This window comes from Podarcis bocagei (assembly GCF_964188305.1).
Source record: "Podarcis bocagei genome assembly, chromosome: 17".
In the NCBI taxonomy this organism is placed as follows: Eukaryota; Metazoa; Chordata; class Lepidosauria; order Squamata; family Lacertidae; genus Podarcis; species Podarcis bocagei.
Genome location: NC_138143.1, coordinates 33,451,729 through 33,594,414, shown reverse-complemented (window position 1 = coordinate 33,594,414; position 142,686 = coordinate 33,451,729). Strand labels below are relative to the sequence as shown.

General features: G+C 45.0%; 5 protein-coding genes and 2 long non-coding RNA genes across 17 annotated transcripts in view; 2 read left to right on the top strand and 5 right to left on the bottom strand.

Annotated features, from left to right (window-relative positions):
* Nucleotides 1–1,390, bottom strand: part of CASP2 (caspase 2) — an 18,961-nt gene extending 17,571 nt beyond the window's left edge. For 2 of the 3 annotated variants that reach the window (XM_081176717.1, XM_081176719.1), the window contains exon 1: nt 1,247–1,355. The gene's annotated coding sequence lies outside the window, so the exon portion shown is untranslated. Of the gene's footprint in view, nt 1–1,246 lie in introns of all 3 variants that reach the window. The other variant, XM_081176718.1, reaches the window with a different exon arrangement.
* A 990-nt stretch (nt 1,391–2,380) lies between these two features.
* On the bottom strand, nt 2,381–19,331 carry C9orf72 (C9orf72-SMCR8 complex subunit). The gene is made up of 11 exons (XM_081176656.1): nt 19,177–19,331; nt 15,705–16,184; nt 14,668–14,727; nt 13,186–13,281; nt 12,078–12,142; nt 11,187–11,259; nt 10,759–10,875; nt 8,805–9,040; nt 7,266–7,323; nt 5,398–5,507; nt 2,381–5,303 (listed from the first exon to the last, which is right to left on the bottom strand). The coding sequence occupies exons 2-11, from the start codon at nt 16,146–16,148 to the stop codon at nt 5,117–5,119; spliced, it is 1,446 nt and encodes a 481-aa protein (XP_081032782.1). The 5' UTR covers nt 16,149–16,184; nt 19,177–19,331; the 3' UTR covers nt 2,381–5,116.
* Nucleotides 19,332–22,753: 3,422 nt separating this feature from the next.
* On the bottom strand, nt 22,754–32,008 carry TMEM139 (transmembrane protein 139). 2 transcript variants are annotated; one of them, XM_081177012.1, is made up of 3 exons: nt 31,271–32,008; nt 25,813–26,124; nt 22,754–24,401 (listed from the first exon to the last, which is right to left on the bottom strand). In XM_081177012.1, the coding sequence occupies exons 2-3, from the start codon at nt 26,058–26,060 to the stop codon at nt 23,990–23,992; spliced, it is 660 nt and encodes a 219-aa protein (XP_081033138.1). In that variant the 5' UTR covers nt 26,061–26,124; nt 31,271–32,008; the 3' UTR covers nt 22,754–23,989. The 2 variants fall into 2 exon arrangements, with proteins under 2 accessions (XP_081033138.1, XP_081033137.1); XM_081177011.1 differs by lacking the exon at nt 31,271–32,008 and adding an exon at nt 28,662–28,916.
* An 11,960-nt stretch (nt 32,009–43,968) lies between these two features.
* LOC308577028 lies at nt 43,969–47,867 on the top strand. 2 transcript variants are annotated; one of them, XR_014003358.1, is made up of 4 exons: nt 43,969–44,394; nt 44,488–44,545; nt 44,977–45,278; nt 47,508–47,867. It is a non-coding gene; the product is annotated as an uncharacterized lncRNA (long non-coding RNA). The 2 variants fall into 2 exon arrangements; XR_014003359.1 differs by lacking the exon at nt 47,508–47,867 and having other exon boundaries at nt 44,977–45,362.
* A 411-nt stretch (nt 47,868–48,278) lies between these two features.
* On the bottom strand, nt 48,279–53,167 carry LOC308577085. The gene is made up of 3 exons (XR_014003423.1): nt 51,350–53,167; nt 49,911–50,608; nt 48,279–49,209 (listed from the first exon to the last, which is right to left on the bottom strand). It is a non-coding gene; the product is annotated as an uncharacterized lncRNA (long non-coding RNA).
* A 27,389-nt stretch (nt 53,168–80,556) lies between these two features.
* Nucleotides 80,557–128,770, top strand: LOC308576660 (rap1 GTPase-activating protein 1-like). 7 transcript variants are annotated; one of them, XM_081176354.1, is made up of 24 exons: nt 91,485–91,715; nt 95,699–95,792; nt 96,764–96,799; nt 99,965–100,012; nt 102,818–102,856; nt 104,003–104,194; nt 106,426–106,529; nt 107,564–107,642; nt 108,106–108,159; nt 108,245–108,328; nt 109,189–109,289; nt 109,609–109,738; nt 110,524–110,679; nt 113,279–113,350; nt 114,179–114,265; nt 115,933–116,067; nt 118,551–118,715; nt 121,813–121,916; nt 124,254–124,370; nt 124,770–124,896; nt 125,003–125,105; nt 126,496–126,581; nt 126,716–126,785; nt 128,061–128,770. In XM_081176354.1, the coding sequence occupies exons 1-23, from the start codon at nt 91,672–91,674 to the stop codon at nt 126,737–126,739; spliced, it is 2,181 nt and encodes a 726-aa protein (XP_081032480.1). In that variant the 5' UTR covers nt 91,485–91,671; the 3' UTR covers nt 126,740–126,785; nt 128,061–128,770. The 7 variants fall into 7 exon arrangements, with proteins under 7 accessions (XP_081032478.1, XP_081032476.1, XP_081032480.1 ...); XM_081176353.1 differs by having other exon boundaries at nt 91,486–91,715; nt 124,767–124,896; XM_081176352.1 differs by lacking the exon at nt 91,485–91,715 and adding an exon at nt 80,557–80,840 and having other exon boundaries at nt 124,767–124,896; nt 126,496–126,820.
* Nucleotides 128,771–129,972: 1,202 nt separating this feature from the next.
* On the bottom strand, nt 129,973–140,672 carry GSTK1 (glutathione S-transferase kappa 1). Its single transcript, XM_081176968.1, has 8 exons — nt 140,450–140,672; nt 137,884–137,965; nt 136,108–136,236; nt 135,689–135,789; nt 134,326–134,361; nt 132,795–132,911; nt 131,042–131,135; nt 129,973–130,438 (listed from the first exon to the last, which is right to left on the bottom strand). The coding sequence occupies exons 1-8, from the start codon at nt 140,630–140,632 to the stop codon at nt 130,395–130,397; spliced, it is 786 nt and encodes a 261-aa protein (XP_081033094.1). The 5' UTR covers nt 140,633–140,672; the 3' UTR covers nt 129,973–130,394.
* Nucleotides 140,673–142,686: the final 2,014 nt, after the last annotated feature.

Genomic DNA, 142,686 nt, shown 5'->3' with positions numbered 1-142,686 from the left:
TGGTGATGTAAACCGATTTGGACACTTGGGAAAAGCTGGGTGTTTTTAAGAACAGTTTAAACCTCCAGTGTACTGGTAAATTCTGAAGTGCAGACACTCACAATAACCCCTATAGCTGTGTCCCTTCTAAAACTATTGGACTAGATGACTCGTGGGAATCCCTTCCAACTCTACAATTCTGTGATGGTAAAGGTAAAGGTACCCCTGACCATTAGGTCCAGTCGCAGACGACTCTGGGGTTGCGGCGCTCATCTCGCTTTATTGGCCGAGGGAGCTGGCATTTGCCCACAGACAGCTTCCAGGTCATGTGGCCAGCATGACGAAGCCGCTTCTGGCAAACCAGAGCAGCGCACGGAAACGCTATTTACCTTCCCGCTGGAGCGGTACCTATTTATCTACTTGCACTTGACATGCTTTCGAACTGCCAGGTTGGCAGGAGCTGGGACCGAGCAACGGGAGCTCACTCTGTTCCAAGGATTCGAACCACCAACCTTCCCATCGGCACGTTCTAGGCTCTGTGGTTTAACCCACAGCACCACCTGTGTCGCTGTGATGGTAGGAGCCAACTACTGGGGGTTGAGGTCCCTTAAGCCCCCTCCAATAAAACATTTGAGGGGGCCAGGTCCCTCCAGCGTTGATGTGCTGGAGGGTGTGCATGTGTCAAATGGTGTGCATGTGCCACATCTCATCATCGATTATGCTGCGCAGGGCTGACCTAGCCCTCCCAAAATAAATTTTATTTTAAGTTCACACCCCTGCCTTGTCTTTCTCCACCTGAATTTTATACTTGCAAGCCACACCAAAACTACCATCAGTTCACAGCTCGCCCATTAAACTGCTGTGAGACGGATCAATTATACCTGAAACGCTTTGAACAATTAAAAAAAACCGCGCTATATAAAGGCCAAGCATTATTTATTCGTGGCTCTGCGGAGTCACTGCATTATATAATATTTTAGGAGCGATGAAAAGAGGCGGGGATGTCGGGGGAGGGAGGAAAGTGCCAGGGAGGAAACGCTGAAGGGGCCCTGGCAGGATGCGCGGCTCCGTCAAGCCTCTTTCCCCTCAGCAAAAGCGGCTTCCCGCCTGGGGCTCTGCCGCCAGAGGCCTCTCCCATCCCCCCGCCTCCACTCCTCCCTTGAGGGGCTTCGGCCCCGTCCAGCTCCCCCTCGCCCCGCTTCCCCGCCCCGCCCCGCCCGGCCCCTGCTGCCTCAGCGAACCGCGAAGAAGAGCAAAAGCCACTCACTCGCCTCCGCCGTCGCCTGGCGCTTCCCGGCGCGCGGTAGGCCGCGGGGGCGCGAGGCAGGAGGCGCAGTTTTTCCCGCCTAAAATTTCTCCTTCCTCCAACGGCCTGCAAGGAACAAGACGGGGGGTGGGGAGGAGGGGGGGGCGAGAGAGGAGGAGGAGGAACTATTCCCGATCACGTGGCTGCAACTAAGTTGGGGCGCCTGCGCAGGACAGGCGGGACTATGAGAGCGAATGCGCGCGCATTCCAACCCACTCGCTTGGCCAGTCTCTTCCCCCGCACGCCTCGATACCTGAACAAAACTAACCAGAACCCGCCTATTGTGGGGCGCATGCGTGCATTTCTCTTTATTCCGCTAGGTCCGTCCGCTGGCCTCTACTGCGCAGGCGTGCTTCCACCTGCCGTGGTCTCCCTTATTCCCCCCCCCCCAACATTCTGCCCGACCTTACATTCTGTCTTCAGTCCCATGAGGATGGCGGTGATGGTTTTTTATTTAAAAGAATAGAGCAATTTCAATAGTAGTTCTCAGCTAGCTAGCTAGCTAGCTCGTTAATTTTAAAAAAGAGGACTTGCAATATCATCATCCTCTGATTATTTGTATGCCACTTTTCCACAAAATTGTGCCCAAAGTGGTTCACATCTCTTGTGATCACTTAAAGTACAACGGTTCAAAAAAAATGCATATTAGAAACAATTAGTAATAATATCAATCCATTTTAGAAAATAAATAATAATCCATGCACATTTTATTTATTTCACACTGTCCCCGGCTGCCCTCAATGTTCAAGAAGCTGTATACGTGACAGGGTTGCTGTTTTCTGGTCAAATCCCAGTACCAATACAGTAGTTTGGAAACGGCACAAACTTGCAGCCTAGAGAAAACAAGCTGCACTAATGTTACAAGAAACAAATACTTGGGCCGGTAAATTAGCTAAAGGGAGGAACTGGTGCTGTTTTGCATTGCAGTTACGTCCCTATGGATGGTGCTGTGACACAGGTGCTGGAGAAAGTGTCGTGATGCTGTCTGAGACGATGCGTATGGCAGCCAAGACCTTTTGGTACATGAATCTTCTTGCAATATTGCTTTCAATAGCCTAATCTTACCCTGAGCAATAAAATGTGCAACACAAAATATGGAGGTATTTATTCGTTTTATTATAATGTACAGTACATGCATGGGGAAAGTGCACCAAAAAATCAGAGCAAATTACTAGCGTTTAGACATTTCATAGTGAAAATATGACACTAGGATATATTTCAGGCAACAGAGATTTCTTTTTGGTAGTGCCAGTTTTATTTGCCAAAAATGCATCGATCTACAATTAGGCATATGGTTCAATAATGTCTTCTGTGTGGCAATGTCTCCTGTATTTATTCATCAGAATGCTAAAACCACTTCAACAACAACATTAAAATATAGCTTGCTATCCCTAGTATGCATTTTTGAAAATGGCAAATGGAATTTGTCCCATTATTAGATTATATCAGCAATAATTCTCCTACTGATCTTTTTCAAGCACCTTGCAATCCACAGACGTAGCAGCATGAAAATACAGAAAAGCCCAGGTAAATGGATACTATATTAGTTTCAAATCTTTAAGCTGCTTTTAAACCAACACCTAGGACCATTACTTTGTAAAATAAGTTATGGAAAAGAACACAATTATCTTCATGGTCTGACAGTATTCCCTCTAAATTTATCACTAACCCTAAGACAGAAAAATGTCAGTTGTCTGTCTTCTTGTTATGGCTGCACAGGACTTTTAATCTCAACAGTAGAGCTATTGACAGGCTACCAGAGTTGTGCTCAGGCCATTCACTGGGATGCTACCTACACTGAGCTAAGCTAAGAGGCATTTCTCATTCCTGCCTAGCTTCTACTGCCCTCATCCCAGTTGTCCCAAAGAGCAGAAGCTGCTTTGTCAGGCCCCACACCTCCACAATAATACTTAGTCTTTTGACATGGCAACTTCACATCTTTACAAATTAAATTACTGGCTGTAATAAGCCAATGATTGGTGAGTGTCTGTTGTATGCAGTTAGCTTCACATAAGATACTGCACCTTGCTCATTTTACTACAGGGGAAAGTTTGGCAATCACAACTTCCCAAGATGCAAAAGTTAAATCGGATACCCTTCATCTGAGCCATCACCATCACATGTGGGCAACAGCCATCAGATGAGAAGGGAGAACAGGTTTCCAAGAAAATAAGAATTCATAATAAGGAATGCTCAATAACTGCTTAGAGATGTCTTTCTGACAGTAATTTTTCCCTAATCACGAACACAAAATATTGCACTTAAAGAAACGTATAAGCGTATTGGAACAACCCCAACCTGGCAAACAATTAAAAAATGAAATTAAAAAACAGCAGCATGCATTTAAAACCTTTTGAAGTACATGACATGCACTTTTATGGCAGCTCTTTGCATTTTGCAAAACATGTACATTAAAGCCATTATAAATATTCCATATTATACAGGTATGAAAGGCAGTGGAAAACAGGCAAATGCATGTTTATCTTTTTTCGGTTTAGAAGAAGCTGAGAGGTGAGAGGTAAATATGCTAGAGTTGAAGAGGAAAAGTAGAAGTTTGCCACTACTACCCTTATTTCAGTTGTGGTACCAACTAAGTTTGTCTCTCACCAGTCCCCCTCACCCCAAACTGCTCAGAAGCATTGGAGATCCAGGAGATTTTTATATGGCTTTCACTCAGTAGCTCATCAGAAAAAGCTTGGCAATTGCTCCTATCAGCATAAAACATACCTTTCCTAATTTGCACTCTGTTTGACTTGCACTTATGTCTGACAAAACACAGTGCAACATGCATGATGGGTGACATAATTAGCAACAGAATAGTCTTGCTTGGCACTTGCTTGGCACTTTTGATGACACCATCTGAAAGTACTGCCTCATTGACTGTTCCATGCCTGTGTTGAAGTGCTTAAGTTTCTGCTGGCTTTTGAAGGATATGTAAAGGGGGGGGGCAGGGAGAAAAAACAGGTGGCACCGTTCCTATTACCAAACACACTGGAAGCGATAGTCCTAAAATTACGTTTGACCATTTGTTTTGCAATCAACAGTCCCTGAACAGAGAGGAGGAAATGGAACATGTCTCCCAATACCACACACACAGAGAAAAATTATAAACCAATATCCTCTTTAAAAAAATCATTAAAAGTTGTCCTCAACTTTGTGGTTTCGAAAATGCCATTAAGTTAACCTTTAAACAAGCCACACCAATGTTTACTCTCCCTGTAATCAAAATGGAACATCTGATGCATGCCTAAGTTGAACTGACTCGATTCCAGTAGCAACTGGTGGGGTGGCAAAGGGCTGTTCTCTTGCTTTCCAAACACAGAATGTTGTTGCCAGCTCCCGAGAGGGAGAGGCACAGGGAGCAAAGTGGCATGGTGGCAGAACCAACCCAACACTCCTACTACCAAACCCAAACCACACTGAGCTTCCTGCGCCTTCTTCCTTCCCCTCTCAGGTATCAGCAGTGGCACTTGGTGCTCAGAAGGCAGGTGAGATACCTCACCCTACCTGGGCTGCGCAGGTCTAAACAGCACCCTCTCTGACTTTTCCTGCAGCCTTCCCCGCAGTGATACCCTCCAAACATTGGCAGACTACAACTCCCATCATCCCTGGCCACAGGCCATGTTGGGTGGGACTGATGGTAGTTTGAGTCCAACAACAACAGCTGGACAGCACTGGGCTGGGGAAGAAGACTGTTGTAGTGTCAACCACACATTCTGTTGCACCGGACCACAACACGTGTTTGTGAAGAGAAATGCTATATTCCCTTTAAACAATACCTTTGAGAAGCATTGTGAAGAGATACCAACCCACATAAAAATAAATAAACCTTTAAAACGTCATTAGAACGTCGTGCTCTTGCACGCTAGTGTAGAATGAGCGGCCAAACAGAAATGAATGCAATCCCGGCTTGATCTTCTCAGCTAAGGCCATTATTATGTTAAGGTCCCCCTCTGCCCTCAAGTCCAGGTCTATCTTCAAGCTACGGAGCGATTTAAAAGGCTTCTTGCCTTTTTGCCTGTGGGAGGGGAGGGGAAAGTGTGGTTAAACGGAATGATTCCAGTGAAAACTGTGCCAAGAAAACACACCGCTCCCTTTAGCTTTATACTTACGTATCGTCTTCTATATATTTGATTAGGGTTAAGGCTTTTCGGTGAAGGATTAACAAGAACTGTGCGAGGAACACACGCCTCAGGGACAATCCAGGTTTCAAATGAAAGACCTGTTAAGAATTGCCACATAAAAGATCAGTACACATTACATTAAATGGGGGAAGAGGGGAAAGGGTTCTGTTTAGTGGCATTCTCTCGCATGGCTCACCCCATACACTGCCTTCTGTTATAGACTAGTAAAATATACATTATGATAGGAGTTGGTTACACAGAGGACAATTGTGGATCTTGCAGGAACTCAGGGGGCGGGACAGGCTGCAATGTATCTCAATGCTCTGCATGCACACATTATGCACTTAAGTAGGAACCATTGGTAAGGGCAGGCTACCCCCAGTTTCTGAAGAAACAGCACTGTCTGCCAGTATGCTGCTGGGCCACATTTAAGGTTTCGCTGATGGTATACAAAGCTCTAAACAGTCTGGGACCAGCTTACTTGAGGGACTGCCTGTTCTCTTATGCACTTACCTGGCTACTACTGTCTTCAGGAGATGCACTTTTGGCTACTCCATATACTCCTTAGGTTCACTTCCTAGCCATCTGGAGCAGGGCTTTAAGCACTGCTGCAGCTAGTTTATGGAATTTCCTTACTCCCTTTGGATATCAAGCAGGCACACACAGTACAGTGGTATCTCGGGTTACATACGCTTCAGGTTACAGGTTAACCCAGAAATAGTACCTCGGGTTAAGAACTTTGCTTCAGGATGAGAACAGAAATCGTGCTCCAGCGGCGCAGCAGCAGCAGGAGGCCCCATTAGCTAAAGTGGTGCTTCAGGTTAAGAACAGTTTCAGGTTAAGAACGGACCTCCGGAATGAATTAAGTACTTAACCCGAGGTACCACTGCACTGTTTTCGGCCCTTGCTCAAGAAGTGTTTTATTTACTTAAGCAGGCTTTCCCTGCACTGTGACCCAGCCATGTGCCTTGCTGAAATTTTCTATTTTATTACGTTTCATACTGAAATTTTCTATTTTAGTGTTTCGTTTTGGGGACAGCCAAGTTTTAGAAAATCATACTGGTTTTCTTATATTCCTGATATTTATATGCTAAGTGCAATAGGATTTCTGTACATAAAAATAAAAGAGTGGAGAGGTGGTTTGTTCTTGCTGCAACAGCCACTCTCAAGTGCAATGTTTTACTTTTACCTGTAGGAGGTAAATGGCAGCAACAACTTATAGCAAATGTAAAAGGATGCACACAGAAACACATTTGGGCAAGGATTAAACCTGATTAAACCCTGGTAATTTCAGCCATTGAGAACCAAATCTGCTCATGTTTGTAGTTCTGCTGTCTTTGTGTTTGGCAATGCTGGGAACTAGCTTTTGCAAAGAAAGAGATTATGCAGATGCACATATTTATGTATCAACAATAAACATAAAATATTTGAGTGAATTTTTGGCCCAAGTCCCATAATTAACTTCAGAAATTTCACTGAAGTCAGTGGTTTGTTAACTGCTGATGCTACTACAATTACAACTACAATTAATCTGCTAAACGCTAAATGCATACGGAACAAAGACATGTTATTCCTACATCCCTTAACTATATTTGAAGCTTTCCTGCACTTTCCCAGTATTGCCGCATGACTTGACTTTAGAGTGCAAATACAGAGAAAAGACAGGCAGTAGGTAATTAATCTCATTAGTATTAGATTAGAGCATCTTCTTTGAAATCACGCTTTAAAATACTACAGAATGGAACCACTGGAGTGGTGTTTTTTAAGGCTACAACTACACAAAAGGAACTCATTAAAAAAAATTAAATAGGTGATATATCGCTCATCAGTTTTAACTCATTAGAATGAACAGTTACCTGATCCAGAAAGGCTTTTACTAAAGTGTCTTGGTGAAGGACATCTTGGAAAACGTTCCTGTAAAAATACAGAGGAAGCATGCAGTAATATGTTGAGTTTCATACAATGCAAAGTTGAAGTACCATTCGGTGTCTGTAATCGATAATTCCTTACAGCATTCGAAAACCCAGAAGTCCCACTGTTCTTATATGTGATCTAAAATATAAAGTAGGGCTAGTAAAAAAAAATCTTGCAAAAATAGCAGGCAAACTCTTCTATATAAATACTTTTATAGAAGCACACAATACTTCATATACAAAATGAGACTAAACTGTGCCAATTGTAATTAAAGGATAACCCATGACGAAGGCCGGCTCATGACTTGATTACTACAGCCTCAAGTGCTAATTTGTGTTTATGAATGAGCTATCACAGACCAAATACCACAGAGAACGTCTTCTCTCATCATCTCAAACACCATGGGTGGAACTCAGTGTCACGCGAAGGCAATCGTTCCATCAGTGCAAGCATTTCTGCTTGCTATATGGAACCCTCTCCTCTGCCATGGGGGTTCTCCAGATCCTCCAGAGCAGATTTGGGAGAGGCACAGGGGGGGCAGAGGTGGGGGAAAGCCCCAGTGTGCTAGCAGGAGACCTTGCACAGGCTTTCACTAGTGTACCTGGTTAGTTGAATCTGGTCCTGCGTTTTTCAGTGGAGCCATCCCATATACATGAATGTATAAACCGGACCCAAGTGTTGAATGAATTGTGCGACAAGTCTACCTGATCACTTCTTGCTGCTAGTTTATGAAAAAAGCCAAGAAGCTTCCAAATCTTGTAGAGGATAACCACTTTGGTGATCCTACTTCTCATGCCATTAGCCTCCCAAAGGATGGAATCTCAGAGGAGTTTTTGGTGGAGACAGAAATCAAATTCTCATAACTGCGGAAGCATCCTAAGAAACTCATAGGGAACAAGTTTACAATTCTTGGGGGAGAACAAAAGACTCCCCATTCAAAAGGTAGAATCTCACCCATGCAAAATGGGAAAAAATGACTGCTGGCTTTCAATATTGCTTGGGTAAAGGTAAAGGTAAAGGGACCCATGACCATTAGGTCTAGTTGTGGCCGACTCTGGGGTTGCGGCGCTCATCTTGCTTTACTGGCCGAGGGAGCCAGCGTACAGCTTCCGGGTCATGTGGCTAGCATGACTAAGCCGCTTCTGGCTAACCAGAGCGGTGCACGGAAACGCCGTTTACCTTCCCACCGGAGCGGTACCTATTTATCTACTTGCACTTTGACGTGCTTTTGAACTGCTAGGTTGGCAGGAGCAGGGACCGAGCAACGGGAGCGCATCCCGCCACAGGGATTCGAACCACTGACCTTCTGATCGGCAAGCCCTAGGCTCTGTGGTTTAACTTGCTTGGGTAATTTGGTCCTAATTTCAGAGCAGAAATTTTGCCTGGATGGCAAAACGGAACCAAAATGTTATCTAGACACTGCATTTAAACCATGATAGGTGTCAAGATCTTAAATTCTGCAGCTCTACAAGAACACATACAGATCAGGGGTGAAGCTCTCGTCCGTATGGATAATGGTATCCTGAGCCATCTCTTCATCTGAAGTTGCTCTCCAGAAAGCTGTTAGCTCTGATCTCATGTACCGCCGCTGATTATAGATATGTTCGTGGCAAGGAGGCATCTGTTTCACGGTGTTGATATCTACATCAATGTGTGTGGTAGGATACGGAGCATACATCACTTGACGGAAAGGCAACGTAAAACTTCCAGTGCCATCCTGTCAGAGTGAAAAAAAATAGTCCAGTTACTAAAAAAATAAGGTCAGAGGAATTAAAAACTATAAGGGACTATCAGATTACAATTTGAAACATTTTGATTTATTGTCACAATATGGCAATAAGTTAGACAATTCTCTCTCACACACACACACATACATACACACACACACACATATATATATATAGATCAGGGGTCCCCAAACTAAAGCCCGAGGGGCTCATTTATTTGGCCCATGGCAACACCCGCTGCCTGCTCTTACTGGCGCTGTACTGCGCAGCTGCCCACTTCCAGGTCAGAGGGGCACCAGAAATAGCTTGTGCACATAGCTTGTGCATATCCAGGTCAGAGGCCCGTGCACATGCGCACAAGCTATGCGCCAGAAATAGGGTGTACACTCCCCTGCCCTCCGGCCCACCACGCGATCGGCGCTGGAGACACCGGCCTGAGTTGCGGTAAGTTTGCCGACCCCTGATATAGATATATACATATGTCACACTGAGGATGTGTTCTGTATGGACAGCACACAGCATCTTACAATTCAATTCTTAGTACTTATACAGTCCCAACAAATTCAGTAGGAATCCTGGAATTGTAGAGTTGGAAGGGACCCTGAGGATCATCAAGTCCAACCCCCTGCAATGCAGAAATATGCAGCTGTCCCATACAGGGATCGAACCTGCAACCTTGGCATTATCGGCGTCATGCTCTAACCAAGTGAGCTACTTAATCCCTTGGGTGCAGGTTTAGGATTTCTGCCTTGATGTCTGTGGACATAAGCTTAATTGAACTTAGTGGGGCTAACACACGAGTAAACTTGCTACGGATTGAATTATAAGAGTTTGAATGTTCTCCATACAGAAAGTAGACTCTGTTACAGCCTTACATTTGGGCTTACCTACGAGTAAACATGCATAGAAACTCCACGAATGGACAGGGGACTCCAGATTGTGGATAACAAGTGCCCTTATAGAAAGCTCAGAAGGAAGTATTCCACTGAAATCACTGAAATTTTTGTGTTTGCAATTACTTTAGCTGGTTTTTATATATGTTATACTGTAATTCACTTCATGATGCCTAATGAGAAGTGATTCATAAATGAAATTTATGACTGTGTTAAAGAGGGAAACACAACTGCAGTTTGTAGTTTTGTTCACTATTGTTACCAGTTTTCTTCCCTCCACCCTGGGGATGGTTTTTTGGGGCAATTATTGCTTTTAAAGGTTTTTAAAGTTTTAAAGGTCCAGTTTGGACTGACATTTTTTTTTAAATAAAAAACTCCAACCTATTTTTTTACATTAAACATTTCTAGTCAATTACCAGTATCACTTTCAGAAAAAGATTTCTCCAGTTTCCACTATATGACACAATTAAGTGCGAGAATAAAAGTAAAGATGTTGATTTATCTTTATACTTCATAGCAAGAGAAGAACAGACAGGAAAGTACATTTCCCTTAAAAAACAATAGTTGTGTTAATGCAAATTAGCAGTTTAATCTATGCTTCCTTTGTCCTGGCTGGATAAATGCTTCCAACTTCTTCACTTCAAGGAAAAACCTACCAGAAACCTGTATTTTAATTTTAAAGGACATTAATAAAGATGCTAACAAAATAAATAATTGATTAATCTAAGCACAACAATACTTCATTTGATTAGAAAACTAAGGACTAAAGTTACTGACTCCTGACAAAATGTAGCTGAGCAAATCAAAGACCTCACCTTCAGTAATCCTTGCACAAAAAGCCCCGATTCATACTTAAAGGAAGTTTCATTTCTACACAGCCTAGAACACTTTCGCTCTGCTGAAGTAAGAAAGAGGCACAGCGTCCGTACTATCTGTAATACAAAAACACTGTAAAAATACTTATAGGCAGGGAAATTTAGCAAAGAGAAAACTTGCAAATGAAAATTGTTATAAGATATAGTAACTGGGTAGTTGCTACTTGCCAATTACAGGAACCCAAATGACTTTTTGCCAGTTATATTGTCATTTTCTAAGTACACAAGCTTCATATTTTGTTGCTAGAATAATCCCTCCCCCCGCCCTTTACAGGTAAGATAAGAAATCAAAGGACTAACGCCTATGATTTCTGGCAGCATATTGTTCTGCCTGGTAATCTAACCTTTATAAGATAAGAGATGCTTACTTTATTAACTTTTTCTGCACTGCTTCCTATAACTACCGAGCAGCCACAGGTCTGCAAGTGTGAACTGATGGCTCTGCAAATTGAAAAGAGAGGCATACAAAATAATATGAAATACTTCACAAGAAGTTTACATGCATCAGCTAAAAAGACTTTGCAAAGCGTTTTCTTGTCAACAATACTAACGTTTCCAAATGTGGTATGTAGTCTGTACTAAAATCAAACACCAAGGGCCAGAACTATATGGTTAGTTCAGCCACCTGAAATTAAATTACTACAAATCTAGACTTCAGACAAAATTTGCAAAACAAAACAAAATTAAAGGATACCATCTAATAGCTACTCACATTGTATGAATTGCCTTAAACTCCTATGTGAACATCTTGTTTTACTCTGCAGTGATCATTACAGGACAGGAGTCGTGACCGACTCTGTGGTTGCGCGCTCATCTCGCTCTATAGGCCGAGGGAGCCGGCGTTTGTCCGCAGACAGCTTCCAGGTCATGTGGCCAGCATGACTAAGCCGCTTCTGGCAAACCAGAGCAGCGCACAGAAATGCCGTTTACCTTCCCGCCAGAGCAGTACCTAATTATCTACTTGCACTTTTGATGTGCTTTCGAACTGCTAGGTGGGCTGGAGCTGGAACCGAACAACGGGAGCTCACCCTGTCACGGGGATTCGAACCGCCGACCTTCTGATCGGCAAGCCCTAGGCTCTGTGGTTTAGACCACAGCGCCACCTGCGTCCCTGAAAAGAGGCTTGCTTATAGGCAAAAACCCTACCAAAAAATAAAAACGATTTTTTCTTCCCCACTCATCAAGTTACCAATCGCCTCCCTCTTTCCCCAAATCTCTGCTTTAGAAGTAAGTACTTTCCCAAAAGCAAATGATCATACTTAAGAAGGAAACCTTCATGACAGCTGTCTCCAATGTCATCATCGCTAAGCACCGTGTCACTTATCTGGAATGTGATAAAAGCACAGGGAGGAAGATTACTCATGGTGTATACGCTACAAATGACAAGCAGCCCAGGAGCCGATCCTATTTTAATGCAAAAAAATTGCTGAGATTTATACAAAATAAGGAAGCAGACGAAGTCAGAATTTTAATACATTTCATTTACTCATTTATTTTCTATCCTACATCTTATTCCAAAGGACCTTTATCATCCAGGGTCCTGCGTGGACTCCAATCCTCTCTCACAATTCAAGCGAGGAAGAGAGTGACCGTGGAACTAAATGTTCATTGCTTTGCCTGTATAATCCCCCCCCCACAGCTTTACAAGCTCCACACCCACCGCAGTATCAGTATATTTGTTTTACTGATGCATTAATGATCCAGTAAAACAATGCCTAGGACCTAAAAAGATCCTACCTTTGAACTCTCCCTAGATTTTTTTAAAAACACCTGTGGAATGAATCATAATTTTGATAATTTTTTGCACTTTAAAGAGCTACGTACAGACCAGACCACATGCAATTTAGTCCAGTAGAGTTTTAAAAGTGCTGCGATGTCTGTGAGATGTGCCCTTGGCTGCAGGTCCTGGAAGATCTGCTGTTTGCCTTGAAGGCCTGGACTGACTCCAGCTACAAAAGCTGAGAATGCTGAACAGATTCTTGGGCTGGGGTGTTGTTTAGAGGTTTGCGGGGGGGGGCGTTGCTATTGCTGTTATTGATTTTAATATTTGGTATCTTTATTTATGGATCTTACTATGATTTATAGTTCAATTTGATTGTGTGCTTCTCAATGTTTTTGTTTAAGACTACTTTTGTTAATTATGTATTTTTTCATGTTGTAAGTAGTCTTAAGCAAGCTTTTAACTCTTGAAAGGTTGGCATACAAATAAATGTACCCTGGTATAAATTCTGTACTGTACTGGCCAACCCCCCCCCCCCAAAGCTAGAAATCCATTGACTAATGAGCTGAAATTCTTTTTATTAAAGGCACTTCAAAGAAAGGGGAAGAGCTGCTTCTTTTCATGAAGCAGCTAACAGTAAGACTTACATCTATTTCTTCTGGCACGCTGTGTGATTTCATAGATGAAAGGAGCTCCATTACAGGAATAACTTCCCCCGTCAGCATTGGAATGATGCTCTGGCCCTGTGCAATAAATAATGTTTTATGAAATAAAAAGCAGAGTGTGTACTTAAGGAACAGAACCTGAATAGGGTGAACATTTTTTCGAGAGGGAAGAATAACTATAAACTAGTAAAACAATCCAATGTTATGTAAGTAGACATCTGCTTGTGTGACAGGACTTCACCTTCTACCCAACCCAATATCTTCCCCCGTCCCCAAAATCTGCTCCAGTGGGTCAAGTCAGTTAGTTGAACCCATTGATTTTAATGAGTCTGCTTAGAATATAACTTAAGTTTGATTCAATGCTTTATTTTCCAGATTTGTTCCAACCTAACAGAAAAATTACCTAGTAAACCATGAATATAATTTTTGAACTGAATGCAATTTTAAAACTGAGTTTCTAAGCTCTTGTGCTAGACTACTTGGTTAAATAAAATTCAAGAGCCTGGGCAGATATAGGACAGAGAAAAATGAATAAGTTAATGTATTGCTAGAGTTGATAAAGAGAAAATACTTGTGGTTTCATTCCTTGTTAAGAACCGTTTCCCTAAAGTCATCTACAACAGGGATGGGGAATCTTTTTGGACCCGAGGGCCACATTCCCTACTGGACAACTTTTGGGGGGCCATATCCCCGCAGTGGGTGCAGCCAGAGGCAAATGTGGGTGGAACAGTGACAGTAAATGTTACCTTTGTTCAAGCTCATTTCTGTACACATTCACACATACCCTTCTGTCCTCCATGAAGGCAACAGAAAGGTGCCATCGGAATTCAAGGAAATATTCCAGCCAGGCAAAAGCATTTTAGGAGGGTGTGAAGCACAGCCAGTGAGAAGTGTGAGTTGGGGAGGGGTGGTGGTTGGAGAAAGTCCCAAGGGCTAGACAAAGATGCCTGGAGGACCACATTTGGTCTCTGGGCTTGATGTTCCCCAACCGTGCTGTATAATAAACCCTCTCCCAGCCAGCTGCAACCCAAAACATATGCACTGCCAGTTCTTTTGCCTGATAAACCAATGATCTAGTAAGATCTTCTGTTTTGACAAGAGGTTGATGGTACAAATAAACTGAAGAAGTCACCACTTTAAAAAAAAAAAACACTCTTCATTTAGATGGCCTGTGTACAAAGAGAATAAAATACCACTCAGAATTCTACTTCGCTCCACAATGGCATGGAGTTGGCATATGTTTTTCAGTTTGCTCAGTGTTTCTATTCCATCTTCATGGAAATCATTCTTTTATAGAAAACATTCACAATACCCAGAGGAACCCACAGTAGCAGCTTCTACAGATGGATGTGGCTGAATGGGAAAGGAGCAAGAACACTTGTAATCCTTCCACTTGAAATTGATGGGACATGAAGTGTCAATATTGAAATGTGCGCAGAGTCTCTCCGCTTTCATCATTCTTACCTGGTCTTCCATTCTCTCTGTGCCCTCCAGGACAGCCTTCTGAATGTGTTCTTGCCTTTCCTAGGCATGGGGGGGAATTGTTATTTTTAAAAGAAAGTTTCTAGTACATATGTGTACATGTTTCAACCCATACACCGTACAGCCAGCGATCTATAACAAGACATCAGATTCACAACGACACAACTAAGCTGCAGTATCTTAGTCAAAACAAAATCACATTCAATTCTAAACAGGCTAAAAGAAGATCTGTGTTCAGCCATGATCTCAGTGAGCAGCCTCAGTCTCTCCAGATGATTTCAGCCTAGCCTAGTGCATTGAGTTCTTGTGAGGTAAAATGGGATAATGCCACCATATATGTATGCTGCCTTGAGCAGCTCTGTAGTTGAGTAGGGTCCAACAAACAAAAAAGAGAAAAACGTCTGATTTGAGTGACTTACTTCCACACAGCTGCACTTCAGATCATAAGATTCTTCCAATAAAAAGCCCAAGTGTCCCATTCTAAAATGAACTGGAAAGATTATACTTCTTGGAAAGACCAATGCCCTGGATATTTTTCAAAGTAAAGCCTTGCACACTGTGTATTTCTTTTGCAGGCAATGATCAAGAAGGGTGCATGAGAATAGACCACCTTGTTATTTTCCCATGAAAGTGTGGTTGATAACTATTTAAATAACTGAAATAAATAAATACACATGGGCATCAAAGTCTTGAGCAGCGTATGGAAAAGTCGTACAGGTATTTTACTAAGTAAAAATAACACACTATTAAAAAAATGAAGATTGTTCTTGTGTTGTTGTAGGTCTTGTTAAAGTTCCGTGGGAATTGCACCTCGCAGATAGGACAAAGTAGCTTTGTGTGTGCAAGGAAAAGGCTTACTCTTGTGTAGGCATGGATGAGAGTGTCAGGGCTCCCAAAGTCAAGAGCAGGAGAAGGAAGATTTTGAATTTATTTGGCTAGATCACCATCTGGCAAGTATTATGCTTAGCTAATCACAAGGCTCCAGACTTAAAAGTGGTTACCATGAAGAAGTATCCTACCTTATGCATCCATATCCGTCCTTTTCTTATAATATGTGTCAGCCTGTCGACACATACTCTGTGAAGGGGAAGGTAGAAGCCAAGCTCACTTTGCGGAAGGATTATCGATAGTCCATACGTACTTCTGTCCCCGTTCCAATTCCCATCAAAAATTAAGGACACGATAATGACTCCTTTCTCAGCCAAAACAAAAAACTTCACATCTATTGCACCACTTTCTGCATTACGAAGTATTTCCCCATTCAGAGTATGGTTTGCAAGAAATGTTATTTCTCCATCACTGAGAAGCTGCTGGTCTGTTTTGGGGGCCCAGATGTGCCTGACCCTGGGACCAAGAATATTGTCCCAGTAGGCAAAAGTAGCAGCCAGCAATGGGGACTCTCCACTCAAGGCAATCTCAGTCTTGGCAACAGCAGGAGAAGGAGGAGGACACAGAGCAGACATGGCGACCCCAACTGTCACATGACCGATACCTAAAACCTAGAGTTTGAACAAAGCAGAGAGTGAGCATAACAGGATTCATATAAAACATCTGTCAGTAATATATATAACAGAGGTACCATATTTAAAGGTAAAGGGACCCCTGACCATTAGGTCCAGTCGTGGCCGACTCTGGGGTTGCGGCGCTCATCTCGCTTTATTGGCCGAGGGAGCCGGTCTTACAGCTTCCGGGTCCTGTGGCCAGCATGACGAAGCCGCTTCTGGCGAACCAGAGCAGCGCACGGAAACGCCATTTACCTTCCTGCCGGAGCGGTACCTATTTATCTACTTGCACTTTGACGTGCTTTCGAACTGCTAGGTGGGCAGGAGCAGGGACTGAGCAACAGGAGCTCACCCTGTCGCGGGGGTTCGAACCGCCAACCTTCTGATCAGCAAGTCCTAGGCTCTGTGGTTTAACCCACAGCGCCACCAGCATCCCATATTTAGCACTAGTGAAATTGATGCTATATCATCACATACCAGTATCAGAATAGGAGATTAAATACGGAAACAGTAGGAAGTGCATCCAAGTAAACATGCTTAGGATTGTGGTAATACAAAAGAAGAGCTGATCTCCACTATAACTCCTTATGTAGAAAGTAACATTTCAACATTTTTATAAGGGCCAAGAATCCACACTTACTTGGAGTAAGCCTTACCGAGAGATGATTGCACAGCTAGCAGAATAACTCTGAGACAAACCATGCAATGCTTCTGCTCATACAGTGGAACCTCGGGTTGCGGACGTAATCCGTGATGGAGGCACGTCCGCAACCCGGAGTGTTCGCATCCTGAAGCACCACGTCTGCGCCGGTGCCAGTGCAATTTGGCGCTTCTGCATAAGCGCGAAGCACGATTCAGCACTTCTGCGCATGCAGCGAAACCCAGAAGTAACCCATTCTGGTACTTCTGGGTTTCCTGTGGTCGGCAACCCGAAACCTGAAGCTGCCGTAACATGAGGTATGACTGTACATGAAATTGGTGGTAGGATGAGAGTCATCAATTTATAATAGCAACATCAGCCAATAAATAAAAAGCATAACAGAAAACGAAAATGCTACTTTAAATAATGTTTCCATGTTATAACACCAACAAATGCATGAAGCATTGAGGGAAGCAGAAGGAAATCAATGTCAATGCTTTTCAAAGTCATAGTCTCACGCAAGCAAAGCAGTTCCAGTGGACTTTGTGTTGAAAGCCGAGAAGGAAGTCATGCAATAGTGAGGAAGTTCCGTAATGAAATGCAAGTTCCATGTTTTCAACATATTTCGCATTGATTTTGACCTACATTGCAAGCAATCACATGACTATAAACAACAGCATATGACTGTCTCAACACATTTAGTCAACCTGAGAGCAACTTCAACTAATTTCAGGGGTGAATTTACTTCTAAGAAACAAGACTGATCTGACTACAGCCATAATATAAACATACTGAAAAAATTGAAACAGGAGTCTCTGTATCTGTATACACAACTGATCTGAACACAAAAAAGGGAAAAAATAATTTCAACTAAGAGGTTAATAAAAATAAATGACATATGTAGGATAATATAGAATATGCATTACACACAGCAGTGTTACAAACTCAGATATATAAGCTGGGCACCAAACGGCTCCTTAAACCAGGGTTACAGTCGCCAAAATGGAATGCCCAGTTGCCATTTTGGGGCCAGAGGACTTGAAAGTCGTATTTTTCAATATGACTTTTTGGTTCCTGAACTTAATTCTGATTGTGCTGATAAAATATAGTGGATAGAATTCTACAGGATGTGTTGCTAGTGTGTAAAAAAGGGTACAGATCCAAGGATCCCTAGGCATGCACCTTCAGATGGTAGAGATGTCAGATGCCATCCTGGCACCCGGTCATCTTCACTTGGTCGCAAGCGGCCGATAGCCAAGTGCAAAATGCGCCTGGTGCCTGACGGATTTCAAATGCTGCACTCAATGGGATTTTTGTCAAGGCTGCCAAGAAGTAATTATTTAAATTCTGCTTAACAAGTTTTAATTATCAACTGTGACGATCAAAATTATTTCCACCTTGCACTTTCAGATGCGTGATCAGTTTTCAATAATGTTACAATGGGAAAATCTAAATTGTACATTCGGGCAGAGTTATAGATTTGAACCCTCAACCCACACAGAACTGGTTATTATGCGATCAGGAGCAAAACATCTGAGTCGGGAGAGGCTGTGTCCGATTTGAGCGTTGGACAAGCAGTATCTGAAAGCTGCAGACACTGAGGCGCAGTATCTGTGAAGCTCTTGTTTCTGGGAGATAGCTCTCTTTTGGATTGCGTTCCATCATGTTCATAACTTGATGGGTGCTCATAGATGGATCGTGCCCTGCAGCAACAGCACCCCACCGCAGAATCAAAAGCATAGGAATTAAGCCGCAAAGCCTTGTTTTGAGCAAGACCGGCTATGATGGAAGCACAGGAAGGGGCTAAACTAGGCATCCCCAAACTTGGCCCTCCAGCTGTTTGAGGACTACAACTCCCATCACCCCTAGCTAACCGCACCAGTGGTCAGGGATGATGGGAACTGTAGTCCAAAAACAGCTGGAGGGCCGAATTTGGGGGTGCCTGGTAAGCCCCCCAAATTTCCAACCTCCAATCCAGTAGCCTTCGGTGCCATGGGCGTAGCCAGGATTTTTGTTGGGGAGGGGGGCAGGCTTTATGTTGGGGGGGCAGAACCTCGTTTAGTTAAGTATTTTTATTGATTTTTAATTGATTTTTAGGGGGGCAGCTCCCCTCCCTGCCCCCCCCCGCCTACGCCCATGGTCGGTGCACCTGGAAATCTGTCCTGCCCTTGAAAACGAGCGCAAAGAGGTTGACCTAGCGCACCATCCTGCCCTCTCAGCATCCAGCCAGGTAGCCATGGGAACCCCCGCGAGCAGGATCCAACCCTGCCGCCGCCGCCGCGGGACTGGGAGGAGACCCACCCACCCCCAACCTCCCCGCGCACCCACAGGTGAAACCGACCCACTCACCCTCAGACGTCAAGGGAAAGGCACGCGGCCACCTGAGGGCCGGAAGTATCGCCCCCTCGCCCGCCCGGGCAGCCCTCGAATGTAAACACAGAGCATGGGAGGGCTGCCGGCCACTGCGCGTGCGCGCCGGCCGGCCCTTCGGAGGCAGAGATTCTCTCTCCCGCGCTCCTATGAGGAAACGGAAAGCCGACGTAGAGGTACAGGCAAAAACCCAGTCATGTGCGCTACAGACTTCCGGCTCCCCAGTTCCAGTCGTTGTTGTTTCCAAGTGTTTTACAGTACTGTATATTGAAGTTCAACATCAAAAAAAAACACGAAGATCATGGCCACTGGGCCCATCACCTCCTGGCAAATAGAAGGGGAGGAAATGGAGGCAGTGAGAGGTTTCACTTTCTTGGGCTCCATGATCCCTGCAGATGGTGACAGCAGTCATGAAATTAAAAGACGCCTGCTTCTTGGGAGAAAAGCAATGACAAACCTAGACAACATCTTAAAAAGCAGAGACATCACCTTGCCAACAAAGGTCTGTATAGTTAAAGCTATGGTTTTCCCAGTAGTGATGTATGGAAGTGAGAGCTGGACCATAAAGAAGGCTGATCGCGGAAGAATTGATGCTTTTGAATTCTGGTGCTGGAGGAGACTCTTGAGAGTCCCATGGACTGCAAGAAGATCAAACCTCTCCATTCTGAAGGAAATCAGCCCTGAGTGCTCACTGGAAGGAAGGACAGATCCTGAAGCTGAGGCTCCAAGACTTTGGCCACCTCATGAGAAGAGAAGACTCCCTGGAAAAGACCCTGATGTTGGGAAAGATGGAGGGCACAAGGAGAAGGGGACGACAGAGGACCAGATGGTGGGGCAGTGTTCTCGAAGCTACCAACATGAGTTTGACCAAACTGCGGGAGGCAGTGGAAGACAGAAGTGCCTGGCATGCTCTGGTCCAGGGGGTCACGAAGAGTCGGACATAACTAAACGACTCAACAACAACAACAACATATTGAATAGAATAGCGACAAGCATTTTCCACACCCGGGAATGAGGGTGACAGGAATTCGCACGCTTGTATTCTCAGGAACCCTGCCTTCTTTTTGCTCCTGGACACCGTTGCATGAGGGGAAAGGAGAAGAAACTCCTGCGGAACAAAGTTCCCTTTTGGGCTTTGAAATTATGCTGATAATAGATTCATAGTATTGTGGAGCTGGAAGGAACCATGAGGGTCATAACAAATTTCCACTCACACATGCAAACAAAGGGCAGGGAAAGCTAGCCTTGTGCATTTAAAAGCCTCGCGACACAATGGGCAGCTAAAGGACCCGATTGTTTATTCACTAGGTTAAAGGTGCTTCCAGCCCTCCTGCCCCGCATATGGAGGACGTTAAGTTCTGTTAATTGGGAACCGAACGTCTGGGGTAAAAACCTTCATTGAGAGACTCTCTTAAGCCTGATGCTATAAGACCCGCCTCCTCGGTGTTTGGACAGGTGCATCCCCCCCCCCCTTGCTGGTTCTTTCGCCCCTTTACAGCTGGGGCAGCTCAGTCCAGAGAACACGAAACTGTTAATCTCAGAGTTGAGGGTTCGAGCCCCGCTTTGGGCAAAAGCTTCCTGCATTTCAGGGGCTTGGATTAGGTGACTCGTGGTCCCTTCCAACTCTTCAGAGCTATGATTCTATGATTCCTACGGCTATATATGGGATGTTTGCATTAGCCTTTTTTGCTGCTGCAACACACTGTTGATGCATATTAAGCTTGTGGTCAACTAAGACCCCTAAGTACAGAACCTGTCCCTTTACTTTTACCTTTAAGCAACAAGTGAGAGCTGCCTTGAGATGCCAGGTGACTGCCTTGGAAAACTGGCCCAAAACTAAGAAAATTAATTTCAATAGGGACAAATGCAAGGTTCTACACTTAGTCAGGAAGAACCAGCTGCACAAATATAAGATGGGGCACACCTGGACTGCCAGTAGTACATGTGAAAAGGAGCTAGGGGTCTTAGTCGACTGCAAGCTTAATATGCATCAACAGTGTGTTGCAGCAGCAAAAAAGGCTAATGCTATTCTAGGCTGCATCAACAAATGTTGTCGAGACAGTTGATGGCAAGCTTCCTTGAGTATGCTTTTTTTCTTTTTTAAAAAGGCAAAGCATATTTTTAAAGAAAGAAATAAACAATAAACTGGCACAGTAGCTGAAGCTGCTAAACTGGGCATCTAAGCATAGCCTTAGGTATAGGAGCACTATAGTCAAACCTATAGCCTTAGCAGAATCAGTGGGACCCCAGACCAATTAGGAGGGATGAGCAAGCCTTGGGGGGGGAACAGGAGAATCTTTGCTTCCTCCCCTCCCTACACTTATTTGACTTCCTCTGATAAGATCCTGCTAGCATAAGACTTCTGCTTAACATGAGTCAACAGTGTGATGATGTGCGATGCAGCAGCAAAAGAAAGTGAATGCTAATCTAGGCTGCATCAACAGAAGTATAGTGTCCAGATCAAGCGAAGCCATAGTACTACAGTCATACCTCATGTTACGGACGCTTCAGGTTACGTCTTTTCAGTTTGCGTCCTGCGGGGACCTGGAAGTACCAGAAAGGGTTACTTCCAGGTTTTGCCGCTTGCGCAGAAGCGCTAACTCACGAAGCGCAGAAGCGCCAAATCATGCCGCACACCTGCCCAGATACAGCGCTTCTGGTTGCGCTCTTTTCAGGTTGCGAACAGGCCTCCGGAACGGATCCCGTTTGTAGCCAGAGGTACCACTGTACTCTATTCTGCCTTGGTCATACCACACCTAGAAAACTGTGTGCAGTTCTGGGTGCCTCAGTTTAAGAAGGATATTGACAAGCTGGAATGTGTACAGAGGAGTTTGACCGAGATGATAAAGGGTCTGGAAACCAAGCCTTATGAGGAACAGTTGAGAGAGCTGGGTATGTTTCGCCAGGAAAAGAGGAGACTGAGAAGAGATAGGACTCCACTGTGGAAGCTCCAATACAAACAGAATTTCCCTTGCTTTGTTGCAGTAAAAGACTCCTAGAGCAGCGTGAGACCCTTTAATTGAAGGGGCACCTTTCAACAAAGCTGGATATTGCAATTGGGATGGAACTCCTATATGGTGCTCATTCTATGGTTCCCTGATGCAATGGTGGAGTGGGATGGAGATCAGATTGGGCAAATAGGGTGCTAGAACCCTTCAAAGAATAACCAAAGCCCAATGCACCCAGTGTCTCCTCATGTTTCACATGTGCATATTCATTAGATTTCACTCATTTGGAGATTTCTCTTTAGTTTAAAGAGACTTGCCTGTCTGTTTCTGAGTTACCAGCAATTCTCCTCTTTCTTCTTATAGCCATAGATAAATTTGCAGTGCAAACCCGTACTTGCCTGTTCAGCAGTAAATCTGATTTGAGTTCAGCGAGGCTTGCTCTCAGATTAAGTAGACAGAGGGCTGCAGTCAACTGATTTTAATGTGTGAAATTGTGCAGAGGATTGCTGCCTTATTCTAAAGATAGGTACTACCATCTGTTACTGGGCAAAACATCATCTGCTTAATTTCTGCATGTCAATCAGCTGTTAAAGGTGCCAGAGTGAAGCTGGTAGAACAAAATATCCTTTATTTAATAAAATTTACATACCACTTATCGTAAGAAAATCTCTAAGCAGTGTACAAAAATATAATATAAAATATTGAAATTATTGATAAAAACAGATAGTTAAAAACATTTAAAAGATTATTAAAATCAACAGTAAATCCCTTGGATATCAATGGAATTTGCTTCCACATCTGGAAGTGGATTCACCCACACCCTGTAACCTGGGAGAATAGTCTCAGTTTGCCTTTGGATTGGGTCAGCCCTATGTCCGTCCATTCTGGACCCAGTTTCAGATGACTAAATACAGCAACACACTCATCTTTACCCATTTTCCATTCCATCTCCAGGCTTCCATACTCTCCTGTCCCTTGGCCTGTCACCTGTTTTTGACACCCAGTAGCGTACATGATATGTTGGACAATAAACACAGTTGTTAAACAGATTGTCCTGTTTTCAAGTTTCTTAAAGTTATACTGTTTGCAATGTTGAGGAAAAGACTTGGTCAACAGATCACTTCCATCAGTTGGTATTCTGGCTGCAATAGATTTACAGACAGATTTTCTGTGATCACATTATTTCATAAATTCTTTCATTACAGCATTCCTTGGTAATCAGCTAGTATGTTTCTTAAAAGGGCAGGAAGCAATTGCATGTCTCAGCAACGTTATTCAATTGTACACAATCAATGTTTATGATTTTACATATTTACAAATTCACTGTTCTGCACATAATATGCAGTTTGTTCCACAATAAAGAAATATGGATGGAGTAAGTGCTATTTTCAGAAGCTGAATTCCTTATTAATCTCAGTTTGCTAACTCTCAGACTCAAAGCTTTTAAACAGGTTTTGGAAATCATTAAGATGTGGTTCGTAGTTTTGATCCCAGATTTGCCCTCTCAGTTTATTTGGTTTCAGATGTGGTTATTTAAAAAAAAAAGGAGCAGCAATCATTACACCAACCAGTCCAGCCTTCTTTAAAGCCAGCTTCCAAGCAGCCTACGCTGTAAGTCCAAGAACATTCTGGAAACGTCAGAAAACACAAGTTCGTTTTTTTAAAAAAATTGCATTTCCCATGAGAAATTCAGACCTGTATGTGCACATTTCTCAGGAGAGTTCTTTAAAAGCGGGCACAGCAGCTAACATCTTGCACACAGGCCATGTTCCTCATATCGCATGGATTGCAACAGGACGACCACCAAAGAAAGTCTGACGAAAAATGTCCACGGTGCACTGTTCTCATAGCCTGGAGGGCTGAAATTCTTCTTCAAGGACCTCCTCCACAGTCGCGTTCTCATAAGCAGGAGGGGGCGTGAGGGGCTCCGGACGTTCTGCCCGCTCTTCAACACCTTTGAGTTCGTGGGTATCAGAGACAAATCGCTGCAGTTTTGGCAGCATGAGCAACCTGAGGCGGAACCGGGACTGTAGATCTGCCTCCGAGGCACGCCGTGTGCCTGGTGCCACCGAAACACTGAATGCCTCGACCACAGTCTCTCCGTGGGCAGGAGGCTCAATGACCACGCTGTACGGAGGGGGTTCCACTGGGGTTGTTCCTTGACTGGAGGTGATGGTCCAGATGGTTGGTCCCGATAAGTAGCCAGTAGTCACCACCTCCTCATATGCCGGGGCCTCATAGGCCTCATTGTCTATGCTGGTAAAAGAGAGGGGGAGTAGTTAAAAACACAAATCATTATAATAGCTCCATACTTTCCACAAAGGAGGATTCTCTGTCCTCTCAACAAACAATAATATCTACCATATTCAAGCAATGGGATCATCAAGTGCATTCCGGCCCCCACAATCACAGGCCTCACCTGTTTTAAAACACTATGATACCAGATGTGTGTGGTATAAATAATAAAATTAGTATTATTATTAAACAGTGAGGGCTTCCCCCAAAAGAATTCCGGGAACTGTAGCTTGCCAAGAGAGCTGAGAGTTGTTAGGGGACTCCTAATCCTTTCACTGGAGCTATAGTTCCCAAACTTTGCTGCAGAGAAGGAGTGACTATTAAACCTACTGTAGAATTTGATAGACTTTTAGGGTGCTTCCAGATAGAATCCCACCCCCAAATAACAAATCCTTTCACTCTTGCCCCTGGCTTTCTTGAGGCTGGTTCAGATGCAATGCCAACTCATGGTTTTCATTGCTTTTAACAACCAGCCACAAGCAGTTTTGTTAATATGATCCTGCAGTTCTCCACTCGGAATATTTCATACAATGCATTATTTGATTCACTGACCCAAGAGGAGGTGGTAACTGGTAGCTCAGGAGAGTTTTTAAGACTTTAGGGCTAAGTCAATGTAGAATATATCAATTACAAACTATTTGCCACTACAGTTAAGTAGAATCTCAAGCCATTGTAGCTAAACAGCTGAGAGCTAATATAACTCAGAATGGGCTGTTGCCTTCATGATCAGCTTGTAAGCTTCCCAGAATTATTGGTTGGCCACTTGGAGTGTTGGTTCTGACTTTTAAAGCCCTAAACCCCCATCGTTCAGCCCAGACACTGAGGTCCAGCTCCAAGGGTCTTCTGCTGTTTACCTCACGGCGAGTAGTGAGGTTACAGGAAACCAGGCAGAGGGCCTTCTTGGAATGTCCTCCCATCAGATGTCAAGGATATAAAGAACTACACAACTTTTAGAAGACATCTGAAGGCAGCCCTGTATCAAGAAGTTTTTAATGTCTGACATTTTATTGTGTTTTTATATTTTGCTGGAAGCTGCCCAGAGTGGCTGGGGAAACCCAGCCAGATGGGTGGGGTATAAACGATATTATCATCACCATGCAGGACAAACAGATCCATGGTCTGATCTGGCCATGCTCTTTTCATGTTCTACCACAGGCTTCCTCAACCTCGGCCCTCCAGATGTTTTTGGCCTACAACTCCCATGATCCCTAGCTAGCAGGACCAGTGGTCAGGGATGTTGGGAATTGTAGTCTCAAAACATCTGGAGGGCCGAGGTTGAGGAAGCCTGGTCTACCACAATCTGCTCTTTGTATAGACTACCTCTAAAGGGTCAGCATATGGAAAGGAGAGGAAAGTAGACACAGCTGCTTACCCAGCCTGACTTTGTCTCCGCGAGCCTGGATTATTTTCTTCCGCTGGATTGCGTTGCTTCAGGTAGAACTCCACTGCCAAACTAATGAGGTAGCCAAGCAAACACAGACCCCCCACCGCAATGAAGAAAAATCCAACAGGGTTGATGTCAGTGGAGAGAGCCAGCATGGTTATTCCAATGAGAAGCGTGGCGGTGAACAGCACCATTAACGTTTGACGCAGGCTCTTCCAGTGTGACGCGGATAACATGGCAGAGGGACTGGTAAGCGTGGCAGTCAATAGACGAAAGCTGTGCAGCGGCAAGAATGGGCATCTGTCAAAGAGAAAAGGCAGTGATGCTGATGAAGAGACACGGACACATGTGACTCAAGCACACAGCAAGGGTCTCAAATGACACGCCATGTGCAAGCCAAGTACCTGATGACATGAGTGCAAATATATACAGGCAATCATTCCAATGAAGTAACCACTTAGAGCTATTGAAGCACTAGCCCTCATCCAGGATAAATATACAACATAATGAAGGATTAGGGCAGGGGTAGGGACATCACCTTGCCAACAAAAGTCCATATAGTTAAAGCTATGATTTTCCCAGTAGTGATGTATGGAAGTGAGAGCTGGACCATAAAGAAGGCTGATCACCGAAGAATTGATGCTTTTGAATTATGATGCTGGAGGAGACTCTTGAGAGTCCCATGGACTGCAAGAAGATCAGACCTCTCCATTCTGAAGGAAATCAGCCCTGAGTGCTCACTGGAAGGACAGATCGTGAAGCTGAGGCTCCAGTACATGAGAACTGAGGCTCCACCTCATGAGAAGAGAAGACTTCCTGGAAAAGACCCTGATGTTGGGAAAGATTGAGGGCACAAGGAGAAGGGGACGACAGAGGACGAGATGGTTGGATAGTGTTCTCGAAGCTACCAGCATGAGTTTGATCAAGCTGCGGGAGGCAGTGGAAGACAGGAGTGCCTGGCATTCTCTGGTCCATGGGGTCACGAAGAGTCGGACACAACTAAATGACTAAACAACAACAAAGGGAACCTTTGGTCTGGGGCTCAAATGTGGCCCTCTGTATCTGTCCCCTGGGACTCCCCAAACTATACCCTCCTACCCCAAGCCATACCAATCCTCCTTCCCTGCTTTTGCCTACTGGGACTGAGATAATTCCTCTTGCTGGTTGTGGAAACAGCTGACCTTTTCATGGCTGGAATGTGGTCTCTGTTGCTCCACCTGCCACTAGTATGTGGCTTCCGCCCTTGAGCTGAAAGACATCCCTCATTCCTGGAATAAGGAGGATGAGCGGAGAGCTTGCTCTTCCTTAGATTTCGCTCTTGTGCAACTGTGGAGAAGCTTTGGCTTGCCAGATGATGCCAAACTCCAACTACCATAATCCTTGGCCACTGGCCATATTTGCTAGGGCTGATGGGAGTTGTAGTTTAGCAACATCTGAAGAGCCAAAGGTTCCCTCCGCCCCTCCTGCCCTAGTGGATTCTCAAAGGAAAACATGGAGATGATAGATAGATAGATAGATAGATAGATAGATAGATAGATAGATAGATAGAGATAGATAGATAGATAGATAGATAGAGATGATAGATAGGATGAAAAATGTTAGATCACAGTTGAGTGAAAATAGATACCCTTGAATAAAATTGTGCTGTTACTTTAAAGGGCTACATGAGTGCTCCTGCAGATATCTAGATAAGCAAATATATTCTCATATATAATTTTAAAGTTAAAAACTGGCCCAAAATTGAGGCAAACACTAGGAATTGGAAGTGGGTGACTTATCGTGAGTGCCATATTGTACACTGGTCTTCAACTGGTGGGTTGGCAACCCAAGCCAGGTCATGGCCTAATCCAGGGGTAGGCAACCTAAGGCCCACAACGATCACATTGTGTGAGACTTCCCAACATCATTTGTCCCTCTTTACTATCTATCCATCCATCCAAAATAGCTAATTGGACTTGTCAATGGGGAAGATAGGTTTATGTTTTCTCAATGGCTGGGGAAGCTCGTTCTTCACAGCCTGGAATCTCTCTGCTCCTTTGAAAGGCAGCACCTTTGGGCTAGTGGGATGGGCAAGTTTGAAAGCCAATGTATGCAGAGCCCGGTAGAAAGCTGACACAGCTGTGGGTTGACTAAAGATGAAATCACAGTGGGGTGCAGTTTTCGCTCTGGGAATCTGGCGCAAGATCAGTGGTTCTGCTGCGCGCTGCAGGAATCCCCTTGCTTCCCATATGTTCTGTCTGTACATTTAAATTGTAAATAAAAAACATGAAGACGACGTTGTAAGTCTCCTATGCTGCTTTACCCAAGAGAAATGAAACCAGGAGACCCTAGGGGGTCTGTGAATGGGCTTCAGGGGGTCTGTGAACCAGGCAAAGAAAAAAGGTAAACAGGTGAAAAAAAATCCAGTGCAATAAATAATAATTATAGAGGGACGCGTGTGGCACTGTGGGTTAAACCACAGAGCCTAGGGCTTGCCAATCAGAAGGTTGGCGGTTCGAATCCCAGTGATGTGGTGAGCTCCCGTTGCTCGGTCCCTGCTCCTGCCAACCTAGCAGTTTGAAAGCACCAAGTACAAGTAGATAAATAGGTACTGCTCCAGCAGGAAGGTAAACGGCGTTTCCGTGCGCTGCTCTGGTTCTCCAGAAGCGGCTTAGTCCTGCTGGCCACATGACCCGGAAGCTGTACACCGGCTCCCTCGGCCAATAAAGCGAGATGAGAGCCGCAACCCCAGAGTCGGTTACGACTGGACCTAATGGTCAGGGGTCCCTTTATCTTTTAAATAATAATCATAATAGTTTACTTATACCCACTGCTGATAAAAAAGCAGAGAGGCTCACCCAGTCTGATTTAACTGCATCCTTTGCTCCCCAGGTGAAATAAATGGCTCTCTAACTTTGGCTTCACTTGCATGTTCACAGCACAGTCATGTTGTTCCCTTTGGTGTCTGACAGCAACACAAGCCCTTTTAAACAGCTGCTTTCGGGCCAGCATGCATGGTCATCATGAGGCAGGCTGTGCCACGCATGGACATTGCTCCTTTCAGGCTACAGGGAAATCCCAGATGGAGGAAGTTCTGCTATTGGCCTCTGTTTTGCACTAATAATAGCTTTCTTACTGGACTCTCGTTTCCCATGCCTTAAAAAAAACCACCCAAGCTCTGTGTGTGCCTGAGCCTAGGCAGCAGCGCAGGAAAATTCCACTCTGCAGAGTCAGAGACGGAAGGTGCTTGCAAAAACCCAAACAAAGGACAGAGGAAGAAAAGGAAGTGAATAAGAAAAAGGAAGAAAGGGTGGGGAGGGGTGGCAGGAGTTGTCTGAAAAAATTATCTGTCTCTCAGCTGCAGTACCCTTTCCTGGTATCTCACCTTCATGAACCAGAATAATAATAATAATAATAATAATAATAATAATAATAATAATAATAATAATAATTTGTTTCCCCAGCCACTCTGGGCAGCTTTCAACAGAATATTAAAATACAATAACCTATTAAACATTAAAAGCTTCCCTAAACAGGGCTGCCTTCAGATGTCTTCTAAAAGTCTGGTAGTTGTTTTTCTCTTTGACATCTGGTGGGAGGGCATTCCACAGGACGGGTGCCATTTACTAGATACATTTATCTAGCATGCATATATATATATCACACATGTGTTCCAACAACACACTTCCATAGACAATAAACATGGATACAACCCTAGATTTTGAAGGATGGAGGGGAGATAGAATCATAGAATTGCAGAGTTGGAAGGTATCCCGGGGGGGGGGGTGTCACCTTGTCCAAGCTCCTGTAATGCCATCCCAGGGCAGGCTTGAACCACCAACAGCCAGAAACATTGACCCCCTATGTACATACAGCTGGAAATTCCGGAGATTTTTACTATAGTCAATCATCTGATTGAACAGACAAGCAGCTTTTTGACTTTAAACTAGCTGACATGCTCAGTAGGATTGACAGCTATAGTTTTGTTTTTTAAAAAACACACACAAAAAACCCACTTTCAGAGTGTCTCTAACTGTGTATCTCCCAATTGCATTTAGGCTATCCAAGATGGCTGAGAAATGGTCGTGTAAGCATATGAAACTAACACTTGAGCAAAAGAAAGCACAAGCGAATCCAAGCATACCTATAATTAACATAATTATGATAATTAATGTGGTGTAGTGGTTAGCTTCCAACGAAGACCAGGGAGGGAGGTGTGAGTTCTGAACTCTTCTCAGGCATGAGAGTCACCAGGTTACCTTAGACCAGTCACCATCGCTCAGCATAAACTATTGTGAAGATAAAATGGGGAGGTTGCTAAACACCACGTTCCTTAAAGAAGGTAAAGGTAAAGGGACCCCTGACCATTAGGTCCAGTCGTGACCGACTCTGGGGTTGCTGTGCTCATCTCGCTTTATTGGCCAAGGGAGCTGGCATACAGCTTCTGGGTCATGTGGCTAGCATGACTAAGCCGCTTCTGGCGAACCAGAGTAGCAGACGGAAACACTGTTTACCTTCCCGCCAGAGTGGTACCTATTTATCTACTTGCACTTTGACGTGCTTTCAAACTGCTGCTAGGTTGGCACGAGCAGGGACCGAACAACGGGAGCTCACCCCGTCGCGGGGATTCGAACCACCGACCTTTTGATCGGCAAGTCCTAGGCTATGTGGTTTAGACCACAGTGCCACCCGTGTGCCTTAAAGAAAGGCACATTAAATTGTAAATATGTATATATTATAAATGAATCTATTTACACACAGAGCACCAAACCTTCACTAATTAAAAATATAGCTAAATATAGCTCATCTTAAATCATGGAAAACTGTTTTAAATCTTAGCAATAGTATTCAAAACTTAACACCAATTTCTTGGTTAACCTTTAAGATACTTTGCATTTATGATTCATGGTTATTGCTGCAATGTAACGATGAAACATGCATGTATTATCAATGACAGCTCACAGCCTCGTGCTTTGAGATGCTGTTAAATCTGTATATTAAAAAAAAAGCTTAAAAAGTATTGTAATAACAATGATGGAAGACAAAAGTGGCAACAGTAGTTTGGAAATGCTGACTCAACTTTACAGGAGTAGTTAGTTTAGTGGGTTTGTGCTTTTTCCCTCCCTATCTACCAATCAAGCTTGTTCATAATTCAGGTTGCAAACCTAAACAGGCTTAGTAGAGAGTAAACCACACTAAGCACAGCTTACTCCCGAGAAAATATGAATGTGATTGCAATGTCTGAGCACCAGCTGACTTCTGGCACAGGACAAAAGGAACTACACTCAAGTTATTTAAAGCTTTGTAAAAGGATTCTACTGCTAGACAGAAACACACATGTGACCGATGCTCTCAGTATTTTTCATTCTACTTTGTCTCATGCATGTACACACCTCGGCTACTTTCGCAAGCAACACTCACACAAGTCTCTGACAGCAGCAGCCCCTCACCAGCCCTGGTCACTCACCAAACTTGGATGCTTTGCACCAGCCTCAGCCATGAGGTCTTCCCTCCTGTGGTCATCCCCAGGTAACTGATTGCAAGCTCCTTTGCCAGGGCTCCCAGAAAGAAACGCCAGCAGCTTCCCACCTTCACCCTTTAAGGGCACATCCAAAAATCCAAGGAGGAAGTTGCGAGTGTAGAAACAGAGAGCTACCCCTTCTTAGATTTCACAATCTTTCCGCCCAAATAGTATTGTCTCCTTTATCCACCTGAGAACGTTTTTCTTTCCTCTTTTGCCCTCCCAGCTGGGCCTCTTTAAAAGAGCAGGAAGGTGGCTGAGGAAATGGGTGGCGTATTGCAAAGAGTGAGTAAGGGGTGTGTGTCAATCTGCGTCTCCAGCTTCTTTTTCTTACTGGGGCGAAGATCTCTCTCTCTCTCTCTTTTATCTTGTAGAAAGCCTTCAGTGACACCTCCCTCGACAGGGTGGGGCATTAGGCCCATCCCTAAATCACAGGGCATGTACATAACTATTTATGAGCTCTGTAAAGATATAAACTATGTGTTCTTCCTACTACTCAGGTTGCCTGGCAGGTACCGGTTTTAGTTTACACTCTTGACTTCTGTGCTATATGGACAAAGAGGGAATGGAGCTGCCATCGGGTCAGTAACCTTCCCAGACGACAGCCGAGGCAGAAAGTCTCTGTGTGATTTAAGGAAAACACCTGGGGATTAGGAGCACAGAATAAAAGCGGCGAAAGTTCTTGTGAAATTACAGCTGTGTTGTTGAAATCTTGACAACTGGGTGAAGGATCACTGAAATATTACCCCAACCCAGGATCTAAACTTGCAAAAAGAACAGAGCGTTAGGGAAGTGATTCAACACTGTAGATCAGTGGCTTTGAAACTTTTTGGCTTCTTACTGGCCAGCAAACAAGCCTTTTCTCTTCACAGAACTGAACTACACGGCACATACTCAATTCCTGAGCTTGGAGTTCCCTAGAACAGTTTGAAAACTATTATCTGAGATGGTTAGCCTTTCCTGGCCTGGATAGGGCTCATGGGAATTGTATTTCAAAACATCTGAAGGCACCAGGTTGGGGAAGGCCGGTGTAGATTATTATGCTTTGACCCAGCTAATGGGAAAGCCCCACATTCCCTACCTGGTACTATATCTGCACATCAGGAACACTATGAGATGAGTACCAGGAAAAAGCCAGACACTCTTCCTTATGGAGCAATCATGCACACATTTCCATGAAGCTGTCCTCACTCCACAGCCTGCTATCCTGCTCCTTGCTAGCAGAAGAGCAATCTGGAGCAGGGGTTTCTCAAACCGCAGGACCCACTTGAGAAAGTTGAAAATTATGGAGGCCCATCAGTCACAAGTTGATGATCCAATGGAAGAACCAGTCACCAAACGGCAGCTGACTCAAGAGTGGAGTTTGGCATAATCAGCTGGCAACTGGCTGACATAATTTTCAGTTTAAATCTAATCCCTCTTTCGAAATTGTTTCTGTTTTTCTTAATCCCTCAGTCCTTCCTGTTATCTCTCGGCCCACTGATGAGGTGACTGCCTCAGGTGGCAGAGTCCACAGGGGCAGCAGATCCCAATGTAGATCTTTTATTTCTCCCTTGTTCCTGATTTAGATATTCACTTCATTCCTGGTGGGGGAGGCACCATTTGGTGGTTTGCTTCAGGCGTCAAAACATCACATGGCCACAATACTATGCACGCAAAGGTATTGCTGTTGCTGTGGAAATCCAAACAACAGCAAGCCCTGAGGGATAGCTCCGTGGGTAGAGAATGAGACTTAATCTCAGGTTTATGAGCCCCACATTGGTGTGAAGATTCCTGTATTGAGGCGTTGGATTAGATTACTTTTGCGGTCCCTTCCAATTCTACAATTCTGATTCAAGGTGGCTTATCTAATATTTGAAGAGAGGCTGTGCCACTGAGGTTCACCTCAATATTTCCCTTGGGGATAACTTCAGTGGCAATTCTGCCTGGATGTATCCTGTCTCAAAGGCACCAGATGGATTTGTGTGCAACCTGATGTTACATTAACAGGACAAATGAGCCTGTTGTTCTCCAGAAACACCTTTTGGATGGAAAGCATGGGCACGAAAGGAAAACTTACCCAACAGAATGTGGGAATGATAGGCAGCCATTATATGATCTTAGCTTGAACCAGATGTACAACCGCAGGGAACACCTCCAAAAAGAGACAAATCTAATGGCGATTTTGTTAAAAACTCTTCAAATGATACACACAACAGGGAAAATGAGATCATACTGTATTCGCTCCTAGGACAAAAAGTTCAGCTGTGGAGTTCTTTTTAGCTATCATGGCTGTGCACCATTTCCTGACAAGTGTGGATCACAAGCGCAACTGAATGAAAACCGAATGCCACCCAGGTAAAAGAAGAGGCAAGGCCATTCATATGCCAGTTGAGGCTCTGTATGTGGGTGACCAAAGCTAATATTTTTATGGTTTTTCATCATGGGAATGTGTTGAAAACACTCCCATGAATGACTGCCCACTTTACAATTCATATTCACTTTATGACACATGAAGGGAGGGACACGGGTGGCGCTGTGGTCTAAACCACTGAGCCTCTTGGGCTTTCCAATTGGAAGGTTGGCGGTTCGAATCCCCGTGACGGGGTGAGCTCCCGTTGCCGTGTCCCAGCTCCTGCCAACCTAGCAGTTCAAAAGTACACCAGTGCAAGTAGCGGGAAGGTAAATGGCGTTTCAGTGCACTCTGGTTTCCATCACAGGGTGTCCCGTTGCACCAGAAGTGGTTTAGTCATGCTGGCCACATGACCCGGAAAGCTGTCTGTGTACAAACGCCGGCTCCCTTGGCCTGAAAGCGAGATGAGCACCGCAACCCCACCATCGCCTTTGACTGGACTTAACTGTCCAGGGGTCCTTTACCTTTACAACACATGGAATAGAGTTGGCTTAGTGTCATAAGTAAGGATGTTAGCTGGGGAGCCCATGGTTCAATTCTGACTTTAGCCAAGAACTCACTAGAACTGTGTGGCTTGGGAAAGACTGTTTTTCGTCTCAGCCCCCTTTTCCTTCCTTGTGGGGATAATAATTCTGGCTTATCTTGAAGGGTTGTTGACCATGTATATAAAGCAGATATAAACCACACTGTATCAATGATAAATATTATTATACCAGGCCTACTGTCTTGTAATACAAGTTGGCTGCCATCAGCTTTTAAAAACATAAAAAAATATACAAGTGTGCCGTATCTGTGAAGTAGGTCAGCTGCACAGTGCTCCACCCCTAATTTTCCCTCTCTTTCCAGTCACCCATTAATTCTCCACATCACCACTTTCCTAGGCTGCCATTGATTTGCCTTATCTTATCATTTGGGTATCCTGAGGCATTTACCTGGCTCTCATTGGGAGGCTCCTTGGCCCAGCCCATAAATTCCATTACGTTTTTAGTCAGTGACCAATTTCAAGGCTGCTGTTTCCGTTCTTAAGAAACAGTCGCCACATGCAGGAATGCCTGCATTTCTTCTTTCTGCCCTAGGCATTTGTACACACTGCGACTTATTTACTCCAGAACCAGGGCACTACCAACACAGGTTGTTATGTACTAAACTTGGATCCTAGAACAATAGGCAAGTAGGATCCTAGAGGCCACTTTTAAAATGAGGCTGCATTTTAAATTGCATTTTAACCTGTATTTTATTTTATTTTATTGTTTCCCCTATTATGTTTTTACTGTAATTTTTACTGGTGTTAGCTGCCCTGAGCCAGGGAGGGCAGGGTATAAATAAAATTATTTATTTATTTATTTATTTATTTATTTATTTATTTATTTATTTATTTCTATTATTAGAATGCAACAACTGATTGGCTTGCAGGAAAAGACCAATTAGGCTCCAGGAGGGAAGCAGAATCAGATGGCACTCATTGTGTAAATAATGTACAGTGGTACCTCGGGTTACATACGCTTCAGGTTACACACTCTGCAAACCCAGAAATAGTGCTTCAGGTTAAGAAATTTGCTTCAGGATAAGAAAAGAAATTGGGCTTCAGTGGCGTGGCAGCAGCAGGAGGCCCCATTAGCTAAAGTGGTGCTTCAGGTTAAGAACAGTTTCAGGTTAAGTACAGACCTCCGGAACGAATTAAGTACTTGACCCGAGGTACCACTGTATATAAAAGCCTGAGGTTGGGGGGGGGGGCAATTCAATCACTGTTTTACAAGCTGCAATAAAGAGCATGAAATCATTACAGGACTCCGAGTATATTTCACAGGTGTTGGAAACCAAGCACATAGCATATTAGCTACAATCCATATGCATCCTGTAGTTCCTCGAAAAATGCTCCCATTTGATGTGTTTTCCCTCAAACCAGCTTCCATCCGATTTGAAAACACATGCTGTGGCTGAAGTGTGCACAGTTTTAGCAGCCATTGCACATGGGCAGATGACAGCCTCCTTGAATAGGAGTTGTGGGGACGAGACAACAAATCAGGTCATGACCCTGACCCCTCTGTAGTGTGTACAGCTAATGCAAATGTGTGTGGGGAAATTACTTCACTGTGTTTTAAGCTGCCTGTGTGGACCTGTTCAGGTGGTCAAATTGTGTCTGACTCGTACTATTTCAGAACACGAAGGGCTTGCATAGTTGCATTTTATTCTATTCAAACAAAATCATTTATACATAGAAGCCTCACCTCCTCCATGGCACACCAATTTTCTACATATAGTGAAATTAAAGTTAAGGTGTTTTTTTTAAAAAATTGTAGGAAAACTCAGCAATGGAGTCCCATCTGTAGCCTGAATTTATACAGCCAAGCAGCTACAGACTTACCACCTCACATCTGATTTTAGTTCTCATGGTTCTGTGGTCTAAAAACACAAATTCTTCTTTTTCCCTTTCACTGGTTGTTTCTTTTCTTACATGGTGTGCTGAGTCATGCTGATGGAAATGGACTTTGTTTTTCAGCTACTTGGAGACAGACAATCATTTTTATGAGTACTGAAAGTAGCTTGAGAGAGAACATTTCCCATGGTGTGTGCATATAAATAATAAAAGTATTATTATTATTATTGAATAGGATGTCCCTATTTTCATCAGAGAAATGTTGGAGGGTGTATTCTTATGATAGTGTACAACATAAGCAGTGATCCTCTTTCAAACTGCTTTCAGCTCTCCAAAAAAGACATGTTATTTATTAAAAATAAAAAAATTCCTTCCAGTAGCACCTTAAAGACCAACTAAGTTAGTTCTTGGTATGAGCTTTCGTGTGCATGCACACTTCTTCAGATACAGTGTGCATGCACACGAAAGCTCATACCAAGAACTAACTTACCGTAGTTGGTCTTTAAGGTGCTACTGGAAGGAATTTTTTTATTTTGACTATGGCAGACCAACACGGCTACCTATCTGTAAATGTTATTTATTGCCAATCATATTGGTTCCAGGACAGAATCCAGACATGGATTCATGTTTATTTGCTGCACATATGTCCCTCAGCACTTAGTATATTTTAGATATAGGGCAAAGATAGGCATAACAAGTGTTATGTACTAAGCTTGGATCCTAGAACAATAGGCAAGTAGGATCCTAGAATACAACAACTGACTGCCCTGCAGGAAAAGACCAATCAGGCTCCAGAGGGGAAGCAGAATCAGCCAATCAGACGGGACATGTATATAGAAGCCTGAGGTTTGGGGGGCAATTAAATCACTGTTTTACAAGCTGCAATAAAGAGCATGAAATCACAACAGAATGAGTATATTTCCACAAGTGTGTTCAGATAAAGCATTAGCCACGGTTTAGCAAAGCAGTGGCATGTGAGCAGGGTGGGGACTCTCCTGGTGGCAACCCTGAGATTACTGGGACAGAGGCAGAGAGATTTGGGAGCTGCAGCTTGGGAGTCTTGGTGTCCTAAAAGCATACATGCCACCCACCCAGAGCCTTGCCACCACCTTGCCGCACTTCATCCCTGCCCCAGTGAGTGCATCACAATAACAAAAGGATGCCCCGGCCACTCCACCCCCTTCATGTGCTACAGATGGATTAACAGAACAAGAATAAGCCCTATTGAGCCTTGGCCTCTTCCATGCCCCTCTCCAGGGCAGCCACAAATAAGAGATCATAAACACCCATTTCAGATTACCTCCAGTTTCGTCTGTCGTCTGAACACAGCATAATCAACCCTATGGTTAGTTGAAACAAGCTAATTTGGTCAACTCTGGCTTGACGTTGGCCTGTTTCAAATAGCCTAGGTTGCCTGGTTTGAACAACATGGCAAGCTGTGCTTAATCTGAAACAGAGGCAAAAGCTTCTAACTTCTTTCTCACAGCCATGCCAGTGGGATGGGGACTGTGTGCGCCTGAGATTACATCTAAATCAACCCAATATTTAAAGACTAGTCATGGCAGGTTCTTCACTTGTGTTCGAAATACAGCTTCCTACTGGCTTTGCAATTCATCGGATAGAAGTACAGTGGTACCTCGGGTTACAGACACTTCAGGTTACAGACGCTTCAGGTTACAGACTCCGCTAACCCAGAAATAGTACCTTGGGTTAAGAACTTTGCTTCAGAATGAGAACAGATATCGTGCTTCAATGGCGCGGCAGCAGCGGGTGGCCCCATTAGCTAAAGTGGTACCTCAGGTTAAGAACGGTTTCGGGTTAAGAATGGACCTCCGGAACGAATTGAGTTCTTAACCCGAAGTACCACTGTACATTATTTTGGCACATTGAATCCTCCTTTTTAAAGTATAGATATATTAATTTAAGCATTCATGCTTTGCCCTTTTTTTTTAAAGGAAGTGTTTAGAATAGAAGCAAAAGTGCCCTGAGGATGGTCTGAGGGTGGGAATCATAGACTGGATAATTGGTACCCACATTCACAACCAGTTGGGCTGCAAACTTGCAGAACTGCCTCTCCCTGCCCCAGAGCACAACCCGAGCAATAATTGATATGCCCCTATTTCCCCTTTGAAGGAGTCTTAATAAATTTTGTTAAACCTTTAGATTAACATCTAGAAGCAGAGGAGGACCTCAAGAGGTTTAATCCCTAGTGTGGAACAGACGCATCTTGGCTAAAGTGAGGATCTATGTAAATACAACCACATAAACAGTCTGGGATTCATTCTGAACTGTCAAGTATGATAACCTAGTGAGGGACAATTATATTTTTCTAGGACATTTTTAGAGCTGGGAGACCACTTTAGAAACACCCCAAGTATGTTCAGTCCAAACATATGTACTGTATTTTTCGCTCTATAAGATGCACCAGACCACAAGACACACGTAGTTTTTGGAGGAGGAAAACAAGAAAAAAGATATTCTGAATCTCAGAAGCCAGAACAGCAAGAGGGATTGCTATGCAGTGAAAGCAGCAATCCCTCTTGCTGTTCTGGCTTCTGGGATAGCTGTGCAGCCTGCATTCTCTCCATAAGACGCACACACATTTCCCCTTACTTTTTAGGAGGGAAAAAGTGAGTCTTATAGAGCAAAAAATACGGTATGCTCTTGAGCTCTGAAAACAAAGAGTTCTGAAAGGGAAAATCACTGAGGGCAATTTCAGATAAATAGCCAAAGCTTGTACAGATTATCAGCAGGGCTAAAGCTCACAATGCGTACGAGGCTTATTAGAGGTGTTCAAAATAACCAAAAGGAGGGTGGGTAGGTGTTTTGCTGTGTTCAGGAAATGGTAGGTTCACGGTGTGAAGGACGGAAAAGTGTTAGCAGGTGACAGGGAGCAGACAGGATTGCTTCAGTCTTCTCACACAATGGAAAACGTGCTTGACCTCATAAAAACAGATTAAGAGATAAATGGACAGAGTTGCATCCCCAGATAGGTGAAGAGATGATACAGGAGCCCTTAGCCCATTGAAACTAATTCAAGTCTTCAGGGCCTGGTGAATTGCACCCTAGGGTACTAAAGGAACTTGCAGATATTATGTCAGTGGTTAATTACACTTTTCGGAAATTCTTAAATAACCACAAGACTGGAAGTGGGCGGATGTTCTTACGGCTGGAGCACTACTACTCAAACTATTGACCAGACTGCTGTGAACATTTTTTTATCTTGATTCAGAAGATTAAGAAGGCAAAAGGAATTAATATCATTTTTTTAATCTAGGTTTAGGAATTAATCCAATACAAAAATGTTTCTCTGTACCTGGCACATCAACGCCTCTTCATATTGTGTTAAATAATATTTACAATTTCAGAATTGAAAAGTTTTTGATTTTTTTTATTAAATAAAAGCTAGAAAGACCATTTTCTACCTGTGATCCCTTAGGACAGGGGTAGGCAACCTAAGGCCCATGGACCGGATGCGGCCCATTCACCTTCTCAATCCGGCCCGTGGATGGTCTGGGAATCAGAGTGTTTTTACATGAGTAATAATAATAATAATAATAATACAATACTCCGCCCTCCCCAGCCAAGACCAGGCTCAGGGCGGCTAACACCAGGTATAAAAGCAATTGATTAAAATACAACTTAAAAACAAGATTAAAATACATTAAAAATGCAGCCTCATTTCAGTAGAAACTCAAATCGAAAACCTTTTGGGGATGAAAACGTCAAAATGTGTCCTTTTATTTAAAATGCATCTCTGGGTTATTTGTGGGGCATAGGAATTTGTTCATTCCCCCCCCCCCCATATAGTCCGGCCCACCACATGGTCTGAAGGACGGTGGGCCGGCCCACGGCTGAAAAAGGTTGCTAACCCCTGCCTTAGGAGATGTTTCTCCATGGTGCCACTTTCAATTACAACTGGATAGAAAATCTTGGAGGAACAAGAACATCTTGTTATAGGGAAAGGAAAGAGCATAGACACCCCCATGCCACCCCCCAAAAAAACTGGCTCTGGGAGGGTCAGGAGAATCTCTAGAAAAGCACACTGTGGAGGAGAGCTTCCCATCTCCTCCCACTCAATGAAGAATTTGAACTAGAGGTTGCAGGGTCTACCAAAATCTTTAATGCTCAGATCAGTGTGATACATGGGCAAAATGCCATTCAAAGGCACAGCAGGTGCTACACGTAGCCAAGCAAGCAAAGACATTGATCCAGGAACAACACATACCCCAGCTTAGGAGCTACTCCTGTTGTAAACAAAATTTTGCCCTTTTCCCTTATGGGGTATCTAAGAGCCCATATAAAGTCCTTACATAGGTTCCCTATTGGTAGGAGAGAATAACAGAGGCCAACCAGAGAATATTGAGAAGCAAAGCAGCTAGTGAGCTTGATCTTTATTGATCTGTTGCAATAGGGTGCTCCCCTCACCCGCAGAAGAAGAGGAGGAACCCAGAAAAATGGGGCACAAGGCCTTATAAAGACTTTTGAAATTGCCACCCTGTAGATCAAGACCACCCCCAGAAACATCATACATACATCACAGAAGGGGTGTAACCTAAGACCACCCCTCAGATACATCATACCTACATCACAAAAAAAGGCGGTCTAAACAGAAATTTGAATGTTGTTTTTCTCCTGTCCTTGTTTATGTCCTGTCTGGCAGGTTACTTGATTGGATTGCCTGGGGAGCCTGGCCAGTCTTTTGTAATGATAAATACTTAGTTCCTGGGCCAGGTCACAGGCTCACACCCTATTCATATCTTAAATGTGCCCTTAAGACAGGATTTGTGAGGAAAGAGACAATGGGAGGTTTTCCCACATTGACCTTGCAGAGAAAACATTTGCTCAGTTTAAGAATCAAAATGGCTCTGGTTGGTCTTCCTGTGCTGATCTATGTACGTGCTTGGTTGGTATGCTTATGAACATTACCATATATCTAAGACCATAAAATTCCTATCACACTCCTCTTAAGCCCACTCCCCTGTAGCCTTATGAGGCTTTGCCCTCGGGTGGGAAAAATATTGCGCCCGGGAAAGGGAAGTGGGAGTCAACAGACACTCAAGGAATAGTTTCAGAGAAAAAGCTTTATTTCTACCATCCATGAACTGGTAGAAGGAGCAAGTGTGATAGTTCACAAAAAGCATGCACGGGTTCACAGTCATGTGCACAGAGCATATATACCCCTTTCCAGTTCCCTCCCCCTTTCTCCTTCTTCCAGAGTCCTGCCCCATGAGTTCCTCTGAGCATGAACAGAAAGCTGTCTTGGGACTCTTGGACTCTTGGCACCCTTCCCAGGAAAAGGGGAATGAAAAGCAGTTCAGCCTGTCCAAAGATATTGCAACTAGAATGAGATAGGATTCGCTTCTCAGGCCTGCTTTGAACAGAGCCTATTCATTAGCTTTTAAAAGTAACATTTTGCCTATGCACAGCATCTTGTGAGAAAAGCAGAGACAAGCAGAGAAAAGCTGTTTTGGATTTTTAGAAGACAAAAGGAGTTTTGGACAGTTTTGAGGCCTGGGGTGATTATTGAAGCCTGGGTGATTTCAGACAGGATTTGGGTATCCTGTCCCTTCATTCCCCCCTGTTTGTTTTTGGACAGCCGCCAGGCCTGTCCCAAATGGACCACTATCCTTTCTTGAGGCCACTGATGCTTGCCCCAAGTTTGGGAGCTGTGAGCTGCCTCCTGCAATTGTTGCTAGGTCAGCTGAACGCCTCCTTCGATGGGGTGCAGTGGCTACCTGCTCAGGAATCCACATGGTAGGAATTAGGTAGGCTGGGAAGCACACTCCATACCATCCCTGTGGGTGGATATGAGAAGCTTGCCTTCCATAAGCCTGCCTGACACACGTCTGTGAGCAGAGACACTACCTTCCCCTTCTGAAGGCCACACCAAGCCAGAAAGAGTTCCTGGCGTGGACTCAGGTGTAATGGTTTGGGCTGGGAACGTACATGTCAGATTGTCACTGGCGCTCTTTGATTTATTGACACAAAGCCAGCCAGTAATTCGGTGAACCTAGCCTTATCTGTGCCATTCGTGCACAGGGTTATTACCAAGTCGGTGCTGTGGTTCAAGCGGGGCTTTAGTTAAGTTCTGGAGGCTCTGGGTGGAGCTCTAACAGGTGGCAAGATAATGAAAGGGGGCTGGGGCATCATTTCCCTGATTGAATTTCCCACACAAATACCCTTCTCTGCAGGGGTGGTGTAAGGCTATCCAGGGGCCCAGCAACCTTCTACAAAGTTCAGTTATGCAAAAGGAAAGGAAAGAAAATGTCCCGTTTTCAATCCATGCTGGATTCTTCAGCTGTGCAAAGCGTCAGCGTGATGCAGGAAGGCAGGGTGGTCATCTCACGGGCGTCGGGTCGTCTGGTGGGCATTGGACGTCTTGGGTCTCTTCCAACAAGGCTGGAGCGATGTCAGGCCGTCTGGGTCCAATCTGGGTCCTCATCAGCTGGTTCATAGGGATGCAGAAGCTCAACCAAGGCACAAGGCGTTCTGGCAAAAGTCCACCTGTTAAGAGAACAGAAAAACAAAGACGGCAGCGACTGCACAGAATATATTGATAGATAACATTTGCACATAAGGTAGAGGCCTAGCAAACATGAATTCAAAAGGGTATGCTTGGCAGGAAACTTCGCAAGGGGTTAACAGTTCTGTTCCTTGGGTTAAGTTTTGCCAGCTGAGATTTTTTCAAAAGTCTCATTCCTGTGCTCTAAGTTTCAGAGCTTTTGTGGCCTGTAAGCCATGTTGCAAATTTTCAGTTTCCATCTGTCAAAGATTGTTAGTATCCGTAACGATGTGTTCCTTGCTTCTGGCAAAGTTTCAAAGTTTCAAAATTCCTATGTTATGCTGCGGCTCCTTTTTCAGAGTAAAATTGCACCTCAAAAAGAAAAATCCTTTTGACAAAGTTCACAGAAAGCATTCGCTTGCTTTTTTAAGAAAGTCACTTCTTCAGGTTAGTGCTTGGGGCAAGGGGGGTGGGTAACCTTTGGCCTTCGGGTTTATGTCGCTTGACTGTAAATCCAGACAGTGTGGGGTTCAGGGAAGCTGGCTGGGGAGAATACAGCAGTGTCCTTCTTGGAATAGCAGCCAAGAGATAACGCTCTGAAGCTACCTCCAAGCGCCTGGCACAAGGGGAAAAAAAAGCTGATGTCCTGTTACTTGCATGATTTTTAAAAAACAGTCTGTTCACATGCTCTTCAACAGTCTTTGAGCAAGAACAGAGATGAGAAGAAATCATTTTTGAGAAATCTTATTGTTCCCAGCCTGTGGGGGTGGGGTGTGTCGGGCGTGGGGCCTTTGGGCATTCCATTTCCCAATGACCCTCTTGCCTGCAGATGGCGCACTGGTTTCTTCCCTAGGCGTCTTCTGCCCCTCCCGTGGACACCCTCGCTCGCTCTGAGATTGCATTTTTGGCCGCTGACTGCTTGAAGACAAACCCCTAATTATTTTGGCCAGGTCCTCTTCGAAAGAAGGATTCTGATTAAAAGTGCTTGGAGGTCTGTGGTCCTGGGCGTCAGATGACTCCAGGGGGTCGTACATCAGGGGGTCATGCACTCAGTGGGGTGGGGCCATCAAAGTGGAGGTTTAGCTGCCTCAAGTGCAACTTTTAGCTGCCTCAATTGCAACATCAGTATTGTCCGCTGCCCTGAGGGCATTTATCTTGCGGATTTATCTTGTGCCAAAACCAGTTTCTGTGCCAAAACCAGGCCAAACCCCTATTGAAATGGATCCAGAAAACCAGCTTCTTCCAAAAGCACCTGGATCTAGTCTGCAACCACTCCCTCCAGAACCTCACTCCAGAAGTTAGAAAAACCAAGATTGGGAAGATTTTAACACAGGTAAGACTTAGAAGTGAGAAGAGTAGGGGGATGTTCCAGCTCTTTTTTTTTTTTTTTACAGACCTCACAGAGCTACCTGTGCCTGAAGCAGATCTGCTCCATTGACAATGGCAATGTCAGAGCTCTTGATACATCAGGTGAACATGTGCAGTGTAGGATTGAGAGACACCTGCATCTTGACTGCGCTGCTTTAGGTAACCTGCTCCTTTAGCTCCTGTGTCTGGAGGGGAGGGCTGCTGAAGATCCTAGTCTCCTCAGTGACACAAGAAATAGAATTTTGCAAGCCTTCAGGAAACTTAATGGCAAGTGAACTTCACACTCTACAATTCAGTGATCTTTTTTAGTAGAAGCCTTTTGTGCTGGCCTCTCCATTTCCCCCCCCCCCCGCTTGATCTCTTCACAGTTCTGTCGAAGAGCCCACCACACTCACTCAGGTGAAACCGGCTCTTCCTGCAGAAGTCAGGTTAGTAAGAACAGTGGTGTTCAAAAAACATTTCTCTGGAATTGGTGGGAAAGAGCCAGGGACAAACTAATGAGTCCAGATTGCTTTTCACAGACCAGCAGAAGGAACTTCCAGGCCCATGAATTCACACTTCAGAGGGACGAACAAAAAGGTGAGCATAAAGGCAGGGTTTTAAGACTGGAACCAGTCTCTCTGTTCTGCACTGCAAATTAATGGCAGTGAAAATGGCACTCTGTGACTTAAACACATCTAGGTGAATATCCCTTGCTTGGCAAGGGATAAAACCTCGATTGTGTTCTGTCTGCAACTTCATAACTCTTAAGGGTTTTCTTTTTTCCTGAGAGAACATTTTGTTTTCAGAGTGTTCTCTCAGGTTTTGCTTTTCACCTTGTTGCATTGCCAAAAACAAAAAAAGCAAAAGACACTGATGGTCAGCGCTCCTGGTTTCCAGGACAGGGTTCAAATCCCTGCGGTGTCCATGCTTACTTCCAATGCAACGTCTCTCTCTCTCTCTATCTATCTATCTATCTATCTATCTATCTATCTATCTATCTATCTATCTCTTTATCTCTCCCCCTTAAGAACTAAATGAAGCAAAGTGCTCCTCTGATTTATCACTGGTGTGTGTCTAAGACAAGGTGGATTACATGGATGCTTCCCATCCTAGCACTCCTTGTCATAGGGAACAAAATACTTACTTCTTTTATATATATAGAAAAGACTGTCTATTAATTTTGCATTGTTTGTTTAGGAAGTAACCTAAATATACAAACAAACGGATCCTATTTAGATTATTCAGAATGTGGAAAAGGCCGGGATGAAAAAGGAAATGGCATGACGTTTGCTCATTAGCAGAAGAAGAACAGCAAATATCAGATGCTCAGGTGTCCTATTTTACAGAAGGCAGTTGTCAATTTTCAGGGCTTTCAGAGGCTTGGGATGAGGACAGGTGGCAGTTCTCTGTATGACAGTGTGTCTGGTTTAAAGATACACAAGGAAGAGTAGGGGCACTGAAGTTGCCCATCAACATTGGCAGCAGACGAAGCACAAACACACAGGCCACAGTGTTCCCCACTAAAGTGAGATGTATAGTATGCCTGGGACGCAGGTGGCACTGTGGGTAAAACCTCAGCGCCTAGGACTTGCCGATCGCATGGTCGGCGGTTCGAATCTCCGCGGCGGGGTGAGCTCCCGTCGTTCGGTCCCAGCTCCTGCCCACCTAGCAGTTCGAAAGCACCCTTAAGTGCAAGTAGATAAATAGGTACCGCTTTATAGCAGGAAGGTAAACGGCGTTTCCGTGTGCTGCTCTGGTGCCGGTTCGCCGGAGCAGCGTCATCACGCTGGCCACGTGACCCGGAAGTGTCTGCGGACAGCGCTGGCTCCCGGCCTCTAGAGTGAGATGAGCGCACAATCCTAGAGTCTGTCAAGACTGGCCCGTACAGGCAGGGGTACCTTTACCTTTATAGTATGCCTATGTAGAATTATAGGGTGACATAACACATCAGTCATACTTAAGGTAATATCATATACCCAACTAAGTCATACTCGGAATCACTGAAATCAGTGGGTCTAGTGACTATGACTTAATAGGATATAAATTACTAATATTTTAAAATGCACATCTACACACAGCGTATGCAAATTGGTGTCCATTCATTTGGCCAAGTGTCAATGGCTACTCTAAGCAAAGACATGTCCAATTTCTGTAACTGGGAGTATCTAGGGATGTGATATTGCATGTTCAGTCAGGCCCTTTTGTTTTCTCCTGATCCTGAGGGATGCGGTTTGACCCTAAGTAAGTTTACTTAGGAGGAAGTCCATGTGCTTCCAAAGACTTGCTCCCTAGTAAGTGCACTTTGGGGCAGGGCTATAGCATGTGTTGTATGCAGGGGGTGGGGGTCCCAGGCATTTCCAGATAAGACTGCTAGGAAAGATCCTTACAGAGCCACTGCAAGTCGGCGATACCCAGACATTAGAAGAACTATCCGCCCAGATCTTCAGGAGGGCCAGAATTGCATTGTGAAACATTTCCCACATTAGCTTGTGGAAATTTCTTACTTACTTTGGGGCGGTATATTGCTGAAGGGAACGACACACCTTTCCCTGCAGTGAGATTTTCAAATTCCACACTTATCTGAAACATGCACATTTCTGCTAGTTATCTGAGGAAACATTGTACAGTAAACTGGAAGAGGAAGTGTGAGTCACTGGTGCTCCCATTCCCCAAAATGTACATATATTAGATATACAGTACTGGGGAATGGGAGCACCAATGACTCACACTTCCTCTTCCAATATTTATTTTAGTGCATGTAATTCCCCTCTTTGAGAAAGTTCCAAAATTACTGAATTAGAAAGAAGTGCATGTGGCACTAAATGCGACACCCATTTGGTACCAATGTTCTGGCCCTGGTTACATGCCACAGAAGTGCTCTGGTTTGGCCAGAGACCAGCTTGTAAAGTTATACATGATTCTGCAAACCACCGTGTTCACCATAAATCTACAGCAATACTCATAAACCTCTCTGTTTGTTGTTTTACAGCTTTCTCAGAAAATCAAGCATGTGTGAAAGGTCACAGCCACACCATAGATGCGAAGCACATTTAAAACACATGGTTTCCCCCCACACCCAGAATCATAGGAACTATAGTTGACCCCTCACAGAGCTACAATGCTTAGCTCTTTTAACAAACTACAGTTCCCAGAATTCTCTGGGGGAAGCCATGTGCTTTAAATGTATAGTGTGAATAGGACCAAAGTTCCACCCGCATTTTGTTGCGTCTCATAGATTTCTCCACTGACAGAGTTGGGGAAGAGCACAGTAGTTTCCTTGCACACGTGCCACTCCTTTCAGTGAGGCGCAAGAGAACTTTATGGCTGGCTGTGCCCTTAAGATATAACTGTGCCTGCAAGCTCTGCTGGAAGATAATAGTCCAGTATACGATGTATGTTAGGTTGGAACTGGAATTCTATTGCCATTGCAGTATCAGATGTCACCAAATTCCAATCAGATAATGGGACGGCAGACTAGACAGAGTAAGCAGGTCCTGTACTGCTGTAACTGGAATGCTGTTGGGGATCTAACATGACTCATATTCTGAATGTATTTCAGAACACGTTAACACATCATCTGGGGAAATTCTACTGATGGCACTACGCTCTAAAGAGAGTATCATAAGGCAATCACCAAAACATGGGCAATTTCTGCTGTCCCCCCTATGCTATGGAATAACATCAGTTTCTGCACACAGCTTGTAAAGACTTTATCTTTCCCTGACCCATAAGATTGGACCTAGTTCTTTTGTGCTTGAATCTCTTCCGTTTTTATTTGCTCTTACGTACTGTTGTTTTACTGGTTTCAGGTTGTATTTTGGTTTGAACGATACTGTTTTGTTTTTATGCTTTGTACCTCTAGGAGTTGTTTTTTGTTAACATACTAAGCCCATTTATAAATGCCTTTAAATAAATAAAATATGATATTCTTTCCTTCCAGTCTGTCCCTTCCTAATCTTGAGATAATTCACAGTCCATGCAGTAATATAAAAACAAGAAAAATATCCACACCTATTTGGAGGAAGAGGAGTGGTTAACCATCTGGCATGAAATTGATATAAGCAACATATATTAAAGGCCATTTTAAAAAGAAGTATTTTACTTATTTTGCTTATAGCCATTTATCAGACCCCTGAGCTAAGGAGATAAGTAACTATACAACCTTTAGAGGACACCTGAAGGCAGCCCTGTATAATGAAGTTCTTTAATGTTTAATGATGTTTTTATATATGTTGGAAGCCACCCAGCATGGCTGGGGCAACCCAGTCAGATAGGAGGGATAATAATAATAATAATAATAATAATAATAATAATAATAATAATAATAATAATAATAATAATGGAATAGGACATTCCTATTTTTATCAGAGAAATGTTGGATGGTGTGCAAGTATGAGGGATTTAAACAATTAAACCTCCAAACTACCCTCTGTGTCTCAGCTATGCAGATGGCAGAGTAACCATCATATTGCTGTGCCCCTGTTTCCAAGTTCACATAAACAGCTCAGGAGAATATCATTGGTGATGGCATGAAAGACTGCCAAGAGAGCCATGAAAATAAATAGGGTTGCTCTCCCCTTGTCCCTCTCTAAGCTCAGGCCATCAGGGCAACCAAGGCAGTTTTGGTATTGAAAGTGGAACTGACACTCAATTAAAATGAGCCTATAAATCAGCTTCATGATTTAATTGACCAATTAAGTTGCATGAAACCAAATACACCTGTTGGCCTGTTGGAATGCTAACTTTCCTGATGTGGTACCAGAACAGAAAGTTTTGTTAAATATATAGAATGCAGAAATGAGCTGTAGTACATTGAAAAATTTTCGCATATGTGCCACTGTACATCTGCTTTCTAGCCCGTAGGGAATGACACAGAGCAAAAGTTTTAAGTTTCTGCAATTCTTTGGGCAGAGACAAAAAGCGCCTGATCTTACAGCAGCGTTTTGTTTGTTTTCACTGCTCATTTTCTGGGATGTAAAACCTGTTTTCCTAATCCATCTGATCCAAGTTGGAAAGGGTGAACATATCCTCTCTTCAAACAATCATCCGGGCAAAAACAAACAATGTCATGTTACAGCAAAAAAATACTTTTTATTCAGTTTGATGATTCAGAATGTAAAAATGGTGTTGCTGAATCAGCCCAAGAGCCACAAACTCCCATGTTCTGTTTAGGACAGTAGCCAGCCAAATGCTTCTGAAAAGCTTCCAAGCAGATTCCAAGTGGATCCCTTCTCAGTGTCTAGTATTGTGAAGTATTCAGCCTTCTGTTGTTGTTGTTGTTGTTTTGTCGTGTCCGACTCTTTGTGACCCCATGGACCAGAGCACGCCAGGCACTCCTGTCTTCCACTGCCTCCCTGTTATGTACTGAGTTGAATAGGATCCAAACTGCAGCAGTCTGATTGATCCTAGAACAATAGGATCCAAATTGCAGCAGTCTGATTGGTCCTAGAACAATAGGATTCAGAATGCAACAGTCTGATTGGTCCTAGAACAATGCAGCAGTATGAGTGGTTGGCAGGAACCACCCAATCATGCTCCAGAAATAAGTGAATCCACAACCTGATTGGCTTACAGTAGAATTCCAGAATTAGCCAATCATGTGCAGCCCATTGTGTAAATAATGTATATAAAGCAGATACTGTGAGGGGACCTGCATTCATTCCTCCTCACCACTATGAGCTGAATAAAGAGCATGAAATCACTTTGCGACTCTGAGTATATTTCACTCCCGCAGTTTGGTCAAACTCATGCTGGTAGCTTCGAGAACGCTGTCCAACCATCTCGTCCTTTGCCGTCCCCTTCTCCTTGTGCCCTCCATCTTTCCCAGCATCAGGGTCTTTTCCAGGGAGTCTTCTCTTCTCATGAGGTGGCCAAAGTATTGGAGCCTCAGCTTCACGATCTGTCCTTCCAGTGAGCACTCAGGGCTGATTTCCTTCAGAATGGATAGGTTTGATCTTTCAGCCTTCTACATAGATATAAAAGCTAATCGGTACTAACAGTTTTTGTACAGCACTGTTGACATGTAAACATTTCAGTACATTAAAATACATGAAAAAAATACATGCGAACCAATGCAATCAGAGGTTTTGAGTGTCGGACTAGGACCTGGGTGACCAGGGTTCAAATCCTTGTTCTTGGCCATGAAGCTCACTGGGTGACCTTGGGCCAATTCCTGCCTCTCAGCACAACCTACCTTGCAGGGTTGTTGTGAGAAGGGGAGGAGGTGAACCATGTGCACCACCTTCAAGTTCCTTGGAGGAAAGGCGGAACGACAGTGTAATAAATACCTAAGAAATACAAGGCATGCAATGACATTCAGATTTCAGACTGTCTTGGAGCAAGAGGGAACTGCAGGTTCTTTTTTGCTCATGACTGTAGGGTCATATTTCTTCTTTTCCCGTTGCAGGGAGACAGCACCACTCATTTGTAAAGGACTCCTCCTTCACATTATGTTAAGTTGTGGGTGAACATATCAGACAACACAGCAATTCTTCAAACAGCTCTTGCTTATTCACAGGCCAGGACAGAACTGAACTAAAGGGTTCAGCCAGCCTGCTTATATAGAGCTCCACTACAACGCAACAGTAACAACTTTCTGTAACTATCCAATCACTGAATGTCACTTTCAATTCCTTATTTGAATGTGGACCTGAGTGAAAACTATCTACAGCAGTGTTTCCCAACCTTTTTTGGGCAAAGGCACACTTGTTTGAGGAAAAAAATCTCGCGGCACACCACCATTACAGCCCCGTGACGTCAGCGCGCAGCGTCACGCCGGGAGGGACGCACGAAAGTGAAAGTTTTCAATTTTCTTCCCTCCCCCTTGCCGGGGAACCTCCAAGCTTTGGGGGTGGGGGGGGGAGGCAGCAAAGCGAGGGACTGAGGGACGGCGGCAGCTGAGGCGGCGGCGGCTGTTGTGGTGGTGGCGGCGATAGCGGGCGGAGGAGGGGGCAGCGGCGGGGCCGAGGTGGCCGGCGGCGGCGGGGGAGGCGGCGGCGGATGGAGCAGGAGGGCGGCCGAGGCCGGTGAGGGAGTAGGGTTGCCCGGGGCTTGAGGAGCCGTCGCCGGGAGTTGCTGCTGCTGTTGTTGCTGCTGCTGCCCGGACATGCCGGCCTCCTCCTCGTCCGCTGTCTCGCGCTCCTCCCTTTTGCACGCGCTGCCCCGCCGCCGCCCCATTGGCTGGGTCCTGTCAGCTGATCCTGTGTTATTTCCTGTGTGTGTGTGTGAGGGGAGAATGGAGAGAGAAACCTCGGCACCACCACCGCGGAGCCGCCCCCGGCTCGACGCGGATCCTCGCCGCCGCCGCCTCTCACCGCCCGACTCGCCCGCCTCCCTCCCACGGCACACCAGCCAACTTCTCACGGCACACTAGTGTGCCGCGGAACACCGGTTGGGAAACACTGATCTACAGTATCCCCCTGCTGGCCCAGGGTGAGAACTCCAGGACATAACACATTCCAGAGTCGTGAAGCAGAGGGGATTTCAGCAGATGTAGTTTGCATGGAAAGCATCCAAGATCCCTGAGTGCCACCTACACAACTGTTTAATAGTGCAGTACCCCCATCTTCCTTCTCATCTGGCTATCTTAAATTTTCTCCACCTCTATCCATATCCATATTATTATTGCTTCCTCTAGCTATGGTTGTGTCTGCTAGCTTTCGGGAACTCAGGCACAACCCTCAGTGTCCAAAGCTCTCACAGAATGTCTGCAAGATTTGTAGCTGAAAACCAGGACTCTGTATTTGGAAAGGAAAAAGCCCGAGTCAGGTACCAGTCTAACATTTTATGGTTCAAGGAACCCTCAGATAAACAGGTTTGAAATAAGCCAGACTTCCCAACAACTGAAATACAGACGCACTGCTAGAATTTTCAATAACACCTTTGTACATTTCTCTGCCTTGCCGGATCATTATCACTAGTTGGTACCAGGCTGATCCCGGCGAGCTGATTAATTAATTAGTTAATGATTTAACTGTGGCCTCGAAGAGTAATTGTTAATGATTTAATTGTGGCTTTGAAGATACGAGAACAATATTGTTAGCAGCAATAAGCATTTAAGGAATGCAGCAGCGTACATAACAAATCTGAAACTGAAGTTTTAGTGCCTGAGGTGGAAAATGGAAATGATGTTCCCGGTTTACACTAATTAATGTGGTGGAACACATTCTATCTACTGGGGAATTCTCCACCAGCCCTATTAAAATGAACAGAAATTAAGCAGGAACATGAATGACAGAGTAATTCCTGTTCATTTCAATTGGGTTTTCACAGACCGTTCTGGTGAAATATGCTCCGTGGTTGTTAAGGACAATCAAAGAAACCTTTGAACATTTTAGCGTAGTATAGGATAGGATTGAAATATTTTTTTAGGATATACAACCAGAGCCAGTATCCATGCCTCTCTTCAAGAGCATTGGCTATTCCTCTACGGTTTTCCATAACATATTATTGTGAACAGGGATTTTCAGCTCTGACCAAAATGAAAAACAAGAAAAGAGAAACGCTTCTTTTTGGTAATAAGGAGAGTTCGTTTGTCTCAAATTAGGCTGAGTATAATTGAGATTATCCAGCAGAAGCAAACTCATACTTCTCACTAGCTTGTATACATACCTAAGGTACATATATTCAGGGAAGTTTTTAATGTGTGACATTTTAATGTATTTTTAATCTTTGTTGGAAGCCGCCCAGAGTGGCTGGGGAAACCCAACCAGACAGGCAGGGTACAAATAATAAATTACTATTACATATGTAAGAGGCTTGTTTATATTTTGGGAATTATTCGTGTTCTTATGTTTTCTATTTTCGGGATGTCCCGTGATTGTATTATAAAACAGTTGCATTCTATGTTTTAAATCAAGCACTGCTAGGAATTGTTGCTTTTTGTTTTCCAAGTTATTTATTATCAGTCTTGGAATGGCAGTCTGCCTTCCTACCATGGCCATACAGTAGTCTAGGGAGTGCTGAAGCCGCATAATTTTCAGTTAGAAAGTGACTGGTGGAAGGCTGCTTTCCAAAATCAAAACAGGGCCTGGAGTCTCGTTGCAGAGCTCTTGCTTGTGGTGACTGGAACATGTCGACTTTGGTAGGGCTGCAGTTTTTAACCATGCTGTTTTAATCACAATAGGACGTGCACAGTACTCATTTAGGAAAATACACCATTTTATATATGCTGAGTCCCATTGTCTCTTCCCTACATACATACAGTGCATCCTTGTATTTCCACAGATAGGAGAAGAGCTTTCACGGAAAAGGGAGGCCTGTATTATTTTCAGACAATATTTACTCCATACCTCTTATTTAGAAATTATGCCATACTACATGACATAAGTTTTTGAATTCATGTGTTATTTACACTGGCATATCCCTTGCTGAAAAGCTAAACACACACACACACACTTTTAAAATGTGAGGGAAACTTCCTTCTGGTTTGATGCAGTTATTCAGCCTTTCTGTTCCTTTGCACCTGTCTTTTCTGTTTAGGCTGTGCACTTTAATGGAGCACAAACACAGATATTTTACGCACAATATCCTGAAACACTCCGGCTGCTGATTTCTGAAGGTCACGCTCCTCTTAAGAAACAACAACAGGCCAAAGAAGTTTTATACACACACTCACGCAAAACCAAGCAGTCGGCAACATCAGTTATATTCCACTGGCTTCTAAGCTGACTGGCTGTAAATGAAAACGATCACTTATTAAACTTTCTGAAAGAAAAATTATAATGCAGTGGTGAATGTCACCAAATGCACATGATCTTGTCTTTGGAGCAACACCGTCCTCTAGGGCAGCTGGATAGTCTGCAGCTCTTGCCTCTTCCTGGCAGCAGTGGCGAATGATGTGCGGAGCAGAGAGAGCAGCTGCCTTATGCAAAGGTGGTTTCTGCACATGCTGCGGAGGTAAGTGCAGGGCAGAAGGGGCTCATCAAACTGGGAAGGCAGCCCATTTAGGAGAAAGAAAACCGGTCCTAAACCGCTCTTGCCTTGCAGGGTTATCTTCCGGAGATGAAAAGGCCAGGGAGAAAATCCTACACAAATCCGGAGAGGATTCCCCAAGAGACGGCATGTTATGTACTGAGTTGAATATGATCCAAACTGCAGCAGTCTGATTGGTCCTAGAACAATAGGATCCAAAATGCAGCAGTCTGATTGGTCCTAGAACAATAGGATTCAGAATGCAGCAGTCTGATTGGTCCTAGAACAATGCAGCAGTATGATTGGTTTGCAGGAACCACCCAATCCTGCTCCAGATAGAAGTGAATCCACAACCTGATTGGCTTACAGTAGAATTCCGGAATTAGCCAATCATGTGCAGCCCATTGTGTAAATAATGTATATAAAGCAGATACTGTGAGGGGACATTCATTCATTCCTCCTCACCACTATGAGCTGAATAAAGAGCATGAAATCACTTTGCGACTCTGAGTATATTTCACTGGCGACGAAGGTGGGATCCCGCTGAGCTGACTGCCACACACAGCACCGCAGCACCGCCAACTGCCGCACCGCTGCCTCGCACCGTGTATCCAGGCTTCAGCTCCAGGACACAAGGAACTCAAAATGGCAGCCAACAGCAGCTTCTCGCCATTCAACCCAGCATCTGGAGACTGGGAAGCGTACGCCTCCCGTTTCACCTTCCTCCTAGAAGCCAAAGGGGTCACCGATGAAGAAGACGCCAAGAAGAGGGCGATATTCTTCAGTGTCTGCGGAGAGGAGACGTTTGAAATCGCCCGGGCTCTCCTTGCGCCTGAAGACGTCGCTACTGTTCCATACAAAACAATAATGGAACAGCTGAAGGGGCACTTTTCGCCGCAGCCCTCAGTGGTGGCTCGTCGAAATGCCTTCTACGCAAAGCGGCAAGCCCCTGGGGAAACCATAACTGGGTTTGTGACCTTGCTCCGCCAAGCTGCCCGGTTCTGCAACTTCTCTTTTTTTAAAAAGATATTTATTAAGTTTTCACAAATTATAAAATACAAACAAACAAACACAAAAACAAACAAATACAATTTCAAAACCTTATTTTCTTAAAACTTATTTCACCGACCTCCTCGTACCTCCCCTTTCTGCATTCCAATTTCAAATTTAATTCAGCAAATCCTCACCCTTAATTTTATCTAGTTGTATTCTTTTCTTTTCTTTTAACTTAATCTTTACAGCTGTAATCCACTTACTTTCTATAACCATAACATTTTAACACTCATTAATTTTGCAATATTTCTTAAGATAAATTTTAAATTTCTTCCAATCTTCTTCCGCCGTCTCTTTCCTCTGGTCTCGGATTCTGCCAGTCATTTCAGCCAGTCCCATGTAGTCTATCACCTTCATCTGCCATTCTTCCAGAGTGGGTAGATCTTGTGTCTTCCAATACTTTGCTATGAGTATTCTTGCTGCTGTTGTAGCATACATAAAAAATGTTCTATCTTTCTTTGACACCAATTGGCCGACAATGCCCAAGAGAAAGGCCTCTGGTTCGGTTCTGCAACTTCTCAGAGCTGGAGAACATGCTTCGTGACCGGCCTGAAGGATGAGAAGCTGCAACGACGCCTCTACGCTAAGAAGGACCTAACGTTCCAGGTCGCTCTGGAGGAGGCCCTGGCAACAGAAGCTGCCGAGAGGTCGACGCAAGAGGCACAGCCAAGCCTGCCATCCCAACCGAGGGTCCACCAAGAAGACCTAACCAACGACTCAGGATCCGACAGGGAGGAGGTGCACCGAGTACAGCAGCACACTCAAGCAGCGCACAAACCACAGCTGCCTCGACTGTGGTTTGGACCACTGGGGCTTCCGCGCATGCACGTGACGTCATTTTGACCGTCTGCACATGCGCAAGCGGCGAAACCCGGAAGTAACACGCTCCGTTACTTCCGGGTCGCCGCGGAGCACAACTCAAAAATATTCATCTTGAAGCTACTTCAACCAGAGGTATGACTGTACTTCTGAACCAACTGCAGCTTCTGAACTATCCTTGAGGGTAGCCCTACATTAGGTGCATTGCAATAAGCTACGCCCTGTCCCGGTCCAGGAACAGCAGTCTTTCTCCTGAACCGAACATATTTAAAGGTGCTTTTTTGTATTTTTCACATCCGTAATGTCAATAGAGTTGTTAGCTGTTGTCAGCAACCGTCTGGCCTTCTCTTATCTCTTTAACAGCAACATGACCTGCATAAATCAGCCAGTAGTACTTTTCAAGATACTGTACAGAGATAAGCAGAGGTAAGCAAACCAAGCTTCTGTCAAAGGCAAAGAAGGAGGAAGAGCAGGGGCCCCATAAAAAAAGTTGGCAGCCTTAAGAGTACACCTTAGATTGTTAAAGTGTATACCACAAAAGTGGAGCCATGCTAATCTTCTCTGTATCGTTCCAATTTTAGTATATGTGCTGCCGAAGCGAGCACGTATACCACAAAAGTGGAAGGTGTGGCTATGAAAAACATGTGTTTGAAAGCGTGTGTATCCTGCAAGTGACCTGTGCCAGAGAGCCAGGATGGACGTCATCTCCCTGCTCAGTGAGCATACATTGAATGTCAAACTCAGGCTTATTGCTGTGTATCGTAGGAATAATGAATTATTTCCCATGGGGCATTATGATTTTATTAATGTTAGTGGAATGCACATAGTGTAATATAAGCAGGTAGCAGTAGCAGCCACAGGGAAGCTTTCCTCAGTTGGTTAGAGCATGGTGCTGATAATGCTAAGCTTGCAGGTTCGATCCCTGAAATATACTCAGAGTCGAGAATTGATTTCATGCTCTTTATTCAGCTCATAGTGGTGAGGAGGAATGAAAGTCCCCCCCCCCCCAGTATCTGCTTTATATACATTATTTACACAATGGGCTGCTCGTGATTGGCTAATTCCCGAATTCTCCTGTAGGCCAATCAGGAGCTGGATTGGGTGGCTCCTGCATACCAATCATACTGCTGCATTGTTCTAGGACCAATCAGACTGCTGCATTCTGAATCCTATTGTTCTAGGACCAAACAGACTGCTGCATTTTGGATCCTATTATTCTAGGACCAATCAGACTGCTGCATTTTGGATCCTATTGTTCTAGGACCAATCAGACTAATGCATTCTGAATCCTATTGTTCTAGGACCAATCAGACTGTTGCATTTTGGATCCTATTATTCTAGGACCAATCAGACTAATGCATTCTGAATCCTATTGTTCTAGGACCAATCAGACTGCTGCATTTTGGATCCTATTATTCTAGGCCCAATCAGACTGCTGCATTCTGGATCCTATTCAACTCAGTACATAACAATCCCCATATGGGACAACTTCATATTCCTGCATTGCAGGGGGCTGGACTAGATGATCCTCAGGATCCCTTCCAACTCTACAGTTCCAGGATTCTATTATTCCATCCTGCATTCCTGGAGCAGAGTCTGTTTTGGAGAAACACTAAGTGAGGATTTGAACTCCAGCCTCTATTTCTGTGAGCCCAACACTCTTAAGGCACTCTCCCTATACCTGTTCCCTTCCAGGCGTTTTGAACGATGGCTACCTCCAGACAACCTGTTTACTGAGCATTCATTCTGATTTGCTTTCAGGGAGAGCCGAGCAACTGCTACCTCACAACTTCGAGTGATATTCCCGTGTCACTTTCCTTGCTGCAAAAAGGCCCGTTTGCCCTGGAAGCAGGTTTGTTGCACAAGAGCACAAAAAAACCCCTTTCGTTGCACAGCCTGAGTTTGCTGGTACAGTGGTACCTCAGGTTAAGTACTTAATTCGTTCTGGAGGTCCGTTCTTAACCTGAAACTGTTCTTAACCTGAAGCACCACTTTAGCTAATGGGGCCGCCTGCTGTTGCTGCACTGCCGGAGCACAATTTCTGTTCTCATCCTGAAGCAAAGTTCTTAACCTGAAGCACTATTTCTGGGTTAGCGGAGTCTGAAGCATCTCATCCTGAAGCATATGTAACCCGAGGTACCACTGTATGTGATTGAATCCTACATGGGGAAAAGCAGCCTAAAATTCCTATAATCCTCAACTGGCCCCACTAGGGAGCTCTGGGAAGCGTAGCTCTCTGAAGGAAACAGGCGTCTCTTAACTACTCTCATCAGGCCGAAGAAACTGCCTTGGAAGAAGAAGAAGAAGAAGAAGAAGAAGAAGAAGAAGAAGAAGAAGAAGAAGAAGAAGAAGAAGAGTAGTTTGGATTTGATATCCCGCCTTTCACTCTCTTTAAGGAGTCTCAAAGCGGCTAACATTCTCCTTTCCCTTCCTCCCCCACAATAAACACTCTGTGAGGTGAGTGGGGCTGAGAGACTTCAGAGAAGTGTGACTAGCCCAGGGGTCTGCAACCCGTGGCTCCGGAGCCGCATGTGGCTCTTTTACACCTTTGCCACAGCTCCGGGGTGGATACTAGCGAGGGGAGGAGGCGCATTGTGCGCCCCGACACTCCCCACTGTGGCGGGCGCTGTATGGCTGTGACGTCGCATGGGGGCGGTGCGTGTGTTAGTCACGCACCGTCCCGACGTCACCTTCCCGGTTTTGCGGCTCCCAGGTTTTTTTTCTTCGGAAACGGGTCCAACTGGCTCTTTTTGTCTTAAAGGTTGCAGACCCCTGGACTAGCCCAAGGTCACCCAGCAGCTGCATGTGGAGGAGCGGAGACGCGAACCCGGTTCCCCAGATTACGAGACCACCGCTCTTAACCACTACACCACACTGGCTCTGGAAACTGGGGAGCAGAAAAGAAGCGAACCCTGGTTTCTGCTGTTGAGACAGAGGACATCACACCACTCATCCAGACTCCCGGCAATAACATCAAGGCAAGAGGGAGACCAACCTGGCTTCCATCAGAGCTTGCTTCTGCCAGAAAGAACACCCAGCTCCAGTTCCCTGTTATTGCCCTGGGAGTGCTGTAGGAAAGGACACTCTGGCTTCAAGCATCAGCCAAAAGAACAAAATCTGCCTGCCGTTATTCAACAAGAACACCAGCAAGGGCAGGTCTGCCGGGTCCTAGCAAGCTATAAATGCTTGCAATGCTTATAGCTCACCATTCTGTTTTGGCATTAAAAACTGATTTTCCTCCTGGCGCTTTCCTCCTTCAGCTCCCTTTCCTTGTGCGTTTTGGTTTTTTTTAGTCCTTCAGCTCGATGGCAGGTCCTCTCTCTCTCTCTCTCTCTCTCTCTCTCTCTCTCTTTTGCTGTGAGCCGCTTTGGGAGACAATATTTATCTGAAAAGTGGGATGAAGTAAGTAAAATGAAACACTGAGCTGTATATTCTTGTCTTAGGCTCCATCTGCACTATAGATTTAAAGCAGTATCGTAACACTTTAAACAGTTGTGGCTTCCCCCAAAGAAGTCTGGGAAGTGTAGTTTTTCTAAGGGTGGCGAGAGTTGTTAGAGACCCTGCATCTTCCCCTTACAAGAGCTAAAATTCCCTGAGAGGTTTAACAGCCAATCCCTCTTCCCAGGGAATTCTGGGAATTGTAGCTCTCTGAGGGGAATGGGCATCTCTTAGCAACTCTCCATATGCCTAGGAAACTACAGTTCCCGTGATTCTTTGGGTGGTACTGCTTTAAATATATTGTGCAGATGGAGCCTCAGTTATATGGTTTTAGAAGGGGCCAGGCCACCTTAGGACGGCAGTGAGTGGGCATTTGTCACTGAACGATTTCTGGCTCTGCTGATAATGGTTTCATCTTCTGTCTTTGGAGGGGAATTTTGTTATTTATTTATGTAAGTTGTTTGCATCGTTTATACTCCACCCTTTCGCAAGAGACACTTGTGGCGCTTTACGTCGTCAAAAACAGCAAAGCTTACTAAAATAGGATTGAAATGGGGAACCGAGACAGAAGGAAAAAGTCAATAACCTAAAAACAGCCCCCAAGGCCTCGTATTGGCCAGAATAAAAAGATGTTCAGTAAGTGGCCAAAATATTTGCTTTTGGAGTTAAAAACTGACAGAAGCTGAACTGGACACTGAATTTCTGCTAGATATAATCACTCTCCACTTTAGAAAATAAATATTATTCATTGCAGATAATGCATCCTTGAAAGGAAAGATCCTGGTTCTAACTAAGGAGGCAATACAATACATCTGGACCTCTCAGATGGAGAGAGGTCCAAAACAGATGTTTCCTTTCCTGAAAGCATGGAAAAGTAGGAAATTTAGGTCAGCAACCGGTTAGGTGTTGAGGGAAGGCAAGCACAGCTTAGCTCAGGAAGGACAGTTTACGAGGGGATTCCTCTCTCGTACTGTTTCCCATGCTGACACATCAGCTTTCAAGACAAGCTGAGTTGCATCCCAACGTTTCAAACAGAAAAATAAAAATTAAGGGGTGGGGCAGTTCATCAGGCATCTTTGGGAAGGGAGTTCCCCAATCTGGGTACATGCACCGAGAGAAGGCTGTCGGCTGCGTACACATCATACATTTAAAGCACACACCCCAAAATGAATCCTGGTAACTGCAGTTTGTCAAGGGTGCTGGGAATTGTAGCTCTGCCTGGGTAAACTACAGTTTTTAGGATTCTTTGGTGGAAGGGATATGCTTTAAATGTATGGTGTGTACATATGGTGTGTGCAACAGCCATGTACCGTATTTTTCGCTCCATAAGGCGCACCTGACCATAAGGCGCACCTAGTTTTTAGAGGGGGAAATGAAGGGGGGGAATTATTTCCCCCCCCCCAGCCCCAAAGACCAGCAGACAGGCTGTGCGCAGCCTGTCCACTTCTCCCAGAGCTTCTCGGGGCTGCCGGGGGATGCATCCCGCTGGCTGTCCTGGCTTCCTCTTTAGCCGCGCGCAACCTCTCCAGCCGGGAGAGGCTGCGCGCGGCTATGGCAATTCCCCCACCTCCCACAAAAGCCCACAGGAGCCGCGCACACTTTAGGAGCATGCGACTCTTGCAGGCTTTTCTACAAGGAGGGAGAAGGGACTGACTGGCGGCGTCAGTCCCTTCTCCTTCCTGGGGAAAAGCCCGCAAGAGCCATGCAGAGCTTGTGTCCGGCTCTTGGGGGCGTTTCCTGCCTGCCTCCCCCCTGCATTCGCTCCATAAGACACACACACACATTTCCCTTTACTTTTTAGGAGGGGAAAAGTGTGTCTTATGAGCCAGTGTGGTGTAGTGGTTAAGAGCGGTAGTCTCGTAATCTGGGGAACCGGGTTCGCGTCTCCGCTCCTCCCCATGCAGCTGCTGGGTGACCTTGGGCCAGTCACACTTCTCTGAAGTCTCTCAGCCTCGCTCACCTCACAGAGTGTTTGTTGTGGGGAGGAAGGGAAAGGAGAATGTTAGCCGCTTTGAGACTCCTGAAGGGGAGTGAAAGGCGGGATATCAAATCCAAACTCCTCTTCTTCTTCTTCTTCTTCTTCTTCTTCTTCTTCTTCTTCTTCTTCTTCTTCCGGAGCGAAAAATACGGTACATCTCTGTTGCCAGGTCACACAGCAGATACTCTTTTACAGATCTTGACGTAGGAAGTAGGGAGGAAGCAATATGGCCTAGATGCTTCCAGACAGGGACTTTACATTGCGAAAAAATTCCACTGTGCATGTTTCACAAGTTCGCTTCCATGACTTCCCACTTTTCTGAGTCACAATATTCATTTGTTCTTCCCCTGCTTGACATCTATGTTGGTAGGCGGAGTGTGACGGGCCAAATTTTTTAATCCTCCCTGCAAGCACTTTTCCCACACCCTCCATTACCTGTTGCCATTCTGGGCATGCACACAGGTATTTAAAAAAAACACCACCAATCTCAGGAAATGCACTTGAACAAATGTTACCAACTTTATCCAGCCAGTCTCACAGTGAGTGAAATTAGAGATTTGTGCTTTGGAGTTTGTGGGTGTAGGGGGGTCAATATCTACTTCTATTTGGTTTTTTATTTATTTTTTCATACTGACGTATTCTGCAAGGTGGAAGAGAGGTGGAGAGGTCGTCTGAAAAAACCCCTCAGTGTTTGTTTGTTTTTAAAAACCCAATGTATGTGCTAATGAAGGAGGTGAGGACAGGTGCCCCACCTAGGCCCGAAGTCACCCTAGGCTTCAAAACTGTCCAAAATTCCTTTTCTCTCTTCTTTCCTGGGAAGGGTGCCAAGAGTCCCAAAGACAGGAGCTTTCTGTTCATGCTCAGGAAACTCCTCATGGGGCAGGACTCCTGAGGAGGAGGAGAAAGGGGAGGGAACTGGAAGGGGAATATATGCTCTGTGCACATGACTGTGAACCCGTGCGTCCTTTTTGTGAACTATCACACTTGCTCCTTCTACCAGCCCGGATGGTAGAAATAGAGCTTTTTTCTCTGAAACTATTCCTTGAGTGTCTGTTGACTCCCATTTCCCTGTCCCGGGCGCAAAGCTCTTCTCACCCGAGGCTAAAAAGGCTACACTATGATTTCGGCCTCCCAGGAATTCACCCTCATTTCCTGTGTTAGGATCTTGAAAGAATATTTCCCTGATCTGGTCAGGCCTTCAGCATGTGGCAGCCACTGGAACGAAGTGTCTTTAGTTTGGTATCAGAAGCTACTGGAAACAAAATGGTTAGGTTGTGCCCAGCTGAGGAGCACATGGAAACAGGGGTGTGGTGACAGAGACACCCACAGAAATGGCACCACCGCACACAAAACAAACTGTTCACACACACACACCTGTGACTGAAGATGTATAATGAATTATTTTAACATCAGATTTTCTACAGTAAGTGGCAATCTGGATTAAATGTAAAAAAAAGTAGTAGTAGTAATAATGACTGGCTTTTTAATGCAACAGTGCCATGTTGGAGCTGCAAAAGAGCAACAAGAAATTTCTGGAATGAGCAGTGCTGGGTCCTCAATAAACTCCCATTTTGAAACACTCCTAGCCATTTATTGCTTTTAGGGGATAACCAGCACTTTTAATGGGTTCCAGAAAAAAGATCAGAAGCCCGCGAGACAGTTTTAACTACAGTGGTGCCTCGCAAGACGAAATTAATTCGTTCCGCGAGTTTTGTCGTCTTGCTATTTTTTTCATCTTGCGAAGCACGGTGTCGGGAAAGTTTTGGAAAAGCTTCAAAAATCACCAAAGTCTTTAAAAACCTCAAAAAAGGCTACCACACCGCGTTCTATGAGTTGCTCCTCGAAGTCAAGTCGCAACTGTATTAACGGTGTTAAGAAAAAGGAAACAAACTTGCAAGACGTTTCCATCTTGCGAAGCAAGCCCATAGGGAAAATCGTCTTGCGAAGCAGCTCAAAAAACAAAAAACCCTTTCGTCTAGCGAGTTTTTTGTCTTGCGAGGCATTCGTCTTACCAGGTACCACTGCATGCAGGTTATGTGTGTCACAGCTCCCAACATCCTCACTCTGGTCAATAGTCTGTTCTGGAAACTTACCAACACAAAGGCAGCCCCACGCAGAGCAATTGCTCTCTGATTGGTTGGGCTGCGTGCCATTAGTGAGAGAGCTGCAAATACTGCATTTGCTTATTGTGCTGCCCTTTTATTGAATTTGTAAAAAGGCAGGTTCATATTTTGTTACATACCAAATATCATTGTTATTTACATAAAAACTTATGCACCGAGTTTCATTTATAAATAGGAAAGGTCACCGTACATATAAATAACAGTAAATCAGTAACAGCAATGTAAAAATAAATAATCATAAAACATGATTTTAGCAACCACAGTAGTCAGAAGGAAGGAAAGTTCAGTTATCAGCCGTCAGGAAATGCACAAACAGCATCCCAACTGCAGAAACATCCCATTATTGGTGCTCTCTTGATCTGTACCATGTGGGCACTGCAAAGGAAAACGCCCTTCTCCAAACCCTGGTGAAATAGGTGGACCCATTGCATTGGGTCTTTATGGTAGGCAGAGAGCATCACTTAGCGTCATCGCCTCCTCCTCTGCCCAGTTTTCCACTGTCACTCAACATTCTGATTTTGGAAACCAATATTCCTTTAATGGACACTGATGGCTAAGAGATGCTTCCTTAAATTACCAATGCTATTTATTTTTGTAAATAACATTTATTGTATTTTTAAAAGTTACAGCACAACAAAAAATAGCATCTGCTTGAATTATCATTAATGGGGGTGGGGGGGGGAGATACTGAACTTAAGTCACAGAATCATAGAATTGGAAGGGACCCTGAGCATCGTCTAGTCCAACCCCCTTGCAATGCAGGAATCTTAACTAGAGCATCCATGACAGGTGGCCATCCACCCGCTGTTAAAAACCTCCAAGGAAGGAGAACCCACCACTGGGGGACCTGTTCCACTGTCAAAACTGCTCTTGCTGTCAGAAAGTTCTTCCTGGTGTTTAGCTGGAATATGCTTGAGGGTACAGCAAGCAAGCAACCAGGACACAGTCAATAGGGAGGAAAGTTTCAGTTTTGCAACCTTTCTTTTTTTCTTTTATTAAAGTTTTCTTGGTTTACAAAAGTGTGCAATGTCTCTCTCGTGTTTTTCCCCCTTGTAACATTTTTACAAATCATTTTCATTTGTTGAGGCATTAGGAAGAAAAGGGGGGAAGAGGTGGAGGGGGGGAAGATGGGTGGGGGTGGGGTGGGGTTGCGATGTTTCTTTTTCACTTACTATATGTAGGGTTTGGTGTCAGCGTTGCTTGTGCAAGACAATAATGCACCACAAAGAACTCATAACCCACCTACTTTCAGCAGCCAGAAGCATCATAGCCAGACACTGGAGAGACCTGTCAGGAGTAAGCATGGACCAATGGTACCAAATAATCATATTTATTAAAATTTCCAATAATAACAGAATAGAAAGGATAAAAAGATAAAGAAAAGAAAGAAATAAAAAGACCCACTTTAAACCCTTATTTTCATAACCTTCTTTCTGGGACTCCCTCCTCCCCCTCCTGACTGTATTCCCCTTTCCCTAAGTTAGTTCCACAAGCTCTCATTCCCAATTCAAACCTAATATGTTGTACCTATTAGCCAATTTAAATTACAATATCCTTAACAAAATAAAAAAAAGAAAAAAAATTTCCCCCCAAGATCTACCCCGTTTCCTTCCACGAATTCCCCCCTTTTTCCCCCCAAAACATGTTAAATCAAAATACCAAAGTTATATAGAAAGATAGAAGATAAAAGATAGAAGAAGATTCAAAAAGTTGGTTACATAGCCTTTGGATTCTAAAATTCCCCCTCCCTTCCCCGGTTTGGATTCCCCATGTCCATCAGTCTGTATGTTGTTGGCCTGGAGGTCTCAAGTCCACAGCCAAATTTTTCTCAGTCCATCTTGCCGGTTTTCTTTAAATTTGCTTATTTTGATGATGTTTAACTTCAAAAATCCAGTCTGGTAGAGGCCTTTAATTTTCCTTGGTCATTGTTGCTCCTCCCATTATTCTTTCCGTGACGTAGTTGGTCCTTTGCTCTTTTGTTTCTTACTTTCTCAGGTTTCTGTCTTGTTCAGCTGCAAAACCATTCTTATTCCGAAATCTAGTATCTCTACAGAGGTTTGTTATTCAGGAACAAAAACATACGTCCAATTCTTTCCTTGCTTCTATAGAAAAATTCTATTGTATTGTGAACACCTCTGTAGACAAAATAATATTTCAGTTTTGTTGCTTTCCCAGGAGATAAGACCTGTGCACATCCCGGAGTAGTTTTCCACATACGCCACTTGTAATGTCCCGAAACCCCTCTAGGGGGGTTGCAGCAACTTTGTGTCCTCTAATCCAAAAGTCAAGTTGTTGTTTCTTTTTCCCCCCCGACATTTTGTATCCATATTTATGTCCAATTGTAACAAAATTAACCAGCAAAATACTTGTAACAAAATCCTCTTTATGTTCTTGAGATTTGACAGCTACCTTGACAGCTGTCAAATTCTCCGTCTCTCTCCGCCAGGTTCTCTGAATCGCCCCGGTTCCCAGGGGGGGGGGTTGCCTTTTCCCTCTCGCCCTCGACTTTTCTCCTCCAGCACAATTCTTATAATATCCCATCGTGGAATTGATCATTTTTGTCAGCAATAAACTTCTGAATCGATCTTGGTTTCCCAGTCCTTGTTTTAGCGTGTTTACAGTCAGGGGGGGGGACTGACTTCCTTTTTAGATCCCCCCCCCGCTCATGCCGAATCCGAAAAAAAAATTCCTTTTTTTTCTCCTTTTATACCCGGTTACCCAATTACTCACGGGTTGTTGCTAAATGTCCGAATTTCCAATGGAAGAAGCCAGCGCTCTCCGACGAATGGCATGCGGCTGCGCTCGGCAGGGGAAGCGATAGACTCACAGCACCACGCCGCTCCCCGGCACCCGATCCGTAGCCTTTAAAAAGGCTCCTTCACGAGTCGGGAGGGCGCTAACAGTACCAGCCAAGTCCCCATGTCCACGAGCTCTGTGCCCGTGGTTCTTAAGGGTCCCCGCGTCGCCGGCGCGGTAGGACCCAGCCCCTGCCGAGCAGACTCCCTCCGGAGCTCGGAGGGAGTCCGCCATTCGGCGATGGCGCCAACCCGGAAGTCCAATGGTACCAAATAGTATGGGAAACAGCCCTACTAGAAAAATTAACCAATAAACTGAAACTGACATGGGGGGAAATAGAAGACACCTTCACCCCGGTATGGCTCCCCTTTATCACAAACACAGCCCAACAAGACAACGACAAAAATCCACCAACAGCATACAAATCAATGTGGCTAACCTGATCCAGTATCTTAAAAAGTAGAGACATCACTTTGCCAACAAAGGTCCGTATAGTTAAAGCCATGGTTTTCCCAGTAGTGATGTATGGAAGTGAGAGCTGGACCATAAAGAAGGCTGATCGCCGAAGAATTGATGCTTTTGGATTATGGTGCTGGAGGAGACTCTTGAGAGTCCCATGGACTGCAAGAAGATCAAACCTCTCCATTCTGAAGGAAATCAGCCCTGAGTGCTCACTGGAAGGACAGGTCCTGAAGCTGAGGCTCCAATACTTTGGCCACCTCATGAGAAGACTCCCTGGAAAAGACCCTGATGTTGGGAAAGATGGAGGGCACAAGGAGAAGGGGACGACAGAGGATGAGATGGTGGGACAGTGTTCTCGAAGCTACAAACATGAGTTTGACCAAACTGCGGGAGGCAGTGGAAGACAGGAGTGCCTGGCGTGCTCTGGTCCATGGGATAACAAAGAGTCGGACACGACTAAACAACAACAAACCTGATCCAAAACACCTACTCACACATGAAAACAAAGACCACCACAGCCAACCACAAATAAATAACCACACCCTTAGGCCAACCCCAACCTCTCTCACCACCAAAGGAACACAAGCGAACAGCAAAGTTTTGCAACCTTTATGACAAATGCTTGAGGAACCGTGTGCCAGCAACTTTAAAAGCTAGCACTTTGCACTTTCCTAAGACCAAGCCCAGTCGGTAGAACAAGAGACTCTTAACCACAGGGTCATGGGTTCGAGATTCCAGTATTGCGGAGGGTTAGACTAGATGACGCTTGTAGTCCCTTCCAATTCTATGAAGCCCGGTAGGTCAGAATTCCCCAGTCAGATCTTTATAAACTTCATAGCGGCCAAAACGACGACACAAAACCTACAGGCATTCTCGGGGGGCTATATTTGTTTGGGAAAGTGGGGCGGTGCTTTTTAGCCTCACTTAGTGTCATCGCCTCCTCCTTTGCCCAGTTTTCAACTGTCACTCAACATTCTGATTTTGGAAACAAATATTCCTTTAATGGACACTGATGGCTAAGAGATGCTTGCTTAAATTACCAATGCTTTTTTTTTTTGAAATAACATTTATTGTATTTTTAAAAGTTACAGCACAACAAAAAATAGCATCTGCTTGAATTATTGTTGAGGGGGGGATGGGGAGATACTGAACTTAAATCATAGAATTGGAAGGGACCCTGAGCGTCATCTAGGTCCAAAGCCTACAGACAGACGGGGGGTGGGGGGGCTATATTCGCTTGGGAAAGTGGGACGGTGCTTTTTAACCCTTTCGCTCCCGCCGCTGCCAGCGCCCGGCGGAAGGGCAGAGACTGCGGCTCCTCTGCAATCCTCGACGGCCGTCTGCCCCCACCCCCCACCCCAAAGGTGGTCATCAGCCGCCTGGGTCCCCGCGAAGGCGCTGCAATGCGGCGAGGCCGCCTCCTGCGTGCCGCCCGGCCGCCCGCCCCTCTCCGCCCGCCTCCCGCGTCTGCTGCAGTGGATCGTGCCGGCCACACTAATCAGCCGCCGCTCCGACGGGCAGCGCCGCCTCCCTCGCCCCAGACGGGATGACGGCATCCTCGGCTCCGCTGGGGGCCAGTGACGTCATGCCGCAACCTCAGCCACAACCGGGATCTGCAGCAGAGCGGAGCAGAAGTGGCGGCGGCGGCGCGCTGCTCCTTCTTCCTTCGCGGGCTGGTTTCTTTGGTTTCTGGCCACTCCAGACTAGGGCACACAGGATTTGGGCAAGGCAAAAGAGAGAGAGAAGGTGTCCCTTAGCTTTCTCTGCACACACCCCATAATATATATGAATGAGTGCTTTAATAATAATTATAATTTATAATTATAATAATAGGTAAAGGGACCCCTGACCATTAGGTCCAGTCGTGGCCGACTCTGGGGTTGCGGCGCTCATCTCGCTTTACTGGCCGAGGGAGCCGGCGTACAGCTTCCGGGTCATGTGACCAGCATGACTAAGCCGCTTCTGGTGAACCAGAGCAGCGCACCGAAACGCTGTTTACCTTCCTGCTGGAGTGGTACCTATTTATCTACTTGCACTTTGGTGTGCTTTCGAACTGCTAAGTTGGCAGGAGCAGGGACCGAGCAACGGGAGCTCACCCTTCTGATCGGCAAGTCCTAGGCTCTTGTGGTTTAACCCACAGCGCCACCCGCATCCCTAATAATAATAATAATAAAATTTATTTATACCCTGCCCTTCCCAGCCAAGACCGGGCTCAGGGTGGCAAACACCAAATATAAAAACAATTGATTAAAATACAGCTTAAAAAACGAGATTAAAATACAACATCAAAACATTAAAATGCAGCCTCATTTCAGTGGAAACTCAATCAAAACTTTCTTGGGGATAAAAACATCAAGTCTTCACAAAGGCTAACTATCCAGACTGGTAGCTGACAGCAGCTTTTTGTTTTGTTTTGTTAAACGATTATTATTTTTTACTTCTGGAAAGGGAGGCCGCAGATTAATGGGCATGCGCAAAGTTTTTATGATGATGGCAAGAAGTGGATTGTGAGAAGGCAACAGGAAGGGCACTTCTGATTTTCCACAGATGCAAAATCAGCACTCGTAAGCTCAGGGTCGTGGGTCTAAGCCCCACATCGGGCAAAATATTCCTGCATTGCTGCAGGACTAGATGACCCTCGCGGTCCTTTCCAATGCTACAGTTCTATTAAAGAGCACCCATCCCATAATAAACACCCAGTGAGAAGCACTCTGAATACGTTTCTTGCTCCAAACTGGAAACCGGAGACACGGTTGCACAGAAAAGGGGGTCTGGAAAAGTCGAGTGTGGCAACTTATCTTGGTGAATTGCAGGGCATAACTCAGATGCAGATATGAAGAAAAAGTCACACACACCCCACAAACACTTCATTACTTTTAGCAGGGTGCCTATCCAAACATTTGTTCTGCTCCACATTCAGACCAGTCTTGAGGTCAGACACACACACACACCCCGTTGAACTTCTGGCCGTGACTGAAGGCTTAAAAAAAAACACACTCCATCAGGCTTTTGAACAGAACTCTGATTTTATATTTCAAACTAATTTTTGCCTTATTGCATGGGGTCTGTTGCACACTGCTTAGAGACAACTGTGATTAGGTAGCTGTAAACCACCTTAATATTTCAGAATAGGTGGTGTGTGTTTTTAATTTTTTAAAAAGTATATTAAGTGCTATGGGCTCCAGTGATTGTAATTACCATAATCACAAATTTACAAGTCGAGGATGGGGAGAGTTAGGCAGGCATTCAAAAAGACCGTGCTCTGCTGTAAAGCAGCAAACAGTTCCTCAAAAGCTGAACAGTCCTTCCAAAACAGCTTGTTCTTGCCAGACTGCTGCAAAATTCAGACTTCCCTCTCTTTTGGCAGAACCCCAATTACTTTTCTCTCACCATCCAAGCAAGTGAAATATGCCCAATAGCTGCCAGCCTTCAATTATCATTTAAAGCAAGCATCTTCTAGCCATCAGTGCCCATTAAATAATATTAAATAAGAATGTGGACTCAAGACAGTGGAAAGCTGGGTGGGTAGGGGAAATATGATGATGGATGAGGGACTTCCTACCATAATGGCCCTCTATCCACTGTAGAGACTAGCTTTGCTAAAGCAACGGATCAATAAGAAAACAGGGACCATCATTGATCCTCTGATTGCGGTGGTGCTCCTTCTTGCCAGCTTGGTGGTGCTGGGCTCAGGTGAACACACATCTGCAACATCTTCGACCACTGACCTCGTGCTGCTCCTCATCACCACCAGCCTATACCTGCCCATCCCACTCTGGGCAGCATAAATTGTGGGTACGCAGGACTACCCTTTAAATGGATTTCTTCCCAGCCTAGTTGGTTTAGCATTAGGGCACCTGGTTCACAGGGCCCTTACTTAAGGAATCCTTTGTGCTGTTTCACTACTTCCAGAACGCCCATGGTGTAGATAGGGGAAATTCTTCAGCCCAGTGATCCCCTGCCAAGCTTCCATATGGCTGATGGGAACAATCTGGGAGCAATAAATAGGCGTGTTGTTCAGGGGTGGCCCAGGGGGGCTGTGTTGGGATCTCCGCTCGGCCAAGCTGATAAAGCTCATTTTCCTCTGGAATCACCCCCGATGATAATGAACGACCTGAGCCTTTGATGAGGCCTCAAGCACATCCCCGATTCAGCAGAGAAGCCAAAGCAGCACATGGAAGTGATGAGATTTATGGCTACATGCTATGCTTTATTACTAAGCTACTCAGAGAGCAAAGAAAAATATATCCTCTCTCTGTGAGAGCAGAGAGCAACTGCGGAACAAAGGAACAGGAAAACCACTAACGTCACATCCCGTCTCCCATGAGACTTCCAGCAGCCTGGACTGTCTCTGGAATGTAAACAGAGTCTTGTGACTCCAAAGCACTGCTCAGTGGCAAACAGAAACTAACAGGCTGAGCCCTAGGTCTTTTGCCCTCTGCCCCTTCATACACCCCACAAACCTTTCTGCCTTCTCTCTCTCTCTCTCTCTCTCTCTCTCTCTCTCTCTCTCTCACACACACACACACACACACACACAATTTGCTTATAGGAATGCTGCAAAACACACTGCTGGTGAGACCCACCATCTAAGAGACTAAAATCTGCATCTATGCATATATATGAGCACATGCAGATTTTATGCAAATTTGTGCCAAAGCCCTGTGCCCTATATGTACCTGGGAGCACCCCTGGCTATAAAGCCTCTACAGCTGGTGTCTTGCCACGCATGAGCACATGACATCCCCCAAAGAATCCTGGGAACTGTAGTTTATCCCTCACAGAGGGACAATTTCCTTTGCCCTTAAAGTTCCCATGATTTGTTTTGAAGGTTGCTTTAAAAATATGCTGTGTACACAGCCTTAACAGACCTAGGAGGTTCCGTGGCACCTGCTCCAACACCCAACTATCTTAAATTTGTCTTTAAAGCAGGGGCAAGTTGTTTGAGGAGGCACGTAACATTTCAGACGACCTGAAATTCGGCTCCATTTTGGGAAACATGATTGATAGCGTCCTGCCAGCACACAGCAATGGTGACCACCAGGAAAGGAATGCAAGGGCTTTGTCACTGTTATGTCAGCAAGTCACTCTTTTGTCCTTGGGCTTCCTTGCTGCTTCAAGGAAGCAGTAATCCCTGCCAGCGGTATTGACTGGCTGGATGGCACAGTTACTGCCATCTTCTGGAAATGGTTTGTTTCGCAAGCCTCAGTCTCCTCAGGTTCATCTATCACAGACCAGAGAAGGAAGCTACCCAGGCGTTGCCTCATCATGCAGTTTCATTTAGAAAGATCTTGCATCAGACTTCAGGGATTAAAGCAATGGTTTCCATTGAGCATGTGAATGCTCGTTCCAAAAATGTTGCGTTACAGCCCTCGGGAGAATCTAATCCCCACCTAAACACCCTTGCATGATGAACACAGCCGAAAGATATAGTGGCATACGGAATCTATATTGGCATAACAATAGCCTTGTGTTAATGGATAATATAAGGGACGTGGGTGGTGCTGTGGTTTAAACCACTGAGCTTTGGGCTTGCCGATCAGAAGGTCGGTGGTTCGAATCCCCGCAACGGGGTGAGCTCCCGTTGCTCGGTCCCTGCTCCTGCCAACCTAGCAGTTCGAAAGCACGTCAAAGTGCAAGTAGATAAATAGGTAAGGGAAGCGCTGCTGTGGTTTCACTAGAAGCGGCTTAGTCATGCTGGCTACATGACCCGGAAGATGTACGCCGGCTCCCTCGGCCAATAAAGCGATATGAGCGCTGCAACCCCAGAGTCATCCATGACTGGACTTAACGGTCAGGGGTCCCTTTACCTTTAATGGATAATATAGGGAGCATAGAATCATATACATGTAGAGTTGGAACGGGCCCAATGGTCATCTAGTCCAACCCCCTGCAATGCAACTGTCTCACCAACAGTTGTTTTAAATTACTTTCTTTTGACCCTGCGTGCTTAGAAAAATTGGTCAAAATCTTCAGTCATTTGAAAACTAGCAAGTTAAATTAAAAAATTAGCACCAGGGAATATCTTTCATGTGGTTATTGAGTTTATTTTGCAGAATTACAAAGAACACACCTTTTTATCTTTCTTTTTTTAAAAAAATCTAAACTAAAACAAGTTTTCTTGGATTTGCTGAAAAGGTTTTCAGCACTTCCTTCTCAAATTCCTCATTCCCCCCCCCCCACAACATCAAACAAGTGACCTCAGTGAGCATTTTAATTTCAAATGTTCTGATCATTTCAACTTTTAGTTAAGTATTTTTATTTATTTACTTTATGGGGGGCAGCTGCCCCCTGGCTACACCCAAAGTTTATATACGTAGCTCTTACTACATAGCTTTAGGCAGCGTTTTTTTCCCAGGGGGTATTCAAGGATACACAGTACCGGCATCTTGTTGTTAAAAAGTGTGGCACTTGCTGTAACAACTTCATGGTGAGTACCGGCACTTGTTTTTCTAAGAAAAAAAGCACTGGCTTTAGGGACACTTAGGGGAGACGTGGGGTACAGATCCCTGTGTCAGCCCCTCCAGATTGGCTGGATTAAAAAGAAAAGTGATCAGTTTTCTGTAGGGTTGTAGGACAAAATAAGCAGAAAGGTAAAGATGGTAGGCTTGAGACTAGTTTACTGTATTCTATCAGGATTTATGGCATATTCTGGTTATTTTGAACCAATAGTAGCAATTGGTGTAGCTGACAGTCTTCTTTTTGCAGACTCGGATTGGAAACTCACCTCCCCCCAGCTCCCCCTCTGGCCTTTTCTATATAGAGCTAATTTTGGAGGATTCTGAAACAAATCCCTGTGTTTTTGATAAGGACGTACCGTATTTTTCGCTCTATAAGACACACCAGACCACAAGACGCACCTAGTTTTTGGAGGAGGAAAACAAGAAAAAAATATATTCTGAGTCTCAGAAGCCAGAACAGCAAGAGGGATCGCTGCGCAGTGAAAGCAGCAATCCCTCTTGCTGTTCTGGCTTCTGGGATAGCTGCGCAGCCTGCATTCACTCCATAAGACACACACACATTTCCCCTTACTTTTTAGGAGGGAAAAAGTGAGTCTTATAGAGCAAAAAATACGGTACATGGCAAGCACATGGGTGCTACTCCAACCAAGATATAATAATATCTCCCTTCTCTTATGCAGATTCAAGTCTTTTTCTTTTTCCTTTTCCCCCCTTTTTTTGACAATTGCTGCCAGGTATTTGAAGCTTTTGTAGCTGCCCCACAGCCTGCAAGGACAAAGCAGTCAAATGAGTCAAGTTGAAACATGGGCATAGCCACGATTTGTGTTATGGGGGGGGGGGGCACGACACCCACCTGTCATCATCCTCCGTCTGGCTCTTTCTAGCAGATTTGGAATGAAATGTCTCAATAACAGTTGTTTTAAATTACTTTCTTTTGACCCCAAGTGGTTAGAAAAATCAGTCAAAATCTTCAGTCATTTGAAAACTAGGGAGTTAAATAAAAAAAAAATTAACATCAGGGCGTACCTTTCATGCAGTTAATGAGTATAATTTGCAAAATTACAAAGAACATGCCGTTTTCATCTTATTTTCAAAACAATCTAAAATAGGTTTTCCTAGAAATCTTTCACAAAATTATCCAAGTGACCTCCGCAGTAATTTCAATTTCAAATATTCTGCTTATTTCTACTTTTAGTTAAGTATCTTTATTTACTTAATTTAGTAGGGGCAGATGCACCCCCCCATGCCCATGAACCAAAGTGGTCATGTCACTGCATATGAAAGTACAGCGGTGCCTCGCAAGACGAAATTAATTCGTTCCGCGAATTTTTCCGTCTAGCGAATTTTTTCGTCTAGCAAATTTTTCGTCTTGCGAAGCACGGTTTCCCATAGGAATGCATTGAAAATCAATTAATGCATTCCTATGGTCAAAAAAAGTCCAAACAAAGCCAAAATTGGTACAACAAGAGTTTATTAAGTGCTCTTTAAAGTCACACATACTGTAAAGAGCATTTCAAAATTCAAACCCAGAATTTTTTTTAAAAAACAGCAGAGTGGCCCAATGGTCACAGAAAATCATAAAAATGCAGAAAAAAGCCACAAGCTTCCAGATTCTTGCAAACCCCTCCCCAACTGTTCCCCCAGCCACCCAGCACACAGAAATTCAAATCCAGATTTTTTTTAAAAAAACAGCAGAGTGGTCCAATGGTCACAGAAAATCATAAAAATGCAGAAAAAACACACAAGCTTCCAGATTCTTGCAAACCCCTTCCCAACACCAAGTCCTTGAATTCCAAACACCCCAACCCAAAATCCAACCCCCCCCCAAAAAAAGTTTTAAAAGTTTAACTTACCAAACGTCTGCAAAAGAAGTTTTGGAAAAGCTTCAAAAATCACCAAAGTCTTTAAAAACCTCAAAAAAGGCTACTATGTACACTGTGTTCTATGAGTTGCTCCTCGCAGTAAAGTCCAACTGTATTAACGGTGTTAAGAAAAAGGAAACAAACTTGCAAGACGTTTTCGTCTTGCGAAGCAAGCCCATAGGGAAATTCAAAAACGGAAAACCCTTTCGTCTAGCGAGTTTTCCGTCTTGCGAGGCATTCGTCTTGCGGGGCACCACTGTACATGCTCTGTGACTTCAAGCAGCTTCCAGCCCAGCCCTGCAACTTTTTAGTTGCAGTGTTAAATCTCAGACTTTAACTTGGTGGGTGCCTTTTTGAGTGTCAGAAAGAATCAGTGGAGTGTTGTGAGTAAAGAGACAGATGGCATGATCACAGTCTCCAGTATGGTCTTTCTGATCTTGACATCAGCTCTGATCTTATCAGCCAAATAATAATAATAATAATAATAATAATAATAATAATAATAATAATAATAATAATTTATTACTTTTACAGTGGTACCTCAGGTTAAGTACTTAATTCGTTCCGGAGGTCTGTTCTTAACCTGAAACTGTTCTTAACCTGAAGCACCACTTTAGCTAATGGGGCCTCCTGCTGCTGCCACGCCGCTGGAGCATGATTTCTGTTCTCATCCTGAAGCAAAGTTCTTAACCTGAAGCACTATTTCTGGGTTAGCAGAGTCTGTAACCTGAAGTGTATGTAACCTGAAGTGTATGTAACCTGAAGTGTATGTAACCTGAGGTACCACTGTACCCCGCCCTAGCCACTCTGGGTGGCTCCCAACAGAATATTAAAAACATGATAAAACATCAAACATTAAAAACGTCCCTAAACAGGGTTGCCTTCAGGTGTCTTCTAAAAGTCAGATAGTTGTTTATTTCCTTGACATCTGATGGGAGGGCGTTCCACAGGGCGGGTGCCACTGCCGAGAAGGCCCTCTGCCTGGTTCCCTGCAACCTCACTTCTCACAGTGAGGGAACCGCCAGAAGGCCCTTGGAGCTGGACCTCAGTGTCTGGGCTGAACGATGGAGGCGGAGACGCTCCTTCAGGTATACTGGGTCAAGGCTGTTTAGGGCTTTCAAGGTCAGCACCAACACTTTGAATTGTGCTCAGAAATGTACTGGGAGCCAATGTAGGTCTTTCAGGACCGGTGTTATATGGTCTCGGCAGCCACTCCCAGTCACCAGTCTAGCTGCCGTGTTCAGGATTAGTTGCAGTTTCCGGGTCACCTTCAAAGGCAGCCCCACGTAGAGCGCATTGCAGTAGTCCAAGCGGGAGATAACTAGAGCATGCACCACTCCGGCAAGACAGTCCGTGGGCAGGTAGGGTCTCAGCCTGCGTACCAGGTGGAGCTGGTAGACAGCTGCCCTGGACACAAAGCTTCTATTGCGCTAGTGTGAAATGAAGGCATGACAGAGGACATCCCTGTTTCCCCACCTAGGGTGATAAAGGGTGTGTCAGTGGCATTATGGCCATTGGAGCATGAGTACATTTCCGCCTCAGGGTTCAGCAACCTGAGGCTCAGTCCCCCATTTTGGTACAGCATAAAAAGTCATTCGAGGCTGTCAATGGCCCCAAGTATATCCAGAAAGAGAGGAGATCTGTGTTTGGCTGTGTTGCACTATATTGAGTGTCCTTCAAACAGAGCTCCCTGTATGCCTTCCTGGCCCGAAACCAGATTGATCTCTGTTAATAAAAACATCCAACCTTTAAGCCATTACCACTGTTAAAATCTTGGCATCCTGGTTCACTTAGGCGAATTGGCCTACAGAAGCTCAGTTGGACGCTTCCTTGGCACTGGGACCATCACTGTCAGTCTGGGCTGCTTCCAGGGTTGTGGGATTCCCTCTCTAGGACTGCAGTGAACAGGGCTTGCAATCTAGGGACTAAGATTCCGGGGTCCAGGAGGCGTGCCAAAGATACCACACCCTCTGCAATGTATAGGAGAAACATTAGGGTTTGCCAGTGATAACTGGGGAGTACCATTTGTGTAATATTTTCAACAACAGCTCCTTTGTAGTACAGTGGTACCTCTGGTTAAGTACTTAATTCGTTCCGGAGGTCCGTTCTTAACCTGAAACTGTTCTTAACCTGAAGCACCACTTTAGCTAATGGGGCCTGCTGCTGCTGCTGCGCCGCCGGAGCCCGATTTCTGTTCTTATCCTGAAGCAAAGTTCTTAACCTGAAGCGCTATTTCTGGGTTAGCGGAGTGTGTAACCTGAAGCGAATGTAACTTGAAGTGTATGTAACCCGGGGTACCACTGTAAAGGATGTTGTTTTTGTACATGGGCAGGGGGGGCAGCTGCCTCCCACCTAAATCATCATTAAAAATCTATACAAATCTGAGGTTCTGCCCCCCCTAATAAAAGCCTGCCCCCCAACAAAATTCCTGGCTATGCCCATGTTTTTGTATGGTGCAATTTTCAAAGAATGACTACATTTTGGTTCCCAAATGATTTTGGAAAGTGTGAATTGGGTAGATTCTCCTTTAAATGCCTGCAAAATGACAATTTCTATCCATTCCCTGTCAGACTTGGACCAGGAAGAGTCAAATCTCCACTCAGCCATGACGTCTTTTTTAAAAAAATAAAATTTTATTAACAATTTAAACATGACAAATTATCAAAACAAATCATCTTCATTATCCCCCCCATTTCCCCACCTCCCTAACAAACCCTCCCTCCCTCCCTCCCCCCTACGACTTCCATCAGCTCCTCTCTTTGATTTCTCAACCAATGTTAACTTCTGCATATTATGAAGCCATGATGTCTTAGGCCACTTAACATCTCTTAGATTATGGGTGTCTTCACATCACTGCCTTAGAGCCCAATGGAGTTATTTCTCTCCCCCCCCCACCTCCCCCAGTGCATTTCACAGCACATTCCCCCCACAGCTGTTCACATCAACAGGACTTCATTAATGTCAGATTTGTTTCTGTTTGTATATGCATGGGGGGGGGTCTTCACACTTTGCTAGGGGCTAATTAGGAATGGCTTAATGACTCCCAACTTGTATGAAGCTGGTTTGAGAAAGAAGATATGAAGCAGCTGTGAAGGTAAAGGGACCCCTGACTGTTAGGTCCAGTCGTGGCCGACTCTGGGGTTGCGGCGCTCATCTCGTTTTACTGGCCGAGGGAGCCAGTGTACAGCTTCTGGGTCATGTGGCTAGCATGACTAAGCCGCTTCTGGCGAACCAGAGCAGCGCACGGAAACGCCGTTTACCTTCCCGCCGGAGCGGTACCTATTTATCTACTTGCACTTGGTGCTTTTGAACTGCTAGGTTGGCAGGAGCTGGGACTGAGTAACAGGAGCTCACCCCGTCACAGAGATTCGAACTGCCAACCTTCTGATCGGCAAGCCGTAGGCTCTGTGGTTTAACCCACAGCGCCACCTGCATTAGTAGCAGTAGTTCATAACAAAGTATTGCATACGTATGCCTTTTGGATAACGTATTTGTGGGAACATGGGTTAAAAGCCTAGCACTGGAAATGCAGTAGTTGCACAGTAAAAAGGAGTGTGAACACAGCCAAAATTACCCAGCGGGTAGGTGAAATATAGCAAAATGGAGCCAGTATAGTATAGTGCTTAGTGTGACAGACTAGGACCTGGGAGACGAAGGTTCAAATCCCCACTCAGCCATGAAGCTTTCTGGGTGACCTTGGGCCAGTCACTGCCTCTCAGCCTAACCTACCTCACAGGGCTGTTGTGGGGATTAAATGAGGCAGAGAAATGTATGCCACCTTGAGCTCTGTGTGGTGAAGAAGGTGGGTTAGAGAAATGTAATTAATAATAATAATAATAATAATAATAATAATAATAATAATAATGTGGGATAGTTTGCAGTTGCCCTGCCCAGAGATCCTCGAAGGAAGACTGAAAAACCAATGTGATGAAGAATCTGTAGATAAAACAAAAACCTTCTACCTGGAAAAAAAACCTGACAACCGTCTTCCTCAACGAAGCTGTGTCGAGAAAAGCAGAGACTGAGGTGACCCCCCCTCCCTCTACCCATTGGCAGACTGCGTTCAGCTGCCTTCTCCCTCCACCCCTCCAGGCGGCTTGGCTGCCAGTCTAAGATGCGAGCCAAGTTTGGAAACAGGCAGAGACAAGGTCATCTCAGACATCTGGCTCCTAATGTCTTATCATCTCTGCTGGAAGGAGGCAGCCAGAGGAGGTCTCTCACCCCAAAACTCGGTGGAATTCACTTCCGAGCAAATGTATGCAGGGGATCGGATTGCGATGGATATTCCTTTTTTAAAAAAATTGTTACAGGAAACAATAACCTTGGTACTGAGGGGTGTGGGCACACGCTGGATCGTGCCTGGCGACCACCAGTGGGACACTGGCCAATGTCTAGTAAGGCTGCTGGTTTTCTTCTAAAGATAGGCTGGGCAGATCTCAGCCTGCCGGTCCAGGCAGGTACTTTCGAAGCAAGGGAAAGGATGCTTCACAAACACACGCACAAACACACAATTCTTGGCTTACAGATCAAGTGTGGTTAGTGTGCTGCAGCAGTGGCAACTTGAATAAAATATTGGGGGCCGGCAGGTAAGCCCTGCATAATCGATCACAAGACCTGGTGCTCACACACCATTTGAATGGCAATGCTATCAACTGGGGGGGGGCAGCCCCCTCAAATATATTATGGGAGGGGAGCCGAAGGGTTCTTGGCCCTCTAAGAGTTGTCTCCTATGGTGTGCTGGACCTGAAACCTCCACTCAGCCACAGAACTTCCTTTGGGCATAGCTGTCAACCGTCCCTTATTTGGCGGGAAACTCCCTTATCCCAGTGCCGTGTCCCGCTGCTGTCCCAGATTGATGATGTCCCTTAAATTTCCTGGGTTTCATGCTCGCCCGGCTCGGGAGGGAAGCAATGGCTCGGGGTCCTCTGCCTCGAGAGAGCGCGCGCATGAGCTGCCGCATCTCCGTCTCTCCCTTTTCCCCCTCAGGGGCGCATCGTGAGGAGACGGGTGGCAGCAGGCGGGCAGGCGGGCAGGCAGCCCCTCTCTTGCCAGACTTCCGCCGCGCTGCCAGGGGAAGCCAGAGGCGGCAGTGGCGGCTGAGGAGGCGGCCTGAGGAAGGAGGAAGAGGAGGGGATGAGGAGGGACGCAGAAGGGCGGCACTTCAGCAGCTGCGAAGGCGCCGAAATCGCCCCATGCCGGGCTGGCGGGCGGCGTGGGCAAGAGTCTCTCTTCCTCCCTCTCGGGCAGGGAAGGGCCGATGGAACTCAGAAGCTAAGCAAAATCCCTTATTTTGGCTGCTGATCCCTTATTTTCGAGGCTGCTGGTCCCTTATTTTCAAATCTGTAAGCTGACAGCTATGCCTTTGGGTGACTTTGGGCTGCCCAGTGACCTACCTCACAGGGTTGTCGTGAGGAGAGCAACGGAGAGGCGGGGAAGCAGCGCACTCTTTGGAGGAAAGCAGCGGAACGCATATTAACAGGACGACTACTAGATCTCGAAAATGCGCACACTGCCTCTTCTTTGGAGCGCGCCCTGGGGGAGAAGAAAACCAGTCTTATACAACTGGCCTGATTAGATGATTAGACTAGCCATGATCTTCTCCATCACTTGGAGGGGGCGTTTCTAATTCGAGTTGCCTCTGTGGGTCGCAAACCCAGCCCTCCTTCCACACACACACACACCCTCCTGGCGACGGTGCCTGTGTATGTTGTGCGTCCTGACTTCAGGCTGCTGCGCGCCTCGCAGCGGGTCGGTGCCAGCCTCTCTCCCCACCGCCCTCCTCCCCAGGCAGGTGGAGCAGCAGCAGCAGCAGCAGCGGAAGGGGAGGAGAAGAGGACGCTGCAACCTACTTGAATAATTGATAGGCTGGGCTGCCGAGCGGGGAGCCAGCAAACGCGGAGGAGCAGCCGGACGCCGGGCTCCCTGCGCCGCCGCCGGAGCTGCCACCCTCGCCCCCCGCCAGGCCGGAGATGCCAGCGCTGCGCGCAGGTAGGGGGGCTCGGCGCGCCTCTCTCCCGCCGGGCTAATTAGGGAGGGAGATGCGGGCAGTGGCCCCCGGTGGAGGCGGCGCCTTTGGAGACTAAGTCGGGCACGTTCCTGCAGAGCTCCAGGAGCTTAATGGAGCCTCCATCTCCCAGGGCAGTGTACCCTTGAATGCCAGTTGGCCGGCACCCCGGTTGCGCGAGCAGCTGTTTGGGTGCTGGGAAACTGTAGGGGGCTGCCAAACTCGGCTGACCTCCGAGCTGCCCTGGGAAACACCCCCCCCCCAGCAAAGGCAGAAGGATGGGTGGTAAGTGGACTGGTGGATCCTGGTAAGGAGGCTCACAGCCCAGTAGGGTCGGCACCTTCTCTTCCCCGACTCATTCCTCCTTTTAGAGCATTACAGGCAGAAGTGCAGCAGGGGCAGGGGCTTCCTACTGTTGGGAGCCTGTGCTGTTTGAAAGCTGCACCAGTTGTATTGCTGCCTGCCACAACACTCTTAGCAGGCATAAAGTGAGGGAGAGTAGTGCAGGCAAATTTCTGGTACTGGACGTGTCGGCTGAGGGAAGGTGGGAGGTAGATGTCCACATAACCGGAGTAGTTAGGCTTGATATGAGCTGGGACTCAGCCGGTTTGAGCACCGGCACCCATCTTCAGCGGTATGGCTCATCAATGCTGGATATGGGAGAATTTTTTTATTTTTAAGTGCCTTTCTGAGCATGTGTAGAGTGCCTTTCTCTCATTACTGAGTAGCCCCCAAATATATAGGGCTGGTTGGGTGGGGGGCCTGAAGGTCAGAGGTCATGACTTCCAGGAAAAAATGGAGCCCCTGGCATATTTCTTCCTGCAAATAGGCACCACGGAGCACAAGTAGGCTGCAGGCATACCTGGCACTTGGCAAGACCTGTTTCACTTCTGCCTGCGCCAGAGAGCTGGCTACGCTGAGGTAGAGGTTGCATCTTTGTGGCTCCCTTAATACTGGCGGCGATTCGCAAGAGGCTCTTTGTATATCTGTGCATCTGATAGTGGATATCATCTGTTTGGTATGTGCAATTCGGATCTGCTTCTATTTCCAAGCGTTAAAAAGAAACAACAGAATCTGCACTTCCGTGGTGCCGGCTGGCGTTTAGCTGCTGCTATGTGCCATTGTGTTTGCATGCGAGAGAGGCTGTATTCCACAGAGGGGTAGCCATGCTAGTCTGTTGCAGCAAAGACAACAAAAGAGTGCCGTGGCATCTTAAAGACCCAACAGATTTATGGTGGCACAAGCTTTTCTGGATGAGAGCCCTCTTCATCAGCTGCATGGTATTGCTATTTAAGTTGGCAGATAATATACATGGGCACAGAGGGGATTCCTACCCCCGCTCCCGTCTCTTATGTCTCTCATCAGACTTGCAGGTCTTTAATGTGACTCATTTCATTGATGGATGGTGCAGAGGATCAGTCCATGAAATTTGTCTAGACTTCTAGACTGGGAAGTAGGAGGAAAAAGCATGCTCAATTGTCTTTTTAAAGTTTATTTGCTTTTGGCTGTTCGATTCAGAAACAAATTAAAAATTGCAGCTGGGAAAAAGATACGAGAACAAGTCATCCAAAAACTAATCCTGGAGAAATACGTGACATTTTGCAGCTGACAAGTTTTAAAATAAAAACACTACTTTTTTCTTGTTTGTTTGCTTGACAAAAAAGCACCACCTTTCAGCAGAGGTAGGAAACCCTATTCAGTTTCAGAGATAACACAGCAAAACATGTAGAGGAGAATATCTTCCTCTTTACGGCACAGAACGGTGTCTCAAACTGAAAGGAACGTTGCGATAATGTCCATCAAGTACGGCAGAGGGCAGCTGTTGGAACCTTAGCAATGCAAAAGCAGATCTCAGTTTGGAATGACAACAAAACGTAGACTGGTCCCAGTTAAATAATGTTCAAGGCTGTGCTAAAATTTTATTAATTCATAACCAGGGTGCTTCATACCAGACTGTGCAAAAATTGTATTAATTCATAACCAGGGTGCTTCTTTAAGAATGACTACTGAACATTAAATTCTCTCTGCTGTTAAATTCCAGTTTAGCAGCTGGCAGCTTGTATTCAGGCAAGTAATTTTAAAGAAGGAAATAGGGTTGCTTGGGAGTAAATCCCATTTAATTAAACTGGACTTGCTTCTGAGTAGATACATACCCTGGGCCTGCTTTCTCCTCCTTGTTCAAGGCAATCTATCCTCAACTGCGCTGGGGGGAGGGGATTCCAGGAGAGAGGGTGGTTGCTGAAGACCACCTCAGGGTCTGCTCCAGCTTCACTTACTTCTCCTGGGCCACCTACCATCAGTCAACCTGTGGGAAGGATCCTAAATATGCTAAAACTGTTTACTGTGTTTTAAAAATACCGTATGTAATTGTAAGCCACCTTGAATGGATTTATATCCTCAAGGGCAGCATATAAACAGACATAACGATAAACAAACAAACAAACAAAACAGTTATATAGAATTGCACTGTAAAGTGGTTTTCTGGGCTCCCAAGGACAATTAGAGGAGTTGGGTTGCAACTGCTCTTGGAAGGCTCCCAAGGACAACCTGCAATTTGACATACATTATAGTTGACAAGACACTGATATATTTTCATCTCGGCTGAAGATGAGTTGGTGCACCATTGTGAGAGCAGAATGCAGGACTAGTTATGGGCCTTTAATTGATCCAAGAGGACTCTTGCTATGTTCTTCTTTCCAGTTTCAGTTCGCCACAACACTCTCAAGATGGATCTTGGGGTTTTGTTTTGGAAATGTTTCAGATCTGAGGGTCTACAAATGCCCCAGACTACTGCCCCATGGAAGGTGTGCAGGAATACTTGCTTGCCTCTGTGGATACTCTAAAAATTATGAACCACATATATGGATTTATCCATTTTCATCTGAGCTAGATCCAGTTGTGTTTTCTAGTTATCCAACTAGGGAACAGGATTTCCAAATATTGATGAGTTATGGCTTGCTTAATTTTATGAGTCAGTGTGCTTAACTTTGAGCCCCAAAGCATCAGACCCTCCAAGTGTCCTGTTTTCAAGTGACGTCCCTGATTTAGAGAAGCCGTTCCAGTTTATTATAATAATAATACTTTATTATTTATACCCTGCCCATCTGGCTGGGTTTCCCCAGCCACTCTGGGTGACTCCCAACATAATATTATTATTAATAATAAAGTGATAAAACACCAAACATTAAAAACTTCCAGGCCTTCAGATGTCTTCTAAAAGTCAGATAGTTGTTTATTTGCTTGACATCTGATGGAAGGGCAGGCACCACTCTCAAGAAGGCCGTCTTACTGATTTGATCTCGGAATGTCCCACTTTTCCTTAGGATGTCGCTATTTTCATTGGAGAAATGTTGGAGGGTATGAAACATTATTTACTTATTATATTTTGCCTTTCCACCAAATAGTGCTCAAGATGCCTAGGAGCAATATAAATATTCACCTTAGTTTTGCCATAGTTTACGTTAAGATCATTTTTTTTACAGCAATATCCACCTCAGATGGTTAACTGTTGTTATAGCCTACTCTTGCATAGATGAGAGAGAAGGGACTGCATTGGTTTCTCTAACCATCCGTTGGAGCAGCCTTGCTCAACCTGTGGGTCCCCAGATGTTGTTGCACTACAACTCCCATCACCCCAGAGCTCAGGGATGTTGGGAGTTGTAGTCCAACAACATCTGGGGACCCGCAGGTTGAGAACTGCTGTGTTGGAGGAAGGAGAGAGCTTGTTATCGCCAAGTGCACCTGTAGTTTCATTTATAGAAAAGGTTAAAAGAAATCGAGCGAGACTGCATTCTTGTTTTACTCCCCAAGTGATTGGCATATTATTTGCTAATAGCCCAGAGGCTGCTGTCTGAATATAGAACTTTTTTTTTAACAGTTGGCTATCTAGACTGGTTCAGAAAAGGCTTCCCTCAACTTTTCCTGAACCATTGTATCAAAAGCAGCCTTTAAAAATCCTCAAAAGCAGCATACTGTGTAAGGCTGCCTTCTTAATATGAAGTGCATTTATTTATTCAAGGTATAATAAGTCCAACATAATTGTTCGAAGTAGAATACACTAATCTGAAGCTAGAAGACATCAGGGTTGTATCCAACAAGGTAATCCAACTTGTGCAAGGGCTTTTGCTTGCACAATCGGACTTCCTTTCCTCTGCTTCTTTCGCCCCATCCAATCTGTTCCAGTGGTTCCCTCACCCTCTGGGACGCAGGGAGAGAGGAGCTCATGGATAGGAATTGCCATTGTGAAGGTGGAAGTCCTTGCACTAATGGAATTACCAGGTTGGCTAAAACAAGAGATGTCAAACAATTATGTTAGAAATGGGAGTGGAAATTGCCACCATTTGCATATTCATTAGGAATGGAAATTATTCAAGCAAATACAAGAGGTACTTGCTATTGTTGGTTTTGAGTCCACAAACGTTACCGAAATCACTGTGTTATTTTCTGCATTGTGTTTGGCGCTTCCCTTCCATTGCAATACACTGAAGTTAATTATGTACCTAATTAATCAAGCAAGAAGAATAATGTAGGCTTTACTGGAAGCTGAAATGTAGCAGAACGGGAACAGCGCTGATTGCGATGAAAACAGGACGGCCTGGAAATTACTGCCTCCTCACATCCCTCGATACAACCCTGTATCGGTCTGAGTCTTTTGACAATTTCAACAACTGATGTTTGGCTTAGAATTTTGCTGTTATGTCAGTCAAGCTAATAGGTCTATAATTAGAGAGCATAATACAATTATAATAACCCCGAGTGGAGAAGATTTCTTAAAGACTTGATGGAGTGCATCCCTGGGGCAGCTGTGTGCTCTTCTTTCTATCTGATCTGATTGTTAGAATATTAGATATTATTAGAATATTAGATATGAGAAGTTTTTGAACTGACACCTTCAGAATTCAGTGGCTTGGCTGCGCCCAACCATCAGTTATTTTCTAAGATTCGCGCAATCTACTTGAAGTTTTTTTTTTTGCTTTTTAGAAGATCCTTCTCCCTGCCATTACCCAAGTGAGAGTTGCATTGTATTCCCAGTCTTCAGCAGATTCCACTCCCCCCCCCCCCAGTTTACGGAAGCCAAGCAAGCAGCAATGCTTGGAGGAGCGCTCCCACTGAGTTTGGCAAGAGCTGGAGTGTTCCTGCATGCTGGTGGCCGATGGGCTCCCTCCTGCCCTGGGGGAAACGGATCAGCAACGCTTGGAGGAGCACCCTGACTCCAGCTGAGTCCAGTGAGAAACCAGGGTTTGGTGGTGGTGGAAGTGGGGCACAGTGGACGGAGCCAGGAGGCAGCAATTCCTGTTTCGCCTCAGGTGGCAAAATGGTATGGGCTGCCCCCGTAAGTTATCTTTTATGACAGGCATGTCAGGGGCCTAATCCAGCCTACTGGTCGATGAAATCCAGCTCAACAACTTTGGGGTAAAATTGTAAAAAAAAGCTCAGCTACCTCATTCCAAAAAAAGCTCAACAACTTCATCAAATCTGGCTCTTTTTGAAAAAGTTTGGGTACCCCTGTTTTATGCAGTTTGTCCACCATCAATTATTGTCTCATGAGGAATCTCTCATAAGCCTAAAATACCTAATGGAGGCATCGTGCGGGTTCTTTTGTTTTGGAAATCCTAGGACATTTGCTAATGCAGGTAAGTTTCCTTCACGCGAGAAGATGTTTGCCATATGTCCTCTTTTTCCAGGACATGTCCTCTTTTTCTTGGGAAGAGTCATCATAGTACACATTGGCAAATGTGTCCTCTTTTTTGCGCTTCAAAATACGGCAACCCTAGCAGTGCTAATCTTTAAAGTATTATCAGCTCTGCAGGAGCAAATTCAAGCCCCTTGAACCCGCCCTCCCCCCCCCCCATGATTTCTTCACAGACAACTGTAAAATTTATACTTCTTCGCTGAAGAAGTCAAAGCAGTCAAATTGTTTCTCTCTAGGTCCCAGCCAAATTTGGGAGTCATGGTCTCTGCAGCAAGTAGTAGCCAGCCATTAGTGCCCTTTGAAGAATCATCATTGGCTATTTACTAAACAAAAACTTAGAGAAAAAGATCATGGCATCTCATTTGATGGGCATGGTGATAAAATTACCCCTCATTGTTTTCTAGATTGCCACTTCATTCATATTTGTTGTTATTTTAATATGCTATAAAAGGACAAATTCTGTTCTTTCCACTAAACTGGATTTCTCATCTGCATTTCTGTAATTTTCCATTCTTTCCTGCAGGAACATTATGTAGGAGTAATTTCCACTGAAATTACTGGGATATTCTACTTATAAGGGCTTAGGTTATGTAAACTGAAGTGACAGTGCGGAATGGCAAGATATATGGATCTGCACATTGCAGCCCTTGACAACCTGTGTAGTGCACTGTGAGCCAATAAATTTCTGGTTCAGTAGGTTAAGATATTGAGTAAAGATAAATGATAGAGGGTAAGGATTTGCTGAATTAACCATGGGAACTGGAATACAAAAAAGGGGGGTGTGAGGAGGTCAGGAAACAAGTAAATGAAATATAAGACATGAAAATATTGATTCCTTTTTAACTTCTATTTTTCTTTTTTTTACTTTTTATGTATTTTGTCTTTGTATTTTTGTATCTCTTTTTCTTTTATTATTGTTATTCTTTTTTATTTCTTATTTTTAATTTTGTAACCTTTTATTGTCTGCAAAATTTCAATAAATATCATTTTTTTAAAAAAAAAATTCTGGTTCAGATCTCACTTGGGGGTCTTAAACAGTCCACTGTTTTATGCCTGTGCCCCCCACCCCCGGGCGGGTTGAATATTTATTTACTTTATAGATTCCCACCACCACCACAATCTTCAAATAAAATTATTTTCAGGGCAGCATTATGAAAATAACCACTTGGAGAATTAGTTTTCCCTCATAGCATGTCGGCTTGAGGTAAGCGTATGCATTACTTCATTTTCAACAGGGCTGGCCCAAGAGATTTTGCTGTCTGAAACAAAGAACAAGATGGCATCCCCTTCTATTCCATGTAACGCCATCAGGATTGATAGTTGTCTTACTTTTGCCCTTGTGATGGGATAGCATCCTCCACTGCACTGAGGCAGCGGAACAGTTTAGGGGATACTGGCTAGACGACCCAGCACATACGACTCTATTCACCAACATGTTGTTGCTGCTGCTGCCTACCCATAGACCCTTTTATTATTTTGGAAGAGGGTTATCTTGGTTTTGGACTCCTAAAAATCCTGTGGAAATTGTGCAAGACTATTAGAAGGCAGCGGAAATTCTATTGATTCCCATCTGTCCGGATGTTTCTCATCCATGTCCAGTATCTTAAATTACCACTTTGTTTAATATTTAATCCAGAATGTCCTGCTGTTGCTGTGGTATCTTGTGGACCATTCTTGTTCTAATGAGATCTTACTCATTCTCGTTGGCAGAGGAAAATAAAATTCACATAGTTCTCTTGCTGCTAAATGACTACTATAAATTTAATTGGTGGTGACTCTGTTTTAATTATCGGTATTTGCTCATTTTACTTTTTGCAATGATGTGGCTCATAGCAATAAAGCTGAGGCAGGGAAACAGGGAAAAAATACCTCAAAGGGATTTTATCATCAAGCAGTAGGATCGAGATTCAAGAAGCAACTCCTCTTGCAACAACCCTATGCTCACTTAACCTGGGAGTAAGCCTCATTGACCATAGTGGGTCTTATTTCTGAATAAACATGCATTGTGAGAGAGGAAATAGGGAAAGGCTGCAGAACCATTCACAAGAGGCTGAAGAGAAGTGAATTGATATGTGTCAGGCTTGTTAATAAGGCATCATTGATATACCAGTCCCTGATTCCCCCTTCAGCAGCGCACAGACTATTTTCATACCTGGGCTGAGGAGTTCAAAGAGATCAAGCTGTTACTAAGGACTTTTGATGTTCCTTCTGAAAAATGAGCAGGGGAAAGTAGCAATCAACCAATCAATAAAATTCTAACAAATTTCAGTAGAAAAACTATGGGGGGAAACTCTAGTTCTCAGTGGCTCCATTCACACACAACTTAGCCATTATTTTAACATGATATGTTCAACAAACCACAAGTCTTCTCATATACGAACAAAGAAGCCATGGCTTGTTTCTCCAAACCTTGCTTTGTTTTCCAGCTTCTCTTGCCTCACGGTTTGGTAACCTGAAGAGCACTTGAGGTGGGGTGGCTAGCTATAAACAAACCATGGTTAAACAAGATTGTTAAGTTAGAACATAAACCATGGCTAAAACACGTAATGGTCCTTAAGCCAGCAACAAACCATAAGCTTATTGTGGTTTCGCGGAAAACAAACCATGGTTAGTATGCTAGGCTGAATACGTAGTCATAGTTGGGCTAAGGACACTAGGGCTTAGCATTACGTATAAACCAGGGAACTGAGGTGGTGAACCAGGGGTTGCCAATATTTTTGGGCCCTTGAGTGAATTTGAAAGTTTGAGAGACCATTGTGGGCACTTTCTCCTGTGGTAGCTTCTCCCGCCCCTCAACAGACAAAAGATAGAATATGTTTCATGTGCACATGCACACACTATTTTTCTATGGGGGCTGGCTAAATGTTGGATCCAGCAGAATTAAAACAAATTTGCATGGGGTCCACCAAAAACCACCATCAAATCAAAACTTGTTTCAGCAGACTGCAGAGGGGAAAAAAATCACAGATCTGATGCTTGTGAGCACCACGGAAACATTAATCCCAGCCAGGCATGAATCCTGCTTGATCTCCATGATTTTACATATTTTGACTGAAAAATCTCTAAAAATAATAAAGCACAAAGCACATCTTTGGACACAGGTCATTTGATGGTGGTTCTGAGGGAAAAATTATGAGGATCTGTAAGGATCCATATTTGTGTACGATGGCATTGTTGGTAAACACCAGATCTGCAGTTTGATGGCTCAGGCACCAGAGACAGGTGGGATCTGCATTTCAATGGTGGTTGAGGTGGCAGGGCGAGGGGGATAAACCCTATGGGAAAAAATGTGATGCCAAGGGGATCTGTTTTGCTAGATTTGACTTGTGTGTATTTATGTATGCATGTGCTTACACACTCCCCCCCCCGACATTTCATATTCTCTCTCCTGATTCCTGTGGCACCTCACTTTCTCCCCTCTGCTCCTCCTAACTGCTATTTTCCTTCTCTCCGTCTCCCTGATCACTTTGTTTCCCCTCCTGCCCTCTCAGTTGCTCCAGCTATTCAAGAACTGAACTGATCCTTGAACAACACAGAGCTGAAAGTGGAATAGGAGCAGCATCACACTTCCTCCTTCCCCTCTATGTTCTTTTTGAGAGAGAAATGTACTGTATCTATAAGCACCTCAGGACAAAGCCGGCGGTGGATAAGGGCTGGCTTGCAAGGGAGGCGGGCGCACTCAGAGGCTTCACAGGCCCCTGAGAAATTGTGAGGTTCCCCGGGTTATTTGCAGTGAGGAGGGGATGTGTTATAAATGTGCTTTAAATAAATGGTGTGCACACAGCTGTAATCACTGAAGGTTACTCTCCTAAGACCAGTGCTTTTTTTCTTTAAAAAAAAAGTTTCGGGGTACTCTAATTTTGACGCAAGAAAATCACCATTTTATAGTTCAGATCGGGGAAAATAAATACAGTAAATGGGCAAAAGTACAAAGATCCACAAGATGTTTAGGGGTATGCGTACCCCCAGAAAAAAGCACTGCCTAAGACTCTCCATATTCCTCTCCATGTTCCTCCATATAAAAGAAATAACCGCCACCCCAGCATTTAGAAAACTTGCATGTTAGTTTTCTTCAATAACGGCAGTTGTTTTGGTTCCTCCCAATTAAGTTTTCAGCCCAGTTTTATTATTATTATTATTACTCCAGGAGATTGCTTGCACCAGGGAAATGATCATTCTTCTGGACTTCTTAAGAGCATTTGATATACAATCAACCAGGGTAACTTTCTGGGCCATGTCACATGAATGGGTGTAGGGGGCTGTATTTGCAGGTGGCACCAGTCAGATGGGTGGCGTATAAATAATAAAATTCTTCTTCTTCTCCCTGGAGGGCAGGAGCAGACCCGGAAGATGGTGTTAGGAAGACTACTAGTTTGCTGTTTTGTCTTTGGCCTATACAGTTCTTCAGTTTTAACCTTGTCCTCTGTGCCGCTCAATGTCTGCATTAAACTGCTGAATAGTGAAGTTACACTGAGACTGGGCATAGTCTTCTACGTGGATCTCCTGGTGATCTGGCTCGTTTTCTTCTGCCATAATAAAGATAGACAACTAAATTGTTCCCTGCTCATTCCTTGCTCCTCTTTCCTCTTGCCAAAACTTCTCAGGTCATCTCCCTTTTGTAACATCATGCTACAAACCACTATAGTATTGCTGTTCAAACAACAGCCCTCGACATGCAATTATAAGCATGATGTTTTTTCATGGAGATCTGGATTTCCCTGCCAAGGAGATGCTAGGTTTTCGGTTTTCCTTCTCATTTTCCTCTTCAAAATATTTGCCTACTTCATTTCTTGCTTTCCCTCTCTCGCCTTCTTCCTTGGTTGTTCTCTAGCCCTCCTGACAACCTGCCGTGTCTCCCCAGGAGTTTCCTGCCCTTGCGCTGTGTAGATCCAGCCCTAACTGTGAGCTGTTCTTATTTTTGTCATTTGAAGTGTGTCTCAGGAGAGCAAAGGAAATAGCAGTTTAGATTTGGAGGATTTTTTTGTTTTAAAGCAAGGGGGATAGTGGTTTGGGGACGAATCCTGCAGCCTCTGGAGACAGGGTGGCGAGTTTATGCTGGCACAGAAAGAGAAGACGCCTGTGCTCAGGAGGCCAAACAAACCACAGTCGGCAGAGAGACAAGGATGTTTTCTCGGAAGCGTAGCTTTACCTTTGGAGTCTGTGAAGGGTATGTACCTATACAGGTTCTGGCTGACCCTGTTGCATGTCCTTCCTGCTGCATCTTCCAGGAAAAGAAGGGTGCTGGATTTATTTTGCATTTACGAAAATTTGGGGGAACTTCCAGAAGAATGAGGGGTTCCTCAAGTCTTTTGGGAAGGGGAGTGAGATGGATTGCTCTCGCCTTCCAGCATGCAATGCCTAAATCTTCAGGTCTTCCTTTCCCCCCTCTTTCTCCCCTTCCTCTTGGTTTTCGAAAAGATGTCTTGTTGTACGCAGTTATTTCCAAAGACAGGGAAACAGCTGAGCCTCCATTTCTCACAAGACTTTTGCTTTCAGAGCAGAAAAGGGGAGTTCTATAGACCCACAGCTGAAAATCGCATCTGGAGAATAGTCCTATCGGTACCGTGGTATTCTGTGGAACGTGAAATGCTAAATATTTCACTGAAATTTCATAGGACTTGGGCAGGCCTGTCACCAGAAATATTTCAGTGAGGGGGCCTAATGGTAAACTGGGAGAAAGGAGCGTTAATGCAGAGTAGCCGGTATCAATAAACAAGTATGCTCAAAGTTATTTGATGTCGATGTAGTAAAATTAAATGGTTATAAAGTCTAAATATATAAGTACTTCATGTTTGACAGTAATCCCAGTGTTGCTCTACTCTCTTAGCAGCCAGAATATTGGGAAGTGAGAGCAGTTTTATTCCCTATTGAGCAACTAAGAGTGCATACACAAGGTACATTTGAAGCACATTTTCCTCCTCAAAGAGTTCTGAGCACTGTAGTGTGTTCAAGGTGCTGGGAATTGTAACTCTGTGAGAGGTAGATTACAGTGCCCATATTTCTTAGAGGGGGGGAAATGAGCTTCAAATGTGCTTTAAAGGTGCAGTATAGATAAATTTTGCCTACACATTTCACCCATATATTAGCATAAGAAAAAGAATCACATCTCTTTCTCCACCTTCATGAAATAGGAATATTCCGGGGAGGGCCTGGAATATCCCTCAATTCCCACAGGCCTCTTGTGGTTACAAACCTGGATTTTGGTTTATAATAAGGGTATCTGGAGTTTGCGAGTCACAGGACTGTATTATGGCTAAGGTTGTGAACTGTGAGGCAATTCAAATATCACTTTAACCACAAACTCAGGAAGGGGAACCTATGACCTTCCAGATGTGATCGGAGTACAACTCCCATAATTCCTGTCCATTTGCCATGCTGGCTTTGTCTGATGGGTAACATCTTGAGAGCCACAAGTCCTATCCACACACTACCAACTTAATAGCATTTTAAAACCACTTTAATAGCATTTTTAAACCACATGGCTTATCCTCAAAGAGTCCTGGGAACTGTCCTTTAGTAAGATGCTGGGAATTACATCTGTCGCTGTGTCCTAATTCCCAGGATTTCATAGGAAGAATCATGATTAGCGTGGCTATATGCTATTGCTCAGCCTTGCAGCTATATAATAAGGTGATAACTTTAAATAATGTGTGTGATGCACTTTGAACACTGAAAAAGTGTCATAAAATGTTTATTATATATTGTTATATAAGGCTGTCAATTAGATATACCGACCAGTAAAACCACATTCTGGCAGTTTTCACAAATACTTAAAGACTTGAGAAGCTAGTATACTTAGAGGTAGTACAACAAGGGTTTTTTATTTTCTATTTTGCTATTGGCTCTTCCCATCCTTTACTCTGATCATTCCGTGCATCAAGGCTTCCCCTCCTAGCCCACCTTGGCTCCAGGGCTCCAGTAATGTTTCAAATCCAAGCTAGCAACTTTAAAAAGAACTGCAATAGATTTAGAGCTTGCCTCTGGGATTTGTACCTGGGTGACTTTTAGTTGTCCAGCTGTTTTGGCTTGATTTCCCAGATGTTTTAAATCCACATTGCAAAGCAAGCAATGAGCAACTTAATTTGCATAAGACCCTAATTATTAACCCATGTAAATGAATTGTGATTATGTGTGCATCTTTTCCTGTGCTTATTTGTTTGGGAGGAATGTTCAGGTTCTTTCAGGAAAGCCTCTAAGTGAGTTTACTGGAAGCAGTAATTACCCCTTGCTGTGCTGCCTCTATATTACCGTCTTTCAGTATTACCATCATCAGTGAGAAACAGATGTTGAAGGGAAAACTGATTTCTACCTCTGCATTGTGCTTCTATTAATGCAGAGAGATTCTCAGAATATCTCAGCTGCAGTTTGGTCACTTAAGATCAAACAGAATGCATGTCACACTGAGTCTCAGAGTCGCCCAGTCCCTAAAATGGTAATGGTACCAAAAGTGGGAAGTTGTGCACCCTGGCATTCTCTGTGCAGCCGAGTCACACTCAGATACAGGTCTTATAAAACTAGATGAGTTCTCTCATTGTTTTGGTAAATGGCCTCCAAGAGTATTCCCCAGCTACTGCTAATGTTTATTGCCCAAGGAGTTTGTAACTCGCTATTTACTGTCATGTGACTTCTGGGATCAGGGTATAATTTATTTTACATGGCATTCCTTATGCTTCTGTTTCTTGTTAAAATTTGGAAAGACTCTGCTATTGTATGGCTAATCAAGGAAGATAATTTATGTCGTAAAAGCTCTTGGGGTCCTGCAAACACATCTTACTCATTCATATACAGTGGTACCTTGGTTCTCAAACACCTTGGTACTAAAATAACTTGGAACCCAAACACTGCAAATCCAGAAGTGTGTTTCCGTTTGCGAACCTTTTTCGGACGCAGAACGTGCTCTGATTTGAGTGCTACATTGAGGTCTGTCTGTTTTTGCTATTTATTTTGCGTTTTTGTTTTTGCGGCTACTGATTGATTGTGTGACTGCAGTACATTGTTTATTGTTTTCATTTTATGGATCACTGGTCTCATTAGATAGTAAAATTCATGTTAAACTGCTGTTTTAGGGGTTGTTTTTAAAAGTCTGGAACCGATTAATCCATTTTGCATTGCTTTCTATGGGAAAGTGTGCCTTGGTTTTGGAACACTTTGGTTTTGGAACGGACTTCCGGAACGGATTACATTTGAGAACCAAGGTAGATGCGTATAGATACATACACACATACACACACGTAGTGAACTGTTGGACTAACAGCAGGTCACCAAAAGAAATATATGCTATGGAAGTCTGTTGACTTAATTCTCTTTTGGGAATTGTTCCAAGCCTGTTTCTCTTTCACAGAACTCACATCTTCCCTTTGTAAAACCTACCGGTGTGATTTCTAGGATTTTTCTCTTTTCTTAGCAAAGCAGAACACAACACTTGTAGTTCAAGTTTATGCTAATACTCAGCTGTAACCAGGCATGAGGAAGAAGGGATCAAGAATTAGCTGAGCCAAGTCAAAGTGATGGAAGACCGGGAGAGGTGTTTGTGTGGAGTCCTATTTGGACATAACAAGGAAACTGCAGTGGAACCACCGAAGGGGTAGAAGGAATAGCATGTGGCAGCTTGGCTGCCAGTACTAAAATGGAAAGTGGGATGCAGCAGTAGGCTGGAGGGAATTTTACAAGTAAAAGCATGGAAGTAGGATCACTTAGGATTCACTGTGAACACTGTCCTAGAGGATTTCTAGGTTAGCATTAAAAAACAACAACTTGATTCACTGGGCAGATAAGCCTGGTACTGTTTTCTGTCCGGAGTTTCTGGCATATGCTTATGTGGAAAATACTACAAACATATACCTGTGTTAACTGGCCTGATCAGGGGCAGGGTGGGGGGGAACGGGGTGTTATATTTCTCAGTTATCGTTGAGATTTTGGGGTTTGGTCTTGAACCCATTGTCAGCTGCGATATTTTCTTGGAAATATAATATGATGATCATTCTCCACTGATTTTGAAAGCGTGGGCCAAGGGTCTTACGAAGTGCAAGCATAACAATTCTTACGCTTGTAAGTAAAGGTGGGTGTCAACATCTGGGAGGGATAGAGGATCAGCCTGCCACATTGGAGATTTTATGGTGCTCCGATTAGAGTTGTCTCCTTTTCATGCAGGAGGACTGATGAGGCAGAGCGCTGCATCAGTGACACCTTAGATTCACCTGTCCAGGATCCTCAGGCTGCCCTTAATCCAGCTGTTCAAAATAAGGTAAGAGGCTGCAGAATCCTTCTTTAAAAAACCAACAACTAGAATCCTTGCAGTCAGGTATTCAGTGAGTAAGGGTGTGGACTGAATCAGCTCTCTCAACCAACTGGTGTGCATGTAGTCCTGGCCAGGGCCGGCCCGCCCATTTGGTGAGGTAAGGCAGTTGCCTTACGCAGCAGATCTTGCCTCCAGTGAGTGTGCTGCTCACCACCTCTGCCACTGCCTCATCTCCACCCACAAATGTCTGCTCCTCCACAGCCTCCTTTTACTCCCCCACCACCTTCGTGGGGAGGTCTGTGAAGTAAGACGTAGGGAGCTGTGGAGGAAGAGGTGGTGGCGGTAGGTGGAGTGGCATTTTCTGTTTTGCCTGAAGTGGCAAAACGTTCTGAGCCAGCCCTGGTCCTGACTGTTGAATTGGACTGGTGAATTGCACAAACACCACTGTTAATTGGTGCAGGTCTCCTACAGCTAGGGATATACAGAGAATCCCTTTTCAATACACGTGCGGCCCCTTGGTTAGATCAGAACAAGTAGCAAGGGTTGTGCTTTTAGATGGGAAAACTTCTAGACTGGTATGGAAACTCTTCCTCAGATAAATTACTATCTGAATAATAAAGGTGATACTGATGAATTGCTTTTTTAAAAAGTGAAAGATTCATAAATCACAAGACCTTAGAATATGTGAGTACTATTTTTCCAGTCTGGTTTCTGAATAATTAGAGTTTATGCAATAGTTTTTCTTTCATGCCTATTTCTGTAACAGTGAAGATAAGTATTTATTTTAACATCAGTGATGAGAAAGTCTCAATCTTATGAAGAGCCTTGCGGATTCAAGTTTTGGGGCACGTGTAAAGGGCAAAATATTAAGCATCATATAATTTCACAACGGAATAAAAGTCTCATCATTTACAGAGACCTCGATCAAAATTTGTGACCTTGGAAATTCATTTCTTATTTCCTGTTATTTCTCACAGGCAGTGGATTTGTTTGAAATGATTGAAAAAATGCAGGTATGGTTTGCTTATTCCATCAAGTTTCAGCTTTCTTTGTGCTGACTCACCTTCTATGCATTAAATCTGCTGTGAGATTGTACCTCCATTGCAACACTGCTGTCGTGTAAAAACCTGCTGTCTCTCATTCCAGTCCTGTCCTGTCCTGTCCCACCCCCCCACCCCCAGTTTTACAGCACCTTCTGCTAACCAGTCTTGTTTACCTCCATTCAGAAAATGTATTTATCTCTTCCCCTTGTTATAAGAAAAAAACCGCTCCTTTTCCCTTATGGGGTATCCAAGAGCCCATATAGAGTCCTTAAGTGGGTTCCCTATTGGTAGGAGAAAATAACAGAGGCCAAACAGAGTATATTGCAAAGCAAAGCAGCTGGTAAGCCTGATCTTTATTAACTGTTGCAACAGGGTCCCTACTCACCACACGCACGAGGGAGAAGAGAACCCAGAACAATGGTGCATAAGCCCTTATATAGACTTTTGAAATTGCCCACCCTGTAGCCCAAGACCAGCCCCCCTAAAACATCATACATACATCACAGAAGGAGGCCGTCTACAGCAGAAGTCCTGTTTGCGAGGATACTTGATATTGGTCACTGATTGCTTTACCTGGGCAGCCTGGCCATTGTTTTGTGTTGGCAAATACTTTAGTTCCTGAATCCAGGTCACAGGCTCACCCTATTCATACACAAATACACCCTTAAGACAGGATTTGTAAGCAAAAGACAATGGGGAGCCTTTCCCATTTCCTTTCTCCTAACAGAGAAATATTTGAGATCAGTTTCGGAGAGTCAGAATGACTTCAGGATTGCTCTCCTGTACTATGTCAGACACGTGGCTTATATACTTATACAGTGGTGCCCCGCAAGACGAATGCCTCGCAAGACGGAAAACTCGCTAGACGAAAGAGTTTTCCGTTTTGGAGGTGCTTCGCAAAACGAATTTCCTATGGGCTTGCTTCGCAAGACAACAATGTCTTGCGAGTTCCTGCTTTTTTTCCCTCCCCCCCCTTTTCTAAGCCGCTAAGCCGCTTATCAGCTGATCCGATCAGCAGATAAGCCGCTAAAAGTCGCTAATAGCGCTAATCTGCTAATCCTTCAATGGGCTTGCTTCGCAAGACGAAAAAACCGCTAGACGAAGAGAATCACAGAACGGATTCTTTTCGTCTTGCGAGGCACCACTGTATATGTGTTTGCCTTGTATATTTATGAACATTTCAATTATTTGACACCTAAGAATTCTTACCACACCTTGCTCCTGCTTGTTACAACTGGGGTGGGTTTCTTTCCGCTGAGCTTCTGTTAGCTAACGTTCATTTGCGGCCAAGGATGTATACACTTAACCCCACGGTTCTAGGGATGAAATATTTCGTAGGAGTGCCTTGGCATCCCTGCTCTGCCCCACCCCCGGCTGGAGGCTAAGTTCCTATTGCCAGTTGGCTCAGAAACTGCAACAGAGGCAATAACTAAAAATGGCACTCCGCAGCCTATATGATTTGTTGATTGCGTCAGAGAACCAGCAGCGCCAAACTGCTGGTGGTGAGGCAAGAGCTGGCAATTATCTAGTTGCTAGGTGCCGGAGGCCGCATGCACAGGAGCTCTGACGTAAGGAACATGTGAAGCGAAATCCCCCTTCCCTGCCACCTGCCGTGCCTGCTTGTGTTTTCTTCTCTCTGTTGTCACTATGTGCGGCTGTTTGTGCTAGCAAAGTGAACTCAGCATTCTCTCATTATGCCGTGTTAACTTTCTCTTTTTTATTATTTAACAGAACTTGCATTCTGCTTAAGTGCAAAAAAAAAAAAAAAAAATTCCCAACAGCGTCTGAGCAACAGATAGATAGATAGATATAGTTAAAAAGATCAAGGTTAAAACGATGATGTGTTAGAAGCTAAAATTACAGATTAAAACACATAGCAGTTTTACATGTCTGGGTAAAAGGTAAAGGGCCCCCCTGACCATTAGGTCCAGTCATGACCAACTCTGGGGTTGTGGCATTCATCTCGCTTTATTGGCCGAGGGAGCTGGCGTACAGCTTCCGGGTCATGTGGCCAGCATGACTAAGCCGCTTCTGGCGAACCAGAGCAGCGCACGGAAACACTGTTTACCTTCCCGCCGGAGCAGTACCTATTTATCTACTTGCACTTTGACGTGTTTTCGAAATGCTAAGTTGGCAGGAGCAGGGACTGAGCAACGGGAGCTCACCCCGTCGCGGGGATTCGAACCGCCGACCTTCTGATCGGCAAGTCCTAGGTTTGTGATTTAACCCACAGCGCCACCCGCATCCCACATGTCTGGGTACACTCATGTAATTAAAAGAGTTTTTATCAGAAAAGTGTACGGCAAAGGTGTTTGCTACCTGGATAATTGGGTACACACACCTTACCTTTTAATATTAAACTCTCAAGTCTAAGAGGGGGAAAGGAAATGGAGTAACCAGGAAGGATTGGAAAACTACGCTGATACCTGTCTAGGTGTCTTGAACAGAAACAGTTAGATGGGGAACACCTGTGTGTATGGATGCCTCTATATCCAGCAAGGCTTTAACTTGATGTTTGGACTGTGCAGAACATGGATTGATTCTGACACCTGGATGAGAGGGGAACATTTGGGAGCAGTTTTGGTTGCAAAACATCATGCACTTTCCCTTTCCTAAAGCAATGGATCTCAGCCAGAATAAGACAGAATGAGGTGTAGGGGCTCCATTCTCCTATTGCTTACAGTATTTTAGATTATATGATGTGATTATTTCCCAGATTCACCTGTATTTCTGATTAGTTTACTCCTTCTACACACTGAGCGACTATTGTTATGTAAATGGTGAAATGGGCTTGTGTGTCCTAGGTGTGTATGCCAAAGGCACAATTCCTTTTGCTTTGCAAACAAGGGAGTTGTTTGTTCAGTTTGTGTTGATGATATTCTACAGTTAATTATTATGAAAAAGTAGCAACAACAGGTATGCTGGCAGTTCTCTTTTTGCAATTTAACTTTGGCCATATCCAGGAGTAGGGCTTAAAACTTTGTTGAGAATCTTGCTCTCAGCTGCAGAAATCTGAACTTGTGTTGCAAGGGTGGGTGGGTTGGCAAGGGGGATATTGGCATCAGGTGGAGGGGAAAGGGGAAAGGAGAGACATACTGGGCTGTGCAGTTTCACTCTGCCTTTTTCTCTGTCTAGAAAAGTCGTTTGGATGAGCAAAGGTGTTCACTTCCAGCTCCACTCAAGGTCAGTTCAGCAATTATACGACTGAACCCTCCAATGGAATTTTAGTACTAAAAATGACAACTGTAAGAGCCGATCCTCACATTGTCTTTATAATGCATGGTATAAAAAGCTGTTTCCCAACATCCAGAGAGGGATCAATGAGGCCCAGATAGGGCTATGCATATATGATCAAGCTGGGAATCAGGAGCAAGACAGCAGGGCTGTGTTTTGCTCCCAGCTGAATTGCAGCTTTGAGTGTGTCCCTGTATCAGTGAATGGCAGCCTTCCACTTATGTAGGTTTCAACTGTGGAGCCAAGGGACTAGGAGGTGAGCCAAACTAATGTAACAAATATATGCGAAAGAGATGGGAATTGCAAGGATAGGGAAGAGCTAATGCCAGAGGGATTTCAAGACAGGGAGCTGGGGGAATAGTCATTATATATATAATGTCATTTTATATATATATATATATATATATATATATATGCTTTCGTAGATTTTCACGGGTACAGGAATGCAGGTTTTGGTGTCTTCGGGTGTCTTCCCGTGTAAGAGTTGGGGTGTCTAGGCGACGTTTCGACGAGGTCTCACTCGTCATCTTCAGGCTGGTGCTTTCGGCTTCTTGTTACTGGAACAGAGCAGGATCTCAGTGTTTGAGTTCCTATAAATACTGTTGAGGGGGTGTGGTGTATAGCCTCCAACGTTCTGGGCAGAGAGGAAGTTCCCAGGTTAGTGTGTCTTTTCTTCTTTTGTTCATTAATTACTTGAGGGATATCTTGAGTGATTTCTTGAGTGATATTCTGAGTACCACTTAGGAGGGTCATTAGGTGTGGATTAGTTGCTAAAGCTTTCGTGTCTTGACCTCTTGACCTTGTGAAGAGTTTTTTTCTGAGAAGATGGCTGTACTGCACTTAGTTGTGCTCTGGCTTGGCTTCGTGTATAGGGGCGAGCTGTGGTTTTGTGCCCTGTGCCAGCCAGATCTGTGTAGGGATTGCAGGGGGGTGCAGCATCCAGAATCTTTCAAATGTGTTAATCGCCAACGGATACCAGCAAAACAGGGTTACGAAGCTAATCCAAAAAGAAACACCCCCCAAAAAGCAAGACACAGAAGAAAACAATGGCATGGCCCTCCTTCCTTATATCAAGGGCACTACAGATAAAATTAGCAAAATCCTCCATAAACACAATATCAAAACAGCCTTTTGCACCAACCAAAAAATAGCCAATATCCTCAGAAACCCCAAAGATAAAATCCAGTTAGAAAACCAAGGGGTCTATGAAATACCCTGCAAAGTCTGCCCAGCCACGTACATTGGACAAACAAACAGACGAATAAATGCACGTATCGCAGAACACAAGAATGCCGTCAAAAAAGAAGAAAAAACTTCCTCTCTTTACCAACACATGAAAGAAACAGGACACGAAATTAATTTTTCAGATTCCAAATTGCTCTTTAACATGGAACACCACCACAAGAGAATAATCATGGAAGCCATCGAGATAGAGAAACACCCTCACAACATGAACAAGCGTGACGATACGTCCCGCCTGCCAGACATCTGGAAAATAGCCCTCCCCACAAAAACCGACACCAGAACCAGAGGCACACAGAACGCCATCTCCAATCAACCACACCAGACCCAAACCCAGACCCTCTCCACAGATAAATTACAGACACCATCCAGTAGCCAAACCATAGTGGCACCTCCGGATGCTGCACCCCCCTGCAATCCCTACACAGATCTGGCTGGCACAGGGCACAAAACCACAGCTCGCCCCTATACACGAAGCCAAGCCAGAGCACAACTAAGTGCAGTACAGCCATCTTCTCAGAAAAAAACTCTTCACAAGGTCAAGAGGTCAAGACACGAAAGCTTTAGCAACTAATCCACACCTAATGACCCTCCTAAGTGGTACTCAGAATATCACTCAAGAAATCACTCAAGATATCCCTCAAGTAATTAATGAACAAAAGAAGAAAAGACACACTAACCTGGGAACTTCCTCTCTGCCCAGAACGTTGGAGGCTATACACCACACCCCCTCAACAGTATTTATAGGAACTCAAACACTGAGATCCTGCTCTGTTCCAGTAACAAGAAGCCGAAAGCACCAGCCTGAAGATGACGAGTGAGACCTCGTCGAAACGTCGCCTAGACACCCCAACTCTTACACGGGAAGACACCCGAAGACACCAAAACCTGCATATATATATATATATATATATATATATATATATATATATATATATACTGTATTTATATATATATTTATATATACTGTCATTATATATATATATATATATATATATACACACTGTATTATCCACAAATGCATATAGTTTGGGTGGAAGAACTGAGAGGCCCAATTATTATCCTTACAGTGGTGCCTCGCAAGACGAAATTAATCCGTTCCGCGAGTCTCTTCGTCTAGCGGTTTTTTCGTCTTGCGAAGCAACCCTATTAGCGGATTAGCGCTATTAGCGGTTTAGCGGCTATTAAAGGCTTAGCGGCTAAAAGGCAATTAGCGGCTTAGCGGCTTAGAAAAAGGGGGGGGAGGGGAAAAAATCGCAAGACTCGCAAGACTTTTTCGTTTTGCGAAGCAAGCCCATAGGGAAATTCGTCTTGCGAAGCGCATCGAAAAACGGAAAACCCTTTTGTCTAGCGGGTTTTTCATCTTGCGAGGCATTCGTCTTGCGGGGTACCACTGTATTTGGACTCAGGAGGCAGGGATGCATGTGATAGAATGTTGGAAGCCTATGCATTACTTTGCAATTTGCATAATCCCCAGCTCCTCACCCCCATATGACCTCTTTGGGTTTTCAGAGAGAAGAGGAGTACATCCCATACCCAAGCATCCATGAGGTGAGTCGCAGCAAAACCAACCAAGATTTGAGTTCAAATTTATTCGTTTTTTTAAAAAATGAGGTTGGCTCACGTACACTCTCAAATTGTGGATCAGGTGTTAGTTTGAACTGACAGCATTTAATGACTCCAAGCCTTCATTTGTCTTTGTACTAAGACTTGTTAGGAGACCCCCTATTCCTTTTGATTCCTAGAGTTCCCTGGGAAGAGGGATTGGTTGTTAAGCCACTCTAGGAATTGTAGCTCTGTGTGAGGAATAGAAGAAGAAGAGTTTGGCTTTGATATCCCGCTTTATCACTACCCTAAAGAGTCTCAAAGCTGCTAACAATCTCCTTTCCCTTCCTCCCCCACAACAAACACTCTGTGAGGTGAATGGGGCTGAGAGACTTCACGGAAGTGTGACTGGCCCAAGGTCACCCAGCAGCTGCATGTGGAGGAGCAGAGATGCGAACTCGGTTCACCAGATTATGAGTCTACCGCTCTTAACCACTACACCACACTAGGGGTCTCCTAACAATTCTCAACATCCTTAATGGAACTGCTGTTCTCAGAGATTCTACAGGGGAAGCCATATAACTGTTTAAAGTCATATGTTACTGCTTTAAATGCAGGTGGCGGCTGTGACTGGATGGCCAGACCACATTCTACCACATTCTACCATTCTACCATTTTTTAAACGGCTTCACCAGTTCCTGTCATTTCCCACCTGAACCTGTCCTACTATTAAGATCAAAATTTGATTTGCTTCTCTGGGTGCTCGCACTATGTTTTTGATGACAGGGGAAAGCTCATTTTCTGTGGTAGACTCTGACCAGAATAGAATCTGAACTTGATTTTGAAGGTTTACTTTTGTTTCAGATGTGTGCGTGCATGTGAAATTATAGATTGGATTCATTTTAATATTTCTGTGCCGAAAATGTAACTGATCTGTAGAAAAGATTTGTAACTGATCTGTAGAAAAGATTTGTAACTGATCTGTAGAAAAGAGTTTACAACCTGAAAAAGAGACAATGCATGTTCTTTTGTAAACAAAGAAAATCTTTAATAAAAACTTTTTTTTTTTAAAGAGAATTCAACAGATCAAGATTTGTTCTGTTTTGATTCTCTGCTCGTGTCCGATCCTACAACATCTCTCTTTCTGGACAGGTGTTACGGAGAGGGCGGCCCTACCCTCTCATTATCTTACCCCAGTTTGGGGGCTATTGGATCGAAGGGACCTCTCACAACCTTCCAATCTCAGGCCCAGAATTGCATGACCTGCCATCCCCTTGCAGTGGCAAAGTGAAGCTGGAGTGTGACCCAACAGCTAAGTTGTACCGCAAGCACTTCCTGGGAAAGGTAAGAGAAGTTCTGTAGCTCCTGACTGCTCATCTGCTACTGAGCTGGGTTCAGGGTCCTTGTATCCATTTACAAAGCCCTGAACAACTTGGGTCCTGGGTGCCTTAAGGGGTCACCTGAACCCTTATATCCTAAGCTAGATCACTGATCTCATCTGAAGGAGTGTTTCTGGTTGTCCCTTGAGTTGGTGAGGCTTATTTGACATCAACATGAAGATGAAACTTCAGTCTTTGTGGCCGACTGCTGGGGACATACAGCAGGCACCTTCTGAACTATGGCCTTGACCATACTTCCACTTGTGCCGTGCCTAGAAAGCATGGGTCTGAGCGGTTCTCACATTTGAAAGTTGCCCACTTTCCAAGTGAAACCCCACTATTTAGCAATAGATTGGAACAAACGGGAACCTGGGGGAAACTCGAATTGCCATTTGTTCCAACTGAGTGCTAAAGAGCGGTTTTCCCCAGGGGAAAGCAACAGAACAAGGGGAGGTGTGGAAAAGCCCTAACTTCCAAACGTTTGCTGAAAACATTTATTTTATTTTATTTTTTGCATGCAGGGCTATGCAGACAGTCTAGGAAAATGTTTACCATAATAGTCAGCTGGTGATCTGTTTTAATGTTGTGTGGTTTTTATTGTATTACACTTGTTGTAAAGTGCTTTGATTTTTTTTGGGGAATGAAATTGCGTCATTAAAATATTTCAAAATAAATAAATACTATTATTTTATTGGGCACACAGGCTTTTAAAATTTATTATATTCATTGCCTGCCCTTCTCCTTGAAGTCCCAGGGTGAGTTACATGTGGAAAAAACTAGTACAATAAAACAAAACAAAGAAAAACTGTCCCACTGCAAAATACCATACATATCAACAAAACCAGATTTCAACCAGGAGAACGGTAACAACCTGAGTACAGTTGCCAAAGGCCAGGTAGAAGAAGAACATTTTCTGTGATCACCTAAAGCTACAAAGAGATGGTGCCAAACACATCACAATTACCGTATATTTCTGTGTATAAGTCTAGGTTTCCCCCCTAAAAAATAATGTCAAAAATTAGGGGGTGTCTTATACATGGATACATCTCCCCCATTTTCTTAAATCTGAGTCCCCCAAAATAGGGGGCATCTTATACATGGGGGCGTCTTATAGACGGAAAAACAGTAATTTGCTAGTTTAATTGTTAATTATTGGTGTCTTCTGATCAACTTAATATTTTGTCAATTAATCGATGAAGATCAGTTTTAATCAATTAGGTGTGCCTTAAGGGCACACCTTTTATTCCAGACTATTTTAGAACCAGTATAAAAATGAACCAAACAGAAAATACTATCTTATGAAAGTATTTATTTACGAAAACACTAATTTCATTAAAAATATCCAAGTGGTATACAATAATTAGGGACGCGGGTGGTGCTGTGGGTAAAACCTCAGTGCCTAGGACTTGCCGATCGTATGGTCGGCGGTTCGAATCCCCGCGACGGGGTGAGCTCCCGTTGTTTGGTCCCAGCTGCTGCCCACCTAGCAGTTCGAAAGCACCCTTAAGTGCAAGTAGATAAATAGGTACCGCTTTATAGCGGGAAGGTAAACGGCATTTCCGTGTGCTGCTCTGGTGCCGGCTCGCCAGAGCAGCTTCGTCACGCTGGCCAGGTGACCCGGAAGTGTCTTCGGACAGCGCTGGCCCCCAGCCTCTTAAGCGAGATGGGCGCGCAACCCCAGAGTCGGTCACAACTGGCCCGTACAGGCAGGGGTACCTTTACCTTTACCTTTATACAATAATTATATCTACAATGAAAACCACCGATCACTGTGGAAGAGGGGGCAGCAAAAGCCTTGTTTCTATATGTTGGAGCATCCATTGTATCCTAAGTATGGTCAGCTCAGAAGGGGATGGACGGGGAACAGACACAGCACAGAAAATAGAAAAATGACATAAAAATGGCAGAAGCTATATCCCTGAAAATACCACCAGTATTCAAAGATTGTGTCCGTGATGCTGGAGAGAGGCAGTGAACTCATGACACACCCTCAGCGCACACACCTGCATTACTACATACAAAGCAACATGGCAATGCCTTCCGCCCCAATTCAGCCTACTAGGACTTCCCCTGTCTCCTCTCATATTACCTCAAGGCAGTCCAGAATTCAAAATATTACATGTGCCCAGTGGCTGCTAGAGGAGGAAAAGAGTCTCTTGCTTCTACATCCCTTATTCCAATATCTCTTTTCCTCAGGAACATCATAATTTTTATGCCAATGACACAACTTTGGGCTACTTGGTCCTTTCCGTGAAGTATGAACAAGTCGAAAAGCAAGACAACCTCCGCTTGCTTCTGAGGTAAAACAGCCCTTTGGTTCAAACCTTGTGAAATGATTGCACTTTTCAGGTGCTTCTCTGTCTCTCAATGGCTGTCTTAACTAAGCTTATTTGCAACTTTTCACACACAAAAAAAAGTCACCAGAATTTTAGAACTGTTTGCAAATCAAAATTACATTTAAAAATAAATAGGAGGTGCTGCCAATAATCCCTTGACTATTAATTTGGCAAGTGCTTGTCTTCCTCACCCCACCCAGCATTGCCTCCAGCACACTTTTAAAAAAAGAAATTCCCTCATGTTTGCTTTGGGAAAAGTCCACAACTGTTGATGTTTGAGAAGGATAACAAGCCTTATTTGGGGCACCCAATGTAATATATATATATTTTAAAAAATACTTAAATTATTGCTTAATATACCACTTGATTACCGAGCTTTATTTGCAGCATATATAACAATTATAAAAAGAAGTCCGTGGATAAAATAAATTAAAATTTATCCACTCAGTGGGCAAAATAAAATTAAAATTGCCTGCTGCGTTGCCAAAGGGTATAGACCCCTTCTGGGTGTAAAGCTACCCCACTGTTAGACAGCTGATTTTGGGTGTCATGAAAGTGTGGGGAATTATAAGCCATTTAATTTACTGTATTTTTATTGTAAGGGAAGTAGAGAAGGGCTGGTGCGATTTTTCTGTCACAGATGCCAAAATAACTTTGCTGGCTTTAGGTACTGTGAACTTTGGGGTACAGTGGTACCTCGGGTTAAGTACTTAATTCATTCTGGAGGTCTGTTCTTAACCTGAAACTGTTCTTAACCTGAAGCACCACTTTAGCTAATGGGGCCTCCTGCTGCCGCTGCGCTGCCACTGCATGATTTCTGTTCTGATCCTGAAGCAAAGTTCTTAACCCAAGGTACTATTTCTGGGTTAGCAAAGTCTGTAACCTGAAGTCTATGTAACCTGAAGCGTACGTAACCCGAGGTACCACTGTACTAGGGAAGCTGGAGTTGTTGCTGCTTGGTTTCCTTAGCATTTATTTTGTTTGTTTGTTTGTTGCAGGTCTCGAACCAGTACCAAGCACGACTTGATTCCTATTTCTTGCCTGAATGAGTTTCCCAATGCTGTTCAAATGGCAAAGGTACATTGTTCCAGGTCTAGCACCTTTACTGTTAGTTGCTGGGTTATTTTTGCCTTGTAACCCTCCGATGAACCAAATCTGATTCCTTTCAGTTACTTGTCCAAAGAAAAGGTTCCATTTTGCTAAGTCACCCATTCCAGGCAGCATAAGTTAAACAGTCTCAAATTTATGTCCTAAATTTAAATTTATATCCCACTTAATCAATTTTGAATCCTTGAGTACTAGCCTATAAAATCAACTAGAAAATAAATAAGTTGGGGTGTGTGTGTGTGTGTGTGTGTGTGTGTGTGTGTGTGTGTGTGTGACAAATCCCTTGCAAATACAGGACTGTTGAAAGGTTAAATTTGCAAATGTGAATTTTCATATTAAGTAACTGATGCTCATCCGATTGGCTTCAGTGAAAGTGGTACCTCAAGTCCCTGCACTAGAATTGTGTTAACATCTTTTGCTTGTCCTCCTGCAGCTGCTGTGTGAGGATGTGAATGTTGACCGCTTCTTTCCAGTGCTCTATCCCAAGGTAGGCTCGCTGTAGCCCCATATGCAAACTCTCTCTTTCTCTGCCTGTTTTTACTTCTAACTCTGGCTGTTTCTCCACCTCCTAGGCTTCCCAACTCATTGTTGCATTTGATGAACATGTCATCAGCAATAACTTCAAGTTCGGAGTCATCTACCAAAAACCTGGGCAGGTAAACCTCTTTTCTTATGCACACTCAATGCCCTTTTCTATCATAGGCTATTTGGGGAGTCTGGGCAAGAGCTTCCTTATGTCCTCTTGTTCCCCTCCATCATGTCCAGTGATCCTCCATTCTTCCTTTCCGGTACACCATCACTCCTTTTTGGCTAATCATCTCCCCCTCCTTTGTCCTCCCCCCCACAATCCTCCCTCTGGCTTCAGCAGCTGGGAAGGGGAGCACTTGGAAGTGACATGCAAGCAACTAGAGAGGAGAAACCAAGCTGTAGACATCACCTGAGAAATGTCTCTTAAAGTCCCTGCTGAAAGGACCCCTTTAGGGCAGGTGTCAGCAACCGTTTCCACTTCTCTCAGACCATGTGTTGGGCCGGACTATATTTTGAAAAGAAAAATGAAGAATTCCTATGTCCCACAAATAACCCAGTCGACTCATGTAAAAACACACTGACCATCCACAGGCCAGATTGAGAAGGTGATTGGGCCGCATCCAGCCTTGGGCCTTAGGTGGCCTAACCCTGCTTTAGGGGATTGGCTATGGCCTATGGGCCACCACTGACTAATATCTGTTCAGAACCTATTCAGCTTATCTTCTGCTAGTGTCAAAGACACACACAGTCTCCACACCTTCCGCTCTGGCAAACAGGGATTGTGGCTTTTTTAGGAAGGTGAAAGGAAAGGAGAGAGTGTGTTTGTTTGTTTGTTTGTTTGTTTGTTTGTTTGTTTGTTTGTGTGCTTGTGCATATGCACACACATGTGCAAAAGAGACCTTTATTGTACTGGTTATTGGACTCCAAGATAGGTCAAGAACTCGAATGGGAAATGGTGGCCTTCAGTTTTCTGTTTCCTTTTATATAGACCACAGAGGAAGAAGTCTTCAGTAATACTGAAGAGAGTCTGGGCTTCTTAGAGTTTTTGGATATCCTTGGAGACAGGATCCAGTTGCAGGATTTCCGTGGGTGAGTACTTCAGCTGTAAAAACCTAATGGTTTGGAAGCTGTCTCTCTTGGCCCATTTTTCCTTCAAAGACTCTTTCATCGCCTTAATAGCAGCAGATAGCAGTGGCCCTGTCTGGTCTCGTCCTGGGAAGTGGCAGTACCACCACCAGGAAATTCTAGGCCTCCTACCCTCTTTCACACACCACTGCACACACCAATTACCACAATTCATTCTGTGAATTGTATTTCTGCCTTTGATAAAGCTGCTACCGTTGTTCATGGTATCTCTTCTTCTGCCTGTTCCCCTCTCTCCTTCTCCTTCTTGCCTTATGCTGATCAGCTTCCGAGGTGGCTTGGATGTTACTAGAGGTCAAACAGGATCCGAGTCTATCTACACACATTTCCGGGGCAAAGAGATCATGTTCCATGTCTCTACGATGTTGCCCTTTACAGAGGGAGATGCCCAACAGGTACTGTGGGGACCTATGGAGGACACAATATTGAATAAGCCTCTAGAGTGATGGCAACGGACAGGTAGCTACTTTAGGGTTGATGTGACAAAGGGAAGGTTGTTGGAGCAAGTTGTGATTGGAAAGAAGAGGCCATAATCTGGTCTGGGGATTGCTTGGTGTGGCAATCACACAGGGCCCCCGGACGTTTGACGGTCTATTGACCCTGTGCCACCACTGTAATTGCGTTCTTCACTGCCACCAACCCGTTTCTCACGGGTACACACGGAGTCCAGTCAGTTGGTAACATTAACAAATAATCAAGTTTATTTTATAGGCACGAACAAGCTTATGGTTTCAGTTAATTTTTCTTGGCAGTTTCTTAATCTTAGTTCCTTAACTGTCTTATTCGTTCCTAACAACTTCAAACTGATTATCCCAACTATCTATCTATCTGACTCCACCTAACAATTGCTCTCACTCTCTCACCACACAACTCAACCAACCCACAGACTATTCTCCCTCCTCCTTCTTCAACTCCCAACTCTCAACTGACTTTCACACAACTCCAACTCTCACTCTAACTCCTCCTATCAGTTTCCACTGGCCAATCACATCACACCCATTTTTAACCCTTTCCTTATGACCCACCTAGGAGGCAAGCGCCACACTTGGGTTGACAGTTTAAATGGATTGGAGTTTAAGATTGGGGTGGGTGCTGTGGACTTGAGTGGCCAAGCTGGGCAGCTTGCATTTGGGAAGCCCAACTCCCCTCTTAACATGTTCCCTTGTGTGTTCCCTTCCAGCTTCAGCGGAAGCGCCACATTGGGAACGATATTGTGGCCATTGTCTTCCAGGACGAAAATACTCCCTTTGTCCCCGACATGATTGCGTCAAACTTCCTGCATTCCTATGTGGTCGTGCAGCTCCACCACAGCGCCCTGGGGGAGACTCTCTACAAGGTAAGTCCACTCAGTCAATACTCTGCTACTTTCACGATGAGTGCAAGAGAGTTCTGCTGCAAGGGTAGCAAACCTCTAGGCTCCTCTGGCTGGCCCATGGGAATCTCCCCAAGCCACACCCCCTTCCCAGCCACACCTCTCACTGGCCGTTCTTTGCACCTTCCTTGAGTGCTAATGCTTCTTGCTTGCCTCATTGGTGGATAGAGGTAAAGGTAAAGGGACCCCTGACCATTAGGTCCAGTCGTGACCGCTTTATTGGCCGAGGGAGCCGGCGTACAGTTTCTGGGTCATGTGGCAAGCATGACTAAGCCGCTTCTGGCGAACAAGAGCAGCACACGGAAACGCCGTTTACCTTCCCGCCGGAGTGGTATCTATTTATCTACTTGCACTTCGACGTGCTTTCGAACTGCTAGGTTGGCAGGAGCTGGGACCGAGCAACAGGAGCTCACCCCGTTGCGGGGATTCGAACCGCTGACCTTCTGATCGGCAAGTCCTAGGCTCTGTGGTTTAACCCACAGCGCCACCCACTGCCCCCTAGGTGGATAGAGAGGGGTGTCTAAATGTGCCTAGAAACTAGCCTACTGTACACAGGTAAATAATAACAGTTGTTGCTGTGCCTGCTTTAGCCACTAGCCCTGCTACCTGACCGCCCCAACATGTGGCCCATGGAAGGTTGTGCAGAAAAGAATATATCTCTTGGCCTGAAAAGGGTTTCCCATCCCTCCTGTATTGCACTACAGCACTTTAAATCTTAGCCCACTTCTTTTTTTCTTTTAACTTTGCATTGGTTCTCTAATCCTTGGCTACAGTGGGGCGAAATTGTGGAGCACTAGCCAGTCTCTTGTCAGTAACTCTTTTATTTACTTACTTATTTTAGTGGAATTTACTCACTGGTTAATCAAAAACCTCAAAGTGGTTTACTTTTCTTCCAGCCGGAAGAGAACAGGAGTCAAGGTGAAATTTCACCTGATCACGTCTTAAGTCTTAAAACATGCAGAGCTGAGGCTCCAGTCCTTTGCTCCTCTATTGTTCTGTGTACTTTTTCTGATAAGGAGTTGTGTCACTCTCAGACGCTTTGAAGTGTGTGCATTTCCCTCTCTTATCCATGTGTAAGTACACATGAACCTTGGTGTACACAAGTGACACTCCTGGTAGCAATGACTCCTACTGGTGATCAAGTGTCCAAGCAGCACAATGACTTGGGAAAGTCAACTAAAGCAACCCAGATAATGACAAGCATTTTAGCTTAACTTCAGTGCTATATTGGCAACCTGGACAAATACTCGAATAAATAACAGGAGGGGGTGTTAAGGTGATGTCACAGACTGGCTTGACGGCAGAGGCACTGGCTGGTTAAACCCCAAGGGAAGAAGGTTGAGAGCCAGGAGATTGATGATGGGGTGGCGATGAGCGGTCAGAGAGATCAGAAGAAGCAGACTAGGAGGAGGTGTTGGAAGCTGAAGAGGTAACAGGGTTTAGTGAGCAGGAAGAGGCTGGGGCAGAGAGCAGTCCAGAAGCAGAGGCAGGAGAGGAGGGGGCCCAAGAAGCAGAGATGAGGCAGGCTGCTGAAGAAGTACTTTGCAAGAGAAACAGGGCACATATGCAGTTCTTGCTTCCGGTCACCTACTCTTAATTTGCCACTTTAAAGCAGACTGAGGTCACATCCATGCCATACCCTTAAATCACTTGGCTTCCTCCAAATAACCCTGGAGCAAATATTTTATATCGTAGACGTATTCCTAAACCAAATATACTGGGATTAAGTTATGGAAGGAATAAAATAAAAAAAATAACCCAGGTTATGACCTTCTAAGAAACGCACTAGTAATATTATTCAGTTAGCTTAAGGACAGAGTTGAAGAAGAAGATTTGGAAATGGTTGGGGTTTGTTTTTTGTTTTTTTGCTAATTGCAGCAAGAATGATACTATGCCCAAACTAGAAAAGTGCTTGCTGTCCCTCTATAGATCACTGGCTAACTAAAATCCAGGACATGGCATGAATGGTTAAGCTAACAAATCTGATTTGTTAGAGAAGGAAGACACCATGAAAATATGTTTGTAAATAAATTGAGTTTATTTATCCAATATTATGATAAAGAAGGTGCAGGAGCCAGCCAATCCGTATCTATTGTTGAGGGGAAATTAAACAAATAAGAACACAGCAGGAAAATATAGCAATTAGTTTTTATGTGATATTTATTTGTAAAATAATGCAAGTGTTTAATGTATTGGAAATATAGGAAAGGTAGTAAGTATAACAGACTGTTGGTAAAGGAAATAGCTTTTATGTATTTTGATAGTCGAAAAAGGAAGAATACTATGAATGCAATGATTATATGCACCTGGAATATAATGTACAAATGTGCATTTATTTGCATTTTTGCAATGTTATAAAAGAGTGTGTGTGTGTGGCTGTATATGAGATGTTTCTAACATCCCATATCTTTTGTGCTCTCCGCTGATTAGCAGTTTCATCAGACAGCAGTTTAAAACTAACAATGTTTTAATATTATCCTAAGGCTGTAGACGAGCACAGACCCTGCGCAGTGGTCATTCTGTCTGTACTCTAAAACCACTCTGTCCCTTCTGATGGTTGCAGGTTTCTGTTACAGCCCGTGATGACGTCCCTTTCTTTGGGCCTTCTCTGCCAAATCCAGCAATATTCAAAAAGGTTTGTGTGTAGCCAGAAAAACAAATAAAGGCTTACAGGGCAGTGGAATTCTGCTAATGTTTCCTACATTACGATCTATTTATATGAACCATTTTCTGTGCAACTACCTAGGGCTGGAAAAGCCCCAAACTTGTGACAGCCTGGCTCTAAAATATTGTAGCACCTCTGAACCTGGGAGCCATTTTTCCAGCTCAACTTGTGTTCTTAGATGTGGCTCTAGCATTCCCAATATTGCCACTGTTATCATTTAATATGTTCAGAAGCACCTAAAATAGATGCTGCCAGTTTCAGCGTAAGCACCTTCTAGTATCAGTATTCATCAGCTAAGAGGATTAATATGCATTTTCAGAAAAATTGTAGTACAGCATCGTCTACTTTGTCTTTATAAATAGGAAATGAGGCATTGCCTCTTTAAATGAATCCATATGTAATAGATTTCCCTGCCTGTCAAAAGCTAAAGCGCCATAAGGAAAGATAGCTTTCATTTCCTATATGTCTACATACTGTAAAGGATATTCTTTTCCTTGGGGACTGGGAGGGCATTTAGGAAATCATGAGTTTTTAGTCCCACATGTCCCACGTGGTTAATTTGAATGTATTCTTCATCTCTACAGTGCCTCTATTGAGGTGAATAGAGGAATATTCTTGTATCTGTGTTTGTTCCTGTGCTTTGGTATCAACATGCAATCTAAGTATTAGCTTGCAAAGAAGTATCCTAGAACCTTCATCACTGTCCTTTGTGGCACCAAAACAGTTCTGGATATATCTATAAGAAAGGGTCTTGTAAGGCTTAAATACTGTGAGTGAGCATTCTCCTCCTTCTGACAGGGCACAGAGTTCCGTGAATTTCTTCTGGCAAAGCTTATAAATGCGGAGCACAGCTGCTACCATGCTGAGAAATTTGCTAAGCTAGAGGTGAGTCGGTTTACTTTTATTTGCATTCATGTATCTTAAAGAGCAAAGATTAATATGAGTACCAGGAAGTAACATATTGGTGATCAATGACAGGATGTGAAATGAAATGCAGGTTCAACAATTAATTGTTGTTGATTAGTCGTTTAGTCGTGTGCGACTCTTCATGACCCCATGGACCAGAGCACGCCAGGCACTCCTGTCTTCCACTGCCTCCCGCAGTTTGGTCAAACTCAGCTGGTAGCTTCGACAACACTGTCCAACCATCTCGTCCTCTGTCGTCCCCTTCTCCTTGTGCCCTCCATCTTTCCCAACATCAGGGTCTTTTCCAGGGAGTCTTCTCTTCTCATGAGGTGGCCAAAGTATTGGAGCCTCAGCTTCAGGATCTGTCCTTCCAGTGAGCACTCAGAGCTGATTTCCTTAAGAATGGATAGGTTTGATCTTCTTGCAGTCCATGGGACTCTCAAGAGTCTCCTCCAGCACCATAATTCAAAAGCATCCATTCTTCGGTCATCAGCCTTCTTTATGGTCCAGCTCTCACTTTCATACATCACTACTGGGAAAACCATACCTTTAACTATACGGACCTTTGTTGGCAAGGTGATGTCTAAATCCAACCTAGGACTTTCTACACTGCAGCTGTTGCATGGGGAGGGGAAGGGTAATTCCTCCTGGTGACTTTAAACTCAAAATTACACTTTTAATAGGAACTGAAACTCCTACAATAGAATGAAAAGCACACTATGTAAGTGTGACAATCCCATTCTAGCCACCCTGGGTCACCTTGGGGGAGACCTGGCCACAACAGAGTGTACTCCTCTCTTGTACCCTCCCATTCCCTATTTAAGGTACTCAGTGCCACCAGATAAGAGATTAACTATTTACCAGGCTGCCTTTATCAAACAGCCTTCAAAAGTTCCCTGGGGTCTCTGAACCCCCCTTAGGTAGCTGATGTTAAATATTCCCTTAGGAGCAAAATCAAATTAAAGTGGTGCCTCGCAAGACGAAAAGAATCTGTTCTGTGATTCCCTTCGTCTAGCGGTTTTTTCGTCTTGCAAAGCAAGCCCATTGACGGATTAGCGGATTAGCGCTATTAGCAGCTTTTAGCGGCTTTTAGCGGCTTATCGGCTTATCGGATCAGCTGATAAGCGGCTTAGTGGCTTAGAAAAAGGGGGGAAGGGGGGAAACCGCAGGAACTCGCAAGACATTTTCGTCTTGCGAAGCAAGCCCATAGGAGATTCGTTTTGCGAAGCACCTCCAAAACTGAAAACTCTTTCGTCTAGCGAGTTTTCCGTCTTGTGAGGCATTCGTCTTGCAGGGCACCACTGTAAAATTGGTTAATCACATCCACTTAGAATCATAGAATTTTAGAGCTGGAAGGGACCCTGAGGGTCATCTAGTCCAACGACTTGCAATGCAGGAATCTCTTTTTGCCCAACGTGGGGCTTGAACCCACAGCCCTGAGATTGAGTCTCATGCTTTAACGTGAGTCCATAGAGCTATTGAAGCTCTATGATCCAGCTGATTATGTAACTTACCCACACACAGAGCTGCTTTATTTTCTGTCACTCAGCCTGATCTTTCTTCCTTTCTGATTAAGCGTGCACCCTTCCCTGTTTCTATCCTATTTGTTTTTTGAAACGTGTTCTCTTTCTCTGCTTCTGGAGCAGGATCGTACCCGCAGTGCCCTCCTGGAGAGCCTTTATGAGGAGTTGCAGATTCGTAGCCGCAGTATGATGGGCTTGGCCTCTGGCGACGACGACAAAATGGAGAATGGGGGTGGCGGCTTCTTTGAGAATTTCAAGGTGAGAGAGGGAATAGGTGATGCTTAGTATCTCTCTTCCGGTGTAATTTTGCATTTTCCCATTTCATGCTGCTCTGGTGAATATTGTAATAATACTTTGCATTTTGTCCATTGGAGGTATTTCACATACATTATCTTAGTCATCCCCACAACTGCTCTGAGAGGTAGGTTTTTTGCATTATCTCTGTATTTTAGATCTTGCCAGCGGGGTGCAGGTGGCTTAGAGATGGTAGCTTACCAAAAGAAGGAATTTCCTAGCTCTTAGATTAGTCTCTTAGCCACCATCCTACGCAGCTGTCAATATTTGCTTTTCAGAGAACAGATGCCAGCAGGCTACCTGCAGAGGAGGGGAAATCAGCCACAGGTTTGGGGCAGGGCAGATTGGGACTGCAGTTGGTGCCTTGTAAACTGCTCAACAGTATACCTCACTAAGATGGCTGAGGTGGTCTGTAATGTGGTGTTGGGTAACCTCAGTACATTGCTTCTGGGATAATTCGGCATCCATACTAAGGACAAGGCCTTGATTTAGGCTTTACCTCGCGGTATGATGGGTGGTGGTACTCTAGATGTTGTGGGGGCAGGGTTGAATTAACCCCATTGTAATGGTCAGACCAAGGGACGCAGGTGGCGCTGTGGGTTAAACCACAGAGCCTAGGACTTGCCGATCAGAAGGTCGGCGGTTCGAATCCCCGTGACGGGGTGAGCTCCTGTTTCACAGTCCCTGCTCCTGCCAACCTAGCAGTTCAAAAGCACGTCAAAGTGCAAGTAGATAAATAGGTGCCACTCCGGCGGGAAGGTAAACGGCGTTTCTGTGCGCTGCTCTGGTTCGCCAGAAGTGGCTTAATCATGCTGGCCACATGACCCGGAAGCTGTACACCGGCTCCCTCGGCCAATAAAGCGAGATGAGCGCCGCAACCCCAGAGTCGGCCACGACTGGACCTAATGGTCAGGGGTCCCTTTACCTTTAATGGTCACACCATTATCTGGCAAAGTTGGGTCTTGTAGTGTCATTCCCTCTCTGCCATTAGGATGGTCTACCCCCAGAGACATAGGGAATCCAAGGGGTTCTGGAATGCTTGGGGGGAATTTTCAGAAGCCGAGGTTGGCGGTCCTGTTGAGCTTCAGTGTTGCTGTGGAATAGTGAGATGCATTGAGCAGGGGACGCAATTACTCCTGAGTTCATTTTTCAAAATTGTGGAGCCTGGAGAGCTCACTGGGTGTCTATGGCTCTCCAAGCCATGAAACAGGATAAATGAAGTCTAGAGTACAATGGCATACAATCCAATGCAAAGTCGGTCAGAGGTGTGCTAGAGCACATAGTTGTGCCTACTGCAAAGAAGACTTAATTTGCTTACCCCATCACACCTTTGAGTAGCTAGCCAGCAGAGATGTGCTAAGCCAGCAGAGATGTGCCAACCCCTGTCACTGGGAATAGAGTTCCAGCTGTGACATATTTGCCAGCGGCTTTGAGAATAAAATCACCAGCTGTTGAGCTGAATGCTACCATTGTTACAGAGCTGGGTGAGGTGTCCAACACAACATCTTGCCCAATCTTGTGGGATCAGCTGATGAGGTTTGAGGACGTGGGCAAGGTGTTTGCAGTGGTTTGTCCCACATGTGTGCTCAACATCTGGCCATCTGGAGGAGGCAGTGATGCAGCAACTCCTGAAGAAGCCCTGCTTGAACCCCGAGGAACTTTGATGACAATGGACCAGTCACTAATATTGGACTACCACCCGATCACTTTTTGGGATAAGGTGCTTGAGAGGGTCATCCAGCTGCAGACACCATTGGAAGGAACTGGTTATCTTGACCCATTTCAGTCTGAGTTTAGGTCCAGTTTGAGGACAGAATGGCCTTAAGCATCCTGATGGATGCGCTTCTTCAGGAGAGGGACAGGGAGAGTGCAACTTTGCTGCTTTTGCTTGATCTCTCAGCAGCTTTTGATGCCATTGACCACAGTATCCTCTTGTACCTTTTCTGCGAGTTGGTGGTTCTGCTCATATCTACAGTGCCAGGTCCAAAGAATAGTGTTGGAGCAGGCATAGGCAAACTTGGCCCTCCAGATGTTTTGGGACTACAACTCCCATCATCCCTAGCTAACAGCACCAGTGGTCAGGGATGATGGGAGTTGTAGTCCCAAAACATCTGGAGGGCCGAGTTTGCCTATGCCTGTGTTGGAGGATTAAATGTCTGCCCCCTGGTGGTTGTGCTTTGGGGTGCCATAGGCTAGGGACAACGTGTGTGTGGTTTTTATGAGAGAGCTCTTCAGGAGGTTGTGGGTTAGGTTAGCAGAAACAAGTTCTGTCCACTAGGAAACAATACCTTGTTTGCCCGAGTCCTGTAGGAAGCCGGGCGTTTCTGAGCTCATGCCTGTTCCTTCCACTTCCTTCCACCCAGCCCACCAGCATCCTATAGTGCTCTTCATGATGTCCTTTTGTGTGTCTGTGAACGTGTCTGTCTCCCTGTTGCCCTTCTCTCCAGCGGGTGATCCGGGGCCGTAGCCAGAGCCTGGATACCATGGGCATAGCCATGAGGAAGCAGCACCAACAGCAGCAGCAGCAGCCATCAACTCCACCCAATCGTCCAGCTACTGCTGGCCTTGCCCTCAACCAGAGTGTCGCCGAAGGCACCAAGGCTATTGCTGCGGTAAGGTATTGGGGAGGTGGCGTCATGGAGTGGAGACCAGCATGTACTCAGTCCTTTGCCACTATCCCCTACTACTGTGAACCCGCTGCTCTTCAACATTATCTGTCTCCAGCTATTAATGTCTCCTTGTCTTGGTCGTGTTTTGTGGCTATTTTCTGTTGGGCTTCCCGCCACCCCATCTCTCTATGTTCATTTCCCTATCCTGTTCCTCTGAGACCCAATTCTATTCATTTGCCGATTCTGACTCTGAAAACAATTTGAGGAACAGGGAAAGCATTTAGGGAGAATCTGAATAAATTGTGCTATTGGTTTTTTTTAATTGCTGAGCACTGCCTTGATGTTTTATGTGAGTGGGCGGAATATGAAAACTTTTACAGAGGAATAAAAGATGCTGATGATACCCTCAGAAATTTCACGTAGACATTTCACGTTTGGTCTTGGGGACAAGATGAATCCCTTTGGGACCCTTTAGCATCGATGCTGAGCAGTAGTTCTCCTGCAGCAGTTGTGGCATCAGTCCCCAAGGCAATAATGGGACTCCCAAAACCCTATGCCACAGATTCCTAACACAGAACAGGTTATCCATAAGGGGTACAATGTTGAGTGATTCCAAAAGCTACTGAGAGGCCCAGGAGAATTAGTGAAGTTGCATTCCTGGCATTCCTCTCTCGGCACTGGTTATCCTTTGGAGTGACAAGGGTGGTTTATGTGCCAAAAACAGGCCTGAAACTAGACTGAATTTTAATTTTGAGGGAACTAAAAAAGATTCCATAAGAGCCCGCTTATAGAACCTCTCCCACCACCCTGTTGATGGCTGGAGAGGTTTAGGACAGTGTGTTTGTTGGGTACAGCATACAGTAGTGCCTCGCAAGACGAAAATAATCCGTTCCGCGAGTCTCTTCGTCTAGCGGTTTTTTCATCTTGCGAAGCAACCCTATTAGCGGATTAGCGCTATTAAAGGCTTAGCGGCTATTAAAGGCTTAGCGGCTATTAAAGGCTTAGCGGCTTTTAAAGGATTAGCGGATTAGCGGCTAAAAGGCTATTAGCGACTTAGCGGCTTAGTAAAAGGGGGGGGAGCAAAAAAAAATCGGAACACTTGCAAGACGTTTTCGTCTTGCAAAGCAAGCCCATAGGGAAAATCGTCTTGCGAAGCAGCTCAAAAACGGAAAACCCTTTCGCCTAGCGGGTTTTCCGTCTTGCGAGGCATTCGTCTTGCGGGGCACCACTGTACTGCTGACCTTACTTAGGATTGTTCTACCCAAGTATGCTCACCTCCTGACTATGGACCACTTGGTGGGAATCTGCAGCAAGTTAGTTTTGCCTGCCAAGACTTGACTGATCAGTGATGGACAGCATGGCAGGGTGAGATGAAGCAGTGTCTGGAATGAAAGAACTAAAAGTGTTGCATTAGTGGCTCTTCCTTTGCTTGGCATTAATGTTACCAGTGCATTGGTGCTTTTCTAGTTCAGGACATCCTCTGATTGTCCAAGTGAGCATTCAGTCTTTTGCACAGGCACTGAAGGCACATGATGAGAAGGCCATTTTCGAGAGTCTGGAGTTGCAGTTATAGTGTGGAAAGCATGCTTATGTGAATTTTCATTCTCAAGAGAGTGCTCAAGGTGAGACCAGCACAGCCACCAGAGATGCTGTAGACTGAACCTGGGACCTTCTGCATTCAAAGCATATGTTCTGCTATCCCTGAGCCATACATGCCCAACTCCCCTGGTGATAAGAAGCATGGCACAGAGTGAATTCCTTCTGCGCTGAGGTTCCTCTGGCATGACTGGAAGAAGTTGGCAAAGTCGATATCTAAGTAGATGTGGCTTACATCTTAAGCCCGCACGGTTCCAAAATTCTCAGTCGGATGTGAGTGCATTGTATGGTTTGGAGCAAGCAATTTAGTGTTTAATCCAGCGGTGGGATCCCATCAATCCCAGCCAGTGTAGCGCAATGGTGTGGAATGGTGGGACTTGTAGACTAGAGCATCTGGAAAGCCACAGGTTCCCCAGCCCAGGTTTAATCGGCTCATTCGACAGCACTCTAAATATGGCACTTCAGAAAGCTGTATTTGTGATGAAGCTTTTCATTTCTTCTTTTCCCTGATCACTGCCGGAGATTTAGCAGGTTTTCCAAGCACTGGATGGAACTCAAGTGTCACACTGTGATGAATGCACAAACCTTCCCCCCCATGTGCTGTTATGGGGGCTCTCACAACCCCTCAAGCCAGTTTTGGGGGCATTCAGGAAGGGATGGAAGCCCCATTGCGCAAGCAGAAGTCCTTGTGCAAGGCTCCTTTAGGTGAATCCATCCTTCCATGTCCGGAGAAGCCAGGAAAGGCATTGTCTCCTTTGGGTAATTCTGCAGGGAAAAAGTGATACCCACCATCTGCTGGAAGTAGGAAAAATGCCAAACAAATGTAAGGAAAGGGGGCGCTCTCTACTCCCCCCCTCCCCAGCTTTACTTTTTCTCCCTTCCTTTTTGGGCTAAGCTAGATATTGGAGTAAACATACAGCTAGTGCTGGAAACTGCCTTTAGACGTTTAATCCCTGCTCCAGCCCCTGGCCACACACTTTGGCATCCCTGGTAGAAGCTGCATCCCACATTGCCCTGCCCCTGCTCCAGATCTTCAGCTGCTAATTATGTAGGGAGGAAAACTCTTCTGGGACAGAGGGAGAAGATGTGATGGGTTCCATTTTGGGTAGCAGGTGCACATTTACTGTAATGTCTAGCTTAGCCCTCTGGAGCTGTACATGGCTTTACCTTGTGCTTTCCTGAGTCTTTATTTCCCCCTGTTGCTCTTTCAAACATGCATTTCTGTCTACCGATCTTTCCATTTCTCCCTCTCTCTCGCTCTCTCATATGTGTGTCGCTCTTTCTCTCTCTTGGCTGTTTGTCCAACTTTGACAGCTCCCACATCATGCCTGGGCACCTTGTGACTCTCTGGACAGGCTGCAACTGTTAGCATGGGGTAGCAATGCAAGGACAGGCTCTGGAGACCAGTCTTCCATCTTCCATCTTCCCTCTAGCTCTTACCTTTTCTGCATCCTCCTCTTCCTCTGTCTCTCTTTTTTTCCTACTGTCCTTTCCTCCCCTCTAGTCCTTTGCCCTACCTGGGAGAAGCCCGTCACGCAACCGAGGTAGCCGCTTCAATGGGCGACGCAGTAGTGCAATTGGCATTGAGAACATCCAGGAGGAGAAAAGGTACGGACTGGGCTATAGGGACTTGGAGGACTAGAGGGAGAGGGATGGCTAGGGATGGTGGAGAAATTCGGTTTGCATCTATAGGCTAGCTTACCTAATCAGCACTTTCCTTAACAATAGGCAGACCAAACCACAGCTTCCCTCTGGACTTTGCAATGAAGTTCTCCAGTCCAAGTAGTGTGCACAAAAATACACAGCCTGAGGGGCTAAAGTGTGCGTATAAATGCATGAGTGAAAAGAACATGCAAAAATGCTTTATATTAGGGGAAAATGCTTTGCAAAAAATGTGTATATTAGGGGAATTTTGCTGTAAAATTCTGGTGCATTTTCATAATTCCATTAAAATTTCATAAAATTCTGGTGCATTTTCATAAAATTCCATTGAAATTCCATTTACATACAAACTGGTTTTTCAACAACAACAACAAATAATCACAAACTGATGTGGAATTGTGGGGAACCGAAATTATGATGGGTGTGTGTGTGATGAAATTGAAGCCTAAATGGAGACACTGGATAAGACTCAAGGGAAGAGTGGCAGAGAGGAGGGACCACGTGCCTTGAGCCATAGGCACATATCAAAGACGAAGGATTGTTTGGAAGAGAGGTGAAGGTGGTATTATTGAGGCATCCTTCCCAGTGCTGTCTGAACCCATTTTGTTTACCTCATTGTTTCATTGGATTTGGTGAAAACCACCAAAAGGACGATAGTCATGCTCCAGTACAGGCAGAAGTTCAGGTACAAATCTCATTAAAGTCCAATGGAAGAGGTAGTGACAGTTGTTTAACCTTAGCCGCCGTCAGTTCATGCACTCAGAACAAAGAGTATTTTATGTGTGTATTGCTCTGTCTCTCTATAAAAAATAAAAATCCCACAACTTCAGTTTTGCCAAAGGGCCATTGATTGGGAGGAAGGACAGAACCCAACCTTGCCCTGCCCCTTACAAATTGTCTGCTGCTGAGTCCCATCCCCACAAGTCTCACCCTCCTTGGTGGTACACTTAGGCCATCATGGAAGCTAGAGCAACAATTGAAACCACTTATTAGCATAATTTGTGATTCAGCTGCTGACAATGACTGAAGTCTACTTAACAGTGCAATCTCCATATCTACTCAGAAGTGAGTCCCATTCACTTGTGGGTTAGGGTTATTTACTCCCCAGCTAAGTGTGTGTCCCTCCTCCCTGATTTAGCTATACCTTCTGTGCCACCCCCTTTGTGCCGCCCCCTTTATCCTGCTGCTCCAGTAAAATTTGACAGGATCATTAAAGCTAAAAGAAGCAAATGCTGCCAGGAGATGCCCCCATGTGTCTTGGGTGGGCAAGGTCTCCTCCGTTTGCTGTCTGTCTGCTCCAAATCTGGTTCAAAGATAAGGAATCAGAAAAAAGGGGACCAGGAGCCGTGAAGTTGCCCAGTGATAGCAGCACCTAGACATTCTCCTGATGTTTCCCCATAATGGTGAGATTGTATTGCAATTCTATTTAAATTTCAGCAATTATTTCTAAATTTGCAACTTATACATGTGAATTACCATCTGTAGATTTGTTCTCATTTTTTTTGCAGCGTATAACTAGCCACCCTACTCTTAAGTCATATGCAGAATGACCTGGCGATTCTTTATTCTGGAGGCTGCAAAGTACAGTTGGAGCTGCCATCCTCTCCCAAGACTCTTGGCCTTTAAAGCTCCTGTCCTCAAAATGAGCAGAGCTAAAATATTGAAAGTGAAATCTGATGTGTCCTGCATATTAGTCAAACCTGTGCTATATATGTAGATAGGAGAAGGGACCAACCTATTTTCTTGCAAATTTGAGTACACACAGCCTGTATCTCTGCTTAAATCTTTCTTTTCATGATTAGAGTGCATTTCAGTTGGAAAGAGAATTCTAAGTGAGCTAAACCTAAAAACTGTTGTTTCTGCCAATCAAGATTCTACATCATGCAGTATCATGGGTCTAAAATGTATATAAAATACATTTTAGTTTTGACCTGTTAAATTGGCCTGTTCACCATAATTGAGATTTGGGCTAAAAATGGGAAAGCCCCATGAACCAATGGAAACAATAGTGAATGAATTATGTACTGTTTATATATATATATATATATATATATATAGTTCAATGTGCTGTTTGCTACAGAGAAAGGCAGGAAGTCATGCAGGTCACTGGTTAGACTTTTGGGAAAGGGACAGTTTCCATTCTCATGACCTTTGGAGGAATTCATTCTGTCCCCATATGGGCTGAAGGAGAATTTAAGAGTCTTAAAGAAATGAAGCCACTGGATTTCACGCAAGGACATTTGGCTCCATGTTGTAAATGTTTTTGTTCCCTTTCCTCCAAAGCAAAGACATTGCTGAAAGGATACAGAAAGTTTTGGAGAGCCCAGGGCCCTTCTTTGACCTCAAGTCGGACGGCTCTTCCAGTCCCAGCTCCCCAGAATTCCCCAACAGGAAGAACAAGTGAGTTGAGAACAAATGAACGCTTGGGAAGCCTTGTGTAAAGTGGGGGGGGGGAGGGAACCTCCATCCTGCCATGTTGTATTAACAGGAAAGAGAGGGTGATTGAGCCAGTGTAGAGTAGTGGACTAAGCCTTTGGAAACCAGGGTTCAAATCCCCAGTTGGCTATGAGGCTCACTGGGTGACTTTGGGCCAACTGCTGTCTCTCAGCCCAAGCTTCATTTTTAAATGTGTGTATTGAGCTCTAATGAACTAGAGGACCTGAGCAAGTCTGGGCAGGCTTTTAAGACTTCTCACAAAGTGAGGCTTTTGTCACAGAGGCTTATGAACTGTAATGCTGGGCTGGTGGCCCTTGAGATTTATGAGAGTGATGATTTGGGGCTTGTGTGTTCCTCCAGCAGAACGCTCTCCGGTCAGACATCAGGGTATTGCGTGATGCAGCCCTTGTCCCGTTCCTCGTCCAACGTGAGCAGCTGTTGCAGCGGAGTGAGAGAAAATGAGACGTCAGAGGAGGAAGAGAACGAGGCGGTCAGTGTGGGGTCTTGGAAATCCCCTTTCCACTCAAGTAGTCCTCCTGTCCCAGCTGAGCAGCTGCAGCATCCTCTAAGGCCCATTCCCCATTTCTCTTGTGCAGGAGTTGATGTGTTCCCTTGAAGGTCCCCAAAAGCAGGAGTCCCTGACTCAGAGCGCGTGGTTAGACGATAGTGTCTGCACACCCAGCAGTACCAGCTCACCAGGTAAAAACCAAACGAGTTCTTGCAGGTTCTAGGACAAGACTTGTTTGGGTGAACTAATGTGTCACCTTTGCATTATCATTGCTGCTGCAAAGCCATCCCACATTGCACTGACAGCAAGTAGATGGGAACTTTCCCATGTTGATGTCCCTCATGGAGGAAGGATGATAGCACAAGAAGGACTCCTGTGCCTATTTGCATGAGAAGGACGTGGCTACAATTTTCCAAGTGAACCAAAGATTCACTATCCTTTTGAAAAAAACCCAGTTCTGACCAAGAAGCAGGAATCATTTGAGAATGACGGCTGTCTTTCCTTGCAGCTGGAAAGCAGTATCACACTTTCAGCTGCTGAAGAACTACCTGGTTTCTTTAGAATATGCTAAAGCAAATCAAATACCGTATTTTTCGCTCTATAACACGCACCCGACCATAACACGCACGTAGTTTTTAGAAGAGGAAAATCCGTAGGCATGCCACCCGTAGGCATTTCCTCCATAACACGCACAGACATTTCCCCTTACTTTCTAGGAGGGAAAAAAGTGAGTGCTATGGTGCAAAAAATACGGTACATCCTCTTTTCTTTCTCTTGATTCTACTACCTCCTGACACATCCTAGAGAGGTGGGCTCTGGCTAAAGGCATGAATAAAATGCAGCATCGACCAATGACCCAATGTGGTACATTCCTTTCTTACAGGGACCAGCCACATGCTTCTGGCAGTTTGAAGGCAATATGCCTCTCCTACTGGTGTTCTCCAACAACTGGTGTTTAGGGATACAATGGCTTTGCATCTGGAAGTTTCATTTAGCCCTCGTGACCAAGAACCATTAATGGACATGTTCTCCATTTCGAAACCACTTAAGGGCTGATGATGATACCTTTAAAATGTGCTACCACATTTGAACATATTTAAGTGTTGTTTGGTGGTTTATTGATTTTTTTAAAGCAGCATGGGGAGACCCCAATTTGGATCAGGACTCATAAAGGCACATTCTTTTCCCCTGAACATTATTCAGGGTGGGTTACATTATAATCATGCCATGAAAAACCAGGAAAACAGGTATAATGGTTTAGGCAATTATAAAAACAAGTAAAACAATTCTAAACAAAAGCAATGGATAATAGGTTGAATATTATGCTTGAAATTTATGTTCTAAGGCTAGGAGGGCTGAAAATGTAGAACAGTGTCTACTGAATATCTCTACAATGGTAAAACAGGGGCAACAATTTACCAGGGACAGGTATCGGAAAATGGCTGATGTCCCAAGTAAATTAGCAGTACTGTAGCATCCTGTATATAGTTGGCAGGAGCCTGAGTAAGAAAAAAGATGGGTCTGGTGCACCAGAAATAGCTTGATTTAACCTTTCTAAATAAAATGCTTAATTCCTTTCAGTAACTCAGCTGCTCCCTCCAAGCAGTGCTGCAGGCTCCATGGAGAAGGGGAAAGGCAGCAAAGTGGATGCTCATCGTTACAGTCCAGTATGTTCTTCTACTTTTCTTTTCCCCATGAGATTAAGGAGGCAGGGAGGTGATTTCATGGGTTCTTCGTATACTGGAAAGCAGGGGGGTAAAGGGAAGAATGCTAAAGAAACTGCCACTTCCTTGTTCCACAGGCCTCCATTTTGTGCTGTGTGTGATGTCATCGCTGGAGGGGTGTCTCAGTGCATGCTGGGTAATTCTCAGGTAATCCACACCCTAGGGAGCCTCGGTGCCCTAGGGTAAGGGGACAAGGGCATGTGGGCAAAAGGTGATGGAAAGGAAGAGGGCTCTCTTGGTAACCCTCCGCATTCCCTGGTGGGAAAACAGGAGGCTGACTTTGTGGCTCTCCCCAGACACACAGGCGGCTCCTGTGTCTTCTCTTCCCAAACCCCTCACACCAATCTGAACTTCTTTCCCAAGACAACTGCTCTGTGCCCCCATCACAAACACACCTCCGCTGCATCTAGCAGGGTCTGCAAGTTTCTTGGCGAATTCCCCAAGATTCTTGTTTCCCACAATGCCCTTTCCCCCCCAGCCCCATCCATCTCTCTGTGTTACTGCAGCTTTTTTTATTTTTTTGCGCTCAGTCATCTCTGCTCACTGGCTAGCTTTGTGCTTCTGTCAATCTGTTTCCTGCCTCTGTCATCGATGGGGAGGTGCATCCTTCATTAGTTTGTCTTCACGAAAGGGGGAGGGACTCCCAAGGACTCTGGAAGCTTTTCAAGGTAATCAGATGCCTTTTCCAGGGGGCGAGTTACTTTCCCCCCCGAACGGTACCTAATCGGACACAATTATATTCTGCCCAGGTTTGTTTCTGTGCAAACAGAACTCACTGGATGGTTACTTCTGCCCCACAGCTTTGGTCGCCACAGGAGGTACCATAAGAAGCAAAAAACTCAGAATTGCACTGGTCTGATTCATATACCAATTTGTAGCTTTGTTCAGATCCAGTAAAGGCAACCCAACTAACTTGGCTGAATTTGTCACACAGGGGACGTGTCGGAGCATGCTTGCAAATTGTCCCAGTGGGACTTGGAAATACGTTGCGTTGAAATGCTTTTCACCTAATCAGCCTGGCGGATCTGAATATTGCCCTCTCAGCTGCATCCATATTATATTATGAGATTGCTTTTCATGGCTTAAGGGAAATAAAAAAAATCCGTAAAGCTTCCCATGAGATTTTGCTCATCCCTGGTTGTGTGTCTCCATATATGAACCTGGATTCTTTATGGAGATTGCTGGTAAAAGACAGGCCGCCTGGTTCCCCAGCTACTGTGCTGCCTGGTATAGTACCACTCCGCCTCTGGTCTTGGGAATGTACTTGCCCTTCGTTAGCATTCACAGATGGAACTGCTTCAATTTGTTAAGCTGTACCAAAGACTGAAGTGTAGGAAGAACCAAGTTGCTTTGGGGTCCCGTGATCACATCTGTCCCTTGAATCTACTCAGCTGTTATCAACTTTCCTGTCTGTGCTTGCAGGATTTGATGCCAAAGTGAGACCTCAACAGCAGCTCACCCAGATTTCCGGAGAAGTTGGATGCTGGACTCCCCAAGAACGCCTGACCTGACCTTTCTGCTTCATTCAGTGACAGCTGCACCACAGGCAGTAAGGAAACCAACCACAAAAGTCCAAATCGTGGCATTCGCTCACCCACATGTGTCATTCTAGTTCAGCAACCTCAGGAGATCAGAAAGTCAAGAGGGGGGAACAGGGGTCTCCTGCCATAGTTTCAGAAACAAACAAGAGGAGAGAGATCTTTCTGTCTGTCCTCATAACTGCTAAAATTTAAAAACCCAAGATGTGCCCCACAGGGGCTTCTTAGGAAGGCTGTGTTTGCACCCATTCTTCTGAGCACAGGCTTTATAAAACTAAGGAATGAAAGCCCTTATCACTCCAAGGATGGCACCTGGTATGTAAGAGCACCTCAACTGCTTGATGCAGCGTAGGTATCTTGTGCCAAAGTGCACAGGTGTCTGATAGTGGGAGGGGTTTGTGTTCATCTCACCCTTCATGGGATTCAACAGGTCTTTGTTTGGTATCTCACTGTACAACAGTCCCTCCAACCACTCCATTCTCCCTTAAGTCTCTGTGCCATCAAGAACCTATAAATGTGAATTTGTGACCCTTGCTCCATGCTTGTTGTGTCTGTGGTGTCTGGGCTTGCAATAAAAGACTACTGTGACCAATATACTCTTACCTTTGTTGTGGTTTCTTAAGTGTTCCTGTCAAGAACTATTTGGGGTTAAAATAAGGGGTCTGGCCTGCACCACATTATCTTCTCGTGCCTTATTTTAGCAAAGACGAACAGGTAAAAACACTGTGTGACCTTAAGACAGGTCCACCCCACTGAAAGTGTGAAGCATGAGATCAGTTTAAATTCTTTGGTCTTGGGATGAAGTGCTACACACGCTTTTGTCTGTTCTTTGATGCACAGTGACACTGATCTCAGCATCCAGATACAGGAGGAGTTCTTGTTAGTAAGCAAAGGTTGCAAATTGGGAGGAAACACATCCACCAAAAACCTGTGTGACCTGGAATCAGGGTGATTTCTTGTTCTTGTTTGTTTGTGAAGCACAACACCACAGCGATTCAGCTGTGGCACTCAAGCAGAGGATGTTCATCAAGCACAGAAGAAATCAGTTCCTGCAACTCACTGCTCTACTTGTAATAAGACTCACTGTAGATGCTTTTCCCGGGAGAAGAGCGCTTCAATGCTGGAAATGCAACAGCACTTCTTTCCCTTCTCCACCCAAGTCTCTCACGTATCCTAATCTATGTATATTTATCTTGTCTTGTTTAATTAAAGTACAGAGGTACCTCAGGTTACATATGCTTCAGGTTACACACACTTCAGGTTACACACTCCACTAACCCAGAAATAGTGCTTCAGGTTAAGAACTTTGCTTCAGGATGAGAACAGAAATTGTGCTCTGGCGGCACGGCAGCAGCAGGAGGAGGCCCCATTAGCTAAAGTGGTGCTTCAAGTTAAGAGCAGTTTCAGGTTAAGAACGGACCTCCGGAATGAATTAAGTACTTAACCCGAGGTACCACTGTACCAAACAGTTTTTTCAAGTTGTGTCTGAATGATATTAAGATTCACTGATGGTGCGCGCATGTAGCGTATGAAAAAGGTTCTCAACTCCTGGCATTTCTTGTTGGTAGTGAAGGTCGTGACAGACCCTCTGATACTCCAAGAGTTGTTGGCAGTCAGAGTAGACACTACCAGACTACAGAGACATAGTGCGTGTCAGTTTCCGATGTTTGTAACACATCTGAATTTCAGAAAAGAATCAAATGTTGCTATTATGCAACACTTCTGGGAATGGCGCAGGGGAGCTGTGCTGTTGTCCACAGCACTTTGAAGCCCTCTAATGACCAAGTTGGACAAGATACACCTCCAGGCCCCTTTTATTATGCCATTACATATCCCCAACAAAGAGCAGTCTCTCATGAAGAGCAATACGCACCTCATTGACTCACACCATCTGTATCAATTTCTGCAACCAACTAACTATATTGCCGGAAACAGCAACCAAAACAAGCAACTAAAAGTGAAGCTTCTTTGTTAATGCGTATCTACATCTCCGGTATGCCAGCAACTCACACGGGTCAAATGTGTGTTAGACATAAACCAGTGTGATTGAGGTGCATTGCATGTTGATATCATCGCTGTGTTGCCTTCTCTAGTATCAAAAATCGTGCTTATGGGGTTGCCTTCTGCCCATCAGCCCTCCTGTGTTCACCTTGTAGAAACAGATGCTCCCAAACCTTTGTGGCTTAGAAATCCCATTGTTCCTCTGTAACTCTCAGAGCTAAAGCTTAGAAGATGTGGGAACTGGTCCCAGCCATTTCTCTCCTGCAAAACAAGTCGAAATCAGAGAGCAAATTAGATTCAGAATGCAGAAGGGGCTCTTAAAGAAGCAACAAGTTAAGCCAACACACCAATTCAATAGCAGCAGTGGGGAAATGACATTAATTCCCTACTTCATCTGATGGGTTACTAGATTAAGGCAGTTTGTGTCACTACAACTGCCTCAGAAAGGGAGAAGGGGAGGGATCTAACTCTTCATAGGGCCAGCAGAGTGATGCCTAAGCTATGCAAATTCAACCTGAAGGCAGATGCTTACAAAACTGAATACTCCTCCATCAATAATTCCCAGCACAGTGAAAACTAGGCTAGGCAAGAACTCTTCTGTCAGCCACAAAAAGATTAAATGAAGGAGCATTCAGTCATGCAAAAGATACCACATTTGTGTCGGGGGGCTCCTGAATAACCTGAGAATCTCTAGACAGAGTGAACGGCATGGGCTGGAATATTCAGTATACAGCCTGAGGTATTTAAAGTTGTTGAGGTTTTTTAAGTACCTGCAAGTGGCCAGGACTTTCCTTTTGGCATGTTAGTCCAAACTGGAACATGAAAGACCATTAAATGATAGGCAACAGCATTAAAAACACTCACCCAAGAGGTGTCCCAGCAACTCTAAACGATCCGAACCGAAGAGAAGGTGAGGCTCTTCATTAACGTGAGCGACAAAACATGGCAGCCCAAATGCCTGAAGGAAGACATACGACACAAGAGTCGCAAAGGGGGCACTGCTTCATCTACACACTTTGATGCAATGTACATGAACCTGCGAAGCTCAAACGGGTTCAAGTTGCCTTCTGTGTTTGGTGGCTGCAGATTTAACTTACACTTAGGTTCTTAAGAAAGATGGAACACTGGGAAGTGAATGTGGTCACTTCCGTTCTGTTAGGTTGTCTGAAAGTAGCTTAAAAGCCTGATGGCTCACCAGGACACACAGATCCAGGAATTTTATACTGAATCAGTATATTGGTACATCTCGCTGAGTACTTGCTGAGTACAGTGGTACCTCGGGTTAAGTACTTAATTCGTTCTAGAGGTCCATAGGTAAAGGTAAAGGTACCCCTGCCCGTCTTGCCAGACTCTAGGGTTGTGCGCTCATCTCACTCTATAGGCCGGGAGCCGGCGCCGTCCGCAGACACTTCCGGGTCACATGGCCAGTATGACATTGCTGCTCTGGCGAGCCAGCACAGCACATGGAACGCCATTTACCTTCCCGCTGGTAAGCGGTCCCTATTTATCTACTTGCACCCGGGGGTGCTTTCGAACTGCTAGGTTGGCAGGCGCTGGGACCGAACGACGGGAGCGCACCCCGCCGCGGGGATTCGAACCGCTGACCATGCGATCGGCAAGTCCTAGGCGCTGAGGTTTTACCCACAGCGCCACCCGCGTCCCTGAAACTGTTCTTAACCTGAAGCACCACTTTAGCTAATGGGACCTCCTGCTGCTGCCGCGCCGCCGGAGCACAATTTCTGTTCTCATCCTGAAGCAAAGTTCTTAACCTGAAGCACTATTTCTAGGTTAGTGGAGTCTGTAACCTGAAGCATATGTAACCCGAGGTACCACTGTACTGTCTTCACTGACTGCCAGCAGCTCTCCAAGATTTCTGACCTGCCCTACCTGGCTTCAGGGAATCCAGTCCCTTCCATGGTGGGCAGCCAAGAATTAGATACACAAGAGGAGTTCTTACCAAATCTTTTATTCGATATTCACAGCTTTGAAAAGTGCCTCTCCATTGCAGTAATGGCATTGCTCCAAGTAAAGCCCCACTGCCTGCGTCTCTCCTATTACATGTCATCCCTATGTTGGCAGATCTGTGCTTTCTGTTCTCCTACTTTCCATGCCCACCAGGTTCTGGGAGAAGGGGGGTCTGGAATGCTTTCTAAAGACACTGAGTTTGTCAGCTGTCTCTTCCCTGGTGCTGCTCCCCTCCCAATATTTCTCAGCTTCTCATCTCTGCAGCCTCTGAACTATGACCTTCTGCAAACCAGTGTTGTAAATCTATACTGTCTCCTTCTTCTCTCAGAAGGACTCCGATGATGATTGAACCTGCGACCTTCTGCATCCAAAGCAGATGGCCCGTTTCCCTATTGTTTGGACATCCAGGCACTTGATTCCTCAGGGTAACCCTTCAGGAAAAAGGGGCAGGGGGTGGAAGATGCACAGCTGCTGATAAAGTATTTGCAAGGAAGAGGAACCTGCAGAGCTCAAGACATCCGTTGGACTCGAGTTCCCATCATTGCTGATCACTGACCCTACTGGCTGGCACTGAGGGGAGTTGGGGAGTCCAGCAGTATCAGCAGGATCACAGCTTCCCCCGCCCTGGCCTGATGCGATGCCAGTGTCTCACCCCATATTTTAGTGCTTCATCTGTTGTAGCTTTCAGGCGATTCTTCACCTCTGGTGAGGAACTCATTTCCAGGAGTTTCCGAGCTTGGTCCGAGGACAACCCTGCTCTCTCTGCAGCCTGAAAAGAGACAGATGGAGAAAAGCAGGGGCCGCAGTCGCTACAGCCAACGTTAATTGGATAACGCTTTAAAAGGTCTTCGGTACTGACACAGGAATTTAACCGGCATGGAGTATTTTAAAGGAGAGCACAGCAAAAACAAAAAATGAATTTGCTTTGCTGGGAAGCAGGTGCAACCAGCAGGCAGGGGAAGTGCTGGTTTTGCAACCTTGCCAGGTTAGATGTGCACACATGAAATGACTTGTTCCCAGATTGTCAGTATTAAGCTAGGCTAAATTCTGACCATATGGCCCACACAGCTGAGCATTGCCTCCCTGGACAGGAAATGGCTCTGCAGAGTGCTGGGCAGAGATCTTTGCCAGGCCTGCTTGGCTGAGGCTGCCAGAGACTCACCATGGGGCTTTCAGTACACAAAGCACACAGCCTACCACTTAACCACAGATCCTTCCTATACGTACTAAAGAACAAAAAACACTGCAAGAGAAATAGGGTGCAGGTCACGTAGCAGGATGTTCTGAATATGTGGGCGCAGAGAATTTTCACCAGGGAGTGCAGAAAGCAGTCTAAAGCTACACTGAATTGCTTTCATTGAAGTCAGTCCCCCCCCTTAAAAAAGGGGGACAACACCAAGAAAGCCATGCTAGGAGGAAAATAGGTAAAGGGACCCCTGACCATTAGGTCCAGTCGTGACCGACTCTGGGGTTGTGGCGCTCATCTCGCTTTATTGGCCGAGGGAGCCGGTGTACAGCTTCCAGGTCATGTGGCCAGCATGACTAAGCCGCTTCTGGCAAACCAGAGCAGCACATGGAAACACCATTTATCTTCCCGCCGGAGCAGTACCTATTTATCTACTTGCACTTTGACGTGCTTTCAAACTGCTAGGTGGGCAGGAGCAGGGACTGAGCAACGGGAGCTCACCCCGTCATGGGGATGTGAACTGCCGACCTTCTGATCAGCAAGTCCTAGGCTCTGTGGTTTAACCCACAGCGCCACCCGCGTCCCAGGTGGAAAATAAAATCACGCAAATCCTCTTCTGCATATTTTCTGTCTGACTAGCTAGAACTACAAAGCTAATCCTTGTGCACTGCAAGGTTACCTGAAAAGCTCTTCCTGCAGGTCCACAATTATGAAGTCTGAGTATAAACTTCTGTCGCAACAGAAGAATGATCACCCAGCAGATCTCCACAGGCCAGTCTACAGCACCTAGACCAATTCATCAACCTCAGGTCCCCAAATGCTGTTGGACTGCAACTTCCATCATCCCTGACTATTGACCAAATGGACAATGGATGATAGGAGGCTGCAGTCTAACAGCATCAGGAGATGCCAGGATGAAAAGCGCTCATCTAGACCAGGGCGTGTCACAAACAGGAGTACAGGCAGCGCTGCAGAACCGAAAGAGAAAGAAACTTACTGCCAAGATGCTCTCTGGCTGGTTTATGTCTTCATCCTGAAGAGACAAGGAGTAAGACAACCATTTACAAATCTTTCATAGACAAGAGACTGACTGTGCAAGATATCAAAAATAATTAACTTCCTTCTGCTACAAGGAACAAAGGTCCAAGAGGGACACACACACGGACAAGGGTGCCATGTCAATCACTTCAATCAGGAGTGTAGAACCTGTGGCACTTTCTGAACTACCAACTTCCTTCACCCCTTGGCCAACGGGAGGACTCCATGTTATGCATCCCTGATCCTAATGGAGATGGGTGCCAAGGAACAGAAGTTCACTTCACTTCACCAAAGCTATACCTACAATGATCACACTGAAGTGAAGGGTGACAGGAATGGCGTATGGCTTGGAATTTTGAGGAGCAATAGCCGTGTCAACTGCAAGCAAGTAAAACTCTTCCTGCTTTGCTGAAGGGAGAAGAGACATGCTGGACCATCCCTGGAGGATGGGTTTTTATTTGTTTGTTTGCTAATTAGTGGTCAGAGAATTGCTCTGTTTATTATTTGAGCATTGCTAATAATGTTTGCTATTATTCATACGGCTGGTATGTTCTTTTTGTTTTTCCATAAATCTTTTGTTATATGAAATATGAGTCTATAATATGACACACACACACACACACACTCCCCCCAATGGTATTATGTATTGTATATTTTTCTTTGCTGCAAGTCACTTGGAGACCTTCAGGTGACAAGCGACAAGTAAGTTTAATGAATAATAATAATAAATAAAATGATTTCTCTGGAGAGACCCTGCAAGTTATATTTGCCCCTTGTTTTTTCATTCCACCCAGACCTATACAACTTTGTTGGTCCCATCAAAGAGGAACAGAGTCCATCAGTCCTGGGCTGTGGCTCCTAAGCGCTATAATACTGCCTTGGGAGACAGTAAAAAGAGACTTAAGGACCCCATGGAGAGCCACCACAGAGTGCTGCATCTGATTTTGGGGGGGTTGAAAACTGTACAAAACCTGGCCCACAGCATTTCAACTATCTTGCCTAAGCATCCTGGATAAAAAGTAATTACTTTTTATATTTAACTTTTTTACTGCGTTTTCAAACACACTGATACAATGAGAAGTAGTGTGACGTTCCTTACAGGGGACAGGGTAGAGAAACAGCTGAAACACACAAGAATATAGAAGTATACGGAGCGATTCTGGGCCCTGTTATTTTAATCAGAACCATACATTTTGATAAACGGGGGGGGGGGTGTCAGGGGCGGGGATGCCCTGCTTTATTTGTGCAATTGATAAATGGAAGAAATAATCGCGACAGGCACAGAACCACCTGGAGAGACGTACGAGTACAACCATACTCACGCGGGACCAAAGGCGCATCCAAAGTTCTCTAGACACAGGCTCCAAAAACTGCGGCTCTGCCATATCCACGGCTGTGACAAAGCGCATGGCTTTCAGACTGCCTGCATTTGGGCACAAAAAGGACCAGAGTCAGCGTAAATGTTAAGAGGGGAGGAATCCATTGCTACAAAATACAAAAAAAAAGAAAAATAAATAAAGTGCCCTGCCCATTGTCAAAGAAGAAGAGGCCAACCCCCACATTAAAGAAACCCTTATTAGGAAGGTTAGCTTGCATAAAAATTGTGCACTTGCTGAGAGAGTCCTATTTTTGTGGGGCAGTTTCATACGGACTCGGAGCTGCCACGGACTCATTGTGCAACGCTTCTCAGTTCTTCTCCATTATCTCCATGTATCCCCACCAAACATCTCCCTCTGCTTACCCTTCTCAAGAACACTCCCTAGGAAATCCTTTACGAGATGCAGTGGCACCTGGTAGAATTTTGCCATTCGCAGGAGGTCCTTTGTCATGTACTCTCCTTTCTTCGGCACCATTGCTGGGGGTCTGTTACCTGTTGCGGAGAATAAGGAGATTTCAGAGACAGAGGCTACTATATCCTACGACCTCTCATCCTTACAGCGTCATCATCATCATGGGACGCGGGTGGCGCTGTGGTCTAAACCACTGAGCCTCTTGGGCTTGCCCATCAGAAGGTCGGCGGTTCGAATCCCCATGAAGGAATGAGTTCCCGTTGCTCTGTCCCAGCTCCTGCCAACCTAGCAGTTCGAAAGCACACCAGTGCAAGGAGATAAATAGGTCCCACTGCAGTGGGAAAGTAAATGGTGTTTCCGTGCACTCTGGTTTCCATCACAGTGTCCATTGAGCCAGAAGCGGTTTAGTCATGCTGGCCACATGATCTGGAAAGCTGTCTGTGGACAAAGACTGGCTGCCTCGGCCTGATGAGTGCCACAACCCCATAGTCACTTAATTGGGTATATAAGGGGTGTGACCCAAGGTGTCCTGGGTCCACACTGCATAAGACTGTCTACACCAAAAACCAGCACCATAAACGTAGACCAGTACCTAACTGGCAACTAGTGCCCTTCTTTCAACAGTGGATACATTACTCCTGCGAGCAGCCAAACAATGGCATTTTGCATCAACTTCCAGACCGACCTCAAGGGTAGTCCCACATACAGTGCATTGCAGTAATCTAGCCTGGAGGTTACCAGTGCATGGGCAACAGCAACCAGACTCTCCCAGTCCAGAAACAGCCATAGCTATATCAACAGCCCAAGGTGTTGTTGTTTCGTCTTCCTTAAATGAACTTCATCAAAATTAGCCTTCACAACCACTAAGTGCAGGATCTGTAATACATGACGCAGCTACAGATCCCCTGATAATATAGAAAGCAAGCAATGAAAACAAAACAAAGATGAAAGCAACACTTGCTTGGGGAAGAAACCTAATTTTACAGGCCTTGATGACTTGGGAAATGGTAGTTTGATTTTCCCAGGGCAAGACTGCATCTAAGGGGGGTATGCAAGAAAGAGACCAATATGGAATGTAGTTCTCGTCTACATATTTTATATACCGTATTTTTCACTCCATAAGACACACTTTTTCCCTCCTAAAACGTAAGGGGAAATGTGTATGCGTCTTATGGAGCGAATGCAGGGGGGGAGGCAGGCAGGAAAAGCCCCCAAGAGCACACAAGCTCCACGCGGCTCTTGCAGGCTTTTCTCCAGGAGGGAGAAGGGACTGACGCTGCCAGTCAGTCCCTTCTCCCTCCTCATAGAAAAGCCCGCAGGAGCCGCACGCTCCTTAAAGGGTGCGCGGCTCCTGTGGGCTTTTGCGGGAGGTGGGGGTATTGCCATAGCCACATGCAGCCCCTCCGGCCGGGAGAGGCTGCCCATGGCTATGGCTTCTTTAGCCGCGCGCAGCCTCTCCCAGCTGGAGAGGTTGCGCGTGGCTAAAGAGGAGGCCAAGACAGCGAGCGGGATGGATCCCACTCACTGTCTTGGCTTCTTTGCTCTTTGGGGCTGGGAGGGACACGGACTTCCCCCAGCAGCCCCAGAAGTCCTGGGAGAAGCGGACAGGATTTTTTTTCTTGATTTCCCCCTCTAAAAACTAGGTGCGCTTTATAGTCCGGTGCGCCCTATGGAGCGAAAAATACAGTACATTTCAGTTGAACTCAGTTCTGTTAATCAGCACTTACCAGTCGAGTGCATTATGCCTCCAAGGAAAACAGGTCGGAAGCGCAGCTCCATGTTCCAGATGGGACGGTAGCGGCAGAGAGCCTACATCAGTGAGGAAAGTTGATTGATGATCAGCAGCAGCTCAAAACTCACATGCGAGGAGAGACAGAGAGAGGCGGACAGAGGCAGAGAAATAAAGCTATCAAGAGCCAGCAGGCAGGTTACAGAAGGCAACTTTTGCAAGGCAGATTCAAAACAGCATCTGTGTTAGTCTGCAAGAGGGTAAAACAGACAGGTTGCAGGTGGTACTTCAGAAACAGGCTCACCATGGTATGAACTTTTGCAGGGAATAAACTACTTCATCAGATGCAAGATTAAGAATGTATCATGAATAGGCAGCTGGGTTGGGGGAAGCCCAAAGATAAAATCAAGTTAATGCCAGAAAACAAGAGGAATGCAAAGACACAGGTTAGCGAGAGTTCTAAACACGAATCTGCAATCTGAACAGTAAGGTAAAGGTAAAGGGACCCCTGACCATTAGGTCCAGTCGTGACTGACTCTGGGGTTGCGGCGCTCATCTCGCTTTATAGGCCGAGGGAGCCGGCGTACAGCTTCCGGGTCATGTGGCCAGCATGACTAAGCCGCTTCTGGCGAACCAGAGCAGCGCACGGAAACACTGTTTACCTTCCTGCCAGAGCGGTACCTATTTATCTACTTGCACTTTGACGTGCTTTCGAACTGCTAGGTTGGCAGGAGCAGGGACCGAGTAACAGGAGCTCACCCCGTTGCAGGGATTCAAACCGCCGACCTTCTGATCAGCAAGTCCTAGGCTCTGTGGTTTAACCCACGGCGCTACCCGCGTCCCTAATCTGAACAGTAGCCTTGACTATTTGTGCAAACTACGGAGGAATCTCAATTGGGCTGGGGCATGAGCTGGAAAGGATGAGAAGGCGGCCATCTAGGCTTGTCAAATAAATGGCAGGATCAACCAACTCCTGTATTCCTCTGGTGATTAATCATCTAGACCATGTTGGGAGGGAGAAACACCTGCCCAAACTTCCTGCATCATTGGCACATGGCACTCTACAAGTTTCTAAAGCCAGGTATGCTAGCTATGAATGTCATTTCCAAACTTTAAAATTTCTATGCTTAAGGCAAAGGCGACCCCCTTCTGCATTCAGGATGAAAGCTCTATGGGCAGACTGGTTGGAAGCGACCTCTGAACAGCTTGGCAAAGTATTTGGTTCAATTCCTAATGAACACCCGCAATCGGAACATGGAAGAGATAAGTAACAGTTGGAAAGTTGCAACACTTTCAGCAGCAGCAAAGGCAAAGTTCAGACAAAGGTATTTATACTGTACAAAGGTACCGGGTATTTGGGAAGCTGAGATCCCTCTGGGTATTTGCAAAAGCTGCCAGAGCTGCTTCCACTTCAGAGTCATTTTCTTTATTTTATTTATAAAATGCCCTTAGAATTACCGTCCTTTGCTCACTCAATTTTATGCAGCAGTCAGATGGCAGCATTATCACAATAACTGTTGGGTAAGACCAGGGGTCAGCAAACTTTTTCAGCAGGGGGCCGGTCCACCGTCCCTCAGACCTTGTTGGGGGCCAGACTATATTTTTTTGGGGGGGGGAATGAACAAATTCCTATACCCCACAAATAACCAGAGATGCATTTTAAATAAAAGCACACAGACTACTCATGTAAAAACACACTGATTCCCAGACTGTCCACAGGCCGGATTTTGAAGGCAATTGGGCCAGATCCAGTCCCTGGGCCTTAGTTTGCCTACCCTTGGGTAAGACTCTCCCCTAAAAAAAGCTCATCAACTCTGGGCAATGACAATGGATATATCACTGCCAGTTTTATTATATTGGCAGTAGATCGCAGTCTCTAGAGAGTTGGACATGCCTACTAGTCCAACCCCCTGCAATGGGGAAATATGCAGATGCCTCATACAGGATCGAACCTGCAACCTTGGCATTATCAGCACCAGGCTGTAACCAGCTGAGCTACCTTTGCACCTGGTTCCTGTGCAAGGTGGCAGTACTTGGAAGGGTGCTCCCGGGTGAAAGCCCTGCGTGGAATTGCAGCCTCGGATTGCCAGTGGGTGCAGTTTTAGATTTAACGGGTTGTTCTTCCAGAATACAATATTGTAACCCAAACACCTGTTGGCCTCACTCTGCGTTTCGCAGCCCTCCCTGCTTCCCACGCGCAGCAGCCGACGCGGGGAGTAAATGCGTTAACAGCCCGGGGCGCGTCACGAGCGCTCAGGGGCGACCGGGCGACCACTTATTTAACTACCGCGATCGACCGGAAGCACACCGGCGATCCACCTGTCGATCGCAGGTCGACCAGGACACTTCCGACTTTGCAATTCTACTTTACGTGACCCTCCTAAGTACGGAAGGAAAACCGACGGGACCCACGGAGAGTGGACATCTGAGCAAAAGAAAGTTGCGCCGGAGTTCTTGGAGAGGGGTGCAAGGGCGGCTGTCCCAGCAGGGTGCTGCAATCTGGGGGGAGAGGGGGAAGACTGTCCCGGCCCCCCCTCCAGGCCCCCTTCTTCCACCGCTGTTACCTCGAATCCCAGCCAGGAATACGGAGACAGCACGTCGTAGAAACACTCCACCAGTTTCTTGCTGCTGCTGCTGCTGCTGCTGCTGCGCAAACCTTGCCGCGCTGCCGCCGCCATAGCCCTCCTTGGGCTGCCGGCTGAGCCGGAGAGGAGAGGACGGGGCAATCGCGCGAGGAAGGCCAGCATGAGATGGGGAAACTGAGGCAGAAAAGCACCTCCTCGCTCGGGACGGTCCAAGGCCTCCGGGCTCCGCCTTCCTTTGGCTCAAGGGCCGAATCACATGAGGCGGAGGGAGGGAGACTGCTCGCTGCCGGCCCCCAGCGGCAACCACGCGCTCAAGTCCCATTTACATTTTTTTCTTTAAAAATATGCCGTTTTAAACATTGGTCCCACCCTTAAGGAGAATCATGTATGATGGACCAGCTAATAATTCCTTCGTTCGTTTTATTCGTATGCCACTTTTTGCACAAAATCCACAACAAAGATGGACTTACTGAAGAATATTGTTGCTCCTGGCAACCCTGAGAATTCTGGATGAAATTAATATTTTTAAGCTGCTTCTAGAATGCTTCTATAGGTCGAGAAATGACAAGAAATTACTATCTTCACTTGCACTACTCTCAGCTGAGCATCAGCTTTTGCAAAAGAAAGAAAGAAATCTGAAGGTTTTGTTAACAAACAAAAGAAAGACCACAATGTTGATGCTTGATTTATATCTACTTTAGGACATACTATACCTGTAATTTGTTTGCTGAGTAAAATCGAGTTAACAGCTGAACAGTAATAATTTAATTGACTTGAATATTTACATAGACCCCAAATGTTTTTGTTTTGGACTAATTGCAGTTTCCAAATGCTCTTCAAAGGCAGTGCTGTATATAATCTGAAAGTAACCAGTTTATAGATCAGTATTCCCTGCTCTCTTGGTCCAGAGAGGGTCACAGACACTTCCAATGCAAAGATGGATCCACAATCGACTCTGTAGATTGCGATCATGCCCCTTCAGAGAAGTGGACCACCACATCCACTTCATAGTTTACCCAATGTGTCTCACCTGAATTGGATGAAAGGGAGTTGGGTGTCATCTGCATATCGATGACACTTTGCTACAAACTCCCAGGTGACCTCAGTTAGCAGTTTTATACAGCTCCGAGTGGCCCACTAGGCATTGTAGCATTCCATCTCCCTTCAATCCCAGTCAGCATTGTCAAGTCAGGAATGTGGGTTTGGGAAGTGTTTGGAGTTTGACAACATCTGGATAGCTAGAAGGTTCTCAGCCCTGAAAAACCAATGGGGGACGAGATGGAATCCCGTAGCACAGATCCCATGGAATTTAGCAATGTCCCCCCTCCACCACCGGCTTGATAATGAGCTACACCAAGTCAAGCCATGAAGGTGGCAATGCATGCTTGGCAGAGCTATCATGCATCCATCTTCTCCACCAGCTGATCAGCAGATCTATTCTCCCGCTTGCCCACCAACTCCCTGTCACCTCCACTTCAAAATGGGTGTGCACATTAAAGGTACCCCTGCCCATACGGGCCAGTCTTGACAGACTCTAGGGTTGTGCGCTCATCTCACTGTAGAGGCCGGGAGCCAGCGCTGTCCGCAGACACTTTCCGGGTCACGTGGCCAGCGTGACAAGCTGCATCTGGCGAGCCAGCGCAGCACACGGAATGCCGTTTACCTTCCCGCTGGTAAGCGGTCCCTATTTATCTACTTGCACCCGGGGGTGCTTTCGAACTGCTAGGTTGGCAGGCGCTGGGACCGAATGACGGGAGCACACCCCGCCGCGGGGATTTGAACCGCCGACCATGCGATCGGCAAGTCCTAGGCGCTGAGGTTTTACCCACAGCGCCACCCGTGCACATTGCTTCCTCCCTATTCTATGGGGTTTACTTCACTGACATGCTCTAGGATGAGCACAGAAACACAAGGTTTTCCCCATTATCTTTTCACCCCATTCTTGCCTCAGGGAGGTTCACATGCTTTTCCCATCTCCCTTTAGTCTCACAACAGAACATGCCTGGCTCTGAATGCAAGATACCCATTTATACCCCGACTAAAGACCAAAATGCAGGCAGTTTGACAGAAGCATCATTAGTTGCAGTGTAATCCTTGCACAATGGATAGGTTTTTATAAACTGCTTTGAGGGTTGTTTTTTCTTTTTTTAACAATCACGCAATGTAAAGGTTTTATGAAATAAAATAAATATATGAGTGCATGTCTACCCATACAG

Bases quoted from the DNA above. Each gene is read 5' to 3' on its own strand.
- C9orf72 (XM_081176656.1), bottom strand. From the start codon at position 16,148: ATGTCTGCTCTGTGTCCTCCTCCTTCTCCTGCTGTTGCCAAGACTGAG. The intron at 11,260-12,077 runs GTATGATCATTT...TTCAATTTGCAG, and splicing joins CATGAAGGTTTCCTTCTTAA to AGCCATCAGTTCACACTTGC. The intron at 5,508-7,265 runs GTAACTGTTCAT...AATTCTTAACAG, and splicing joins TAAAAGCCTTTCTGGATCAG to GTCTTTCATTTGAAACCTGG.
- TMEM139 (XM_081177011.1), bottom strand. From the start codon at position 28,681: ATGCAGTTAAATCAGACTGG. The intron at 26,125-28,661 runs GTGAGCCTCTCT...TCTCTTTGACAG, and splicing joins ATGCAGTTAAATCAGACTGG to ATGCCCATTCTTGCCGCTGC. The intron at 24,402-25,812 runs GTAAGCAGCTGT...CTCTTTTACCAG, and splicing joins CGGAGACAAAGTCAGGCTGG to CATAGACAATGAGGCCTATG.
- LOC308576660 (XM_081176349.1), top strand. From the start codon at position 91,672: ATGTTTTCTCGGAAGCGTAGCTTTACCTTTGGAGTCTGTGAAGG. The intron at 95,793-96,763 runs GTAAGAGGCTGC...TATTTCTCACAG, and splicing joins ATCCAGCTGTTCAAAATAAG to GCAGTGGATTTGTTTGAAAT. The intron at 102,857-104,002 runs GTGAGTCGCAGC...CTTTCTGGACAG, and splicing joins CATACCCAAGCATCCATGAG to GTGTTACGGAGAGGGCGGCC.
- GSTK1 (XM_081176968.1), bottom strand. From the start codon at position 140,632: ATGCTGGCCTTCCTCGCGCGATTGCCCCGTCCTCTCCTCTCCGGCTCA. The intron at 137,966-140,449 runs GTAACAGCGGTG...TCACTGATGTAG, and splicing joins ATTCCTGGCTGGGATTCGAG to GCTCTCTGCCGCTACCGTCC. The intron at 135,790-136,107 runs GTAAGCAGAGGG...GCCCAAATGCAG, and splicing joins AGGGAGTGTTCTTGAGAAGG to GCAGTCTGAAAGCCATGCGC.